The sequence below is a fragment of the Aquarana catesbeiana genome, linkage group LG03 (assembly GCF_042186555.1).
Source record: "Aquarana catesbeiana isolate 2022-GZ linkage group LG03, ASM4218655v1, whole genome shotgun sequence".
Lineage (NCBI taxonomy): Eukaryota > Metazoa > Chordata > Amphibia > Anura > Ranidae > Aquarana > Aquarana catesbeiana.
Genome location: NC_133326.1, coordinates 18,796,587 through 18,940,765, shown reverse-complemented (window position 1 = coordinate 18,940,765; position 144,179 = coordinate 18,796,587). Strand labels below are relative to the sequence as shown.

Genomic DNA, 144,179 nt, shown 5'->3' with positions numbered 1-144,179 from the left:
GACACCTGATGTAAAGGGGGACACTGTTAAGGACACCTGATGTAAAGGGGATTCTGTTGAGGATACCTGATGTAAAGGGGGATTCTGTTGAGGACACCTAATGTAAAGGGGACTCTGTTGAGGACACCTGATGTAAAGGGGATTCTGTTGAGGACATCTGATATAAAGGGGACTCTGTTGGGGACACTTGATGTAAATGGAGACTCTGTTGTTGACACCTGATGTAAAGGGGACTCTGTCGGGACTGGGACTAGGTGGGGTGGGGGGAGCGAGCAGGCACCTGCCCCGGGCATTGTGTTGGGGGGGGTGCTGCTTTGTTGACTACTCACCCCGCTTCTTACTATAGTGTCACTCCTGTCAGAAGGAGCAGCGTCTGATAGCTGCTGCTGGAGGGAGGGTTATTCTTTTTCCTTCCAGCCTACATGGGGCTGAACAGAGCTGATACAGACCCTGTTAGGGACACCTGATATAAAGGGGGGGCTCTGTTGGGGACACCTGATGTAAAGGGGACTCTGTTGGGGACACCTAATGTAAAGGGGACTCTGTTGGGGACACCTGATGTAAAGGGGGACTCTGTTGAGGACACCTGATGTAAAGGGGGACTCTGTTGAGGACACCTGATGTAAAGGGAACTCTGTTAGGGACACCTGATGTAAAGGGGAGCTCTGTTGAGGAGCAGCATCTGATAGCTGCTGCTGGAGGGAGGGTTATTCTTTCTCCTTCCAGCCTACATGGGGCGGAAAAGAGCCGGCGCTATTACAGAACTGTCCTCAGTCTCAGCGCTGCACTGTTGAGGAAGGAGGGTGGACTGTGTCCTTCTTCCTCTCTCCCAATGTCATGTGACTTTTCTCATGACCGGAGAGAGGAAGGAGGCGCGGTGAGTACCGATCTTCCGTTACAAGGGGGGACAAGAACTCTGGAGCATGGGGACACCTGATGTAAAGAGGACTCTGTTGAGGACACCTGATGTAAAGAGGACTCTATTGAGGACACCTGATGTAAAGGGGACTCTGGGGACACCTGATGTAAAGGGGTACTCTGTTGAGGAGCAGCATCTGATAGCTGCTGCTGGAGGGAAGGTTATTCTTTCTCCTTCCAGCTTACATGGGGCGGAACAGAGCCGACGCTATTACAGAACTGTCCTCAGTCTCAGCGCTGCACTGTTGAGGAAGGAGGGTGGACTGCGTCCTTCTTCCTCTCTCCCAATGTCATGTGACTTGTCTCGTGATCAGAGAGAGGAAAGAGGCGCGGTGAGTACTGAGCTTCCATTACAAGGGGGAAGGGGGGCAAGAACTCTGAAGCATGGGGACACCCGATGTAAAGGGGGACCCTGTTGAGGACACTTGATGTAAAGGGGGACTCTGTTGAGGACACCTGATGTAAAGGGGACTCTGTTGAGGACACCTGATGTAAAGGGGACTCTGTAGAGGACACCTGATGTAAAGGGGGACTCTGTTGAGGACACCTGATGTAAAGGGGACTCTGTTGGGGACACCTGATGTAAAGGGGGACCCTGTTGAGGACACCTGATGTAAAGGGGGACTCTGTTGAGGACACCTGATGTAAAGGGGACTCTGTAGAGGACACCTGATGTAAAGGGGGACTCTGTTGAGGACACCTGATGTAAAGGGGACTCTGTTGGGGACACCTGATGTACAGGGGACACTGTTAGGGACACCTGATGTAAAGGGGGATTCTGTTGAGGATACCTGATTTAAAGGGGGATTCTGTTGAGGACACCTAATGTAAAGGGGACTCTGTTGAGGACACCTGATGTAAAGGGGATTCTGTTGAGGACATCTGATATAAAGGGGACTCTGTTGGGGACACCTGATGTAAATGGAGACTCTGTTGTTGACACCTGTTGTAAAGGGGACTCTGTTGAGGACACCTGATGTAAAGGGGACTCTGTAGAGGACACCTGATGTAAAGGGGGACTCTGTTGAGGACATCTGATGTAAAGGGGACTCTGTTGGGGACACCTGATGTAAAGGGGGACCCTGTTGAGGACACCTGATGTAAAGGGGGACTCTGTTCAGGACACCTGATGTAAAGGGGACTCTGTAGAGGACACCTGATGTAAAGGGGGACTCTGTTGAGGACACCTAATGTAAAGGGGACTCTGTGGGGGACACCTGATGTAAAGGGGACTCTGTTGGGGACACCTGATGTAAAGGGGACTCTGTAGAGGACACCTGATGTAAAGGGGGACTCTGTTGGGGACACCTGATGTAAAGGGGACTCTGTTGGGGACAACTGATGTAAAGGGGACTCTGTTGGGGACACCTGATGTAAAGGGGGACACTGTTAAGGACACCTGATGTAAAGGGGATTCTGTTGAGGATACCTGATGTAAAGGGGGATTCTGTTGAGGACACCTAATGTAAAGGGGACTCTGTTGAGGACACCTGATGTAAAGGGGATTCTGTTGAGGACATCTGATATAAAGGGGACTCTGTTGGGGACACTTGATGTAAATGGAGACTCTGTTGTTGACACCTGATGTAAAGGGGACTCTGTCGGGACTGGGACTAGGTGGGGTGGGGGGAGCGAGCAGGCACCTGCCCCGGGCATTGTGTTGGGGGGGGGTGCTGCTTTGTTGACTACTCACCCCGCTTCTTACTATAGTGTCACTCCTGTCAGAAGGAGCAGCGTCTGATAGCTGCTGCTGGAGGGAGGGTTATTCTTTTTCCTTCCAGCCTACATGGGGCTGAACAGAGCTGATACAGACTCTGTTAGGGACACCTGATATAAAGGGGGGGCTCTGTTGGGGACACCTGATGTAAAGGGGACTCTGTTGGGGACACCTAATGTAAAGGGGACTCTGTTGGGGACACCTGATGTAAAGGGGGACTCTGTTGAGGACACCTGATGTAAAGGGGGGCTCTGTTGAGGACACCTGATGTAAAGGGGGACTCTGTTGAGGACACCTGATGTAAAGGGAACTCTGTTAGGGACACCTGATGTAAAGGGGAGCTCTGTTGGGGACACCTGATGTAAAGGGGGGCTCTGTTGAGGAGCAGCATCTGATAGCTGCTGCTGGAGGGAGGGTTATTCTTTCTCCTTCCAGCCTACATGGGGCGGAAAAGAGCCGGCGCTATTACAGAACTGTCCTCAGTCTCAGCGCTGCACTGTTGAGGAAGGAGGGTGGACTGTGTCCTTCTTCCTCTCTCCCAATGTCATGTGACTTTTCTCATGACCGGAGAGAGGAAGGAGGCGCGGTGAGTACCGATCTTCCGTTACAAGGGGGGACAAGAACTCTGGAGCATGGGGACACCTGATGTAAAGAGGACTCTGTTGAGGACACCTGATGTAAAGAGGACTCTATTGAGGACACCTGATGTAAAGGGGACTCTGGGGACACCTGATGTAAAGGGGTACTCTGTTGAGGAGCAGCATCTGATAGCTGCTGCTGGAGGGAAGGTTATTCTTTCTCCTTCCAGCTTACATGGGGCGGAACAGAGCCGACGCTATTACAGAACTGTCCTCAGTCTCAGCGCTGCACTGTTGAGGAAGGAGGGTGGACTGCGTCCTTCTTCCTCTCTCCCAATGTCATGTGACTTGTCTCGTGATCAGAGAGAGGAAAGAGGCGCGGTGAGTACTGAGCTTCCATTACAAGGGGGAAGGGGGGCAAGAACTCTGAAGCATGGGGACACCCGATGTAAAGGGGGACCCTGTTGAGGACACTTGATGTAAAGGGGGACTCTGTTGAGGACACCTGATGTAAAGGGGACTCTGTTGAGGACACCTGATGTAAAGGGGACTCTGTAGAGGACACCTGATGTAAAGGGGGACTCTGTTGAGGACACCTGATGTAAAGGGGACTCTGTTGGGGACACCTGATGTAAAGGGGGACCCTGTTGAGGACACCTGATGTAAAGGGGACTCTGTAGAGGACACCTGATGTAAAGGGGGACTCTGTTGAGGACACCTGATGTAAAGGGGATTCTGTTGAGGACATCTGATATAAAGGGGACTCTGTTGGGGACACCTGATGTAAATGGAGACTCTGTTGTTGACACCTGTTGTAAAGGGGACTCTGTTGAGGACACCTGATGTAAAGGGGACTCTGTAGAGGACACCTGATGTAAAGGGGGACTCTGTTGAGGACATCTGATGTAAAGGGGACTCTGTTGGGGACACCTGATGTAAAGGGGGACCCTGTTGAGGACACCTGATGTAAAGGGGGACTCTGTTGAGGACACCTGATGTAAAGGGGACTCTGTAGAGGACACCTGATGTAAAGGGGGACTCTGTTGAGGACACCTGATGTAAAGGGGACTCTGTGGGGGACACCTGATGTAAAAGGAACTCTGTTGGGGACACCTGATGTAATGGGGACTCTGTAGAGGACACCTGATGTAAAGGGGGACTCTGTTGGGGACACCTGATGTAAAGGGGACTCTGTTGGGGACAACTGATGTAAAGGGGACTCTGTTGGGGACACCTGATGTAAAGGGGGACACTGTTAAGGACACCTGATGTAAAGGGGATTCTGTTGAGGATACCTGATGTAAAGGGGGATTCTGTTGAGGACACCTAATGTAAAGGGGACTCTGTTGAGGACACCTGATGTAAAGGGGATTCTGTTGAGGACATCTGATATAAAGGGGACTCTGTTGGGGACACTTGATGTAAATGGAGACTCTGTTGTTGACACCTGATTTAAAGGGGACTCTGTCGGGGCTGGGACTAGGTGGGGTGGGGGGAGCGAGCAGGCACCTGCCCCGGGCATTGTGTTGGGGGGGGCGCTGCTTTGTTGACTACTCACCCCGCTTCTTACTATAGTGTCACTCCTGTCAGAAGGAGCAGCGTCTGATAGCTGCTGCTGGAGGGAGGGTTATTCTTTTTCCTTCCAGCCTACATGGGGCTGAACAGAGCTGATACAGACTCTGTTAGGGACACCTGATATAAAGGGGGGGCTCTGTTGGGGACACCTGATGTAAAGGGGACTCTGTTGGGGACACCTAATGTAAAGGGGACTCTGTTGGGGACACCTGATGTAAAGGGGGACTCTGTTGAGGACACCTGATGTAAAGGGGGGCTCTGTTGAGGACACCTGATGTAAAGGGGGACTCTGTTGAGGACACCTGATGTAAAGGGAACTCTGTTAGGGACACCTGATGTAAAGGGGGGCTCTGTTGAGGAGCAGCATCTGATAGCTGCTGCTGGAGGGAGGGTTATTCTTTCTCCTTCCAGCCTACATGGGGCGGAAAAGAGCCGGCGCTATTACAGAACTGTCCTCGGTCTCAGCGCTGCACTGTTGAGGAAGGAGGGTGGACTGTGTCCTTCTTCCTCTCTCCCAATGTCATGTGACTTTTCTCATGACCGGAGAGAGGAAGGAGGCGCGGTGAGTACCGATCTTCCGTTACAAGGGGGGACAAGAACTCTGGAGCATGGGGACACCTGATGTAAAGAGGACTCTGTTGAGGACACCTGATGTAAAGAGGACTCTATTGAGGACACCTGATGTAAAGGGGACTCTGGGGACACCTGATGTAAAGGGGTACTCTGTTGAGGAGCAGCATCTGATAGCTGCTGCTGGAGGGAAGGTTATTCTTTCTCCTTCCAGCTTACATGGGGCGGAACAGAGCCGACGCTATTACAGAACTGTCCTCAGTCTCAGCGCTGCACTGTTGAGGAAGGAGGGTGGACTGCGTCCTTCTTCCTCTCTCCCAATGTCATGTGACTTGTCTCGTGATCAGAGAGAGGAAAGAGGCGCGGTGAGTACTGAGCTTCCATTACAAGGGGGAAGGGGGGCAAGAACTCTGAAGCATGGGGACACCCGATGTAAAGGGGGACCCTGTTGAGGACACTTGATGTAAAGGGGGACTCTGAGGACACCTGATGTAAAGGGGACTCTGTTGAGGACACCTGATGTAAAGGGGACTCTGTAGAGGACACCTGATGTAAAGGGGGACTCTGTTGAGGACACCTGATGTAAAGGGGACTCTGTTGGGGACACCTGATGTAAAGGGGGACCCTGTTGAGGACACCTGATGTAAAGGGGGACTCTGTTGAGGACACCTGATGTAAAGGGGACTCTGTAGAGGACACCTGATGTAAAGGGGGACTCTGTTGAGGACACCTGATGTAAAGGGGACTCTGTTGGGGACACCTGATGTACAGGGGACTCTGTTAGGGACACCTGATGTAAAGGGGGACACTGTTAAGGACACCTGATGTAAAGGGGGATTCTGTTGAGGACACCTAATGTAAAGGGGACTCTGTTGAGGACACCTGATGTAAAGGGGATTCTGTTGAGGACTTCTGATATAAAGGGGACTCTGTTGGGGACACCTGATGTAAATGGAGACTCTGTTGTTGACACCTGTTGTAAAGGGGACTCTGTTGAGGACACCTGATGTAAAGGGGACTCTGTAGAGGACACCTGATGTAAAGGGGGACTCTGTTGAGGACATCTGATGTAAAGGGGACTCTGTTGGGGACACCTGATGTAAAGGGGGACCCTGTTGAGGACACCTGATGTAAAGGGGGACTCTGTTCAGGACACCTGATGTAAAGGGGACTCTGTAGAGGACACCTGATGTAAAGGGGGACTCTGTTGAGGACACCTGATGTAAAGGGGACTCTGTGGGGGACACCTGATGTAAAGGGGACTCTGTTGGGGACACCTGATGTAAAGGGGACTCTGTAGAGGACACCTGATGTAAAGGGGGACTCTGTTGGGGACACCTGATGTAAAGGGGACTCTGTTGGGGACAACTGATGTAAAGGGGACTCTGTTGGGGACACCTGATGTAAAGGGGGACACTGTTAAGGACACCTGATGTAAAGCGGATTCTGTTGAGGATACCTGATGTAAAGGGGGATTCTGTTGAGGACACCTAATGTAAAGGGGACTCTGTTGAGGACACTTGATGTAAAGGGGATTCTGTTGAGGACATCTGATATAAAGGGGACTCTGTTGGGGACACTTGATGTAAATGGAGACTCTGTTGTTGACACCTGATGTAAAGGGGACTCTGTTGAGGACACCTGATGTAAAGGGGACTCTGTTGAGGACACCTGATGTAAAGGGGACTCTGTTGAGGACACCTGATGTAAAGGGGACTCTGTTGAGGACACCTGATGTAAAGGGGACTCTGTTGAGGACACCTGATGTAAGGGGGACTCTGTTTTGGACACCTGATGTAAAGGGGCTCTGTTGGGGACACCTGGTGTAATGGGGCACTCTACTGGGGACACCTGATGTGAAGAGGGACTCTACTGGGGGTACCTGATGTTAAGGGGGACTCTACTGGGGACACCTAATTTAAAGGGGGGCTCTTTTGGTGGTACCTGATGTTAAGGGGAACACCTTATGTGAAGGGGGACGCTATTCGGGACACCCGATGTAAAGGGGGACTCTACTGGAGACACCTGATGTAAAGGAGGACCCTATTGAGTGCACCCGATGTAAAGGGGGACTTCACACGGTGGCAGGGGGCAGGGGACGGGGGGCAATTGCTTGTAGTAAATCCACCCTGAAGTCCTGTGTGTGGTCTGATTTTGTTTATTTATTGCTCTACACTCACACCTTGTTTGCTCAGCAATTGGCTCGCTGATGAAAGTCAGTACATTACTCTCAGTTCTTTTGGACATCAGCTTTAAGCATTACTTTTCAAAGTTGGCAAAATTAAGTTGCAAAAAAAAAAAAAAAAAAGAAATAGCGTTCAATATCTTTGGAATCTTGTAGGCTCCAAAAAAACAGGTAATGAAAAAAGATAACTTTTAAAAAATATTTACGACAATTTCGATTTCTGTCTTTGAAGTTTTATTGCAGTAATTATAGTGACAACCACTAGATGGTGCTGTTCTCCTACAAAGAAAAGCACCACCAGCTGACATGACAAGGATGCTAGAAGGAAATAAGTAACAATGTTTATGTGCAGCTCACTAATAATATCGCCCTGGTATAAAAAAAAAAAAAAAAAAAAAAATCCTAAACTTTTTTTTCAAAATCTCTCCTAGTGTTTTGCTTACTTACTCTGTGATAAAAATAAATACTTATTGAACTTTTTAGTATGTAGACAATGCTATGTGCCTGAAGATTTAGTCTAGGTTCACATCTGTGTGGATGTAGGAATGCGCGCCAAACAAGGTGCTTTAAAGAAAACGCACGTGGTTGCCATTAACTCTTAATGGCACCCCCCTGCACTGAAAAAACACGGTGCAATTTTCCACATGTGAGATTGCTTGATGCCAAACCACCATGCGTTTTCTGTGCAGTAGTGTTTAAAAAAAAAAAAAACTATCCTTGAGGCCCTATTCACACCTAGCAATTTGAAATTGCAGGCAGAATCAGTGCCATTCCACCCGATTCCAAATCGTGCTGAAATTGCAGAAAAACACAAGAGTCACTTTTGGGCGTCATTCTTTTTTAATGGCACCCCAAATGCGGTTGCTGGGTGGCAAAAAATGCACAGGAAAAACACGCTTGTCAAAATCGCATGAAGCTCCTCACACAAAAAAAAAAGTGCATGAGCTTGTTTGGTGCAACAAACGTGCATAGAATGGGCTGCCTTGTGCCTGACTTGCGGACATGTGTAAATCACGCTAAGAAAGAAAATCGCAAGTGGGAGCGAGCATTCCCACTACGCAAGATGTGAACGGAGCCTAAAGTGGAACTTCAAAAAAAAAAAGGAACATTATTCTAAGCCTGTAGTTATTTCTCTATGAAGTCTCATTTCCCCCTTCTTAAAAAGGTAAAAAAAAAAAAACTACCTAAGCTTCGCTCGGGTAAACATGTCTTGAGGACTCTGTTGTGCCCGTGTGTTTTTTTTTTTTTTTGACATATTAAAAAAAATAATTTTAGGCTGTAGGATTACTTAAAATCCCCAAATATTACACAGTATATTTTCTGAAAGCAGAGATCTTTGAGAATAAAATAGTGGTAGTTCCAATTTTGTTTATATCACATGACATTAGTGTAACAGTTTATGAAATGCAAAATTTCAGTTAAAAAATACACTAACGTTTATTTAAAGGCCCCCAAACACAACATATTGCCCATCTTTTTTGGAACAATGGGGAATTGTCCCTAGCATTTTTTGCCCCCTTAACCATGGATAGGCTGCCCCTTACCTCTATGTAAATGCTTTTAATAGACTCAAGTGAGTGTGTGGTCAGTATTTGTTAATAAATGAGAAAATATCACTGTGAGTTAACAGTACTGTTCATAAATCTTTAAATTATAGGAACTTATTGGTTTCCTGTTTCTTGTTTCAGTACGGGTTACCAGTTTGTTTTGCCCTATTTGTGTGGTCCAGTCCTCCTACTGGTATTGTCCGTCTGGGATCTGGCACCCAGGGACAATCCGCACCAGTTGGTTTAGCGGTTGATGCCCGGTGAATGGTGGTGATTGCTCTATTCTTTTGAAATCTTGTTAGTAGGTGAGAAAAACTTTTTGTAACAAATGCTTTATTCTTGAAATTATTGTTATGATCTGATTCCATGTTTGACCACTATGTAACTTAAAATTGTCTGTTATCTATGCAGTTATGATGAATCAGTGATATCGTGTCTAGCCCTGATGAAGCGAAAAGTTCTTTGCGAAACATGTTGGCTGATAGTCACGTATGAATTCTGAAATTTACTACTGGATGGTCCTACGCTTTTATATATGTCAATTTTTGTTATATTTTTTAATCATGTCAAAATAAAATTTGTATTTTTATTAACTGGCTTGATCTTCACCTACTATTGATGGACATAGTATTTTCCTTAAAAATCCCATTTACCTTGAGGAAGGGGGTTCTCCTCTTCTCTCTTTCTTTTTATGATGTTTATTAGGGATTGGGAAATCTGTCTGAATTATCCCCTGGTATAGTCCAACCATCTTTTTTCAATAACCTTTTTTGGAACAATATAAAAGATAATTAATCAGAATCCCAAAACTATACCTCTCGCATGTGTACAGATAGAGATAGTGGCGCTAATATAATTTGTGTAAAATAATGAGTCAGAGCAGCACAATGCCTATGACCCTCTAATTATACATAAAAATAATAGTATCGTGAAAAAAAAATATTTTTATCATGAAAAAAAAAATTTCAACACCCAGTGAAAAGTGTCACTATAGATAATAAATTACAAGAATTGAATGATCAAGTTCAGCAGTTGTTTTTCAATCTTCTTGTGTGATAAATCTTCTACTCTTCCACCACACCACCATGATAGTGACACCACTCCGTCTGAAGAGCGAACTCACCAGATTGTATAGCCTCCCACTCTCGCGTTCGGCAAAACAGCAATTGAACCACACCTGGGTTGCATGTGATGAACCGTGACTCCAATCAAGCCAGCTCCATATGTGAAAAAATGAATAAAGTGCTCCACATAGCGTGATACCATTTTGACAGATTTTTTAAAATCACTCCAAACATACTTCAATGGTTACACTCACTTTTAAACTGAAACAAAAAAGCCTTTGAACAAAACCACAGCAAGCAACAGGATCAGTGATACAAGGGTGCACCGCGGTCACAGCGGACTTGAAGTGTGATCTGGTGTATCTCTCACCCAACCTTCTAAGGCCCAGCAATCCGATCGGTGTAGTCCTCCTCAGACAGCAGTGTCTAATGTCAGTGCGATGGAATACCGTGTAACCATGCTCCAGACACGTTTCATCAAAAAGACTTCTTCAAATGGGATTCTGTAACGGGTGACCCCGCCTCCCTCTGACGTCACGGGGAATGCCACAGGGAAGTCCCCGTCAAGTCCCCATGTGTCAGAGGGGGGCGGGGTCACCGGGTGGCCCCGCCCTTCGTTATTTAAGAACCGTCAGAAGAGGAGAAGCGTTACACAGCGGGGGCCTCTCATCATGGTGGATGCGGAGCGGCCCGAGAAGACAAAGGGAAGAAGACGCCGCAGAGGAAGATGCCGGACGAGAACACTGGAGGAAGAACCAGAAGAAGAAGAAGATGGAGGAAGAAACCGAAGGAAGATAGAAGATAGAAGAAAATAAATAGAAGATAGAAGAAAGAAGAGGCACTTAAATAAAGGAATTAGGCATTTTTAGCATTTTTGACAGTTTTTTTGTGAAATGGTAGGGGTACCCCTTACCATTTCACACAGGGGGGAGGGCCGGGATCTGGGGGTCCCCTTGTTAAAGGGGGCTTCCAGATTCTGATAAGCCCCCCTGCCTGCAGACCCCCACAACCACCGGGCAAGGGTTGTGGGGATGAGGCCCTTGTCCCCATCAACATGGGGACAAGGTGTTTTGGGGGGCTACCCCAAAGCACCCTCCCAATGATGAGTTCATGTGGCCTGGTACAGTTCAGGAGGGGGGGTGCTCTCTCACCCCCCTTATTTCCCTGCGGCCTGCCAGGTTGCCTACTCGGATAAGGGTCTGGTATGGATTTTTGGGGGGACCCCACGCCATTTAAAAAAAAAAATTGGTGCGGGGTTCCCCTTAAAATACATACCAGACCTGAAGGGTCTGGTATAGATTTTGAGGGGGACCCCACACCATTTTTTTTTTAATTTTGGCCGGGGTTCCCCTTAATATCCATACCAGACCTGAAGGGCCTGGTATGGAATTTAGGGGGACCCCCCGTCATTTTTAAAAAAAATTTTGGTTCGGGGTTCCCCTGTGGGGAATTCCCATGCCGTTTTTATCAATGAACTTTTATGTGTATTGTCGGACCGGCAATTCATTAATAACCGCAAGTAGTTTTAAATGACTTTTTTTCCTTTGAAATGTCATTTTGCTGTCAGACTGTTAAACAAGGGAAACATGCGCCCCTTTACAGGCATACTATAGACACCCCCCAGGTACGAAATTTAAAGGAATATTACACTTTTATTGTTTCACTTTAAGCATTATTAAAATCACTGCTCCCGAAAAAACTGGCGTTTTTAAAACTTTTTTTTGCATTGATCCATGTCCCCTGGGGCAGGACCCGGGTCCGCAAACACTTTTTATGACAATACCATGCATATAAGCCTTTAAAATTAGCACTTTTGATTTCTCCCATAAAGTTTTAAAGGGTGTTCTGCGGCTTTCGAATTTGCCGCGAACACCCCAAATTGTTCGCTGTTCGGAGAACTGGCGAACAGCCGATGTTCGAGTCGAACATGAGTTCGGCTCGAACTCGAAGCTCATAGTGAGCACCAGTGGGCATCGCTGATGGTGCTGCACTGATAATCACAGAAAAAATAAAAATGCCATAAACATATCCCATAGTTTGTAGACCCTATAACTTTTGTGCAAACCAATCAAAATGCGCTTATTGGGACTTTTTTTTTTTTTTTACAAAAAATATGTAGCAGAAAAGATATTGACCTAAATTGATGAAGAAATTTGATTTTTATACATTTTTTTATTGGATGTGTTTGAGAGTAGAAAGTAAAAAAATATAGTTTTTTTTTTTTTTTCTCAAAATTGTTGGTCTTTTTTTGTTTATAGCGCAAAAAATAAAAACTGAGTTGATCAAATACCACCATAAGAAAGCTCTACTTGTGGGGGAAAAAAAAAGGACATCAGTTTTATTTGAGTACAGCGTTGCATGACTGTGAAATTGTCAGTTAAAGTAACGCAGTGCCGTATCGCAAAAAATGGCCTGGTCATGAAGGGGGAGTGATATCACTATGTAAATATTACCATACCTGGAATTTGTCTGTAACCACTTACCATTTCACACAGGGGGGAGGGCCGGGATCTGGGGGTCCCCTTGTTAAAGGGGGCTTCCAGATTCCGATAAGCCCCCCGCCCGCAGACCCCCACAACCACCGGGCAAGGGTTGTGGGGATGAGGCCCTTGTCCCCATCAACATGGGGACAAGGTGTCCCCATCATTATACGGCGGCAGGTCGCCTCTCCTATGCAAATTGCCAAAGCTGTATGTCGGCATGCGCAGGTGCAGTTGCGGGCGGGCATGTACTTGCGCCCGCTGCGGGAGCGTGCCCACGGGTCGGGCGGACTCGAAGTCTGCCAGCGACCCGCGACCGCCTAGTACAGAGGCCAAACAGGGATCTGCCTATGTAGACAAGCGAATCCCTGTTCTGTCATGTCCCTGGCAGCCCACCCCCCCTACATTTAGAACACACCTAGGGAGCACACTTAACCCCTTGATCCCCCCTTAGTGTTAACCCCTTCCCTGCCAGTGTAATTTATACAGTGACCATGCATTTTTATAGCACTGATCAATGTAATAATGTCACTGGTCCCCAAAAAGTGTCATTTGGGGTCAGATTTGTCCGCTGCAATGTCGCAGTCCCGCTAACAATCGCAGATCGCCGCCATTACTAATAACAGCAATAAAAAATAATAAAAGTCCCTAAATCTTTCCCCTAGTTTGTAGACGCGACAACTTTTGCGAAAACCAATCAATATACACCAAAAATGTAGAAGAATATATATTGGCCTAAACTGTTGAATAAATGTGTTTTTTAATATTATTTTTGGATATGTATTATAGCAAAAAGTGTTAAAAATGTTTTTTTTTTCAAAATTGTCGCTCTTTGTTTATACCGCAAAAAATAAAAACCGCAGAGGCGATCAAATACCACCAAAAGAAAACTCTATTTGTGGGAAAAAAAGGGCACCAATTTTGTTTGGGTGCAGCGTCGCACAACCGCGCAATTGTCACTTAAAGCGACCCAGTGCCGTATCGCAAAAAACGGCCTTGTCTTTAGGGGGGGCAAATCCTTCTGGTCCTTAAAAATGGTTAAAGGATAAGTTCTCCTTTTTAAAAAAAAAAAAAAAAGAATAAATGCACATTTTCACATTTTTTTTTGCAGGTAATGTGTATTTTTTTTCTTTTCCGGAGCCTGCAGAGCATTGCACCCAGGATCACCAGAACACAGGTGCAATGTCAGGCTCCTGCAGACCCTCCCTATAGCAGTCTGCCGCTACCACTGATATAGGCTGACAGTAAGGCCTGATTCACACCTATGCATTTTTAGTGCTTTTTGCATTTTGCAGATTTGTACTACAGCCCATTTTACATGGTTACCTATGGAACAAGTTCTGTAGAGCAAATCTGCAAAATGCAAAAAGCACTAAAAATGCATAGGTGTGAATCAGGCCTTACTGAAGAGCAGGAAGACCAATGATCTACAAGAGAGCTCACCAGTGCTCCCACGGTTCATTGAGAACTACAAGACTTCTGCCGCAACGGCAGACTGTAGTTGTAGTTCATTTATTCACAGAACTCTGCACAGCCGCGCTCTCTTTAAATTGTGATTGCGGGTGCAGGGAGAGGAACCCCCACTCAGGCTGGATTCACACCTATGCAGTTTTAGTGCTTTTTGCATTTTGCAGATTTGCACTACAGAACGTGTTCCATAGGAAACCATGTTAAATGGACTGTAGTGCAAATCTGCAAAATGCAAAAAGCACTAAAACTGCATAGGTGTGAATCCAGCCTCACAGTCATACTGGTGGATCGAAGGGGTGCTGGTAGGTACTCTTTGGTAACACGTTACATCCTGAATATGGGTGTAACATGTAACATGTTACCAAAGGTGAACTTTCATTTGATGTGGGTACAAGTAGACTTTTCTTTGTTTAGATGATGTGCGTTGACCTGCTCTGGCTTTGTTGCACCTTTTTTTTTTTTTTTTTTTTTGCATACTTATTTTTTACTTATTTGTGCTTCTTTTTGTACTTTGTTATCTATTTTTATACATTTAGCCAGAGGTGTTACATTCCCTCTGGTTTTTCACACATTATTTCCTGCAGAGTCTCAGACAGAGAACGTGGTGTAAAGTGGTGTGACTTGTGGTGTGAGCGATATCCCACACCGACCAATCAGAAATTATCTTTTACTGCTCTGAACTGAGCCCTCGTTCACATTAAAGTGATCTGTCATGCGACTGGACAAGTCAAATCGGATGACAAGTCGCAAGCCTATTGCCGGCAATGGCACCGTTCCAATCGGTGCGACGATTTGTGGCGCCGCACCGATTTGCAAAAGTAGTTCCTGCACTACTTTTGCCGATTTTGGGTGCAACTTCAATAGACATCTGTTCATGAAGCCGCACAGATGTCTTTCAAGTGGCGCCTGAAGTCGCACGGACATGCGGCTTTGAAAATCTGAAGTCGCACAAATTTAAAGCCACATAAAATGTGAACAAGGGCTAAGTGAACTGAATTTCGCAGGGTTACTGGTTGCACATGGCCCGTTATCAATGCTGTTTGCGCTGGTCTTATTGAACAGTATGAGCTCTGATGTCCCCGCTATCCCCGCTGATGGCAGCACAGGGAGTTGTCTTTCAGCGAGTGGCGTTGAGGATTTTTTTTTAGCAAAGACTCTAGAGAATTAAATGGCGGTCGTTGCAATATTTTATGTCACGCGGTATTTCAAACGCATTTTTGGGGGGGGAAAAATAACACTTTTTTGAATTACAAAATAAGAAAACATTAAAGTTAGCCCAATTTTTTTATATATTGTGAAAGAGTATGTTACGCTGAGTAAATAGATACCAAACATGTTATGGTAAAAAATTGCACTCACTCGTTGAATGGTGACAAACGAGGGCACTTAAAAATCTCCATAGGTGACATTTTAAAAAAAAAATTACCTTTTTTTTTTTTTTTTTTTTCACTGTTTTGCTTCGTCAGGACACACTTGGGGGTAGTTGGAAGGAACAGGTTTCACTTGTCAGCATAGAAATATCTTCAAATGGAGAGCTCCCAGATGATCACCCAGGAATCCGTGTAAAGCAGGAGGCAGTTTCTTACTAATGCCAGCGACCGTGTATAAGGCTGATGGCATAAAGGTACATAGATATGAATATAAACTCATATAAACCACCAGTGGTTTGTTTGTTCCTGCTACCCCCAAGTGTGTCCTGACGAAGCAAAACGCGTTGACGCACCGGGGCTCACTGCTGTTTATTTGGTGTCAACTCTCTTGTTTTACACTAGATACTCATTACTATCATATGCCTATCGTATGTTTTTAATTATTTTTTACTTGACCTGTTTGATACGACTATTATGACTAATAAAATATATTTTTGTGCTATATCATTGTACATCTTGCCTGTAAAGTCCGAATTAGGGCCCTGCGGCCCTTTACTCTTGCTCTCCTCCAATCAAGTTTATACGGATGTGGCTTTAGGAGCGTTATTTCAATTTTTGCAATCAATATACACTTATTGGGATTTTTTTTACCAATAATATGTAGCAGAATACATTTTAGCCTAAATTTATGAAGAAATTAGATTTTTTTTTGGATATGTTTTATAGCAGAAAGTAAAAAAATATATATTTTTTTTTTGTTGTTTTTTTTTTTCCCCAAAAATCGTTGGTCTTTTATTTATAGCGCGATGAATTAAAAACCCCGTGATGATCAAATACCACCAAAAGAAAGCTCTATTTGTGGGAAAACAAAGGACATAAATATAATTTTTGTACAGCAATGCATGGCCACGCAATTGTCCGTTAAAGTAATGCAGTGCCGTATTGCCAGAAAAGGCCTGGTCACGAAGGGGGGTAAATCTTCCGGAGGTCAAGTGGTTAAAAAGGGCCTGGATTCTTTCCTAAATGTGCAAAATATAACTGGATACTAATATTTATAGGCATTTTTGCTGTAGCAAATTGGATCATGCTTTATTAGGGTTTTTTTTTGCCCTCCTCTGGATCAACTGTAGGTATAGGTTTGTGTATATGGAGGATTTCTATTTTAGTGTGTTGGTTTTCTTTTTTTTTTTTCTCTCTGTTGGTTGAGCTAGATGGACTTGTGTCTTTTTTCAACCAGATTAAGTATGTAACTATGTGGCCTGGTATGGTTTAAGACGGAGGGGCCACATGCTCATCCCCCCTTTCCTTGTCTGCAAGGCTGCATGCTCGAATAAAGGTCTGTTATAAAATTGGGGGGGGCTCACAATTATTTTGTATTTTTTTACATAGGGTTCCTACTTAAAGTGGAGTTCCACCCACGTTTACAACTCTTCAGCATCCCTCACTAAACTGTGCACTGTAAACGATTGGATATTTTTTTTTTTCTCAGCACCTATTGTATATCTGCTGTATTCATTTTTCACTTCTTCCTCCCTGGCCGTGGCCCATCGCATCATTTCCTGTTTGCAATGCCTTCTGGGAAGGGGCGGCAACTTCCTCTGGCACTGCCGCTGCTATGGAAACCTGACCTGAAACCTATTACACTGCTTGTGCTGCACTGAGCATGTGCAAGAACTGCAAGGATGAGCTCCAGGAAGAAATACAGTCTGGCTTCAGATGCCCACACTTAAGATGGCCACGGCCTGCTGTAAGTTTATAAAATAACAAACTACTGCTATAAACTAACAAAACAGACCTTAGTTTACAGACTAACTTTACTAGAATACATTAAGCTTGTGTATTATAGGGGTATTTTTATTTAAAAAGTATAATTTCGGCCGGAACACCACTTTAAAATCCCTACCGGACTGGCAAAGAATTAGGGGGACCTCACACTGTTTTTCTTTTGTTTCCCTTAGTTAAGCTCCCCTTAATATTCATACCAGACATGAAGGGCCTGGTGTGAATTATGGGGGAACCCCTACACCCATTTTTTGTTATGTGGGGGTGCAGCAACATCTACGATAAGGATTCAGTACAAAAAAAGGAGCTGGGGGATAGTTTAATGGGGGTTCCCCATTAATCATACCAGGCCGTTCAGGTCTGCTATGATTTGTAAGGGGGGCCCCCAACCAAATTACACACACAAAACTGTATGATGTACCCCAAAATTCTATACCAGACTCTTCAAGTCTGGAATAGATTTTAAGAGAGAGCCCCATACGGAAAAAAAAAGCCTTCCTTTCCCCCAATAATCCACACCAGACCTGTATACAGCCTGCAGTCTCCCAGGTCAGTAAAGGCGGTAGAAGAGTGCGCATTCCTCAGTAGAAGAGTGCGCATTCCTCAGTAGAAGAGTGCGCATTCCTCAGTAGAAGAGTGCGCATTCCTCAGTAGAAGAGTGCGCATTCCTCAGTAGAAGAGTGCGCATTCCTCAGTAGAAGAGTGCGCATTCCTCAGTAGAAGAGTGCGCATTCCTCAGTAGAAGAGTGCGCATTCCTCAGTAGAAGAGTGCGCATTCCTCAGTAGAAGAGTGTGCATTCCTCTGAAACCATCAATTACTGTTTACATTTTTTTGTGGATGAGTAAGGGGTACCTTAGTGGTGACACCTGATATAACGGGACACTCGGATGGGGACACCTGATGTACTGTAACTGTGATGGGGACAGCAGATGTAAGGGGGTGTATGATGTAAAGGGACACTCTGATGGGGATACCTAATGTGGGCGACACCCGATGAAAGGGGCACTCTGATGGGAACACCTGATATAAGGGGTGACTCTGATGGGGACACCTGATGTAAGGGAGCACTCTGATGGAGACACCTGATATAAGGGGGTACTCTGATGGGGACACCCGATATAAGGGGGGACTCTGATGGAGACACCTGATATAAGGGGGTACTCTGATGGGGACACCTGATGTAAGGGGGGACTCTGATGGACACACCTGATATAAGGGGGTACTCTGATGGGGACAACCGATGTAAGGGGGTACTCTGATGGAGACACCTGATATAAGGGGGTACTCTGATGGGGACACCTGATGTAAGCGGGGACTCTGATGGAGACACCTGATATAAGGGGGTACTCTGATGGGGACAACCGATGTAAGGGGGGACTCTGATGGAGACACCTGATATAAGGGGGGACTCTGATGGGGACAACCGATGTAAGGGGGGACTCTGATGGAGACACCTGATATAAGGGGGGACTCTGATGGGGACACCTGATATAAGGGGGTAGTCTGATGGGGACACCTGATGTAAGGGGGGACTCTGATGGAGACACCTGATATAAGGGGGTACTCTGATGGGGACAACTGATGTAAGGGGGTACACTGATGGGGACACCTGATGTAAGGGGGGACTCTGATGGAGACACCTGATATAAGGGGGTACTCTGATGGGGACAACCGATGTAAGGGGGAACTCTGATGGGGACACCAGATATAAGGGGGGACTCTGATGGGAACACCAGATATAAGGGGGGACTCTGATGGGGACACCTGATGTAGGGGGGGACTCAGATGGGGACACCTGATATAAGGGGGGACTCAGATGGGGACACCTGATATAAGGGGGGGACTCTGATAGAGACACACCAAAAGTGGACAAAAATAATACTGAAATGCTACGGAAATTATAATTATTATAATGTGAACCTGTTTTTTTAGAAATAGATTGATGGTGCTATATTCGCTCAAAATATGCGCACACTAAAAATGTACTTCACTTTCTATGTAAAGCTCATGATTGTGTGTGATGGGGGTCATGGGGTTCCACTGATTCAGTGGTGCGGTGCCTTTTAGATTCTATGGAAAGTGCAAATACATAATGTGAAGACAAATGGACAGCACAATTTAATCTGGTCTCCAGCAGTTCATTGGCACAGAATTCAGGAAGAGTATATTACGCCATTGACGGCACTTTTCTTAAGCAATAAGGAAAGCATTTGCATTGCTTAGCCTCAGGCTATCATGAACATCCAAATCCATACAGACATAGGGGCCTTTGTTCTACATCCCCCATGGGAGACCCCCTACCCATCCAGAGGGTTCATCAGGGCTGATTAACACTTAAATCGCTTTTTGAGGATGCATGTACTTTCTGACTTTAATATCACATTTGTGTATTTATATGTTTTTATTAAGGTACATATACAGTGCCTTGAAAAAGTATTCATACCCCTTGAAATTTTCCACATTTTGTCATGTTACAACCAAAAGCGTAAATGTATTTTATTGGGATTTTATGTGATAGACCAACACAAAGTGGCACATAATTGTGAAGTGGAAGGAAAATGATAAATGGTTTTCAAATTTTTTTACAAATATATATGTGAAAAGTGTGGCGTGCATTTGTATTCAGCCCCATTTACTCTGATACCCCTAACTAAAATCTAGTGGAACCAATTGCCTTCAGAAGTCACCCAATTAGTAAACAGAGTCCACCTGTGTGTAATTTAATCTCAGTATAAAGTCTCAGTCTGTTCTGTGAAGCCCTCAGAGGTTTGTTAGAGAACCTTAGTGAACAAACAGCATAATGAAGGCCAAGGAACACACCAGACAGGTCAGGGATAAAGTTGTGGAGAAGTTTAAAGCAGGGTTAGGTTATAAAAAAATATCCCAAGCTTTGAACATCTCACGGAGCTCTGTTCAATCCATCATCTGAAAATGGAAAGAGTATGACACAACTGCAAACCTACCAAGACATGGCCGTCCACCTAAACTGACCGGCCGGGCAAGGAGAACATTCATCAGAGAAGCAGCCAAGAGGCCCATGGTAACTCTGGAGGAGCTGCAGAGATCCACAGCTCAGGTGGGAGAATCTGTCCACAGGACAACTATTATGCCCCGTACACACGGTCGGATTTTCTGACGGAAAATGTGTGATAGGACCTTGTTGTCGGATATTCCGACCATGTGTGTGGGCTCCATCACACATTTTCCATCAGATTTTCCGACACACAAAGTTTGAGAGCAGGCTATAAAATTTTCTGACAACAAAATCCGTTGTCAGAAATTCCGATCGTGTGTACACAAATCCGACGCACAAAGTGCCACGCATGCTCAGAATAAATAAAGAGATGAAAGCTATTGGCCACTTCCCCGTTTATAGTCCCGACGTACGTGTTTTTTACGTCACCACGTTCAGAACGATCGGATTTTCCGACAACTTTGTGTGACCGTGTGTGTGCAAGACAAGTTTGAGCCAACATCCGTCGGAAAAAATCCTAGGATTTTGTTGTCGGAATGTCCGATCAATGTCCGACCGTGTGTACAGGGCATTAGTCGCGCTCTCCACAAATCTGACCTTTATGGAAGAGTGACAAGAAGAAAGTCATTGTCGAAAGAAAGACATAAGAAGTCCCGTTTGCGGTTTGTGAGAAGCCATGTGGGGAACACAGCAAACATGTAGAAGAAGGTGCTCTGGTCAGATGAGACCAAAATTGAACTTTTTGGCATAAAAGCAAAACACTATGTGTGGCAAAAAACTAAACACTGCACATCACCCTGAACACCCCATCTCCACTGTGAAACATGGTGGTGGCAGCATCATGTTGTGGGGATGGTTTTCTTCAGCAAGGACAGGGAAGCTGGTCAGAGTTGATGGGAAGATGGATGGAGCCAAATACAGGACAATCTTAGAAGAAAACCTGTTGGAGTCTACAAAAGACTTAAGACTGGGGCGGAGGTTCACCTTCCTGCAGGACAACGACCCCAAACATACAACCAGAGCTACAATGGAATGGTTTAGATCAAAGCATATTCATGTGTTAGAATGGCCCAGTCACAGTCCAGACCTAAATCCCATTGAGAATCTGTGGCAAGACTTGAAAATTGCTGTTCAGACTCTCTCCATCCAATCTGACAGAGCTTGAGCTTTTTTACAAAGAAGAATGGGCAAAAATGTCCTCTCTAGATGTGCAAAGCTGGTAGAGACATCCCCAAAAAGACTTGCAGCTGTAATTGCAGAGAAAGGAGGTTCTACAAAGTATTGACTCAGGGGGGCTGAATACAAATGTACCCCACGCTTTTCACATATTTATTTGTAAAAAAATTGAAAACCATTTATCATTTTCCTTCCACTTCACAATTATGTGCCACTTTGTGTTGGTCTATCACATAAAATCCCAATAAAATACATTTACGTTTTTGGTTGTTATATAACAAAATGTGGAACATTTCAAGGGGTGTGAATACTTTTTCAAGGCACCGTAAATATACATAATAGATTATAGTACACCTGAACACAATAGGATTGATTTGATAAAGGCCAATAGACTGTGCACTTTGCAAGTGCAGTTGCTCCCGAGCTTAGTAAATGAGGTGGAGCTTCACTTTACAAAGAACACCCATTCAAATGCAAGGGAAATAAAATAAAAAAAAACTGAATTTTTTTGCATGCACGTGATTGGATGATGGAATTGAGCAGAGCGTCTGTTCATTTACCAAGCTCTGGAGCAACTGTTCTTGCAAAGTGCACAGTGTATTTGCCTTTAATAATACAACCCCAATGCCTGTAATATCTTGTATATGTTCTTATATTGGCTGTAATCAAAGTTTATGGCATTGCTGTTCAGTAAAACACATGTAAAAACCATGAGAGGTGCACTCTTCCAGTGATCATTAACACATTTATCCCTCGTTCACATTAGAGCGATTTGTCATGCGATTTGACAGGTCAAATCGCATGACAAGTCGCAGCCTATTGCCGGCAATGCCACTGTTCCAATCGTTGCGATGCCGACTTTGCGGCGCCGCGCCGATTTGCAAAATAAAAGTTCCTGCACTACTTTTGGCGATTTCGGGTGCGACTTTAATAGACATCTGCGCATAAAGCCGCACAGAGGTCTTTCAAGTTGCACCCGATGTCGCACTGACATGCGGCTTTGAAATTGTGCGATTTCAGATGAAGTTGCACATTCAATGTGAACGAGGGCTAAAAGTGGCAGTAAAAGATATCCTTATTCTCCCCTTTAACCAGATAAACAACTCCCCCCCCCCTCCCCCCCGGATATATATTTCAGCAGGGCGGCCGCTCTCTGTGATTCGCACTTCTGCATCTGGGGTGCACACAGTGGGAGCCAATCAGTGGGTCTGGTGGATGCGATGTACCCGCTAGGGTTGTCCCGATACCGATACTAGTATCGGTATCGGCACCGATACCGAGCATTTGCCCAAGTACTTGTACTCGGGCAAATGCTCCCGATGCTTCCCCGATACCTAAAAGTCATCTGTGATCGGCGCATGGGGGAGATACAAGCTTCTCCCCCAGCGGCTTTCAGCTGCTTTAGTGACACAGCGGTGATCACTCACCGCTGACTGTCACTGCACCCTCCTTTCCTCTGTGCCTCTCCGCTGTCCCCCTCCGTTCTTCTCTCCTTTTCTGTCCCCCTCCGCTGTCCCCTCCGTTCTGCTGTGTCTCTCCGCTGTCCCCCTCCTTTCCTCTGTGCCTCTCCGCTGTCCCCCTCCGTTCTTCTCTCCTTTTCTGTCCCCCTCCGCTGTCCCCTCCGTTCCTCTTTCCTCCTCTGTGCCTCTCCGCTGTCCCCTCCGTTCTGCTGTGTCTCTCCGCTGTCCCCCTCCTTTCCTCTTTCCTTCCCTGTGCCTCTCCGCTGTCCCCCTCCTTTCCTCTTTCCTTCCCTGTGCCTCTCCGCTGTCCCCCTCCGTTCCCCCCTCCTTCTCTGTCCCCCTCCGTTCTCCCCCTCCGTTCCGCCGTCCTCCCCCTCCTTCCTTTGTGAATAGACAGAGTCAGCTGACTCTGTCCATTCACATAACTGAAACATTGTAATCTCCTAGTTTATGAATGGAGAGGAGCCGCTGTCTTCTCTCCATTCATTCTCAGTGCAGCTGAGGCTGCAGAGAAAGGGACTGGGGAATCTCTATCCTCGGTCTCTTTCTCTGTCTCAAGGGGGAGATATCAGAGGTCTGTTAAGACCCCTGATATCTCACCAAAGCCCCCCAACAGGGCTGATTAAAAAAAAAACAAAAACAAAAAAAACACATATTGCAATAAAGAATTAAAAAAAAATTATTGTAAAAAATAAAAATTGTAAATTTAAAAAACAAAACAAAACAAAACACACACATACACCGTTCACCCCCCCCCCCCCCCCAAAAAAAAAAAAAAAAAAAGCACTGTTAAAAAAAAAAATAAAAAAAAACACTGTAAGGTGACATAAAAAAAAGTATCGGTATTCGGTATCGGCGAGTACTTGAAAAAAAGTATCGGCACTTGTACTCGGTCCTGAAAAAGTGGTATCGGGACAACCCTAGTACCCGCTGATCGTTCGGGACACAGGCGAGAATGGCGATCCTTTGTGGTCAGGGTGTCACGGACAGGGTTAATTTTGGCAGAAAATTTCGATTTAGTTTTAGTCTTAAGACTAAAATGGCATTTTAGTTTTAGTCCCATTTTAGTCTTCTGCAATTGTTTTAGTTTTAGTTGTATTTAGTCGACTAAATCTCCAGTACATTTTAGTCGACTAAAACTCATTTTAGTCGTCTAAAATCTAATGGGCGTAATTAAATTGTAATGCATTAGTTAACATTTCTCTACAATTTCCAAACTCATTATATACCACTGGAGTGAAAAATCTCATATATTATTTATTATGGTATTGAACACGAACTATATGAACATGCACTACAGACCAGTGTTATTTTTTAAGTCAAATTTCAATTTAGTTTTAGTCTTAGTCTTTTGACTAAAATGCCATTGCCATCTCAGTTGTGTTAGCTTTAGTCGTATTTTAGTCGACTAAAATAATATTCATTAAGTCGACTAAAATGTTTTAGTCGTTTTAGTCGACGAAATTAACACTGGTCACGGATTTATATGCTCTTGAGCACTTTATGGATCACTTTTATGTCACTATATATGTTATATATATAATTTTATGATGTGTGTGTGTATATTAAAGATTTATGATGTGGAAAGTTGTACGGTGACATCGGTCACTTATATATTATTATTATTATTATACAGGTTTTATATAGCGCCAACAGTTTGCGCAGCTCTTGAATATATCATTACGGTCAATTATTTGTGTCGTTTCATAGGCTTTTATACTGCAGGTTCCGCAGATTATTAAGAGGATAGCGCAGCACATGATTTATTTTGAATTTGATTTGACACGATATTATGGGATGTGAATAGTGCTAGCAGCTGTCAATATACCACTGAGAGATAGGGGACATTTCATTACGTAGCTCGCAAGATCTTTACAATTGGTTAAATATCAGTTGTCTTCGTTTTTTAATAGGAGTTCTGTAAATTTTTTCAGGTTGTCAGTAAGACAAATTTTTCTTGTTTTGTCAGTAAAAAAACTGCTGTGGGAGGTTGGCAACTCTGCCTGCAACGTGTACGCATATCTGGGGCCTCATGGAAAGGATCTTTATCCACGGGGCCACATATATGTGCTGCTGCTGCGCATTGTACAGCGCGCTCCCAGCACAGAGACCGAGCCGTCGGTGGGTATTGTACGATCGAGTGGGAACCACGTAGACCAGTTTCCGATCAACTGATCGCTGTATCAGCCTGTGATTTTAGCTATTAACGGTAACCAGTCACTGTAGTGCCCTTGTTTTCCTTTTTCTTCTCTTGAATGGCGAAAAAGATAAATTGTATGTTAGAGGAGACAACTGTTAACGAAAAAAATGTGTGTGTAAAAAATAAATAAACAAATAAAAATTAAAAAAAATAATAATAGTATTAACTCCTTAGCTCCTAAGGGTAAAACAAATCTTAATGCCTAAGCAAAATTTGCAATTTTGACATGTGTTAGTAAAACCGTACAATATCATCACAACTACTGCATCCAGGTGGATTAAACCACGTTTTTTTCAGGGCAAATTGGGCTTTCATTTGGTGGTAAATGGTAATGGATATCTCCTGATTTTTTTTTATTATGAGAGGAAAACTGGCCCAAAATAGTAAAAACAATATATATATATTTTTTAAATGTAATAGGGCGTACACACGGTCAGACATTGATCGGACATTCCGACAACAAAATCCTAGGATTTTTTCCGACGGATGTTGGCTCAAACTTGTTTTGTATACACACGGTCGCACAAAGTTGTCGGAAAATCCGATCGTTCTGAACGCGGTGACGTAAAACACGTACGTCGGGACTATAAACGGGGCAGTGGCCAATAGCTTTCATCTCTTTATTTATTCTGAGCATGTGTGGCACTTTGTCCGTCGGATTTGTGTACACACGATCGGAATTTCCGACAACGGATTTTGTTGTCGGAAAATTTTTATCTCCTGCTCTCCAACTTTGTGTTTTGGAAAATCCGATGGAAAATGTCCAATGGAGCCCACACACGGTCGGAATTTCCGACAACACGCTCCGATCAGACATTTTCCATCGGAAAATCCGACCGTGTGTACGGGGCATTACTGTGTATTTCTTGTTAGTACCTTAAAGCGCTTTAAGGGAGGTGACCCCCCTGACACGCCACATTTGGCATGTGATTTATTTTTTTGGGGGGGGGGAGTCGGTGCCCTCTTTTCAGAGGGTCCCAGCTGCCACCTTCTCCAGGTGCACCGCGGCACTGGAAGGGAGATCACCCCTCCCTCTCGGCAATCCTCTGGGACACGTCACAGGTCCCAGTCACGGCACACAGTGCAGCTTGCGCATGCACAGTGGGTGCCCAGCTGTGAACCCACAACCGGGGCGCCCACAGTTACTATGCCGGTGCCACAGAGAGGAGGGGGAGACGAGCGGGGCTTCTTACACCCGCATCGCTGGACCCTGGGACAGGTAAGTGTCCGATTATTAAAAGTCAGCAGCTGCAGTATTTGTAGATGCTGACTTTTAATTTTTTTTTTTTCTAAGCAGAACTCCGCTTTAACCTATCACCAAAGAACAACCAAAAATAAATTCTCCTTGCAGAAATACCACATATGTGCATGTTAGTTGTTGTTTGTACCCGTAGTACAGCCCAGAAACAATAAGAGCACATTTTACTTTTTTTTTTCCTACCTAAAACACACTGACACTAATTTAAAAAAATGCTTTAAAAAAAAAAATCCTGCATCAAATATACTGACCATGACCTTTGACCCTGACCTTGACCTTTGACCCTAGACCAAACACTAACCCTGGCACTGGCCTAGATCAAGCCTTGATCTAGCTATTTTTTTTATTTTATTTTTTACACACTCTTTTTTTTTCTCTCTCTGCAAGGAAAGAGAGAGAGAGAGAGAGAGAGAGAGAGAGAGAGAGAGAGAGAGAGAGAGACAGAGATACAGTGTAACTCTCCCCTCCATTCCCAGAGAGAGAAACACAGAGGCCAGCTTCACAGTAACTGATCACTGTGACAGCCAATCAGAGGTCAAGTAACCCGGAACCTGGGAAATTTGGGTCCCGATCGTTAGTACAGGACCCGGGGCAAATTGTGATAGTTCCATAGATCTATGAAGAAGGAATTGTTGTCCAAACCCTTGAAAATTGAATACAAAATCGAGCAGGTTCCTCTGTGGGACTTTTAGAGGCAGAAATTCCTTAACAAATAAGTATGATGAAAATATTGTGAGTGGAGAAAAAAGTCCGGAAAGGCGCACACCAGGAGAATATAATCCAACGGAATTTCTTTATGATTTGATCCTGATTTTACAATAACGAAATTTCTTGGATTATATTCTCCTGGTGTGCGGCTGTCTAGACTTTTTTCTCCACTCACAACATGGATTAGCATTAGCCAGCACCTGGGGCTTTTCAACTCTGGAGAGTAACATCCATTTCATACCTGGTTTGGATACAACCTGGTGCGGGGAAAACACTTGTGCTATAATGAAAATATATTGGTATTTTATTAGGAAAGTTAAAAATGAATTAATGACTTATTGAGAAGCCACAATAGGATGCATATATCTATTATACAGAGTACAATATCAAGAAACCTATATGTGTATGTATACAGACAACCACTTGACTGGCCAGTAGTGAACTGGGTCAGAAGATGACCGACGCGTTTCGAGGTTTGTAGCGATTAAACCTCTTCTTCAGGGCCTAGTGGTTCATTGGTTGTCTACAAATTAATAATAATTAAATTAATAATAATTAATAATTAATTAAGAGCAAAAAAGACATAATAAGCATTTGTCATACAACATATATGAATGGGCATTACATATTGGACATATAATAGAATAACAACATGAAATCTAACCATATTTCTTGAGATGTCAACAAGAATGCATCCGGTTAAAAGAAACGGGGAGAAGTGTTCCGCTGCCCCAGATCAGCCAGGATGGAAAAGCCCGGGAGGTGCGATGGGCTCAAACCAAAAATAGATCACACACAGAGGGCGTCTAACCTCCAACCAAAAAGAGGGGGGGGGGGGTTTGACCGTACTGTAAGCCGAGCAAACCCTCCAACGGTCTATAGTGAAAATATGAAGGGTGAAAGAAAAACATCAGAAGGAATATCCATTTATGAATACATATTGGTTTCAAAATGGAGTTGTATAATCTACTATAGAAAAAGGCTGGCCCAGTAAAAATCACACACCTTATTAAAGACTTGAAGTTGATAACGTGCAGATTTTGAAACCGCATGTGTTCCAGACACAAGGAAAAGAGGAACAAGAAGTACCTTAAAGATCTACAAGGCAATATAATAATTAATATATAATACACAAAAATAGTGTGCCTAAATTTAAGAAAACAATAATGCATATCTATAGAATATTGGACAGCATTACTGCTCAAAAAAATATAAATAAGATTGGGAAAATAGAAATAACAAGCAAAAAGCTAAAAGCTAGTTAGTGCAGGACCCGAGGCTAACACTGAGATCCCAATCTCTGTGTTGGGAGCACGCTGGGGGGGGCGCTCCCAGCACAAAGACAGATACGCAGATACGTGGCCCCCCAGGGAAAAAAGACCAGTCCAGTGAGGTTATATGTTATGTCAACTTGAAGGGGGTTACAATAATGATAAAATAGTTGGATCAGGGTTTTATGTACTGTAGGTCATTGTTAGGGTTAAGGTTAGGGTCAAAGGTCATGGTCAGAGTCAAAGGCCAGGGTCAATGTATTTGAGGTGAGGGAAAAAAACAAAATGCGCGCTATTGTTTCTGGGCCCTACTACAGGTACAAACAACATAAAATTAGAATATCATCGAAAAGTAAATTTATTTCGGTAATTCAATTCAAAAAGTGAAACTCATATTTATATTATATAGATGTATTACACACAGGGTGATATATTTCAAGCATTTCTTTCTTTTAATTTTGATGATTATGGCTTACAGTTAGTGAAACCCCAAAATTCAGAATTTCAGAAATATGGAATATTACATAAAACCAATGAAAAAAGGATTTTTAATACAGAAATGTTGGCCTACTGAAAAGTATGCCCATGTAAAGTATAAGATGCGCTTAATACTTGGTCAGGGTCCCTTTTTCATGAATTACTGCATCAATGTGGCGTGGTATGGAGGTGATCAGCCTGTGGCTCTGCTGAGGTGTTATGGAAGCCCAGGTTGCTTTGATAGCGGCCTTCAGCTCATCTGCATTGTTGGGTCTGGTGTCTCTCATCTTCCTCTTGACAACAACCCACAGATTCTCTATGGGGTTTAGGTCAGGTGACTTTGCTGGCCAATCAAGCACAGTGATACCATGATTATTAAACCAGGTATTGGTAAATTTGGCAGTGTGGGAGGTGCTAAGTCCTGCTGGGAAATGAAATCAGCATCTCCATAAAGCTGGTCAGCAGATGGAAGCATGAAGTGCTCTAGAATTTCCTGCTGGAGGGCTGCGCTGACTTTGGATATGATAAAACACAGTGGACCAACACCAGCAGATGACATGGCTCCCCAAATGATCACTGACTGTGGAAAATTTTGCATTTTATTAGGAAATCAAGGTCCCAGAGTCTGGCGGAAGAGTGGAGAGGCACAGAATCCAAGTTGCATGAGGCCCAGTGTGAAGTGTGCAGTCTACAGCCAGTCTGTTGGCTTGGGTTGGGAGGGAATAGGGAAGCGGAGTGCCTTGCCATCACAGGGCTGTGTTTCTATTGATACACTCACTGTAGGAAGACAAAACTCTAGTCCCTGCTAGAGATGGGCCGAACGACCCCCTGTTTGGTTCGCGGCAGAACTTTCGAACATCACAAACGTTTAGAAACTAATTCAAAGGCTTATATGCAAATAATAAGGCATAAAAAGGTATAGGTTCCGGGTACTGCCCTGGGGGACATGTATCAATGAAAAAAAAACTTTACTATTTTTTAAATGAGAAGTGATTTACTGATGCTTAAAGTGAAACCATAAAAATTAGAAATAACAATAAAAATGAAAAATTCCTTTAAATATAGTGCCTGGGGTGTCCCCTTAATCTGTCTGTAAAGTGGCACATCTGTACCGTGTATAGAGCCTGCTGCAGCAATAATGACATTTATAAAACCAAAATAATAACATTTTCCCTGCAAGCTTTCTTTATTTTAGAAACAACGGCCTGGGGAGCCAGTCTGTATGATGAGGCCACAATGTAGTGCACTCAGAACAAGATTAGAGATTTTTTGGATAAGTTCTGGCATATCTTTTGCAGACTATGGATAGAAGTAACAGGTGCAGAAAAATTGGTCTTTGGGTGTCGGTAGTGCCTTCACACAGTATCCCTATTGAGGTACTCTTGACCAAAACAAGAATCGGCCTTGCTGTCAAAAATTGCAATGATATGCACCTGTCAAACAGGTGCAGAAAAATTGGTCCTTGGGTGTTAATTGTGCCCATGAAACCTACACCAAAATATTCTTCCAGATGAAATCAACACCCACAAAGCTAGGCAGCCTAGACAGTCTTTTAGAGATTCAAGATCCAGAAAGCACTTAGTCAGCGACATCGGCATCAGGGGCTTGATAGCTTCTGCTAATCCAGTACTGATTAATTTGGTAAATGTCAGCTGGTCCACAGAGTCTGTGGACAGATGCGCTCTCTTATCTGTCACAAAACCTCCGGCAGCACTGAATGCCTGTTCGGAAAGTATGCTGGAAACTCCTCTTTAAGGTGTCCTCAAGAGATTTCATATTACATAGTAGGCAAGGTTGAAAAAAGACACAAGTCCATCAAGTCCAACCTATGTGTGTGATTATATGTCAGTATTACATTGTATATCCCTGTTGTGGTCGTTTAGGTGCATATCTAATTGTTTGTTGAAATTATCGATCCTTCCCACAGAAACCACTGCCTGTGGAAGAGAATTGCACATCCTAACCGCTCTTACAGAAAAGAACCCTCTACGCAGTTTAAGGTTAAACCGCTTTTCTTCTAGTTTTAGTGAACGGCTGTGTGTCTTATTAAATTCCCTTTTACGGAAAAGTTTTATCCCTATTGTGGGGTCACCATTGCGGTATTTGTACATTGAAATGATATCCCCTCTTAAGCATCTCCTCTCCAGAGAGAACAAGTTCAGTGCTCGTAACATATCCTCATAACTAAGGTCCTCCAGTTCCTTTATTAGTTTTTTTGCCCTTCTCTGGACTCTCTCCAGTTCCAGCACATCCTTCCTGAGAACTGGATGCCCAGAACTGGACAGCATACTCCAGGTGTGGCTGGATCAGAGTCTTGTAGAGTGGGAGAATTATTGTTTTATCTCTAGAGTTAATCCCCTTTTTAATGCATGCCAATATTCTGTTTGCTTTGCTTGCAGCACCTTGGCATTGCATGCCATTACTGAGCCTGTCATCTACTAGGACCCCCAGGTCCTTTTCCATCCTAGATTCCCCCAGAGGTTCTCCCCCTAGTGAGTAGATTGCATTCATATTTTTGCCATCCAAATGCATTATTTTACATTTTTCTACATTAAACCTCATTTGCCATGTAGTTGCCCACCCCAATAATTTGTTCAGATCTTCTTGCAAGGTTTCCACATCCTGCGGAGAAGTTATTGTCCTGCTTAGCTTAGTATCATCCACAAATACAGAGATTGAGCTGTTTATCCCATCCTCCAGGTCATTTATGAATAAATTAAATAGGATTGGTCCCAGGACAGAACGCTGGGGGACCCCACTTTCCAACCCGGACCATTACGAGTACTCCCCATTCATCACCACCCTCTGAACACGCCCTTGTAGCCAGTTTTCAATCCATGTACTCACCCTATGGTCCATGCCAACGGACTTTACTTTGTACAGTAAACATTTATGGGGAACTGTATCAAATGCTTTTGCAAAATCCAGATACACCACGTCTATGGGCCTTCCTTTATCTAGATGGCAACTCACCTCCTCATAGAAGGTTAATAGATTGGTTTGGCAAGAACGATTCTTCATGAATCCATGCCGATTACTGCTAATGATACCGTTTTCATTACTAAAATCTTGTATATAGTCCCTTATAATTCCATCCAAGAGCTTGCATACAATTGATGTTAGGCTAACTGGTCTGTAACTTGGCCCTATTTTAAATATTGGTGCTACATTGGCTTTACCCCACTCACCTGGTACCATTCCAGTCAGTAGACTAATACCCCTTTTACACTGCCAGCATTTTTCAGGCGGTACAGCGCTAAAAATAGCGATTGCATAGCACCTGAAAAAAAGTGGCTCTATTCACTCCAGTGTGAAAGACCGAGGGCTTTCACACTGGAGCGGTGCGCTGGCAGGGCGTCACAAAAAGTCCTGCCAGCAGCTTCTTTGGAGCGGTGAACTCACCGCTCCTCCACTGCTGCTCCCCATTGAAATCAATGGGGCAGCACTGCGATACCGCCGGCAAAACGCTGCTCCGGCAGCGTTTTGCGGGCAGATGTAACCATTTAACCCTTTTTTTGGACGCTAGCGGGGGGGGTTAAAACCGCCCCCCGCTAGCGGCCGAATAGCGCAGCTAAAACGACGGTAAAGTGGCGCTAAATATAGTGCCGCTTTACCGCTGATGCCGTTGGTGGCTGTGAAAGCCGTCTTAAGTTCCTTAACCACTTGCCGACCAGCACACGACAATGGCGAGGCTGGGCAAACGGGCGTACCTGTACGTCCCCTTTAAGGCGCGGCTTAGTGGGCGAGCGTGCCACTAGTGGGGCGAGTGCACGCCCGCCGCGTATTTTGTGAGCATCCCCCGGGTCCTGCGGACTCGATGTCCGCCAGGGGCCCACGATCGTGGCACGGAGCGGCAGAACGGGGAGATGCCTTGTAAACAAGGCATTTCCCTGTTCTGCCTAGCAACATGAGAGGGATCTACTGCTCCCTGTCATCGGGAGCAGTGATCTCTGTCATGTTGTAGTGAGCCCATCCCCCCCACAAAAAAATGAATAATAAAAATGCCATAAATCTATCCCCTATTTTGTAGATGCTATAACTTTTGCACAAACCAATCAAAATTCACTTATTGCAAGTTTTTTTACCATAAATATATAGAAGAATACATATCGGCCTAAACTGAGAAAGAAATTAGTTTTTTTATATATTTTATGGGGATATTTATTATAGCAAAAAGTAAAAAATATTACTTTTTTTTTTCAAAATTGTCGCTCTTTTTTTGTTTATAGCGCAAAAATTAAAAACCGCAGATGTGATCAAATACCACCAAAAGAAAGCTCTATTTGTGGGAAAAAAAGGACCTCAATTTAGTTTTGGTGCTCAGTCGCATGACCGCGCAATTGTCAGTTAAAGCGACACAGTGCCGTATCGCAAAAAGTTCTCTGGTCAGGAAGGGGGTAAATACTTTCGGGGCTGAAGTGGTTAAGCCATCTGGTCTCAGCGACTTATTAGTGTTAAGTTTTTCAAGTCGAATTTTAATTCTGTCCTCTGTTAGCCATGAGGGTGCTTCCTGTGACATGTCATGAGGATAAACATTGCAAAATGGTTACTGAAGCCCCCCGATTCCCTCATGAAGACTGAGGAGAAGAATACATTTAATACCTTCGCCATCTCTCCATCCTTAGTAACAAGATTTCCTTCATCATTCTTTATGGGACCAATATGATCTGACCTCCCTTTCTTACTATTTTTGTACTTAAAGAATTTCTTGGGATTTTTTTTTACTCTCCACATGTGCCTTTCGTGTTCTATCTTAGCTGCTCTGATTGCACCCTTACATTTCTTGTTGCATTCTCTGTAAAGTTGGAATGCTGATGATGATCCATCAGCCTTGCATTTTTTGAAGGCCTTCTCCTTTACTTTTATATGCATTTTTATGTTGGAGTTAAGCCACCCATCCTTCGTGTTCTTTGTTCCTTAGACTTTATCCCAATTATTATCTTCTAGCAAGGATCGTAGTTTAGGGAAGTTGGCTCTTTTGAAATTCAGTGTCTTTGTATTCCCCTTTGTGTGATTCCTATGTGTTTCCTATTTGTGTGATTTATACTAAAACTAATTGACCAGTTTCCTAAACTGCCCCGTATTTCCAAATCCATGATCAGGTCTGTATTTTTGGTAATCAGTAGGTCTAGTAACGCTTTGTTTCCAGTTGGTGCATTTACCATCTGACCTTTGAAATTGTCCTGCAAGACATTTAGGAACTGGCGACCCTTAGATGAATGCGCGGTTCCTTCCACCAAGTCTATGTCTGGATAATCAAAATCCCCCATTATAATGACACTTCCCATTCTTACCGCTAATCCAAATTGTGATAGGAGGTCCGCCTCCGCATCCTCCCTTTAGTTAGGGGGCCTATAGCATACTCCCAGTATTACTTTCCCCTTAGTTTCCTCCATTTGTAGCTCTACCCATAAGGATTCCACCTCCTCCCTTGCTCCCTTAGTGATGTAATCTCTCACATTCACTTGTACATAATCTTTGATATACAGGCATAGCCCTCCCCCTTTTTTACCCTCTCTATCCCTGCGATATAGGGAATACCCTTGAATGGTTGCCAGCCAATCATAAAAGCTGTCGAACCAAGTCTCTGTAATTCCTACAAAATCTAAATCCTCCTCTGTGGGGACGGATGAATTCCGAGACATTCACCTTGTAATGGTGGTCAAGGAGGGTTGCCAACCAATAGCGATCCTTCTCCTTGATGCCAAGTATTCTCAGTATTCCTTTCGCAAGCTTTGAAGCATGAGGGAGTCCATTTACCGCAAGTTTGCGGAGGCATGAGAAGCAGACTCCCCGGGGTCACTGAGGATTACAATATCTGGAACTTCTTCCTCCCAGCCATGTACTACTCCCAGGGGTTCTGGGGATGGAAAACCATCTGTTAAGGATTGATGTATATCTTGCTCTGCTTCAATGTCTCCAAAACTGCCAGAATCCTCCTCCACCTCCCTCTCCTCTTGTGTGTTCTGTGGCGTGGCAAGGATGGTGTCTGCATAAAGCAGGCCTTGAGAGGAAAGGAAGTCCTCCTCTTCCTCCCGCTGCTCTGCCTCGAGTGCCCTGTCCATAATGCCATTCAGAATCTGCTCCAGCAGGAACACAACAGATGCATGCATTGTTATGGCTCACCATCCTTGTGGCCTTCCCAAACGGTGACAGTACAGTGCATGCATCCTTTATCAGCAGCCATTGGCGTGGGGAAAAAAGGAAAAAAATCAGAGCCGGCCTGAGCCTGTCGTTGTGCCATACTCACACAGGTACTCATTGACGGCCCTCTGCTGCATGTGCAGCCGCTGCAGCATTGCCAAAGTCGAGTTCCACCTGGTGGGCATTTCACAAATCAGGCGGTTTACGGGCAGGTGGAATTCCCACTGAATTTCAGCCAACCGAGTACTGGCTGTGTATGACCACCTGAAATGGCTAAAGACTCTTCTGGCCTGCTTTTGCAGATCTTCCAACCCTGGGTACCTATTTGGGAAACGCTGCACCACCAAATTGAGGACATGTGCCAGGTATGGCACATGTGTCAACTTTCCCTGTCTAAGGGCAGGGGGTTTCGTGCCATTATCGCACACCACCATTCTTGGCTCCAGCTGGCGTGGCCTGAACCACCTCTGGGCTTGCCCCTGCAAAGCTGCCAGAATCTCTGCTCTGGTGTGGCTCCTGTCCCCTAGACAGACCAGCTGAAGCACTTGTAGCTCCACCCATAAGGATTCCACCTCCTCCCTTGCTCCCTTAGTGATGTAATCTCTCACATTCACTTGTACATAATCTTTGATATACAGGCATAGCCCTCCCCCTTTTTTACCCTCTCTATCCCTGCGATATAGGGAATACCCTTGAATGGTTGCCAGCCAATCATAAAAACTGTTGAACCAAGTCTCTGTAATTCCTACAAAATCTAAATCCTCCTCTGTGGGGACGGATGAATTCCGAGACATTCACCTTGTAATGGTGGTCAAGGAGGGTTGCCAACCAATAGTGATCCTTCTCCTTGATGCCAAGTATTCTAAGTTCCTTTCGCAAGCTTTGAACCATTCACCGCAAGTTTGCTGGGGCAGGAGAAGCAGACTCCTCGGGGTCACTGAGGATTGCAGTATCTGGAACTGCTTCCTCCCAGCCATGTACTACTCCCAGGGGTTCTGGGGATGGAAAACCATCTGGTAAGGATTGATGTATAACTTGCTCTGCTTCAATGTCTCCAAAACTGCCAGAATCCTCCTCCTCTTCCTCCTCCCTCTCCTCTTGAGTGTTCTGTGGCGTGGCAAGAAAGGTGTTTGCATAAAGCAGGCCTTGAGAGGAAAGGAAGTCCTCCTCTTCCTCCCGCTGCTCTGCCTCAAGTGCCCTGTCCATAATGCCATGCAGAGTCTGCTCCAGCAGGAACACAACAGATGCATGCATTGTTATGGCTCACCATCCTTGTGGCCTTCCCAAACGGTGACAGTACAGTGCATGCATCCTTTATCAGCAGCCATTGGCGTGGGGAAAAAAGGAAAAAAAGCAGAGCCGGCCTGAGCCTGTCCTTGTGCCATACTCACACAGGTACTCATTGACCGCCCTCTGCTTCATGTGCAGCCGCTGCAGCATTGCCAAAGTCGAGTTCCACCTCGTGGGCATTTCACAAATCAGGCGGTTTACGGGCAGGTGGAATTCCCACTGAATTTCAGCCAACCGAGCACTGAAAGTGTATGACCACCTGAAATGGCTAAAGACTCTTCTGGCCTGCTTTAGCAGATCTTCCAACACCACCAAATTGAGGACATGTGACAGGTATGGCACATGTGTCAACTTTCCCTGTCTAAGGGCAGGGGGTTGCCATTATCGCACACCACCATTCTTGGCTCCAGCTGGCGTGGCGTGAACCACCTCTGGGCTTGCCCCTGCAAAGCTGCCAGAATCTCTGCTCTGGTGTGGCTCCTGTCCCCTAGACAGACCAGCTGAAGCAATGCATGGCACTTTTCAGCCTAACTCATTGAATATCCACTTGAACGCTTAGGGGGTACTTGTGGTTCATAGGACAAGAGGGTGGAATTGACAAATCTCGCATCATCACCACTAGCTGTATGGAGATCTGGTGGCACAACAAGCTATAGCACTGAGCCTTGACCTGCAGTTGCAAGCAGAATTACTGTGCTGTGAGCAAAATATATCATCCCTGATCATGCTTGCTGGACCACGCGTCAGCAATGATGTGGACCTTGCAGCTGACTGCCTTGCCCAATGATGCCACAACATTGCCTTCCACGTGAAGGTAGAGACCTAGAAATGGCCTTACGTGAAAAGAAACAGGGACTAGGAATCTGCCATTGTGGTACAGCACATTCTTCAAATTCACAGAAGGGGGCAGAATCCACCACCAGACGGATGGCCAGGAGTTTTAAAGCCAGCAGCTTTGACAAGCTTGAGTTTAGATTCTGGGCATGTGGGTGGCAGTGACTGCATTTTTCTTTTTTTGCTGCAGCAGATGGGGCAGAGAAATTTGCCTGCTATAGTCTACAGCTGGTGGTGTGTTACTGGCAGGCGTGCTGCAAGGACCTGGGACACTCTGCACTATACCATAATCCCTGTCGGTGGAGGCTGCTGAGAGGTCATGAGGCATAGCGGGGGTAGACCAGTAAGGTGAGGAATCAGGAAGAGCAGAATTGTGTCCCTTTTGTGAGGCTTTCAGGTGCTCTTGCCAAGGGGCTTAGTGGTGGGAGGTTAAATGCCTTGTGAAGCATTTGGTACCCAAATGGCTGGTGTTTTTTTGCCATGCTTGATGTGTTAGAGGCAAAGTTTGCAAATTACAATAAGGCGATCGGCTAAAAAAGCCTCAAACAGCTGAGCTGCTGGAAGTGGGCCGGGAGATAACAGCTCCACAATCTGGTGGAATAGGGTTGCTGCTCTCTACTCTTCCATGATGGCTGCCTCATTGGGGTTGTGCCTCACTTTCCTACTTTGCTCTATTCGGCACCCAAGTCGCATCAGTGACCTCAGCATCATCATCCTCTCCATCCTCATTATCATTGGAGACAACTTGGCAATAGGTTACGGCTGGGGGAACATGAGTGCCAATTTGTTGTTTACCAGTGCTTTCCCCTCTCTGTAGGCTCACGTTCCAACCTTCCTCAACCTCAGAACCAACATATGAATCAAGTACAGGGTGTGCATTATCAAGGGGCAAGTGGCTGACGCTGTGTTTAAATAACTCAGCTGACTCCTCCATGCCTAATGCTTGGGCTTTGGCAGGCGTAGCTGTGGACAAGGAAGCAGAATAAGCCATTCTGTCTGCTGCAGTGAATTGCACACTAGTCTCTGCTTCAGTGACGAAGGATGAGGAGGATGAGAATGGTTTAGTAAGCCAGTCCACCACCTCCTCTGCATGCTGTGGCTGGATAGCACAAAAACAACACTAAACAGAGGAAATGATGCCCTGCCTGAGAACTGACCACATCCACCTTTGCCTGTGGACACATACATTGCTGGCTACCTTAGAGTGCCATGGGAACATCTGCCTCTCCTTGCTGTCTTCCCAGGCATGATGGGGGGCGGTGCTTATTAAAAAAAATTTAATAAAGATGTGTAAATGTGTACCTGGATGCACTTTAATCAATGGAAAGTCGTGTTTGGTGCACTTTAAATTGAGTACTCACTACACAGACATACTCCACTGACGCACTGCAATATACTGTGGTAAATGTGCACTAACGCACTGAAATATTCTGCGTTAAATGCACAGTAAGGCACTAAAATTTACTGCGTTAAATGTGCAGTAACGCACTAAAGTATACTGCATTAACTGTGCAGTAATGCATTGAAATTCTCTGCGTTAAATGCACAGTAATGTACTAAAATCTACTGCGTTAAATGCGCAGTAACGCACTAAAATATACTGCGTTAAACAAGCATTAACACACCGAATTATACTGCGTTAAACGTGCAGTAACACACTGAAACGTACTGCATTAAACGTGCACTAACGTACTAAAATATACTGCAGTAAACATGCACTATGCACTGAAATATACTGCGTTAAACGTGCACTAACACACTGAAATATACTGCAGCTAACCTGTCCTGACAAAATGAACTGACACTAAAGTAAAAATGAATGGTCACACTATACTCACACTGTACTATCAATAGAGTAACACTAATCTGATTGTCTACACTGACAGTAGAATCAGAATAGCACACTAACGCCCTAGTAGCAATGAACAGAGCCCTGTTCTATCTCACTCCGTGCCAATATGACACTCCAAATGGCCCCTATAAGGAGAATATTTTTATAAAGTGGGGTGGGACTAAGAGCAATGAGCCATGATTGGGCACGGTCATCATTACTTTCTCCAATAATGGCTCTGACAGTGCTCTGTGCCCTGATTAGGCAAAGCTTTCATTGCTTCAGCCAATCAGGTCTTTCAATGCACTTCGTGGCGGCGCAGTGCATTGTGGTCGTTTGGTGGGCCAAACAAATGGTCGAACGCCCCGACAATTCAGGTGTTCGCCCAACTCTAGTCCCTGCATACAAGAGTGACTCCATAGGATGCTGCAAGAGAAAGGAGCCACCCTGAAACAGGAAACCTAGGACAGCGGTCATGGCACCAGTTTAAAATGGAACATAGGCAAGGATTAAAGATAAAGAAGCTGCTCACCCAGTAAGGCTCCATTCACATTTTGCATAGCAGGAACTTGTGCTCTCGGTAACATTTTTTGTGTGCGTTTCTCATGCACTTATGTGCTTCGTGCATAGGACAGCCCATTTTCTTGAATGGGCTGCCATATGCATGAAAATCATGCCAAGGAAGCTCATGTATCAAATTTTGGCACTGAGCCAGACGCGTTTGGTGATGCGCATTTTGTCTAGATTTTTACGTGATTTTTTCACGCGACAAACACAGCAAAATTGCACTGCATTTGTGGTGCCATTAAGAAATAATAGCACTGCAAGGGTATAGTGCGTTTTGCCACATTTCTGAAAACGCGGGCAGAAATGCGCGGTTCTGCTCGTGTTTTCAAAGTGATCAAATGCTGAAAGTGCTTAAAAAGCTGAGGGTTTAATATCACTTTAATAGATACAAATACCCAGTAAAAAGGCTCTATTCACATTTGGCTATTTGGAATCTCAGGTGGAATCGAGGTCGATTTTTGCCTGTGATTCCAAATCACATGGCAATCACTTCATCAAGTGCGTCTTGGTGCCATTTAATTTAAATTGCATTCCAAATTCCAGACAGATAATCGCAGCAAAGTGCGCCTTTTAAAAATGGCATGAAGCTTTTCGCCCATAAATGGGCAGGAGCTTCTTTGGGTGACAAACGTGCATAAGGCAGCTGATTGAAGTGAATGGGCTGACCTATGTGCAACACACGGAATCATGTAAAAAAAATCGGCCACACAAAATCGCAAGCAGGAACGTGAGTTGCTGCTACGTGAAGTGTGAATGGGGCCTTAATAAGCACATGCATTGAGACTGAAGTCATGATTCAATGGGATATAGGAAGGAATTCTCAGGTCAATACTCGCTTTGCTATAGTACCTGTATATTGAACGTTGTACACGTGTATAGCTACATTCACTCGTGGGATTAGAGGACGATCGAAGCTTATCTCCTACATCTACAAATTAAAGGACATCCTCCTTGACAACAGGAAATCTAATAAATCTCAGAGCACATTTTTCTTGCCAATAAAAATAAATGAACCACCCATAAAGTCTGACAACTGTATAGATTTTATGTTTGCCCAATTTAAGGAGACTGTCACCGTGTCCTGAATAAGTCATTTGCTAGACCAAAGTTTAACTAACGCAAGTTAAAGTATAACTAAAGGCAAAACATTTTTTTTTTTTTTTTTTTTTTTTAGTGTTGCATGGCGAGGGATTAGAACCCCTGTCAGGTTTTTATTGCTGTCTGTGTCTCCATAAGGGAGATTTACCCTCTCTATGTGTCCTGTTTAACCTCTTCACGCCTAAGGGTAAAACAAACATTAACGCCTAAGCCTGATTTTGCAACTTCGACATGTGTTGGTAAAACTGTACATATCATCACAACTACTTTGTGCATCCAGGGGTGGATTTTACCGCAGGTTTTTTTTTCAGGACAAATTGGCTTTTTATGTAGTGGTAAATGGTTATGGATATCTCCTGATTTTTTATTTATTTTTTTATGATCAAAAGAAAACTGGCCCAAAATAGTAAAAAAAAAAACAAAAAAACATTTTTTTTTAAATTTAAGCTGGATACACACTATACAACTTTTATTTGATTTCGTTTAGATTTCATTTCAAATATGTATTGCCTGATTACATACACATTGAAAGTGTTTAGGTTTGATCTCACATTATAGGGTTTTGGTAAATCTAAAGGAAAAAAATCTAAAGAAAATTGTATAGTGTGTATCCAGGTTTAGCTGTATATTTCTTGCTACTACCTTAACCTATCACCAAAGAACAACCCAAAATAAATTCTCCTGCTCCTGACAATCGCAGCGATACCATATGTGTATGTTAGTTGTTGTATGTACCCGTAGTACAGCCCAGGAACAATTCCCAGGACTCTTCCTAGAGCGGGCCGCTCAGCCAAACTGAAAAGGGCCTTATTCATGGAAGTGACCAAGAACCCGATGGTCACTCTGACAGAGCTCCAGCATTTCTCTGTGGAGAGAGGAGAACCTTCCAGAAGAACAACCATCTCTGAAGCACTCCACCAATCAGGCCTGTATGGTAGATTGGCCGGACGGTACCACTCCTCAGTAAAAGGCACATGACAGCCATAGGCGTGCGCACAGGGTGTGCCAGGTGTGCCCAGGCACACCCTAATCACCCCGTGCACATTAGTGTTATCGTTCTGTGTAGCATCAGAAACAGGGGAAAGATCTCCCTCTTGCCGTCTCTGCCATAAGAAAAGTGTTTATGCTCTTCTCTTTCACTGTGCCGGCAGGGAGATCAATGTGCCGGGGTCATATATATGAAGACAACCGCACACGCATGTGTGTTTGAGCTTAAGGGTGCACACCCTAATGCAATAGGCTGCGCACACCTATGATGACAGCCCACCTGGAGTTTGCCAAAAGGCACCTGAAGGACTCTTAGACCACAAGAAACAAAATTCTCTGGTCTGATGAAACAAAGATTGAACTCTTTGGCCTAAATGGCAAGCGTCATGTCTGGAGGAAACCAAGCATTTGCTCATCACCTCACCCATACCATCCCTACAGTGAAGCACATCCTTAAGGAAAACCTGCTCCAGAGCACTCTGGACCTCAAATTGGGGCAAAGGGTTCATCATCCAATTGGACAACAACCCTAAGCACACAGCCAAGAATACAAATGAGTGGCTATAGGACAACTCTGTGAATGTCCTTGAGTGGCCCAGCCAGAGCCCAGACTTGAACCTGATTGAACATCTCTGGAGAGATCTGAAGATGGCTGTGCACTGAGGCTCCCCATCCAACCTGATGGAGCTTGAGAGGTCCTGCAAAGAAGAGTGGGAGAAACTGCCCAAAAATAGGTGTGCCGAACTTGTAGCATCATACTCAAAAAGACTTGAGGCTGTAATTGATGCCAAAGGTGCTTCACCAAAGTATTAAGCAAAGGCTGTGATACTTATGTACATGGGATTTTTTCTTGTATTTTATTTTTAATAAATTTGCAAAGATTTCAAACAAACTTCTTTCAAGCTGTGATTATGGGGTATTGTTTGTAGAATTTTGAGGAAAATAATGAATTTAATCCATTTTAGAGTAAGGCTGTAACATAACAAAATGTGGAAGAAGTAAAGCGCCGTGAATACTTTCCGGATGCACTGTATGTATTCGTTTGTCTGGGGTTGTGATGTTTGTGGCGGTCTGCCCTCATAGGTCACTTTCACTCTGCAGTCCTTGTCTGCCCATAATGTTAGATGCAGAGTTTCGTGTTCCTCCTAAGAAAGTCTCTTCTCCATGTATCTATGAATAGTAATTCTTGATTGTTTCATTTCTGCTTGCTTACATAAGAAAGAAACATTGTAACAAAATCAATACAAGGTGACTGTCTGTGCTTTTCACATATCTTCTCCTACACCCAGATCTGTCTTTGGCCTCACTGGGCTCCTTGGAACGCCATTCTCCTGACAAGAGAAAAGCAACGAATTATAGGAGAGGCTAAATAATTAACAAATATTACCATAAGGCTTGGTTTCCACTTGTGCAACTTGTCATGCTAGTTGGGACTGCAAAATCGCATGACAAGTCGTACCCCCAATGGTTTCCAATGAGTACTGTTCATATCTGTGCGACTCCATGTCGCAGCAACTTCAGAGTAGTCCCTGCACTACTTTGGTCCCACTTTGATGCACTTTGAGGTTCATACACCTCAAGAATACACAGGCATTGCTTCAAGTTGCATCAAAATCGTGGAAAATCATGTGACTTTCAGGTCGCAATAGTGGAAACTTTGGCTAATCGTGAATCAGCTGTTATTTCTTTTTATTTCTTTCCTCCCTCCTTTAGTTTTTTTTCCAGCAGGGGCACTTCTTCTATCATGTAGGTCCCTGGAATGGTCTTTTTGCTGTTATAAAGTTTTGAGAGGGCGGTTACAACTTCAGCAATCCCCCCCCCCCCCCCCCCCCCTCCTTCTGTTTCTCCTCTACTGGGAGATGTGGCCATGCCTACTGAACAGGCACACAATAAAAATAAAAAAGTTCAGGCACAGTTCTGTCCCTGTGCATAGTGGAAAATATAAACGTGGTATAGGCATGGCTGAATCTTGGGGGAGATGTACATTGTATATCCCTGTATGTTGCGGTCGATCAGGTGCTTATCTATACATTTTTTATGCCCCCCGCTGAGACCACCACCTGTGGAAGGGAATTCCACATCCTTGCCGCTCAGTAAAGAACCCTCTACGTAGTTTAAGGTTAAAACTCTTTTCTTCAAATTTTAATGAGTGGCCACGTGTCTTGTTAAACTCCCTTCCGCAAAAATGTTTTATCCCTATTGTGGGGTCACCAGTACGGTATTTGTATATTGAAATCATATCCCCTCTCAAGCGTCTCTTCTCCAGAGAGAATAAGTTCAGTGCTCGCAACCTTTCCTCATAACTAATATCCTCCAGACCCTTTATTAGCTTTGTTGCCCTTCTTTGTACTCGCTCCATTTCCAGTACATCCTTCCTGAGGACTGGTGCCCAGAACTGGACAGCATACTCTAGGTGTGGCTGGACCAGAGTCTTGTAGAGTGGGAGAATTATCGTTTTATCTCTGGAGTTGATCCCCTTTTTAATGCCAATATTCTGTTTGCTTTATTAGCAGCAGCTTGGCATTGCATGCCATTGCTGAGCCTATCATCTACTAGGACCCACAGGTCCTTTTCTATCCTAGATCCCCCCCAGAGGTTCTCACCCCAGTGTATAGATTGCATTCATATTTTTGCCACCCAAATGCATTATTTTACATTTTTCTACATTGAACCTCATTTGCCATGTAGTTGCCCACCCCATTACTTTGTTAAGATCTTTTTGCAAGGTTTCCACATCCTGCTGAGAAGTTATTGCCCTGCTTAGCTTAGTATTGTCTGCAAATACAGAGATTGAACTGTTTACCCCATCCTCCAGGTCGTTTATGAACAAAAGAAATAGGATTGGTCCCAGCACAGAACCCTGGGGAACCCCACTACCCACCCCTGACCATTCCGAGTACTCCCCATTTATCACCACCCTCTGAACTTACCCTTGTAGCAAGTTTTCAATCCATGTACTCACCCTATGGTCCATGCCAACGGACCTTATTTTGTACAGTAAACGTTTATGGGGAACTGTGTCAAATGCTTTTGCAAAATCCAGATACACCACATCTACGGGCCTTCCTTTATCTAGATGGCAACTCATCTCCTCATAGAAGGTTAATAGATTGGTTTGGCAAGAAAGATTCTTCATGAATCCATGCTGATTACTGCTAATGATATTGTTCTTATTACTAAAATCTTGTATATAGTCCATTATCATCCCCTCCAAGAGTTTACATACTATTGATGTTAGGCTAACTGGTCTGTAATTCCCAGGCATGTATTTTGGGCCCTTTTAAATACTGGTGCTACATTGGCTTTTCTCCAAACAGTTGGTACCATTCCAGTCAGTAGACTGTCTGTAAAAATTAGGAACAATGGTCTGGCAATTACTTGACTGAGTTCCCTAAGGACCCTCGGGTGCAAGCCATCTGGTCCCGGTGATTTATTAATGTTAAGTTTCCCAAGTCTAATTTTAATTCTGTCCTCTGTTAACCATGGAGGTGCTTCCTGTGATGTGTCATGAGGATAAACACTGCAGTTTTGGTTACTGAAGCCCCCCGATTCACTCGTGAAGACTGAGGAGAAGAATAAATTCAATACCTTTGCCATCTCCCCATCCTTTGTGACCAGATGACCTTCCTCATTACTTTATGGGGCCAATATGGTCTGCCCTCCCTTTTTTTACTGTTTACATACTTAAAGAATGTAATTATTGATCCCACTCTGGCTTGTGCGCTGATATACAACATGTGTAGGCCAATCGCCATTTTCATATGTAGGTGCCCCAAAGCATGCATTTTTGTGGGGCAAAACTTTATGTCTCCTTATAAGCTTCAAACATTTTTGGCTTAATTTGTATTTATTTTTTTATTTTTACATAATTTTTTTTGCTATCACATAGGGGACCAATAGCCCTCTATGTGATAGCATATACAGTAGGTGACGGGTTCTCTTTATGGAGACACGCAAGGTCTATTAGACCCTGGATGTCTGCTCTCTAATCCACTGCAGCTGATGGAACACAGACTGTGCTCCATCAGCTTCTTCCCCCAGCACTGATCCCGGAGAATGACAGCTCTGGTGCAGGAAGTGACGTCATACACGTCACTTCCCGGGCTCTGTACAGGAAGGAGGCTGAGCAGAGAGAGGTCCTCTGAGCTCCCGCCACCCTTATTAGCGACACCCACCATGAGAGTACTGGGACTGCAGATGGGACAGTGGAGCCCAGTGAACATGGCGGGGGGTTGCGTGGGGGGCTTGGGGAAGCGGAACATTGCAGTGGTGGTGGAAGTGATAGGTGGCTTCACAGCCGATTGTATCACTTCCACATGAAAGCAGACAGTCGGCTTTACTAAACTACACACACTGCCGGTCCCTATAGCGGCTGGGAGTGTGTAAAAAAACACGTCTGCACCATTGTAGGAATCCAAATCCCCAGCAAGCGGCTGGGGGTTCAGAGTTTACCGCCCGCCTATCCTGGCACGCAGGGGCAACATTAAACAGGAATGTAAAAAATTTTTTTTTATTGAATATAGTGGCTTGAAAAAGTATTCATACCCGTTGAAATTTTCCACCTTTTTTAATGTTACAGCCAAAAACGTAAATTTATTTTTATTGGGATTTTATGTGATAGACCAACACAAAGTGGCAAATAATTGTGAAGTTGAAGGAAAATGATAAATGGTTTTCAAATTTTTTTACAAATAAATATGTGAAAAGTGTGTGGGGGCATTTGTATTCAGCCCCATTTACTCTGATATCCCTAACTAAAATCTAGTGGAACCAATTACCTTCAGAAGTCATCTAAATAGTAAATAGAGTCCACCTGTGTGTAATGTAATCTCAGTATAAATACAGCTGTCTTTGTGAAGCCCTCAGAGGTTTGTTAGAGAACCTTATTGAACAAACAGCATCATGAAGGCCAAGGAACACACCAGACAGGTCAGGGATAATGTTGTAGAGAAGTTTAAAGCAGGGTTAGGTTAAAATAAAATTATCCCAAGCTTTGAACATCTCATGGAGCACTGATCAATCCATCACCCGAAAATGGAAAGAGTATGGCCCAACTGCAAACCTACCAAGACATGGCCGTCCACCTAAACTGACCGGCCGGGCAAGGAGAGCATTCATCAGAGAAGCAGCCAAGAGGTCCATGGTAACTCTGGAGGAGCTGCAGAGATCCACAGCTCAGGTGGGAGAATCTGTCCACAGGACAACTATTAGTCGTGTTCTCCACAAATCTGCCCTTTATGGAAGAGTGACAAGAAGAAAGACATTGGTGAAAGAAAGTCATAAGAAGTCCTGTTTGTAGTTTGTGAGAAGCCATGTGGAGGACACAGCAAACATGTGGAAGAAGGTGCTCTGGTCAGATGATACCAAAATTAACTTTTTGGCCTAAAAGCAAAACGCTATGTGTGGTGGAAAACTAACACTGCACATCACCCTGAACACACCATCCCCACTGTGAAACATGGTGGTGGCAGCATCATGTGGTGGGGATGCTTTTCTTCAGCAGGGGCAGGGAAGCTGCTCAGAGTTGATGGGAAGATGGATGGAGCCAAATACAGGGAAATCTTAGAAGAAAACCTGTTTAGAGTCTGCAAAAGACTTGAGACTGGGGCGGAGGTTCACCTTCCAGCAGGACAACGACCCTAAACATACAGCCAGAGCTACAATGGAATGGTTTATATCAAAGCATATTCATGTGTTAGAATGGCCCAGTCAAAGTCCAGACCAAAATCCAATTGAGAATCTGTGGTAAGACTTGAAAATTACTGTTCACAGATGCTCTCCATCCAATCTGACAGAGCTTGAGCAAATTTGCAAAGAAGAATGGGCAAAAATGTCCCTCTCTAGTGCAAAGCTGGTAGAGACATCCCCAAAAAGACTTGCAGCTGTAATTGCAGTGAAAGGCGGTTCTACAAAGTATTGACTCCGGGAGGTGCTATACAAATGTACCCCACACACTTTTCACATATTTATTTGTAAAAAAAATTTGAAAACTATTTATAATTTTCCTTCCACTTCACAATTATGTGCCACTTTGTGTTGGTCTATCACATAAAATCCCAATAAAATACATTTACATTTTTGGTTGTAACATGACAAAATGTGGAAAATGTCAAGGGGTATGAATACTTTTTCAAGGCACTGTATGTTTTATAGCAGAAAGTAAAAATGATCGCCTTTTTTAATTTCTATAGCAAAAACAATTAAAAACGCAGTGGCGATCAAATACCACCAAAAAAAAGCTCTATTTGTGTGAAAAAAAAAATATGAATGTTATTTGTCGCATGACTGCGTAATTACCAGTTAAAGTAGCACAGTGCTGAATAGCAAAAAATTAAATAAAAATAAAACCTCCTGGACTGGTTATATCAGTCCAACAAGTGCAAACAAATAGCTGTTCCTCCAGCCAGAAATCTTGTAAGCTGATAAAGTCCTGCACTTTGTGTCTCTGGACTGTTATCAGTTAGCATTGTTCTCTGTTATCTCCGTGGGCTACAAAACACCTCCCCCTGTTATGTAGAAGTGAGGGAGAGATTATGTAGAATCCTGTGGGGGTAATTTACTAAAACTGGAGAGTGCAAAATCTGGTGCAGCTCTGAATAGAAACCAATCAGCTTCCGGGTTTTATTGTGAAAGCTTAAGAGCCCTTTCACACTGGGGCGGTTTGCAGGTGCTATTGCGCTAATAATAGCGCCTGCAAACCGCCCCGAAAGTGCCGCTGCTTTCATTCCAGTGTGCAAGCCCCGAGGGCTTGCACACTGGAGCGATGCGCTGGCAGGACGGTAAAAAAAATCCTGCCAGCAGCATCTTCGGAGCGGTGAAGGAGCGGAGTGTATATACTGCTCCTTTACCGCTCCTGCCCATTGAAATCAATGGGACGGCGCGGCTATACCGCCGGCAAAGCACCTCTGCAGAGGCGCTTTGAGGTGGCATTTAACCCTTTCTCGGCCGCTAGCGGGGGGGGGAAAAACCCCCCCGCTAGCGGCCGCATACCGACGGTAAAACGCCGCTAATAATAGCGGCGTTTTACCGCCGACGCCGCCCCCCGCCCCAGTGTGCAAGGGCTCTAATTGAATTAGAAGCTTGGCTACCATGCACAGCTTCACCAGATTCTGAGTGCTCCAGTTTTAGTAAATCCCCCCCCCATATCTTACCGGGTTAAAATAAAGGAAAAAGCAGTGGCGGCTGGTGCTCAATATTTTGGGGAGGAAGAAAACAAACCTGCCCCCCCCTCGCACAACTGACACCTCCCTCCCTGCGGGAGACGGACAGGAAGGTGGCGATCGGAAGGTGGGCCGTGATCGGAATTGGTGTGGGCTCCTGGAAGCTGCCCCTGGCCCCCTTACTCGCACTAGCACCCAACCCCCCCCCCCACCCGGACGGGTCTGGCGGGAAGGCAGCCATCTGTGTCCTTACCTTAGCAGGTGGTGCTGGATCCAGGGTAGGGCTCCTGGAAACTGCTCCTCCACCCCTCCGCCTCCTGCAGTTTGCCGAGGGAAGAGTGCGGCCATTGCTTCTCCTCCCGGCTGAACAAGAAGCGGGTCCTGAGACCCAGTTGGCCAGGGAGGAGAAGCAGGAAGACATTAGCGAATATTCATTTGCTAATATCACACAACTGGGTGGGCTCAGGGCACAGTCCTCTGCGCCCCGAGCCCACCTTTTTTTAAGCCAATTAAAACCTCCGGCTCTAACCATGTGCTTCATAAAATAAAAAAACCTCATTGATGTCCATGCGTCCGGCGCCCTGCATTGGATTAAGGGGCCGGGCACATGGATTAGGGGGGTTGGCACCCCTAATGTAGCGGCCGCCACTGATTAAAAGAAAGATAATGCAGCCATCACATCTAAGGACCGGTAAGCTGCAAATACTATCAAGTTTAATGTGTGGGTTTAGATACACTATATGATTTGTTTAACCTTCCATCTTGAATGGGTTAAAGTGACACCAAAGAATATCCTTCTTCTCCAAAAATAATCCGTACGCTTACACTACTTAAAGAGGCACTGCAGTCTGCTCACATAATTTGTAATAAAAACGTCTTTGCTATTCTGAAGCTTCCCTCCAACCACTTTGCATATTATTTTATATATACTGGGATTCTGTACTTGCCAAAATATGTTGCAGAAATTTCCCTCCACTGAGTCTAGGCTGCAGCCATTTTAACTGTGGGCAGCTGAAGCTTCTGCCTGTTCACTTCCTGGATTTTCACAGAGGCACACCTCCAGCTCTGCAGCTCTCATTGGCCCTCTTATGACTCATCCTCCCTCCCCTCCTGACAAACTCTCAGGAGAGTGAGAGAGAGAGAGCTGTGCATGATGTCATAAGGCTAATGACCAGACAGGAAACAGGAAGTGGGCTGTATAAGGTATTTACTGGCAGAAAAAAAAGTTAAAACAACAAGAAGGGCAGAAGATTTAATAGCTGGAAAGATGAAAAAATGACTGAAGGTCCTCTTTAATGGCCCTGTAATCTACCGTATTTTTCATTAAATCATTTATTAGGGCTCATTCACATTGGCGGCCGGGGGGCCAGGCCAGGCACAGTTTTATTGCCCCCAGACCACCACTCAGGGTTGTGTGCATGCTGCAGGCGTGATGCTCTGCTCCTGGGCTGCAGCGGAAATTAAACAGCTTGTTACTATCGGCCATACTGCCACCAAACCCAACCCATTCAAGTGAATGGGGGCCGCGCTGTAACCACCCTGCCACAGCGTACAATGCATGCTATTGTGCCATGGTGAGTTTACATTTTAAGGGCTAATGTGGGCAGTGAGGAGGCAAGATATTGCCCCCTCACCACCTCTGAAATATGATCTATCATGGATCACTTTTCAGAGGGGCAGCAGTATAGCTGCATGCATGAATGAGCCCTTAGGCCACATTGACACTAGCAGCTGTCACTGCCGCACCTCTGAAAAGCAATCCATGATGAATCGCTTTTCAGGGGAACCTGACAGGTCGTGACTGCCACCAAACTTGACAGGGGGATCATTTTTGTTGAAGATATACATAGCTATCCATTGCCTAATGCAGTTTAATGGGGGGGGGGGGGGTTTAGGTGTGTGTTTTCACCACCCCCCAGCTGCATTGAAGGGAATGGGTTGCCCTACACCTCAGAAATGTGCAAAAGAAGTCGCTGATTCTTTTGCAAAATCCCGCCACACCGAAGCACATAGTACTCCGACATCATGCGTTTTGGCATGCACAAAAACATGGGCGTTTTGCAATTGCATGGGGGGTGCCCTTAAAGTGGAACTTCACTTTCTCAATCAACGTTGTCTATTTGTAATCCTTATGCTGATAGCGTTAGTAAATAGGTAGGAAAGTATATTATATTTACTTTTTTATACCTTATCCATTTCTTCAGTTACTTCCTGGTTTCTGGCCTAGGCCAATGATGTCATACATCCCAGGAGTTTTCAGGAGAGGAAGAGGGTCTTTCTCAGCTAAGCACACCCTCCTGCCTGCATGCCTGAGCTAAGGGCAGATAGATTCCAGGAAGCAAATGCTACATGTATCATCTGCCCTTACTCAAGATGGCCAAAACCAAAAATGCTAGGGGGAGGGGTTTTCAAAATGATTTTCCAGCAAAATAAAGTATGGAGACATGGATGGATGGGGGAGTTTGCTTTGTAAACTAAAACTTAAATAGAATTTTTATTTTGTGGTATTTTACTGCGTGTGTCTTTATTCACTTTTTACACTTTTTTGGTGAATGAGTAGGGGTACTAAGTACCCCACACTCGATCACATGGGGGGGCGGGATCTGGGGGCCCCCTTGTTAAAGGAGGCTTCCAGATTCCGATTAAGCCCCCCTGCCCGCAGACCCCCACAACCACCAGGCCAGGGTTGTCGGGAAGAGGCCTTGTCTTTGGGCATGCGGCCTGGTATGGTTCAGGAGGGGGTGTTTGCTCGTCCCCTCCCTTTCCTGATCTGCCAGGCTGCTTGCTCGGATAAGGGTCTGGTATGGATTTTGGGGGGGACCCCACACCGTTTAATTTAAATTTTGGTGAGGGCTTGGTATGGACTGGAGGGGGACCCTACACCTTTTTTTTTAATTTTGGTGTGGGGTTCCCCTCAAAATCCATACCAGACCCGAAGGGCCTAGTATGGACTGGAGAGGGGCCCCACACATTTTTATAATTACATTTTGGTGTGGGTTTCCCCCCAAAATCCATACCAGACTCGAAGGGTCCGGTATGGACTGGGGGGGACCCCACGTGTCAGGAAAGAAGCAAGCACCAGTCTCGCCAATATTGTTGCCTTCCTTCGCACATGCGCGGTAGAGCGGCACTCCGGCGCATCTCTGGGCACAATATAGAGAAACGGCTAATGCGCGTGCGCAATTCAGCTAAACGGCTAATGTGTGTGCAATTCAGCAAAACGGCTAATGCGCGTGCGCAATTTAGCGGAACGGCGTACGCAATAGCGCACGCACAACATGAGCCTCCCACTGGCCTATAAAAGCTACTCTGTGCCATGACCAGATTGCTGGTTTGTCTTTCAGCTCCCCATGTGTTTCCTGCTTGTATCCTGATTCTTGATTACCTGTTGTGACCCGGATTGACCTTGACCTGCTCTGATCTCTTCCTGCATCTGACCCTCGGCTTGCCTCTCGGACTTCTCCACTTGCTTCCTGTGTTTGACCCTCGGCCTGTCTACGGATATTGCTTCCTGTCTCCAGTGATTGACCCTCAGCCTGCTCCCGGACTTTGCTATTGTCTTCAGTGCTCGACCCCTGGCTTGCTCACAGACTTTGCTTCCAGTTACCTGTGTTTGACCCTCGGCCTGTTTACGGACTTTGCTATCAATCTTCAGTACTAAGTCATCAGCCTGCTGACAGACCTGCTAACAGTCCTTTGCACCAGACTGTTTTTGCCTATCTAGAGACTCTTACTAGTCAACGGTGTTTGACCCCCGGCCTGTTGTTGGATCAGCTGTTCATCTTCCTTCTTGAGCTTCAGCATCTTCCAGTCCTGCACAGCTGTCTCCCTGCCGGTGACCTTCACGCAAGACCTGCCCAGCCTGCTGGGGACTCGTGCCTCTTTGTGCCCTTCACCCCCTGTACCATCTCCAGGAGTGGAGTGCGCTTAGTCGCAAGAGGTTACCGCTCTCAGCATCTCGGCCTCGGTGGGTACCCTTATCTGACACCACGCCATTTTTTTTAAACTTTGGCGTGGGGTTCCCCTCAAAATCCATACCAGACCCGAAGGGCTTAGTATGGACTGGAGAGAAGCCCCACGCCGTTTTTTAATTAAATTTTGGTGTGGGGTTCACCTTAAAATCCTTACAAGACTCGAAGGGCCCGGTATGGACTGGGGGGGACCCCACGCCATTTTTTTAAAACTTTGGCGTGGGGTTCCCCTCAAAATCCATACCAGACCCGAAGGTCCTAGTATGGACTGGAGAGGGACCCCATGCCGTTTTTTAATTAAATTTTGGTGTGGGGTTTTCCCTCAAAATCCTTACCAGACTCGAAGGGCCCGGTATGGACTGGGGGGACCCCCACGCCATTTTTTTTTTAATTTTGGCGTGGGGTTCACCTCAAAATCCATACCAGACCCGAAGGGCCTGGTATGGACTGGAGAGGGGACCCACGCCTTTTTTAAATAAATTTTGGTGTGGGGTTCACCTCAAAATACATACCAGACTCAAAGGGCCGGTATGGACTAGGGGGACCCCACGCCATTTTTTTGCCACTTTTTTTATGGCCAACAATTCTTGTTTTTACATTCAGCTGTCAGCGGGGAGCCCGCTGATGTGTCCCCTCCTGTGCTGAGAACACTCCACCACCTCACACACCGTCCTCCCCCGCTGATGTGTGGGATGGGGGAGTGTTCTCAGCACAAGAGGGGACACATCAGTTCAGCGTTTTTACGATTTCTGGCTTGTATAGAATGTTGAACTGTAGCACTATAATAAGAATCAGAAGAATGGATTAAACAGGAATGGACTTTTTATGTTGCGTTCCATTAAAGGCACATTAATGCATGAATATTTTTGCATAAGAGCACTTTAATGCACGATAAATTTGTATATTTAGCACTATTAATAATGGATGTCCAATGGGGATGCACTTTGTATAGAGCTATGCACATGTACACAGTTTGTTACTAGAATTATCGCATAGGATTGCAAATTTATAATTGCACAGGATTGCAATGTGGATGCACTTTACATAGAGTTATGTACATGTACACAGTTTGTTACTAAAATTATCATATAGGATTGTAATATATGTACAAAATATAATCGCATAGGATTGCTACATTTTCTAATACTATTTTATTAGCGATAACAGTATTGCCCTGTACACACGGTCAGATTTTCCGATGGAAAAAGTGCGATCGGATTGTGTTGTCGGAAATTCCGATCGTGTGTGGGCTCCATCGGACTTTTTCTGTCGGAATTTCCGACACACAAAGTTTGAGAGCAGGATATAAAATTTTCCGACAACAAAATCCTATCGTTTAAATTCCGATCGCGTGTACACAAATCCGACGCACAAAGTGCCACTCATGCTCAGAATAAATTAAGAGACGAAAGCTTTCGGCTACTGCCCCGTTTATAGTCCCGAGGTACGTGTTTTACGTCACCGCGTTCAGGACGGTCGGATTTTCCGACAACTTTGTGCGACCGTGTGTATGCAAGGCAAGTTTGGCCCAAAATCCGTCGGAAAAAAATCTGATGAATTTTGTTGTCGAAATGTCCGTTCAATGTCCGATCGTGTGTACAGGGCATATCAGTTTTGAATGTGATGGTTACACGACAACATTTGGAATAGCGCAGCATTCGATTAGTTCATTCACTAGGTTGGCACGAGCATATGGGACGTGATCAATGCTAGCAGCTGTCCTTAACAATTATTTGGATACTTACATGGTGGCTCGCAAGAATTTGCTTGTTTTTTTAAAAATATATAATGTTTCCATAAGTAAAAACGTATAATGTTTGTATAAGTAAACAATATATAATGTTTGTATATGTAAAAAATAGTATAATGTTTGTATAAGTAAAAAAATATAATGTTTCCATAAGTAAAAACGTATAATGTTTGTATATGTAAAAAAATGTATAATGTTTGTATAAGTAAAAAATGTATAATGTTTGTATAAGTAAAAAATACATGTTTGTATAAGTAAAAAATATATAATGTTTCCATAAGTAAAAAAAATGTATAATGTTTCCATAAGTAAAAAATGTATAATGTTTGTATATGTAAAAAAATGTATAATGTTTGTATATGTAAAAAAATGTATAATGTTTCCATAAGTAAAAATATGTTTGTATATGTAAAAAAAGATATAATGTTTGGGGGTTTTAAGTAATTTTCTAGCAAAAAAAAAAGTAATTTTCACATGTAAATAAAAAGTGCCAGAAAAGGCCGTGTCTTGAAGTGGCTAATGTCCTTTTTTTTTGATTTTCTGGTATAAAGCCGTATTTATTATGCAGCGTCGCGCACGTCTCTGTTGGGCGGTGTACGGCTCTCTTATGTACTCAGCTGCTTCGCACTTTCAGTTCACTGACTCAATTTTCAGCCCAACCACCGGAAACCCAACTTTTTTTAGAGCCGAGGTTTGTGAGCAGCAGAGAAAAGAGGAATCGAAGGCGAGCGGAGGGTGGAGAGCTGAGCTGTTCGAAGGGCTTAGAAAGGTTCCTCTTTGCTCAGCCTGTCAGGGCCTGAGGTCCAGCCTGGGTGGGTGGGGTGTGCACAGGGAAGGGGCTGCATGGAGGAGGACATCTGCCTTCCCTTCCTGTAGTCTCAGGTCGTAGATCTGCGTCTCCTGGGCACAGGCTGACCATGGACGATGTAAGTGACCCATCTCTCCCCCCCCCCCCTGCCAAGCTTTTCGCTCTGTCACCTGCCTTCTCCTGGTCCTTGCTTTAACCCTTTCCTTGCTGAGGATGCTCTCGCATCCCCCCCCCCTCTCTGCCTTGGTCCTCGCTAATCCCTTCTCCTGATTGAGCAAGGCTACGTTTAGACGTGCAGCTAACATTGCATTTGACAGGCGGTGAGGAGGCGCCTATTTTAACCCTGTGAACGCTGCGCCCCCAGCTGGATGCACGGCTGTTGGAGGAGTAACCCGTGATATGCCGGGAGCTCGGGGCGCGTTCCTCTCCTTACTGGCCAGCTACGTCCTCCGTGTGTTGTACGATGGGACGGAGTCTCCGCATCTCGTCCCAAAACCCAGGGATGTAATAGGAAAGTCATAGCTCTCAACTGTCCCTGATTTCGAGGGACTGTCCCTGATTTGGAGCAATTTCCCTCTGTCCCTCATTCCTCCTCATTTGTCCTTCATTTTGGTCTGATCTATAGAGATGTATATAAAATGCACTTTTTATCCATCATAAAGTGTTTTCCAGCGCTAAACCTTTCATCTGATTTCTAAATTGCTGCATTTGTAAATTTCAAAAGCCAGTATAAAGAAATAGTAGTGGTAAAAAAAAGCACTTGTGGGTTTAACCAATCTTGTTTTTTTTGTACAATTCTCCTTTAAGGGGGACGTGGCAAGGGGCGTGTCCTATACCTGCATACTTTTGCTGATAGGTGTCCCTCATTCCCATCTCAAAAAGTTGGGAGGTGTGGGAAAGTACGTAAAGTAAGCCCAGGATGTAAAATAACGCACACGGTGGCGACGCAGTCCCATTCACTTGAATAGGTCATGTTCAATGGCACCAATCGCAAACCACGTGGTACAATGTTTGCCAAGGCAGACAAGTCTAAATATGTTTAAATAGCAGCACTAAGCTTCTTCTATAGCAGGACAGGAACCGGTATATTGGCGTGCACTCTACCGGTTCAGTTGGCCATATAATAAAGATGCAGAGAGCAAGTATTATTATAATTTTATTACTATTAGTATTATAGTGTTATTATATCTTAAGGCTGGCCATACATTATACAATTTTCTTATTCAATTTCCTTTAGATTTACCTTCAACTATGTAGTGCAAGGGCCTGCCTGATTGCATACAAATTGAAAGTGTTTAGGTGTGGCCTCATATTATATGGTTTTGGTAAATCTAAAGGAAATTGTATAATGCATGGACAGCCTTACATTGGCATGGACTCTACCAGTTCGGCTGGGCATATACTAAAGATGCTGAGAGGAAACTTTATAATTTTTTTTTATTATTATAATGATGACTATTATTATTATAGTCTTATCATACCTTTATGCTGGCATGCACACTACCAGTTCAGTTGGGCATATAATAAAGATGCCGAGTGCAAATATTATTATTATTATTATTATTATATTATTACTATTATTATTATTACTGTGACTATTATTATTATTATTTTATTATAGTCTTATTATACCTTTACATTGGCATACACTCTACCAGTTCGGTTGGGCATATAATAAAGATGTTGAGAGCAAGCATTATAATTTTTTTTTTTAATTATTATTGTTATTATAATGATTATTATTATTATTATAGTCTTACCATACCTTTACATTGGCATGCACACTACCAGTTCGGTTGGGCATAATAAAGATGCCAAGAACAAATATTATTATTTTATTATTATTATTTTATTAATATTATTAAAGTCTTATTATACCTTTACATTGCCATGCACACTACTTGTTTGGTTGGGCATATAATGAAGATGCCATGAGCAAACATTATTATTATTTGTTTTTTTATTTAATATTATTATTATTATTATTATTATTATTATGACTATTATTATTATTATTATTATTATAGTCTTATTATACCTTTACATAGGCATGCACTCTACCAGTTGGGTTGGGCATATAATAAAGATGCAAAGACCAAATATTATTATTATTTTAATAATACCATTAATATGACTATTATTATTATAGTCCTAGTATATCTTTACATTGGCATGCACACTACCTGTTTGGTTGGGCATATAATTAGGATGCCATGAGCAAACATTATTATTATATATTTTTATTATTATTATTATTATTATTATTATGACTATTATTATTATGACTATTATTATTATTATTATTATTATTATACCTTTACATTGACATGCACTCTACCAGTTTGGTTGGGCATATAATAAATAATAATGTTGAGAGCAAAACATTATTATTATTATTATTATTATTATTATTAATAATAATATTATGACTGTTATTATTATTATACAATATAAATAAAAATATTTACAATATAAAGGGAGACAGTTCAGTTACAATACAGTAAAATACAAAAGGGTTTAGAGGGCCCTGCTCCCAAGAGCTTACAATCTAATAGATGCACAGATTCTGAGTTCTATTAGATTTATAGGAAATTGCTGTCTGCTGCCAGGAAGAAGAGAATCAGCCCTTTAATACATCCTGGGCTTTGGGATGAGATCCGTAGACGACGTCCCACCCTACAACCAACAGCCTATGTGGCTGGCCAGTAAGGAGAGGAACGCATACTGAACTCCCGGCATAGCAAGGGTTACTCTCCCAACAGCTGTGCGTCAAGCTGTTGTAGCTTCTCTTGTACAGCGAGCAGATTGTGCTCTGAAATCACAAATGTTTTGTAGCTGATTAAAAGTTTCCAGCTCCGTCCCAGAACTTGTTCACCGCACTTTCACCCGGCAATTACGGCACAGTTCTCCGAAAGGGAATGTTATTGTAGAAGGGGCAGAAGACGGCTTGTTAAAGCGGTATTAAACCCAAAATCAAACATGTACTATATTGCAGCTTACCAATTCCTAGATGTAATGGCTGCATTCGTTTTCCTTTTTTAGGCTTTTTTACTTTTTTTTTTTTCATCTGGTGATCCAGTCAGTAAGTCTGTTGTTTTTTAAAAGTACAAGCTCTCCTCAAGATGTATCAGTTTACAGGGCTGTGATAAACCACTTAACACTGGCAGGGGTGATTAAAATGATCAGCTTTATCCCAAAAGCAAAAAAAACGGTTTGCTGTAACTGATTATACAGCGTGAGCTGGAGTTTGGCTTTGATTTAGTTAGTGTATTTAAATCTGCTAATATATTTAACACTCCCCTCCCCATCCAGACTGACAATGCTGCTATCCAAAGGTTCCCCTTGTGCTCCTTCATCCAGAGTGGGGGGCACTCTAATAAAGAAGGTGTGGGTCTGTTACTGGACAGATCACTAGGTGAAAAGAGAGGGGGGAGCCTTAAAGCGTTTGTTACCCCCCCCCCCCCAAAAAAAATGGATTTGGCTCCTTTAAAGCATGTTATATGACACAGTGCTTGTCCTGTGTCACTTGGCCCCCTGTAACACCTAAAAAACGTGGCTGATCCTGACAGTTTCTCCCCACCCATCTGTACACTGACCACAGTGTATCATGACTTCTGAGCCCTGACATCGTGGTCAGTTTACAGGCCTCCATCATCAGCAGCCTGCTGTCTGCTATCCTCTCTGCTTCCATGTCCTCCTCTCCCCTCTCTGCTTGCGTGTGAGCCACCCCTCCCCCTCCTGCTGCTTTCATAACACTAACCTGTATACACCGTCAGCACTGCCTCCTATTGCAGTGTCCCCCTCTGTGTGTGATTTATAAATATAAATGCTGTAAATACCCAATTTAAGAGCCGAGAGTGCAATCACATGACCAGCCAGCTCTCTCCTCCTCCCCTCCAGACTGACATCAGTAGGGGAATCTCAGCCCCGCCCACTGCACCCTTTAGAGGAGGAAATGAGAAAGCTGGCCGGTCACGTGATCTCGATCTCGGCAGTGATATTAGGTATTTGCAGCATTTATTTTTATAAATCACAAACAGAGGGGGATACAACAATAGGGGGCAGTGCTGATGGTGTATACAGGTTAGAGGGGCTTTACAACCACTTTAAAAAAGAAAACAGAAAAAGCAGCCGCCACATCTAATGATTGGTAAGCTGCAACATATCACATTTTTGGTTTTGGGTTTATTACAACTTTAAGAAAGGATGCTAAAGAAATATACAATATAAAGGGGAAAAGCTGGATACTTTTGTAAAATTGAATATTGTTACATTGTTGCAGTGACTTATTTTAGGCCCCAAAGTCACTCAAATTTGGAGTGCAACTTTAACACAGACTTTGGATGGGTGCGACTTGGATTTGACTTTGGCTTTGACCAATGATAATGGACAACTGTTGCACAACTGTTGCATGTATAATATTAAGGTGCGACTTTCATGCGACTTTTGAGGGTTTACATTGCAGCCTTTGCCACTTAAGTCACATGAAAATGTGACCAAAGTAGTGCCTGAACTACATTGTAGTCGCTGTGACTTTAAGTCGCACATTCTCTCACTGGCCACTTTATTAGGTACACCTGTTCAATTGCTTGGTAACACAAATTGATCATCAGCCGATCACATGGCAGCATTTAGGCATCTAGACGTGGTGAAGATGACTTGCTGAAGTTCAAATCAAGCATCAGAATTGGGAAGAAAGGGGATTTAAGTGACTTTGAACGTGGCATGGTTGTGGGTGCCAGACGGGCCGATCTGAGTATTTCAAAAACTGCTGATCTACTGGGATTTTCACACACAACCATCTCTAGGGTTTACAGAGAATGATCCGAAAAAGAGAAAATATCCAGTGAGCGGCAGTTGTGTGGAGGAAAATGCCTTGTTGGTGTCAGAGGTCATAGGAGAATGGGTAGACTGGTTTGAAATGTTAGAAAGGCAACAGGATCACCAAAATTGGACAATAGAAGATTAGAAAAACGTTGCCTGGTCTGATGAGTCTCGATTTCAGCGGCGACATTCAGATGGTGGGGTCAGAATTTGGCACATGGATCCATCCTGCCTTGTATCACCAGTTCAGGCTGGTGGTGGGGGTGTAATGGTGGGGGGGGATATTTTCTTGGCACGCTTTGGGCCCTTCGTACCAACTGAGCATCGTTTAAATCCCACATCCTACCTGAGTATTGTTGCTGACCATGTCCATCCCTTTATGACTACAGTGTCCCCATCTTCTGATGGCTCCTTCCCAGTGGTGTATTTAGGTTTTGTGCTGCCCTAGGCCTGACTAAACTCATGCACCCCCCTAATTTAAATATGACCCACCCCTTGCTGCCGAGGCCACACCCCTTCCTGTTTAAGACCCACCCTATCATCTGTAAACCACACCCCTTCCTCTTTTTAGGCTCATTTGGCACCTTTCAGGGGGGAGGGGGGAACAGGTACCTGTTTTTGACAGGTACCCTTCCCCACTCCCTGGAGACTGCAACTAAATGTGGACTGTTTAAAGGGTTTGCATTGATTTTAGCATGCATGGAGCACTTTGCACATGCCAGTGGCGGCTGGTGCTCAAAATTTTTGGGGGGGTGCAAACAAACTAAGAAATTAAAAAAAAAAGACATCAATTGCAGCCTCACTGTGCCCCATCAAATGCAGCCACTGTTCCATCAAACGCAGCCACTATTCCCACCAAACGCAACCACTGTGCCCATCAATTGCAGCCACTGTGCCCCATCAAACGCAGACACTGTGCCCACCAAACGCAGACACTGTGCCCATCAATTGCAGCCACTGTACCCAACAATTGCAGCCACTGTGCCACCAAACGCAGCCACTGTGCCCACCAAACGCAGCCACTGTGCCCACCAAACACAGCCACTGTGCCCACCAAACGCAGCCACTGTGCTCATCAATTGCAGCCACTGTGCCATCAAACGCAGCTACTGTGCCCACCAAACGCAGCCACTGTGCCCCATTAAATGCAGCCACTGTGCCCACCAAATGCAACCACTGTGCCCATCATTTGCAGCCACTGTGCCATCAAATGCAGCTACTGTGCCCACCAAACGCAGCCACTGTGCCCCATCAAATGCAGCCACTGTGCCCACTAAACGCAGCCACTGTGCCCACCAAATGCAGCCACTGTGCCCATCATTTGCAGCCACTGTGCCATCAAACGCAGCCACTGTGCCCACCAAACGCAGCCACTGTGCCCACCAAATGCAGCCACTGTGCCCACCAAATGCAACCACTGTGCCCATCATTTGCAGCCACTGTGCCATCAAATGCAGCCATTGTGCCCCACCAAACGCTGTCACTGTGCCCATCAATTGCAGTCACTGTGCCCATCAATTGCAGTCACTGTGCCCATCAATTGCAGCCACTGTGCCTTTAAAACGCAGCCATTGTGCCCCATCAAACGCTGTCACTGTGCCCATCAATTGATTTATTCAATAACTTTACCTGCTGTTCTTTGGGGTTCCCTTGTGCCTCTCTCTCTCTTCCTGACGTCACTGCCAGACCCTGCCCCAGTGCCGAGGAGAAGGGTCAAGCAGTGTGGAGGAGGGTAGGCGGAGCATAAGGCTCCACCTCCGCCAGTCATCGGCCGCTTATGGGGGCATGAGTCACATGCCGCCCCCCCGCATGAGAGGAAGTCCCCCCACCCGTCTTTCTGATTCCCGGCTCCCGCGGCCTCCCCCCGCACACATGCAGCCCACGGCGGCCGCCTTGCTGTAGCGAGCGGCGCTGCTGTGTATGGGCGTGCTTGTCAGAGGGTGGAGGGGCGTGAGCTCTGCTAAGCACGCCCATACACACGCCCCTCCACCCTCTGCCAAGCACGCCCATACACAGCAGCGCCGCTCGCTACAGCAAGGCGGCCGCCGTGGGCTGCATGTGTGCGGGGGGAGGCCGCGGGAGCCGGGAATCGGGTGGGGGGACTTTCTCTCATACGGGGGGGCGGCTTTTTTTGCCCCCCCCCCGCAAAGTGCCGCCCTAGGCCTAGGCCTTGTCGGCCTAGGCCAAAACACAGCCCTGCTCCTTCCAGCAGGATAATGCACCATGTCACAAATCTCCAATCATCTCACCACTGGACAATGAGGTCCCTGTTCTCCAATGGTCTCCACACTCATCACATCTCATCCAATAGAGATCCTTTGGGATGTGTTGGAACTGGAGAGACAAATCTGCAGCAACTGCGTGATGCTATGTCACTATGGACCAAAACTTCTGAGGAATGTTTCCAACACCTTGTTGAATCCATGCCATGAAGAATTAAGGCAAAAGGGGGTCCAACCCGGTACTAGTAAGGTGTACCTAATAAAGTAGCCGTTGAGTGTATATGTGTATATATCTAGATATAGATATATATATATCTATATCTATATAGATAGATATAGATATATATATCTATATCTATACAGATATATATCTATATCTATACAGGTATATATATATATATATATATATATATATATATATATATATATATATATATATATATATATCTATATATCTATATATGTACAGAAAAAAAAGAAAATTATATATATATATATATATATATATATATATATATATATATACATACACAGTGGGGGAAATAGGGAAATAATTATTTGATCCCCTGCAGATTTGGTAAGTTTGCTCACTTACAAAGAAATGACGGGTCTATAATTTTGTATTTTAAATGATAGAGACAGAATATCAACCAAAAATCCAGAAAAAACACAAATGTTATAAATTGAGTTGCAGTTCAGTGAGTAAAATAAGTATTTGATCACATACTGTAGCTGCTGACTTTTAACATTAGGACACTTACCTGTCCTGGAGTCCAGCGATGTCAGCACCCCAGGCGATGTCGTCACCATTGCTGGTAAGGGAAACCGGCAGTGTAGCCTTTTGGCTTCACAGCCGGGTCCCCACTGTACATGCGCGAAGCACGCTGGCGCTCTCTCACTAGCCCAGCACAAGTGGAGGGAGGGGGGGGGGCAAGTTGCTGACGTACTTCGCTGTGGCCCAGTCTCCCGGAAGTGGGGAAGGGGACCTGTCAAAAACAGAAAGGTGCCAAATGTGGCACCGGAGGGGGGGGGGAGACTAATAAGCGGAAGTTCAACTTTTGGGTGGAACTCCGCTTTAAGGTTTCTTGGCTGTCGCTTGGCAACTCAAAGTTTCAGCTCCCTCCATAAATTTTCTATGGGATTAAGGTCTGGAGACTGGCTAGGCCACTCCATGGCCTTAATGTGCTTCTTTTTAAGCCACTCCTTTGTTGCCTTGGCGGTATGTTTTGGGTCATTGTCATGCTGGAAGACCCATCCATGACCCATCTTCAGTGATCTGGAAGAGGGAAGAAGGTTCTCATCCAAGATTTTACAATACATGGCCCCATCTATTGGCCCCTCAATGCGGCAGAGTTGGCCTGTATCTTTAGCAGAGAAACAGCCCCAAAGCATAATGTTACCACCTCTGTGCTTGACTGTAGGGATGGTGTTCTTAGGGTCATAGTCAGCATTTTTCTTCCTCCAAACATGGCGAGTCTCCCTCCTCAAGAAGGCACATATACAGTCATGTCAATGAACATCTAAATGATTCAGAGAATGATTGGGAGAAACTGTTGTGGTCAGATAAGACCAAAAATTGAGTTCTTCAGAATTAACTTGCCTCACTGTGTTTGGAGGAAGAAAAATACTGACTATGACCCTAAGAACACCATCCCTACAGTCAAGCACAGAGGTGGAAACATTATGCTTTGGGGCTGTTTCTCTGCTAAAGGTACAGGCCGAGCTTTGGGGTGGCCAGACTGTGGCCAATGGGAATATAAACTCCTTGGCATCAGTGGAAGAAAACAGTGCCTCCTCATTGGTTTTAGTGGGAGGAATAGTGCCTCATTGTTGGTATGAGTGGGAGAAATGGTGTTCTATTGTTGGTAGTTAGCAGGAGGAATAGTATATCTATAAACAAGGGTTGTGGCGCTTCCTATGGGGTACTGAATGGGAGGGGTGTTAATAATGTACACGGGTGGTTCCCTCAATGAGCCCCAATAAGGTACCTGGTAGCTACAGGAGCAAACTTTGTTACCGTAAGAGTATTTATGTCTATAACTAGACATACACACCTGCATATATCAACAAAAATAATATTCCTGAAGATAGTTCATTCAGGCCTAATTAGAAGAGGTGTGGGCTGGTTCATTCAGACCTAATTAAAAGGGTTGTGGGCTGGAGCCCCTGTGACTGTGATACGTATACCACCACTAAGTAGTCATGTGTGTGTAACCTTATAAGTGCTCTTCTGCCAAAATATCCAAACACTCTGCTAACCGTGCAAAGTGAACAAACATAAGTGAGCATACATAGGCAATGTTACCCAAATATAGTAATCAAATAAACATAATGTGATCAAATGAAGTGCATATTACCCAGATAAATAATCAAATAAACATAATGTGATCAAATTAAGTGCAAAGGAGACCAATAGTTTTTCAGTGATAATAGTCCATAAGATACAGAACTTGTTCAAATCCAGTATTCCAACCAATTTCGTGACTTAGGTGCTCTCGGGTAATTCCTGTGACTTTAGTGCTCCCCCTTCAGATCCCCACTCACCAAATACAACAACCCCGTAGAGGGGCAACCAGCATAAGATGTCTCTTTCACAGTCCCTTCTCCACGTTGATCTGGCGGGCTTTACAGGATGGTTTCCGTTGGTTATCCCAATAGATTCCCGGATCCGGGTATATAGGTAGCTTTCTAATAGGTAGAATGTTCACAATGGCTCCCTCATGGAAAGGAAAAGATAGGAAGCTTCCATGGTGTAGTATGTAAAAAGCTTTATTCAAAAACCTCCATCAACAATCAGCGGAGTATATTAGGCAAAGTAAAATCCATAAAAAATATATAAAAAATATATATATATTGCTAAGCTATCTCAGACCGAAGCCTGAGGACAGACCCGTAGCGAGGTTAAAAGTGTGTACCGCCGGTAATAGCTGTATACGCTCTGCTTGTGTTGAGTTCGTATCCGGAAGCGGTATGCGCTCCACCTGCGTTTCAGCTAGGGTCCGTAACCGGAAGTGACGTAGCGTGCGTGGCGTCGTTGTACGCGTTTCGTCATAGACGTCTTCAGCAACGTCTATGACGAAACGCGTACAACGACGCCACGCACGCTACGTCACTTCCGGTTACGGACCCTAGCTGAAACGCAGGTGGAGCGCATACCGCTTCCGGATACGAACTCAACACAAGCAGAGCGTATACAGCTATTACCGGCGGTACACGCTTTTAACCTCGCTACGGGTCTGTCCTCAGGCTTCGGTCTGAGATAGCTTAGCAATATATATATATTTTTTATATATTTTTTATGGATTTTACTTTGCCTAATATACTCCGCTGATTGTTGATGGAGGTTTTTGAATAAAGCTTTTTACATACTACACCATGGAAGCTTCCTATCTTTTCCTTTCCATGAGGGAGCCATTGTGAACATTCTACCTATTAGAAAGCTACCTATATACCCGGATCCGGGAATCTATTGGGATAACCAACGGAAACCATCCTGTAAAGCCCGCCAGATCAACGTGGAGAAGGGACTGTGAAAGAGACATCTTATGCTGGTTGCCCCTCTACGGGGTTGTTGTATTTGGTGAGTGGGGATCTGAAGGGGGAGCACTAAAGTCACAGGAATTACCCGAGAGCACCTAAGTCACGAAATTGGTTGGAATACTGGATTTGAACAAGTTCTGTATCTTATGGACTATTATCACTGAAAAACTATTGGTCTCCTTTGCACTTAATTTGATCACATTATGTTTATTTGATTATTTATCTGGGTAATATGCACTTCATTTGATCACATTATGTTTATTTGATTACTATATTTGGGTAACATTGCCTATGTATGCTCACTTATGTTTGTTCACTTTGCACGGTTAGCAGAGTGTTTGGATATTTTGGCAGAAGAGCACTTATAAGGTTACACACACATGACTACTTAGTGGTGGTATACGTATCACAGTCACAGGGGCTCCAGCCCACAACCCTTTTAATTAGGTCTGAATGAACCAGCCCACACCTCTTCTAATTAGGCCTGAATGAACTATCTTCAGGAATATTATTTTTGTTGATATATGCAGGTGTGTATGTCTAGTTATAGACATAAATACTCTTACGGTAACAAAGTTTGCTCCTGTAGCTACCAGGTACCTTATTGGGGCTCATTGAGGGAACCACCCGTGTACATTATTAACACCCCTCCCATTCAGTACCCCATAGGAAGCGCCACAACCCTTGTTTATAGATATACTAGTTCACAGAGAATCCTTTCAGGAAGCTCTTTTAAGGGAGGCAGCACACCTAACTTAGTGGCCTAAGCGCAGCTTTTTGCTTTCAGCAGGAGGAATAGTGCCCTATAATTGGCATCTGTGGGAGGAATAATGCCCAATTGTTGGTGTCTGTGGGAGGAATGGTGCCCCATTATTGGTGTCAGTGGATGCAATGGAATATTGCCTCAAGGGCTGGTTAAAGGCAAGCAAAGAGGGACCAATGGACGGGGCCATGTATTGTAAAATCTCGGAGGAGAACCTTCTTCCCTTTGCCAGAACACTGAAGATGTGTCGTGGATGGGTCTTTCAGCATCACAATGACCCAAAAACATACCACCAAGGCAACAAAGGAGTGGCTCAAGAACAAGCACATTAAGGCCATGGAGTGGTCTAGTCAGTCTCCAGACCTTAACCCTTTAGAAAATTTATGGAGGGAGCTGAAACTTCGAGTTGCCAAGAGACAGCCAAGAAAACTTAAGGACTTAGAGAAGATCAGTGAAGACGAGTGGACCAAAATCCCTCCTGAGATGTGTGCAAACCTGGTCAACAACTACAAGAAACGTTCTGACCTCTGTGCTTGCCAACAAGGGTTTCTCCACCAAGTACTAAGTTATGTTTTGCTTAGGGATCAAATACTTATTTCACTCACTGAACTGCAATTTATAACATTTGTATTGTGTTTTTTCTGGATTTATGGTTGATATTCTGTCTTTTTTCTTTCAAAATCTGTAGGGGATCAAATAATTATTTTCCCCACTGGATATATCTTTGTGTGTATAGCTGTCTATCAGGACCCAGGTATAAACCTGCAACTTCTGCTGTGTCTGGTAGTGTCTCTTTTTGCTGAGCCACCTGAGATCGCTTTCTGTATCTAGGTTTCTATCTATCTCTTCAAGTTCAAGTCCTCCTTTAAGCAAGCCATACATGAGCAAATGACCCCCTGGTCTCAATGAGTGGAATCTATAGATTCCTTCATCCACACCATACAGCATAAATGGAGGAATCTCCCGCTGACAGCTATTGTATTTTGACAGCCTTCATCTGCGGCTGTCAGAATACCCAAACAGTGGCTGCTTCTGCTTGGCTGTTGTTCAGCCAGTACCAGGACAGGTTCACCCAGCGGAAATGCACCCCAATCCTAATGCATGTCGTTCAATTGGTGCACCACCCTGCGCCCATTCTCTATCCCTTTTTTTTGGCTGCCTATGGTTGGCATGGAGTGTGCACTGCACATGTGTGGCCAATTGCTTGCTTTCCAGCAGCTAGAACGTATTTGCGCATGCATGGTGTGTTTTTAGTGTCAGCTGAGGGCAGATGGGGTGGAGAGTGGGCAAGCTGGAGGACAGTGTGACAGCAGTAGCACCCCTAACCACCACACCCAGGGTGGCTGCCCCTCCTGCCTACCCCATGTTCCGGCTTGGTGTTCAGCCAACAATTTTCCGCACGGCTCCTTCAATATTTTTGATTGAGGGGTGTGTGAACAGAGGCGGCCAACAGGTCCACCCTCTGGTGAAATTGAAATTCGAAAAGTGTATGTTCATATTGTATCGGTTGTAGCAGGGTCCCACACATGACAGCGCCACCCGCTGGTGGAATTGGCCGAAATTCGAACCAGCTTTAGTAGGCTTGGTCAACTGCCGCAGGGATCTCCAAACTACGGCCCTCCAGCTGTTGCGGAACTACACATCCCATGAGGCATTGTAAAACTCTGACATTCACAGACATGACTAGGCTTGATGGGAATTGTAGTTCCTGAACAATTGGAGGGCCATAGTTTGAAGACCCCTATAGTGTAAAATAAATTGTAAAACATAATCCGATTCGAAGAGCGTTGGCTGTCCCTAAGTTATTTAAGCTGTGATGGTGTTCTGTGATTGAATATAGCAATGTGTTAGTATAATGTAATGCATTCATACTGTATGTTAGAGGTTACTCAGCCCTTCCTGACCTGTAGGAAATGACGAGACTTACAGACTTCTGTCCTTTTATGGTCATGGGTCACTTTTGTGTCCTCCAACATCTAGATTACTGAATGGGTTCCTTTGCATATGTTTTGTATCTATTCAATGTTCATATTGTATCTATAGATTAAAGAAAATATATATGCAGCGCAATATTCAAACTCAATAATAATGGAAAATAGTGCAAAATAACTATTAAGATATTAAGTAATACATAATAATTCAGTGTGTTAGTCTACTAATGGGCTTATTGTGATAGCTGCCAACAACTCTCAGAGTGTATCCACATGTGACTCTTAGTACTATACTTTAAAACTAATTCAAGTGTAGCACAAACAAAAAAAAATATTAATAACGTAGCGGTACCCTTGTGGAGCCGCTGAGTATAGTAGTTCCACCTGTCACCCTGCCCAGCCCACCAGTCACTCTCCAGACAATGAACAGTCCACCCGCTTTGTTTTTGTTGTTTTATTGAGGCATTAAACTTGGATGGGGTAAAGGGAATATGGGATGCCCAGATCAATAGTACAGTAAAACCTTGGATTGCGAGCATAATTCATTCCAGAAACATGCTTGTAATCCAAAGCACTTGTATATCAAAGCCAATTTCCCCCATAAGAAATAATGGAAAGATGATCCGTTCCACAACCATTTATTCATAAGTCCTTCAGTTTATAGTCTATATAAAAAAGATTATAGCAATGTGATAGGTTGTGTAACCATAAAATGTCCATCCACAAATGGAAGCATCCACAAGGGGATTAGAAGCAAAATCCAGCAGGAGCTACAGGGTATAAAAGAGAAGAGAGGCGCCTCTAAGTGTAGTAATGTGGTTACATTTAATGAAGGTACAACATTAACAACTCACATGGTTGATGATTAAAAGAGGCACATCTAAGTATACAAGCACCTGGGGTAAAGCTGTCCATATAGACCGTCCTCCGCACTGCCGGCTCTTACCGCTGTCAGTCTGCAATCGTGACCGGGAAGACTACCCTGCAGTAGAGCGATCTGAAAGCGAGGCTTCAAGCGCTCGTGGAGCGCAGCGTGGAAGGGATGACGCTGATGGTGGCGAGGAGGACGGTCTATGTGGACATCTTTACCCCGGATACCTGCATACTTAGATGTGCCTGTTTTAATCATTAACCATGTGACTTGCTAAATGTTGTACCTTTATTAAATGTAACTATATTGCTACACTTAGAGGCGCCTCTCTTCTCTTTTATACTCACTAGTTGTGACGTGACGCTACTTGTATATCAAGTCAAAATGTATTAGAAAATGTTGCTTGTCTTGCAAAACGCTCTCAAACCAAGGTTTTACTGTATTTAAGCAATGAAAATGTAGATTGGAACCTCCATTCACAGTCTCTAAAGCCCCAGACTCCTCCAGCACAAGGCTTCTTGATGAACTGTTACATTCTCTACTGTGCAATACTTGGTTCCTATCACAGCTAGCACATGGTCAGTCCCGACTCTGAATTAAGTCTAACTTTGTAGATTCGCCATTTGCTGGCAGGGGACCAATGGCAATAGAAAGTGTCCTTTTTGTGCTAGCTGTACAGTATCTAGGGGGACTACTGGTCCCAGTCAGTCCTGTACGAACTCTGCCAGCCCTCCTGGCTGCAGCAGCCCAACTTCAATGCCAGTAACATCACAGTCTCTCCCTATGGCTCTACATCCACTCCTAGCATGCCTCTCCCAGATCTCCCGACTGTGCCTGTCACTCACCGAGCAACACACACAGGTTGTACCTGATGGACTTGTGTCTTTTTTCGATCTCACCTACTATGTAACAGGTGAATCCTTCCTGAAGATTTCCCCGGCAGTGTTCCCCGCTGTCCTCTCCTGCTCCTTTTCAAGACACCCCTCTTTTGGGTTGTATGGAGGGGTTCCCTTACAGCTCCGAGCCCCGGCCCAAGGTCACCCCCCCCCCCCCCGGACAGGGGGGCTCCCTCCAAGGCCCAACAGCCTAACAGTTCATTCAAAATCGAAAGAAGTTCTGGACAGCTGCACTCCAAATAAGTTTTTGCCTTTTATTAAAAAAATGTCATCAAAAAATACATGCCACAGCAGAACGGACAAAAGAGCTTACACGTTTCACGCTACAAACAGTGCTTAATCATAGCTTATCATAGCCTAACACTTCATCTCTTAGTTCTTCCACCCGAACAACTCCTCCCTAGCTGGGCTGACCTAAGGTAGAAGGCCTGCCCCCTGTCAATCCTAATTGGGGATTGGTCAGGGCTCCTTAACACACCCCAGACAGCTCCACCTCTCTTCTCCTCCTCTGCTTCCAGAATCTTCTCCTTCTGGGAGGTACCCAAGAAGGGACACTGCCTGTGAGTCACCAGCCTAGACTAAACCACCCCCCAGCTCCCAGATCAAAGCAAACAGGTCTAGCTTTCGGCTAGGCCTGCCTAAATTTACCTGCACTGGCCAAAAACCTAACTCTTGCACCTATCTAAGGTAGAGGGTGCTACACTAATAATAAATCAAGTCTTCATAATAAGCTAATTCCACCGTTGTGCAACTTTAGGTGACAGTTCATAATATCTCTCTCGATCTCATTGATGATATGCTTTGTTTGTCACATATTTATGTATTTTTAAATCCCTATGTCAAGTTTTAATAAATGCCAATAGCAGAGAGCACCATGGTTTGCCTTTGTCATTATATGGCCACACATGACTAAGATCACAAGGGGTGGTCTGCGCTGCCCACAAATACCAGGAGGAGGATTTATGTTCCCGGGGTGTCCCAAGAGAGAGATCATCAGGCGTGTGTGACTCTGTAGTGGGGTCTACATTCGGGGATTTGAAGAGGAGGTCGGTTTAGCCCAGGAATGCCAGGAGGAGGATCTGGTTATTCCCGTGATATCCTGAGTGATATAACAACAGGCGTGCATGACTCTGTAGTGGGGTCAACTCTTATGCCCCGTACACACGGTCGGATTTTCCGACGGAAAATGTGTGATAGGACCTTGTTGTCGGAAATTCTGACCGTGTGTGGGCTCCATCACACATTTTCCATTGGATTTTCCGACACACAAAGTTTGAGAGCAGGATATAAAATTTTCCGACAACAAAATCCGTTGTCGGAAATTCCGATTGTGTGTACACAAATCCGACAGACAAAGTGCCACACATGCTCAGAATAAATAAAGAGATGAAAGCTATTGGCCACTGCCCCGTTTATAGTCCCGACGTACGTGTTTTTACGTCACCGCGTTTAGAACGATCGGATTTTCCGACAACTTTGTGTGACCGTATGTATGCAAGACAAGTTTGAGCCAACATCCGTCTGAAAAAATCCTAGGATTTTGTTGTCGGAATGTCCGAACAAAGTCCGACCGTGTGTACGGGGCATTAGAGGTGAACGGGCATTCCAGCTAGAGGTGGTGGCCACTGAAGTCACTGGATATTATGAGCTGTCACCTAAAGTTGCACAACAGTGGAATTTTCTTATTATGAGGACTTGATTTATTATTATTAATATTTTATTTTTGGTTGCTCTACACTTGCATTTGTTTTAACATATTGTATCTATGTTCTATGTTTCTATGTTCATATTGTATCAGTTGTAGGTCAAATTCAAACAGTGTAGGGCCAGCTTTAGTAGGCTTGATCAACCCCAATGTAATATAATGCAAATCAAATTGTGAAACATAATCTGATTTGAAGAGCATTGGTTGTCCCTGATTTATTTAACCACCTGCCTACTGGGCACTTTCACTCCTTTCCTAGCCAGGCCAATTTTCAGCTTGCAGCGCTGTCACACTTTGAATGACAATTGCGCAGTCATGCAACACTGAACCCATTTTTTTTTCCCCACAAATAGAGCTTTCTTTTGGTGGTATTTGATCACCTCTGGGTTTTTTTTTTTTTGTTAAAAAAATTAAAAAAGACCGAAATTTAATGAAAAAAAAATACAAAACCGTTTTATATTTTGGCAAAATGCCAAATGACATTTTTATCATTTTTTTTCACACAAATAGAGCTTTCTTTTGGTGGTATTTAATCGCCATCCGGTTTTTACTTTTTGCTAAATAAACGAAAAAAGACAGAACATTTTGGAAAAGACAAACAAACATTTTTTATAGTTTGTTATAAATTTTGCAAACAGGTTAATTTTCTCCTTCACTGATGAACTGCGCTGATGAGGTGGTACTAATGGGCACTGCCAGGTTGCACTGATAGGGGGCGCTGATAGGCTCTGATAGGCGGCACTGAAGGGCACTGATAGGTGGCACTGATGGGCACTGCCAGGTGGCATTGATAGGGACACTGATAGGCTCTGATAGACGGCACTGAAGGGCACTGATAGGTGGCACTGATGGGCACTGATAGGCACTGGTAGACGGCACTGATCGGCAGCACTGCTAGGCACTTTTCGGACTTCATTGATAATCAGTGCCGATGTCCCTTTAACACAAGCCGGTTATCGGCTCTCTTTTTCTCTCCTCATACTGTCAGCGTGAGGAAAGAAAAGCCGATAACTGGCTTGTGTTTACTTCAGTGATCAGCTGTCATTGGACATAACTGATCACGTGGTAAAGGGCTGCTGTGATTGGCCCTTTACCCCGATATGTGATCAGCTGAGTTCAAAGGGGGCGTATGGGTGGCACGATCACGGGGGGATGCCCATGTACGCCCTCCTGGCAAATTAAGCCTGCGCTGTAGCCGTCTTTCGGCTATAGCACAGGCGTAAAGGGGATAAATTGTCACTAAACCCACATCATAAAAACTATCAATAAATGGTGTATTACACACGGTTCATACTCACTGAGTCACTATGGGATTCCTTTTCTGTATTCTGCAAAAAACCTGGTTGATCTTGCTGCTCTCTATCTCCACCTTTTGTCCATGTATCCTACTCAGCTAGGGATTTTGCAGCTGTGGTGGAAACTCTGCACATGCTTAGTTTTCAGTGAGTTTCTATGCTGGGCAGTTCCTTCCTATCACATCTGAGCAGCTCATGTGACTATAGAGTTACACATGTGGGTATATACACAGTGGTAAATGACAGCCCACTCCCCTCCCCCCCCTCCATGCCCACTAACCTGCTAAACAGAATGGGGCGGGATATTATATGTAGATTGATGGAGGCTTCACCTCCCTGTTATTCGAAGACACAGGCTGGAGGGACGTAACACAGCCTGTGACTGGCAGAAATCTACCGACACCATGTTATTGCCATAAAATAATAAAGATTTGATTTCAAATATATACCTGTATGCCAATTTAAAACAGTAAATTGATATTATTGTTTTACTCTGTATTCCAAAGGCTGTTTTTTAATTTCTATTATATTATTTGGAACATGTGACCAGCAGCAGAGGACTAGAAGCTCCTCCTGCTTATGTTTCCCTGCAGACAGGCTGGGAGAGATCTAGGTCATGTGACAGCTGGATATCGATTATGAAAAAGATAAAAGATGTTTTTTTTTTTTTTTTTAATTCAAATATTTACAGAGCCATCATCCCCATACAGAAATAGAAGGGGGGATGTAAATTAAACAGTATGTGTGCATCACTTTAATCTTTGTCATGGTGTTCTCTGATTGAATATAGAAATGTGAAAGTACAATGTAATGCATTCATATTCTATATTAGAGGCTACTCAGCATTTCCTGACCTGTATGAAATGACGAGGCTTGCAGACTTCTGACCTTTTATGGTCATGGGTCATCTTTTGTGTCCTCCAACATCTAGATTACTGAATGGATTCCTTTGTATATGTTTGTATCTTTTCTATGTTCATGTGGTATAGGTTGTAGCAGGGTCCCACACATGGAATGGTGGGTTGTGTTTTAGAAGGGCTGATTAATACCATGGTATGCTTTTATCGTTATTGGTGGATATAATAAAGTGGTATTTTTGACTTTTATGGCTGGGAGTTAGGTATATAGTGATAAAAGTAATTTGGTGTTTATACTGAATTCTCTGTGATGGTCCATTTTTTGAAATTTTTTGCTTTTGGTCTACATTCCTTTGTATATGTGTGGACAGTGGCGTGGCAACATGGATAGCAATGGTAGCAGCCCAGTGGTCCCTGAAAGCCTCAATGTTCCCTTTTGTTGTACCAGTGTAAGATAATCCTGAAGTATTTTGTATAAATTTATAAATTAAAAAGGCTTTCTTTTTTAATAAAGCCCAACTCCAGGAATTAGACCAAATCTACAAATGCATTGGGCCCGAGAGCCACCTGCACTGCAATGGTTGACCGCTCTTTCAGACTGAGGTGCTGGAATAAGGAGAAATACGTACCTTATTCCTTGAGTTAGCTGGGCTCCTCCAGCGGTGGGGCCAGTCCTATCTGTGGTGATCCCAGCCTTGGTCACTGTCCAGGCTCCTCAGCATACAACACAAAAAGACCAATGCTATTACCATAATCAACGTTCCCACCTCAGACTGAGGTCCAGGGGCCGCACATCAGATACCAAAGGGCTGTAGGTTGGGCACCAGGGCTCTAGACCTATCAAGCATTTAGCAATTGAAGTTGTCTGCTGCAAGGGTAGATTTCATCCACTTCCTAGAATTGGGCTTTAAGAAAATATTTGTTAATTTGTGTTTTAATCGGTATGTATACTATCTTGGCCAAAGTTTGTGGTCCATCACACCTACATGAACGTGTGGGCCATCCTATTCCAAAGCCATGGCGATTAATATGGAATTGGACTTCCCCTCCTCTCCTCTTTGATGTTTTAACAGCCTCCACTCCTATCGGAAGCATTTCCACAAGATTTTGGAGTGTGTCCATGGAAATTTGTGTCCAAGGGAGCATTTGAGGTCAAGTACTTATTTTGGATGAGAAGACCTGCCTTGCAGTCAGAGTTCTAATTCATCCCTGATTTTTTCAGTAGGGCTGAGGGTCCCAGATAGCAAGCAATTGTGCTGCAAGTTTGAAAATGACTTGCTAAGCTATTGCTAGACTTGCCAGGCTTCACAAGTTTGTTCCACAATTGTAGAAAGTCCGCATTGCATGACTCCAGATCAACTGTCTTTGCAAACACTCTGAAAGTCTGCTGCAAATTCTGGCTCAGTTATGTTGTGCAATAGTCATCCCACCACAGAGGTCACTGTGGCTGAATTTTCATGCTGTGGGTTTGCACAGCTCTTGCTGTAGACTCACCACTGCAGCTCTTTGGCCATATATTGTATGCATGTCTGTACATATTATTACTAAAGTAGAACCGAAGGCATTTTTTAAAAATCTTGGATAGAGCAAGGGATGGATTTCTGTTCCATTGGGAAGATTTCCTTCACTTTCATAGCCAGAGTAGGAAGTGAGAGGAAATTCCTCCAAACCAAGGAATCCATGATAGTCACTAGAACTAGTGTCCCCGTTGAAGGACTTCCCCCTATTTCTGTTCATGATGACAACACAAAAAAGTTGGGATTTTCTTTCACATTCAAATGGTTGTAAACCCTTATACCCAGTGAAATGATTAGTCCCAGACTCTTCACAGAGATGAAACAAATCCTCCAATGTAATCCAACATAAATTGTACTTTTTTTTTTTGCAGCCCCCTCTCCTCTACAGCCATTCAAAGTACAGAATTTACACAGCATTTCTGAGCTTTAGAAGGCAGGGGGCGGGGATCTGATATCACACACTGCACAACATTGAGCAGATAGCCGAGTGTAATCTGAGACCTGAGTGGATGGAATGTACACCCCTCCTCTACACAGTCTCATAGGGAAACATGCACAGCTGAGGATGTCAATCATCTGCTGTGTGCTGGTGGGGGGGGACCCCCCCATTTGCAGAAAGTCTCCATTGCATAACTCCAGATCAACTTACTTTGCAAACATTCTGCAAATCTGCTGCAAATTCTGGTTCAGTTATGTTGTGCAATAGTCATCCCACCACAGGGGGTCACTGTGGCTGAATTTTCTGATGTCACATACTGCACAACTTTGAACAAATAGCCAAGTGTAATCTGAGACCTGAGTGGATGTAATGCACACCCCCCCCCCAACACACACAGTCTCATAGGGAAACATGCACAGCTGAGACACTGTCCTCCCTGTCCCCCCATTTGCAGAAAGTCCGCATTGCATAACTCCAGATCAACCTTCCTTGCAAACATTTTGCAAGTCTGCTGCAAATTCTGGTTCAGTTATGTTGTGCAATATAGTCATCCCACCACAGGGGGTCACTGTGGCTGAATTTTCTGATGTCACACACTGCATAACGTTGAACAAATAGCCAAGTGTAATCTGAGACCTGAGTGGATGGAATGTACACCCCCACTCTACACAGTCTCATAGGAAACATGCACAGCTGAGGCTGTCAATCACCTGCCGTGTGCAGGGGGGGGGGGGCATTTCTCCAGATTGTCTGATGTAGACATAGACTGTCAGACATGACTCATGCAGATAGCAGAGAAATTAGATAGCAGACAGAAATCACAATTAGGGCTTTGGATAGAGACAAGCACACACTATAAAAGGATTTGCTCATTTTTCATTCCAGGGGTTCACAATCACTTTAACCTTTGGTGATAACAGTCAACGGGACAAATCGAGAGGAGGAATCTCCCTAATAGGGAGATTGACAGCCACACTGTGCATGTTTCATTAAAAACTGTGTGTGTGTGTGTGTGTGTGTGTGTGTGTGTGTGTGGGGGGGGGGGCTGTCCATTCCCTTCACTCAGGACTCAGATTACACTCAGCTATCTGCTCTATGCTGTACAGAGAGCAAAAAAACAAAACAAAACAAAAAAAAAAAAAACAGATGTACTAATTCCTCTCCACAGTTTACAAAAATAGTCCTGCCTTCAGTTCTTTAATAATGAGGAAGCATTTTTGCATCATAGTATGGAGAAGTTTAGTAATGACCCAGTGACCTCAGAAGGTTCCCTGTAAAATCTGCAGATCATCTGTGGCCAACGGTGCCTTTGCATTGGGTTTCCCATGGGCTCAGCCTCTTCCAAACAGGACACATGTAGATAGACAATTAGGTGTGTCCACAAACAGAGGACACCTGACCCAGTGACCTAATGGAGTTGATTTACTAAAGAAAAATGGACTGTGCATTTTGCAAAGTGCAGTTGCACAAAAACTAGAGCAGGGCCGCGGATAAGTCAGTACAGCCAGCCCTCCTGTACTGGGCCCGGGCCCCATCAGTTCAAAAGGGGGGCCCAGACACCTGTGGAGCAGGAGGTCCGGCTGAACTGTCATTTTGCAGACACCGAATCTCTTCTGCCTCCCTCTGCAGTGCTGATGGCTTCTCCTCCTTTCTCTCCCTCCGCCAGCATTGCAGGGGGATTGGTTCTGGCACATGCACCCCCCTTTCTCTGCTGTCCGGGCCCCCCCCCCTGTGTTCCCCTTACCCTCACATCGCTTCTGGCTTCCCTCCTCTCCCGCCGGCAGCTGCTGCAGGCACACAGGTGGATGTCATTTACTGGTCCCTCCCTTTCCTGAATGAATACAGTGAGGGATCGGTACCAATCACTCTTGTGTCCATTTATCACCGAAGCATAGTAAACTGTGTTCACTATGCTTCAGCTTGTGAATGAGCAGGGAGCCGCAGAGCATATCCTATTCATTCATCTGTGCAGCTGAGGCTGTAGAGAAAGAGACTGATATAGTGCTGTATGGGGCCCTGTGATTTCCATCAGCAGCCCTGAACCAGAGTGTTAAAGTGTTACTAAACCCAGGACCCTGCAGTCACTATATCTGATCTCCCACAGTACACAGAACATGGAAATGCAATTATTTTAGTAAATATAAACTGCTAAATACCTTTTCTCATCAGCAGTATATAGCAGTCTTGTGACTTCTATCAGTGTCTTTTTAAAGCTTGTAGGCGAAGTTTTCATTCTACTCTGACTGAGGCTGCATGACCCTTAACTTTCTGCCTGGACAGTGCCGATTGGCAAAAAAAAAAAAAAAAAAACATAATAAAGAATAAAGAAATACACATTGCGGAGGATTAACCCCTTAGGTTCCATAGTGAGTATAAGGCCTCTGGACGTTTTTACAGTTGCTGTTTTGGCTTCAGACTTTTTTTTTTTTTTACAGTCAATAAACTCTCCAGCATGTTATCCTATGTGTCCATGTACACATTTTATTTTTATTATTTATTTCAGGTACTTATATAGCGCCATCAATTTACGCAGCGCTTTACATATATATATTGTACATTCACATCAGTCCCTACCCTCAAGGAGCTTACAATCTAAGGTCTCTAACTCACATTCATACATACTAGGTACAATTTAGACAGGATCCAATTAACCTACCAGCATGTACACATAGTCTGTTATCAATTGTTTTTTGCTGTAAAAAAAACCCCAAAACCAGTGGCTTCTGAGAGGAGTTTTTCAGCTGTAAAAACGTAAAAAAAAAAAACAAAACACCTAAAAACGCAGATAAACGCTCAAAAATGCGGCTCCCCAGTGTTTTTTTGATGGTTTTGATCCCATTGAAAAAAAAAAGATGCCATTGAAAAAAAAAAATAAAAATGCTTAACCACTTCAGCCCCGGAAGATTTGGCTGCTGAGTGACCAGGCCATTTTTTGGGATTCTGCACTGCGTCACTTTAACTGACAATTGCGCGGTCGTGCGACGCTGCACCCAAAAAGAATTGACGTCCTTTTTTTTTCCCACAAATAGAGCTTTCTTTTGGTGGTATTTGATCACCTCTGCGGTTTTTATTTTTTGCGCTATAAACAAAAAAAGAGCGACAATTTTGAAAAAAAAACAATATTTTGTACTTTTTGCCATAATAAATATCCCCGTTTTTTTTTTTTTTAAAAAGGCACATTTTTTTCTCAGTTTAGTATGTATTCTTCTACATATTTTTGGTAAAAAAAAAAAATCACAATAAGCGTATATTGATTGGTTTGCGCAAAGGTTATAGCGTCTACAAAATAGGGGATAGATTTATAGCATTTGTATTATTAATATATTTTTTTTACTAGTAATGGCGGCGATCTGCGATTTTTAATCGAGACTGCGACATTATGGCGGACACATCGGACACTTTTGACAGATTTTTGGGGCCATTGGCATTTATACAGCGGATCAGTGCTATAAAAATGCATTGATTACTGTGTAAATGTCACTGGCAGTGAAGGGGTTAACACTAGGGGGTGATCAAGGGGTTAAGTGTGTTCCCTGGGAGGTGTTTCTAACTGTGGGGGGGGAGGGGACTGACCTAGAGGAAATGACGGATCTGGCTATTAGGAACTCACGATCTGTCTCTCCTCACAGAACAGGGATTTGTGTGTTTACACACACACGTCCCTGTTCTGCTTCTCGTGCCCGCGATCGCCGGTCACGAGCATCGGCACCCCCGCGATGCAGCGTGCGCGCACCTGCGATTCCACTTAGAGGGACTGACGTATAGCTACGACGGTTCGCGGGATCGTGCCGACCTGCCGCAGTATAATGACGGCGGCTGGTCGGCAAGCGGTTAAAACGCTGTCACTAAAAAAATGCTAAGAAACACTAAAAAAAAGTTATTGCAAAAGCATTGAAAGCTACGATCGTTTTTAGAACGTTATTATAATGCCCAGTGTGCATGAGGCCTAACAAGCATGCTTTACTGCATATAAAGACTCATATTACTGTTGTGGGATTAGTAACGCTTTAAGAACTTTAAGATTGAAGTTATTTGAAAATTTGAAATATGAAAAATCGTTGGTTGAGCCCATCGAATGCTCTTGTTTTCAGTGTTTAGGTGACGCAAGTCTGAGAAAAAAAAATAGTACCCAGCGCTGCGCTCGTGTTCTCTATACATCCTGTGTGTACACAGACAGTCATTGGTTACACTTCAAACACAACCCTATTGAAATGACGATGGAGCGTCTACATTATGATTACAATAGGGTTGTGTTTGAACTTCGTTGTGTTGCAAGGTTTGCAAAGTGTAACCAATGACAGTCTGTGTACAAACAGGATGTATAGAGAACACGAGCGCAGCGCTGGGTACTATTTTTTGCTCAGACTTGCGGTATGATTGGTGCTCGGACGCGCTCGCTGAGTCACCCTGCAACTGCCTAAAGAACATGTTGCTCAATACAGCCAAGTTCACAAGAAATAAACTGTAACTATAAACCTGGGATAACAAGGAACGTTGTACACAGGATACACTGAGGAACGCGTGGCCCTTTTTTCTTGCTTAATCACACCAATGACCTTGCCGACCAGGCTTTGTCTGGCTCTTTTTGTTTACAAGTTTAAATTATAAGTTTTTTGCTAGAAAATTACTACTTCTAACCCCCAAACATTATACATTTTTTTTTTTAGCAGAGACCCTAGAGAATAAAATGGCGATTGTTGCAATATTTTATGTCACACTATATTTACGCAGCAGTTTTGCAAACGCATTTTTTTTTTTTTTAAAGAATGCACTTTATTCAATAAAATGAAAAGAAACAATCAAAAAATAAATATATATATATATACACAGTGGGGACGGAAAATATTCAGATCCCCTTAAACTTTTCACTCTTTGTTATATTGCAGCCATTTGCTAAAATCATTTAAGTTCATTTTTTTCCTCATTAATGTACACACAGCACCCCATATTGTACACACAGCACCCCATATTGTACACACAGCACCCCATATTGTACACACAGCACCCCATATTGACAGAAAAACACAGAATTGTTGACATTTTTGCAGATTTATTAAAAAAGAAAAACTGAAATATCACATGGTCCTAAGTATTCAGACCCTTTGCTCAGTATTTAGTAGAAGCCCCTTTTGATCTAATACAGCCATGAGTCTTTTTGGGAAAGATGCAACAAGTTTTTCACACCTGGATTTGGGGATCCTCTGCCATTCCTCCTTGCAGATCCTCTCCAGTTCTGTCAGGTTGGATGGTAAACGTTGGTGGACGGCCATTTTTAGGTCTCTCCAGAGATGCTCAATTGGGTTTAAGTCAGGGCTCTGGCTGGGCCATTCAAGAACAGTCACATAGTTGTTGTGAAGCCACTCCTTCGTTATTTTAGCTGTGTGCTTAGGGTCATTGTCTTGTTGGATGGTAAACCTTCGGCCCAGTCTGAGGTCCTGAGCACTCTGGAGAAGGTTTTCGTCCAGGATATCCCTGTACTTGGCCACATTCATCTTTCCCTCGATTGTAACCAATCGTCCTGTCCCTGCAGCTGAAAAACACCCCCACAGCATGATGCTGCCACCACCATGCTTTACTGTTGGGACTGTATTGGACAGGTGATGAGCAGTGCCTGGTTTTCTCCACACATACCGCTTAGAATTAAGGCCAAAAAGTTCTATCTTGGTCTCATCAGACCAGAGAATCTTATTTCTCACCATCTTGGAGTCCTTCAGGTGTTTTTTAGCAAACTCCATGCAGGCTTTCATGTGTCTTGCACTGAGGAGAGGCTTCCGTCGGGCCACTCTGCCATAAAGCCCCGACTGGTGGAGGGCTGCAGTGATGGTTGACTTTCTACAACTTTCTCCCATCTCCCGACTGGATCTCTGGAGCTCAGCCACAGTGATATTTGGGTTCTTCTTTACCTCTCTCACCAAGGCTCTTCTCCCCCGATATCTCAGTTTGGCCAGACGGCCAGCTCTAGGAAGGGTTCTGGTCGTCCCAAATGTCTTCCATTTAAGGATTATGGAGGCCACTGTGCTCTTAGGAACCTTAAGTGCAGCAGAAATTTTTTTTGTAACCTTGGCCAGATCTGTGCCTTGTCACAATTCTGTCTCTGAGCTCTTCAGGCAGTTCCTTTGACCTCATGATTCTCATTTGCTCTGACATGCACTGTGAGCTGTAAGATCTTCTATAGACAGGTGTGTGGCTTTCCTAATCAAGTCCAATCAGTATAATCAAACACAGCTGGACTCAAATGAAGGTGTAGAACCATCTCAAGGATGATCAGAAGAAATGGACAGCACTTGAGTTAAATATATGAGTGTCACAGCAAAGGGTCTGAATACTTAGGACCATGTGATATTTCAGTTTTTGTTTATTAATAAATCTCAAAAATGTCAACAATTCTGTGTTTTTCTGTCAATATGGGGTGCTGTGTGTACATTAATGAGGGAAAAAATGAACTTAAATGATTTTAGCAAATGGCTGCAATATAACAAAGAGTGAAAAATTTAAGGGGGTCTGAATACTTTCCGTCCTCACTGTATATATATATATATATATCCCAATTTTTTTGTAAAATGTGAAAGTTGTTGTTACACCAAGTAAATAGATACCTAACACGTCAAGCTTTAAAATTGCGCACACTCGTGAAATGGCGACAAACTGCGGTATTTAATCACTTCCGGACCGCCGCACGGCGATATAAGTCCTCACTTTGAAGAGGAATATCATTGTTATGGCAGCAGCTAGCTGCCATAACCCCGGTATCCTCTTCTTCAGCGGGCTGTCCGGTTTCGGATAATAGTGGTCTTTGCGGCGGATTCACCACAAAATCACTTTTATCGGCAGCGGGAGAGGGCCCCCCTCTCCCGCCGCGCTCCGATACCCGCCACCGCTTACTGGAGTCGTCGGCAGCGGTGGAGGCGATCGGATGCTTCTCCTTCCTGTGTATGGAGATGAGTGAGGGGGAAGATGGCTCCCACCCGTCTCCATACCATTGCAGAGCGGAAGCAACGTCAAAACATCACTTCCGCCCACAGCTCTTAAAGGGCCATTTTTTTTTTTTTTTTTTTTTTTTCAAATGACAAATCTTTTTTTTTTTTTTTTATTGCATTTTAGTGTAAATATGAGATCTGAGGTCTTTTTGGCCCCACATCTCATATTCACGAGGACCTGTCATGCTTTTTTTCTATTACAAGGGATGTTTACATTCCCTGTAATAGGAATAAAAATGACACTTTTTTTTTTTTTTTTTTAAAGAACAGTGTAAAAATAAAAGGTAAAATAAATAAGAAAATTTTTTTTTTTTAAATGCGCCCCGTCCCGCCGAGCTCGCGTGCAGAAGCGAACGCATACGTGAGTAGCGCTTGCATATGAAAACGGTGTTCAAACCACACATGTGAGGTATCGCCGCGATCGGTAGAGTGAGAGCAATAATTCTAGCCCTAGACCTCCTCTGTAACTCAAAACATGCCACCTGTAGAACTTTTTAAACGTCGCCTATGGAGATTTTTAAGGGTAAAAGTTTGTTGCCATTCCACGAGCGGGCGCAATTTTGAAGCGTGACATGTTGGGTATCAATTTACTCGGTGTAACATTATCTTTCACATTATAAAAAAAATTAGGCTAACTTTACTGTTGTCTTATTTTTTTATTAAAAAAATTTATTTTTTCCAAAAAAAGTGCGCTTGTAAGACCGCTGCGCAAATACAGTGTGACAGAAAGTATTGCAATGACCGCCATTTTATACTCTAAGGTGTTAGAAAAAAAAAAAGTATATTGTTTGGGGGTTCTAAGTAATTTTCTTGCAAAAAAAAATGTTTTTAACTTGTAAACAACAAATCGCAGAAAGAGGCTTGGTCCTTAAGTGGTTAAAGCAGAACTTCAGTCATTTTTTTCATCTTTCCATCTATCAAATCTTCTGCCCTTGTTGTTGTTTTAACTTTGGATAGTAAAACATTATTTTTATGCCAGTAAATCCCTTATACAGCCCACTTCCTGTTTCCTGTCTGGTCATTAGCCTAGGCTTATGACATCATGCACAGCTCTCTCTCTCTCACTCACTCGCATGAGAGTTTGCCAGGAAGGGAGGGGGGATGAGTCATAAGAGAGCCAATGAGAGCTGCAGAGCTGGAGGTGTGTGTCTGTGTAAATCCAGGAAGTGAACAGGAAGCAGCTTCAGCTGCCCACAGTTAAAATGGCTGCAGCCAGACTCAGTGGAGGGAGATTTCTGCAGCATATTTGGCAAGTACAGAATCACAATATATATATAAAATAATATGCAAAGTGGTTGGAGGGAAGCTTCAGAATGGCAAAGATGTTTTTTTTTTACAAATTATGTGAGCAGACTGCTGTTGCTCTTTACAAATCTCCATAGGGGAAGCTTTCAATTTTTTTTACAGGTTGTTTAGAGAGTTACAGAGGAGGTCTGGTACTAGGATTATTGCTCTCGCTCTGACGTTCGAGGCGATACCATATGTGTGGTGCGAACAAGGTTTACATATGCGTGTGCGACTTACGTATGCATTCGCTTCTGCGCGCGAGCATGGAGGGATGGGGGGCGCTTTAATTTTAAATTTTATTAATTTTACTTTTTATTTTTTCAGTGTCCCTTTATTTTTTTTTTTTTTTTATCACTTTTATTCCTATTACAAGGAACGTAAACATCCTGTAATAGAAATAAGGATGACAGGTCCACTTTGTGGAGAGATCTGGAGTCAAAAAGACCTCACATCTCTTCTTTACCGTTAAAAGCAAAATATCAAAAAATGTATATATTATATCCAGCCTGGATCGGAATTGATGTCATGACATCGCTCCGGTCCTCCAAGGCCATGAAGGCGATCAAAGAGTTTTTTGCACTGTCCACTGACACACAGAGCACCCCTCCCCTGAGCGGCACTCAGAAGGTTTTTTACCTTAACCGCTTGCTGACCGCAAACAGTACATATACAGTATCTCACAAAAGTCAGTACACCCCTCACATTTTTGTAAATATTTTCTTCTATCTTTTCATGTGACAACACTGAAGAAATGACACTTTGCTACAATGTAAAGTAGTGAGTGTACAGCTTGTATAACAGTGTAAATTTGCTGTCCCCTCAAAATAACTCAACACACAGCCATTAATGTCTAACCTGCTGGCAACAAAAGTGAGTACACCCCTAAGTGAAAATGTCCAAATTGGGCCCAATTAGCCATTTTCCCCTCCCCGGTGTCATGTGACTCGTTAGTGTTACAAGGTCTCAGGTGTGAATGGGGAGCAGGTGTGTTAAATTTGGTGTTATCGCTCTCACTCATACTGGTCACTGGAAGTTCAACATGGCACCTCATGGCAAAGAACTCTCTGAGGATCTGAAAAAAAGAATTGTTGCTCTACATAAAGATGGCCTAGGGTATAAGTTGATTGCCAAAACCCTGAAACTGAGCTGCAGCACAGTGGCCAAGACCATACAGCGGTTTAACAGGACAGGTTCCACTCAGTACAGGCCTTGCCATAGTCGAACAAAGAGGTTGAGGTCACGTGTTCAGCGTCATATCCAGAGTTTGTCTTTGGGAAATAGACGTATGAGTGCTGCCAGCATTGCTGCAGAGGTTGAAGGGGTGGGGGGGGTCAGCCTGTCAGTGCTCAGACCATACGCCGCACGCTGCATCAAATTAGTCTGCATGGCTGTCGTCCCAGAAGGAAGCCTCTTCTAAAGATGATGCACAATAAAGCCTGCAAACAGTTTGCTGAAGACAAGCAGACTAAGGACATGGATTACTGGAACCATTCCTGTGGTCTGATGAGACCAAGATAAACTTATTTGGTTCAGATGGTGACAAGTGTGTGTGGGGGCAACCAGGTGAGGAGTACAAAGACAAGTGTGTCTTGTCTACAGTCAAGCATGGTGGTGGGAGTGTCATGGTCTGGGGCTGCATGAGTGCTGCCGGCACTGGGGAGCTACAGTTCATTGAGGGAACCATGAATGCCAACATGTACTGTGACATACTGAAGCAGAGCATGATCCCCTCCCTTCAGAGACTGGGCCGCAGGGCAGTATTCCAACATGATAACGACCCCAAACATACCTCCAAGACCACCAATGCCTTGCTAAAGAAGCTGAGGGTAAAGGTGATGGACTGGCCCAGCATGTCTCCAGACCTAAACCATATTGAACATCTGTGGGACATCCTCAAACGGAAGGTGGAGGAGTGCAAGGTCTCTAACATCCACCAGCTCTGTGATGTCGTCATGGAGGAGTAGAAGAGGACTCCAGTGACAACCTGTGAAGCTCTGGTGAACTTCATGCCCAAGAGGGTTAAGGCAGTGCTGGAAAATAATGGAGGCCACACAAAATATTTACACTTTGGGCCCAATTTGGACATTTTCACTTAGGGGTGTACTCACTTTTGTTGCCAGCGGTTTAGACATTAATGGCTGTGTGTTGAGTTATTTTGAGGGGACAGCAAATTTACACTGTTATACAAGCTGTACACTCACTACTTTACATTGTAGCAAAGTGTCATTTCTTCAGTGTTGTCACATGAAAAGGTATAATAAAATATTCACAAAAATGTAAGGGGTGTACTCACTTTTGGAATATATATATATTTTTTTTTTTTGCAGAGACCCTAGAGAATAAAATGGCGATTGTTGCAGTTTATGTCACGCGGTTTTTGCGCAGCGTTTTTTCAAACGCAATTGTTTTGGAAAAAATATACTTTCACAAATTAAAAAAAAAACAAAACACAATATATCACCAATGATGGGGTACAATTTCTCCCACAGACCGCAAAGATGGGGCTCAATTCTTCCCACTGACCTCAAAGATGGGGCACTATTCCTAAAAAAATATTTACAAAAATGTGAGGGGTGCACTCACTTTTGTGAGATACTGTATATGGCGGTGAACTACATCCATAGGAAACCATGTTAAATGGACTGTAGTGTGTTTCTACAAAACTGAAAATGCGCAAAAAAACGCATAGGTGTGAACCAGGCCGCAAAAAGTAAATAAAATATTGTTGTTTTTTTTTTCAAAATTGTCTATTTTTTTTTTTGTTTATAGCGCAATAAATAATAACCGCAGAGGCGATCAAACACCACCAAAAGAAAGCTCTATTTGTGGGGGAAAAAAGGACATCAATTTTGTTTATGTACAACATTGCACGACCGCGCGATTGTCAGTTAAATTGTCGCAGTGCCGTATTGCAAAAAATGGCCTGGTCAGGAAGGGGGGTAAATCTTCCGGGGCTGAAGTGGTTAAATAGTATTTTGTGATGCTCAGAGACAGTTTAGTTCTGCTCTAAAAGTAAACCTGTTACAAACAATGGAGGCAAATTAACTGTGACACATTGTTTTGGGCAAGCAGTGGAAGTCTTGTGTAATGTTCATGCAACATTTTCATTCAAACAATTCATATTTGTGATACTTTTACTTTTTTTCTCAGAGAATAGGTGCAGGAACTCAACCATGCCCGCCACACTCACATACCTGCCAAATGGTATCAAATAGTAGCTCTTCCCTCTGCATACAACCCCCTCCCTCCACTGCCCTTATCTTCTCCCCCCTCCTTAAAAGCTCCACCACCTGTCATATATCTTACCTTTGTTGCAATATTAAGCTGAAGCACCTATCCGGCTGTAGTACCTCCCAGCATACTATACCATACTACAGTCACTTGCAAGGGAGATTATGCAGTAGGAGCATCAACAACCGGTCACCAGGGAAAAAATGGAGACCACAGAGGGTGCAGCCTACCACATACCCTCTCCTGCCCATGACTGCACTGAACCCTGGGCACCTGTTCTGTATCTCCCTTGTTCCTGTCCGGCACTCAGTGGGATCTGTGCAGGAGATCTGACCTGTGGGAGCTACTGGGAGATGAGCTATCACTTGTAAATGCAGAAGCTGGACTTCAGTGTTACCAAGTGATAGTGGTGAGCAGGGAGCAGAAGACCTGAGCCACAGGTGGTGGAACTGAGTTCCCCCCTAGTTCCTGTTGAACAAAAAGCCCTGCTTTTACTGTCTTTTGTGATTGTTGCACCGTATTCAGGAAGAAATAACACCGTATCTGAGATAAGTAACGATGAGCTTAGGTTCGGTCGCACCCAGAAGTCAGCTGTCATTGCTGGGCGAATGAGCTGCAGGCGGGAGATTCCCTGATAAACACAATAGGCCGGGGGGTTCACCTCACACGACCTGACCCAATATGGGCACATGAACATATCGCATAGCTCCCAACTGTCTCTGATTTCAAGGGACTGTCCCTGATTTGGAGCAATGTCCCTCTGTCCCTCATTCACCCTCATTTGTCCCTCATTTTGGTCAGATTTTTCAGTTGTGGCGATAATTCTTTAATCTATAATTTTTTGTTTTGTTTTAGGACCAATAAAAAGACAACAAAAAAAACACTAAAAAGCACTAAAAAAGGGATTGAGAACTCAATAAATAAATATAGACATTATTCTTATGGTTTATGACATCCATGGGTTTGGCCTGATTTACTGAAGTATGGGGCGTGATGAAATAAGTGAAACCAGGCCTGGTTTCCTATAGTGTAGACAGACAATCATATGCAATTTCCTAACAATAGGTAAGGGAGGCAGATAGATGATCTTAGGTTCAGGCTTGGGTTTGGTTCAAACCCAGGCAGAAGCTATTAGTTCTGAGCCAATCACCTGTGAACGGGGAATTCCTTGCCCTGCAGGTGATGTACACAAGGGGGCCGGGATTAGACATGTGCCCCGTCAATAAATTTGTTTTGTTTCGTTCCCATTTCGTACGAAAATTAATTCGTATTTCGTAATTCGTGTCCGAAGTTCAATTCGGATTCGTGCGAAATAAGAATTTTCGTTAGATTCGTAAACTTTTCGCAAAATAACGAAAGTTCGTTCTGATGAATTTATCATTATGAGGGGCTCCCACCATCCCTGTGCTGTGCTGACTTCCTCTGATTGGTGAACACCAGTCTCGTGTCTGTTGTAACAGAATTTGGATCCGAAATTCCGAAATTTGTTAACGAAATTTTTGTATAAAATTCGTAAGCATAGAAATTCCCATAGGGTTCTCACCATCCCTGTGCTGAGTTCCCAGGTCTGTACACCTACTGTGCCCATTATGAGGGGTTCCCACCATCCCTGTGCTGAGTTCCCAGGTCTGTACACCTGCTGTGTCCATTATGAGGGGTTCCCACCATCCCTCTGCTGAGTTCCCAGGTCTGTACACCTGCCGTGTCCATTATGAGGGGTTCCCACCATCCCTGTGCTGAGTTCCCAGGTCTGTACACCCGCTGTGTCCATTATGAGGGGTTCCCACCATCCCTGTGCTGAGTTCCCAGGTCTGTACACCCGCTGTGCCCATTATGAGGGGTTCCCACCATCCCTGTGCTGAGTTCCCAGGTCTGTACACCCGCTGTGCCCATTATGAGGGGTTCCCACCATCCCTGTGCTGAGTTCCCAGGTCTGTACACCTGCTGTGTCCATTATGAGGGGTTCCCACCATCCCTGTGCTGAGTTCCCAGGTCTGTACACCTGCTGTGCCCATTATGAGGGGTTCCCACCATCCCTGTGCTGAGTTCCCAGGTCTGTACACCCGCTCAAAGTCTCACAACTCAATGACCAGGCATGGAATGTATTTTCATGTTTTAATACTCGGTGAAATTGGTTGGGGTGCAGGGTGGGCTTTGGGATACTCCAAAACCAGAGGACACTCTCTGCCTTGTCTACACTCTTTAGGATAATTGCCCTCTTGGCAAACAACAGGGGTGCAGCAATCCTGGGACCCCATGCAAAGGAAAGGTCCAAATCCAGCAGCACTGGGGCAGGTACCAGAAGTGGTTAGAGCAGCGAACAGTCACTAGAATGATATATCTGGGCCTATACTCAGAATGTCCCCATATACTTGGATGGCTCCATCCAATATTGGCCAGACACTTCTTCTGTGAACCTCCAGGCCAGATCCTCAGTGAATCTCCTTTATTTGGGTCCAAATACCTCACCCCAGCTCTGATTGAGCTGGGACCTCAATGAATTCCTGCAGACTTCACCTACATTACCCAGAAGGGCAGAGGCCCTCCATGCTGGGACCTTCTCCTCCTGGACCAGAACCCTGCTGCTCCAGGCCTCAAACTATTAATTCACCCCTCAGCCACCTACTGCGGGGTGTGGAGGCTTCTACTCGAGTGTGATTGACCCAGAACTGACAGATTCCTTCTGGGTTTGGACCCAAGCTCATCCCTACTCTGAAGTAACTGAAGAGCCTGTACTGGTCAAGCTACAATATATTGTCAAACGTTTTGGGACGCCTGCCTTTACACGCACATAAACTTTAATGGCATCCCAGTCTTCGTCTGTAGGGTTCAATATTGGGTTGATCCACCATTTGCAGCTATAACAGCTTCAACTCTTCTGGGAAGGCCGTCCACAAGGTTTAGGAGTGTGTCTATGGGAATGTTTGACCATTCTTCCAGAAGCACATTTTTGAGGTCAGGCACTGATGTTGAACGAGAAGGACTGGCTCGTAATTTCCACTCAATTCATCCCAAAGGTGTTCTTTTGGGTTAAGGTCAGGACTCTGTGCAGGCCAGTCAAGTTCCTCCACCACAAACTCGCTCATCCATGTCTTTATGGGTCTTGCTTTGTGCACTGGCCCAAATCATTAGGTAGAGGGGGGATTATGGTGTGGGATGCTTTTCAGGGGTTGGGCTTGGCCCCTTAGTTCCAGTGAAGAACTCTTAAGGCATCAGCATACCAAGACATTTTGGACAATTTCATGCTCCCAACTTTGTGGGAACAGTTTGGGGATGGCCACTTCCTGTTCCAACATGACTGCACACCAGTGTACAAAGCAAGGTCCATAAAGACATGGATGAGTGAGTTTGGGGTGGAGGAACTTGGCTGGCCTGCACAGAGTCCTGACTTCAAACCGATAGAACACCTTTGGGATGAATTCGAGCGGAAACTGCGAACCAGACCTTCTCTTCCAAGATCAGTGCCTGACCCCACAATTTTGCTTCTGGAAGAATGTTCAAACATTCCCATAGACACACTCCTAAACCTTGTGGACAGCCTTCCAGAAGAGTTGAAGCTGTTATAGCTACAAAGAGTGGGCCAACTCAATATTAAACCCTACGGACTAAGACTGGGATGCCATTAAAATTCATATGTGTGTAAAGGTAAGTGTCCCAATACTTTTGACAATATAGTGTATCTTGGTTCATTGTATAAAGAAGTGTTTCTGGAAAATAGATTATTTGTGTGTTCTTCATGGGTCACCCCTACCCTGCAGTCAGCATCCAACAACAACCAAGAAAAAAAAAATTCTTTGTTTTCTTAATAAATAAATAATCGTCTTATACAAAAAAAAAAATCATTTCCCTTCACCGATCTTCATGCGAGTCAATCATATTTTTTAAAGAGAAACAGGAAATGAGATCAGGAGATGCTTTTACTCTTATGAGCTGTTTTTCCTGGAAATGTTTGCTAAGCACATTACATCTGACAAAGAAGCAGCAGAACATCATCTGTGAAATAAAGTTATAATAGAAGATAAAAGAAGTTATAATAGATCTGTTCTATGTAGCCAAAGGTCCTTGACATTCGAAATGTACATCTTTAGAAAAAAAAAACACAACACAACACTGCTCTTTTCCTCTCCATTGTGAGAAGTAACACACATTACTGGAATACACATCACATTTAACCCTTTTGCCGCCAGAGCCATTTTTGCTTTTTTTTTTTTTTTTGTACATTTTAGGCCTGAACCACAAAAAAGTGGTAGTTTATTATTTTAGGTACTTATATAGCACCATCAATTTACACAGTGCTTTTACATATACATTGTACATTCACATCAGTCTCTACACCCTCAAGGAGCTTACAATATAAGGTCCCTGATTCACATTCATACATACTAGGGACAATTTGGACAGGATCCAATTAACCTACCAGCATGTTTTGGTTTATGGGAGGAAACCCACGCAGACACAGGGAGAACATGCAAACTCCAGGCAGGTAGTGTCGTGATCGGGATTCGAACCAGCGACCCTTCTTACTGCTAGGGGAGAGTGCTACCCACTACACCACTGTGCCGCCCTGGTAGTTCCAATGTCTTATGATAGTGGACCCTCTGACACCAATGTTGGGGGTTAATATTGCAGCCACTGACACCGATGTTCAGGGATATTATTGCGATCACTGACACCAATATTTAGAGATATTATTTTGATCACTGATATCCCCCAGTACTGGGAGGTTCTTTTGTGATCGCCTACACTAATGCTGGGGGTTATTATTGCAGTCAATGACACCAGTTTTCAGGGATATTATTGCAGACACAGGCACCAATGCTGGGGGTTATTATTACGATCACTGACACCAATGTTTAGAGATATTATTTTGATCACTGGCACCAGAGCTGGGGGTTATTATTGTGGCCACTTACACCAATGCTGGGGGCTATTATTGCATCTACTGACACCAATTTATAGGGATATTATTGCAGGCACAGGCACCAATGCTGGGGGTTATTATTACGATCACTGACACCAATGCTGGGGGTTATTATTATGATCACTGACACCAATGCTGGGGGTTATTATTACGATCACTGACACCAATGCTGGGGGTTATTAATATGATCACTGACACCAATGCTGGGGGTTATTATTATGATCACTGACACCAATGCTGGGGGTTATTATTATGATCACTGACACCAATGCTGGGGGTTATTATTATGATCACTGACACCAATGCTGGGGGTTATTATTATGATCACTGACACCAATGCTGGGGGTTATTATTACGATCACTGACACCAATGTTCAGGGATATTATTGTAGGCACAGGCACCAGTGCTGGGGGGGGGGGGGGGGGGCGTAGTATTGTAGCCACTGATACCAATGCTGGGGGTTATTTTTGTGGCCACTGACACCATTGCTTGGGGTTATTTTTTTTTTTGCATTCCACTGACACCAATGCTGGGGGTTATTATTACGATCACTGACACCAATGCTGGGGGTTATTATTGCGATTACTGACACCAATGTTCAGGGATATTATTGTAGGCACAGGCACCAGTGCTGGGGGGGGGGCGCGTAGTATTGTAGCCACTGATACCAATGCTGGGGGTTATTTTTGTGGCCACTGACACCATTGCTTGGGGTTATTTTTTTTTTTGCATTCCACTGACACCATTGTTGGGGGTTATTACTGCGTCCACTGATACCAATGCTCCAGGGATTTTATTGCGGCCACAGGCACCAATGCTAGGAGTTATTATTACTGACGCTAATGGTGAGGCTTATTACACTCTTCCTCTTAAAGCGGAGTTCCACCCAAAAGCGGAACGTCTGCTTATTTATCTCCCCCCCTCCCCCCTCCGGTGGCACCTTTCAGGGGGGAGGGGGGAACGGGGACCTGTTTGGCCCCCTCCTCCTTTCTCCACCACCAGGCCAATAAGAAAGCGCAGAACGCTTCTCACATGCACAGTAGGGAACCAGCTGTCAAGCCGTAAGACTTCTCTGCCGGGTCCCCTTACCAGGAATGGCGGCGGGTGCACCCGACAGCCAATCCAAAGATCAGCTGGGGTGCTGACATTGCGGGCTCCCTGGACAGGTAAGTGTCCATATATTAATATATATATATAGTATTTGTAGCTGCTGACGTTGAATTTTTCGTGTGAGGGGGGCGGACCTCCACTTAAAGTGTGCACTGCAATATAAAAGATGCAGCAGGACTAAAATTTTGGGGTATTGAGGTGCATCACAGATTCACATTCATTTTGAATAGACTGCCTGTCTTGACGCAATGTACTGTACCTCAACACACAAAAATATCATGCTATTGTGCGACCCTCTCGAAGAGGCCCTCTGATCTGATCTGATTACAGGTACACTTTAAATCTGTGATGAACACACACTATATTACCAAAAGTATTGGGACACCTGCCTTTACACGCACATGAACTTTAATAGCATCCCAGTCTTTAGTCCGTAGGGTACAATATTGAGTTGGCCCACCCTTTGCAGCTATAACAGCTTCAACTCTTCTGGGAAGGCCGTCCACAAGGTTTAGGAGTGTGTCTATGGGAAGGTTTGACCATTCTTCCAGAAGTGCATTTGTGAGGTCAGGCACTGATGTTGGACGAGAAGGCCTGGCTTGCAGTCTCTGCTCCAATTCATCCCAAATGTGTTCTATCAGGTTTGAGGTCTGGACTCTGCCAAGTTCCTCCACCCCAAACTCGCTCATCCATGTCTTTATGGACTTTGCTTTGTGCACTGGTGCGCAGTCATGTTGGAACAGGAAGGGGCCATCCCCAAACTGTTCCCACAAAGTTGGGAGCATGAAATTGTCCAAAATGTCTTGGCATGCTGAAGTCTTAAAGTGGTGTTCCACCCAAAAAAAAAAATGCATGAATGTGCCTAAAAAAAAAAAAAAAATTTGAAATTTTTTTTTTTTTACTCACCTCTAAATGGCTGTTGCTAGGGGGTCCCTCGTAGTCTGCCTCCTTCCAGTGCCTGGGCTGGTGACATCACTTCCGTCTCGGCACAGGAAGGGCTCAGCTCTACCCCCTCCCTCTTGTCAATCATCTGGGACACATTACAGACTGAGCAGCCAATCACGGCGCGCGGCGCCGCTCGCGCATGCGCAGTGGGTGCCCAGCTGTGAAGCCACAGCTGGGCGCCCACAGTTGCAATGCCGGCGCCGCCGAACGGAGGGGGAGAAGAGCGGGGCTTCTTTCCCCCGCATCGCTGGACCCAGGGACAGGTAAGTGTCCGATTATTAAAAGTCAGCAGCTGCAGTATTTGTAGCTGCTGACTTTTTTTTTTTTTTTTTTTAAATGGGAACTCCTCTTCACTGGAACTAAGGGGCCAAGCCCAACCCCTGAAATACAACCCCCACACCATAATCCCCTCTCCACCAAATGATTTGGACCAGTGCACAAAGCAAGGTCCATAAAGACATGGATGAGCGAGTTTGGGTTGGAGGAACTTGACTGGTCCTGACCTCAACCCAATACCTTTTTTGGAATGAATTAGAGTGGAGACTGCGAGCCAGGCCTTCTCGTCCAACATCAGCGCCTGACCTCACAAATGCGCTTCTGGAAGAATGGTCATCATTCCCATAGACACACTCCTAAACCTTGTGGACGGCCTTCCCAGAAGAGTTGAAGCTGTTATAGCTGCAAAGGGCGGAGCCAACTCAATATTGAACCCTACGGACTAAGACTGGGATGTCATTAAAGTTAATGTGCGTGTAAAGGCAGGCGTCCCAATACTTTTGGTAATATGGTGTATATGACTTGTAGCACCTACACAGGACTTAGTAGGGCTCACAGCTACACAGAGATATGTGAGGTCTGGACTTGTGTCTATCATAGTCCTAACAGAATGGAGGAATCAGTAAATAGTTTCCATCCCTGTCTGTTGCCTCTCCCTGTAACCCCTCTATGCAGCCACTCCTCACTGCTATTTCTGGCAATATCTCATTGTTTATCCAGCTTCCTCTGTGCGATTTCCCTTTGTCCTTGTTACCTGCTCATTTCCACTTCATATTCCCCTCTCACTTTCCCATCAACATGAAATTCCATCTGCCTGGGTGTTTTCACCCGGACTATTCCTATCTACCCCCGACCCTAGTACATACATGGCGGATGTGATATATACATAGTGATTATAAATACTCCATCTGAGGCTCCGTTCACACGTGTGTGACTTGTCATGCGACTTTGGACACACAAAGTCGCATGACAAGTCACAGCCCATTGTCTTCAATGGCCCCGGTTTGGATGTATGTGACTTAAAGTCGCTGCACTGCTTTGAGGTCGCCTCAAAGTCGCACTGGAAATCGAGCGGCTTTGGAGTCGCACAAGTGTGAACGGAGCTTTACAGAACAGAATAAAATATATAAAGAACTTGTAACAAAATATGTTTGTTTAAAGATGAACTGGGATAAATAAAGCCCCGTACACACTATGAGAAAATAAGGGCGAACGATCGGCCAGTTTTTTCTCGATGTTTCGCAGCAAGTCGAAACCGAGGAAAGAAATAATGTATGAAAATTCTCGTACCACAAAAGGCTTTTTTTTTGTTATTTGTTGTTTCTGGTCATGCGCAGTCCTTTGTATCTGATATTTCTCGAACGGAAATCATATAAAAATGGTGCACAATAACCGCTTCAATACCGAGCACTTTTACCCCCTTCCTGCCCAGGCCATCTTTCAGCTTTCAGCGCTCTCACACTTTGAATGACAATTGCACAGTCATGCTACATGGTACCCAAATTAAAGTTTACATTCTTTTTTCACACAAATAGAGCTTTATTTTGGTGGTATTTAATCACCCCTGGATTTTTTATTTTTTGCTAAAAAAAACATGAAAATAGAAATAAAAATGTTTTTCTTAATTTTTCAGAAAATTTTGTAAACAAGTAATTTTTCTCCTTCACTGATGGGCACTGATGAGGCAGCACTGAAGGACACTGTTGAGGTGGCACTGATATGCAGCACTGATGGGTACTGATAAGCACTGATAGGTGGCACTGATAGACGGCGCTTATGGACACAAATAGGCTGCACCAATGGGCACTGATGAGGCAGCCCTGATGGGCACTGATGAGGTGGCACTGAGGAGGCGCTAATATGCAGCACTGATAGGCACTGATAGGTGGCACTGATGGGCACTGATAAGCACTGATAGGTGGCACTCATGGGCACTGATAGGCAGCACTAACTGTCATCACTGATAGGCACAAATTGGCATTATTGATGGGCACTGACTGGCATCACTAATGGGCACTGATAAGCACTATCAGGTGGTACTGATGAGGCAGCACTGTTAAGCAGCACTGACTGGCATCACTGATGGGCACAAATTGGCATCACTGATGGGCACTGACTGGCACCACGGATGGGCACTGATAAGCACTAATAGGTGGCACTGATGAGACAGCACTGATGGTCACTGATGAGACAGCACTGAAGGGCACTGAGGAGGTGGCACTGAGGAGGAGGCACTAATATGCAGCACTGATGGGCACTGATAGGTGGCACTGATAAGCACTGATAGGTGGCACTTATGGGCAGCACTGATGGGCACTAATGGGCGGCACTGATGAGCAAGCACTGATGGGCACTGAAAGGCAACACTGACTGGCATCACTGATGGGCACAAATTGGCATCACTGATGGGCACTGACTGGCATCACTGATGAGCACTGATAAGCACTAATAGGTGGCACTGATGAGACAGCACTGATGAGACAGCATTGAAGGGATCTGAGGAGGTGGCACTGAGGAGGAGGCACTAATATGCAGCACTGATGGGCACTGATAGGTGGCACTGATAAGCACTGATAGGTGGCACTTATGGGCAGCACTGATGGGCACTAATGGAAGGCACTGATGAGCAGGCACTGATGGGCACTGAAAGGCAACACTGACTGGCATCACTGATGGGCACAAATTGGCATCACTGTTGGGCACTGTCACGACTGCACTGATAATGAGGGCACTGATTATCTATACAGGTCTCCCCTGTGAGGAAATGCCACTGATTGGCTCTCCACACTCTGCCAGTGTAAGGAAAGAAATGCCGATAACCGATAATGAGTAAAGAGCCTCGTCATCTGCTTCTTACCGAGATCCCAGGGACACAGCGCGCCGGGATTTCGGCACTGCGCAGTGAGACTGGGGCGACGTCATATGATATCCCCCCTCGAACGAGAGTGCATCCCACCCATTGTCATTAGTCTATAGGGTGGGCAGATGGGGGTTAAATGAAAAATTTTCATTCTGCTCCCACATGAGAATTTTTTTTTTGGAGTTTGTCTCTTCTGAGTTTTTCATTCGTAAGGTCGGAATCGGCTGTTGAATGTGGTGTACACACTATCTGAAAATTGTACGATCGTTCTTCGGACAAAAATGTTCGCCTGATTTTCTAGTTTTTTTTTTTACTGTTGTCTAAATATAACAGTCATTGGTATTCTTCTCGGTGTGCTTTGTGTATTTCTTCCAGATCTGTGCCGTAATCCAGTGTGACACTTGGCTCTGTGCGGGAGTCTCCCGCGGGTCACCAGCGCTCGCTCTCTCTCCTTGTGCAGAGTGACTGGTCTCCTCTCTGCAGGGAATCTCAAAGGAATAAAGCACAGGCAATTGTGCCTGAATGGCTGATATTTACTGCATTTTTGTTGTGCCATGACATGCACAGTCAGGCTTTTAGTAAAGGACTCATAATTATGGGCATTAGGTTATTATAAAAATATATATATATATATATATATATATATAGTATTAAGGCTGCTATTTCTGACCTGCTTCTGAAAATTCTAGCTACTTAGCAGGCATGCTGATCTAATGATCTTAGTACTCCTCGAGTCACTGACTAAAGCTGTCAATGGTGGCTGGTGCTCCATTTATTTCTGGGGGGGGGCAGCAAACAAACCCCCCACTCCGCCCGCCCGCCAGCCCCGCACTTACCCCATCCAAGTTGCGGGCGGCTTCGGCGGCTTTTCCGGCTTCTCCTACCGTGCCAATCCAATCGCTTCTCCTCCCGACCCATCCGGTCTTAGGACCCGCTTCCTGTCCTGATTGGCCAGGAGGAGAAGCAGGAAGACAATAGCGAATGTCGATTCGCTAATGTCACAAGTGCATAGCTCCCAACTGTCTCTGATTTCGAGGGACTGTCCCTGATTTGGAGCAATGTCCCTCCGTCCCTCTTTCCTCCTCATTTGTCCCTCATTTTGGTCTGATCTATATAGTTGTATATAAAATGCACTTTTTTTCTTTCATAAAGTGTTTCCCAGCGCTAAACCTTTCATCCAAATTCTAAATTGCTGCATTTGTCAATTTTAAAAGCCAATATAAAGAAATAGTAGTGGTAAAAAAAAGCACTTGTGGATTTAATTTACCACTTTTCTTTTTTTGGTAATGTCCCCTTTAAGGGGCGTGGCAGGGGGAGTGTCCTATGCCCACAGACGTTTCCTAGTAGGTGTCCCTCATCCCCATCTCAAAACGTTGGGAGGTATGCAAGTGGGTGGGCTCACTGCGCCCCGAGCCCAACCATTTTGAAGCCAATTAGAACCTCAGGCTCTTATCACGTGCTTCAAAAAAAAAAAAAGATGTGTAGAAAGCTATGCGTCTGGAGCCCCAAATAGAGGTTAGGGGGGAGGCGCATGGAGATTAGGGGGGGCGCGCCCCCCTGCAAGCCCTTGTGGACCGGCTGCCGATGAAAGCCGGCCATAGATTTGAATCTCGGCTGGTCCCTGCGGGAACTTTGTTGATAGAGGAATCGAGCGATTTTTCTTTCGGGTTGCAGGAAAATAGTTTGCATAATCTAAGGCAGGCTTTAGAATAAGTATGGAGCTGCTGGAGACAGAGTGAAATCAGAAGAATTTAGAACTCTTGTATACTGCTGCTTGTAAACATGTGCTGCGTATTGGTCAGTAAAAAAAATAAATACAGAAAGAAATACATATACTCGCATATACATGCAAATGCCACGCTTCCTGCTTCTGTGTGTATATCCGCAAATACGCAGAAGTGATATACAGCCTATCCTTGAGTTTTTTCTGCCAGGGGTGCCTGATGCTCATACATCAGTACAGTGTAGTACAGTAGCGGCCGTGGCCTTTTTTTTGGGGGGGGCGGCAAACAGTGCCACCCAACTCCACCCCCCCTTCGCCGGTCGGCCGGGTGGGTCTGGTGCACCTACCCCATCTATGGTGGGCAGCGCTTCTCCCAAGCTTCACCGGCGACTTCCATTACTCATCGGCGATGGCTTTCCCTTCCTCTGCTCTCAATGGGCGCTGCGGAAGTTTCCTCCCTCCTCCTCTGGCGACCAATTGGGACTCTTCTGTTTTCGGCCAATCGGAAACCGGGTCTCAGACCTGCTTCTGATTGGGCGGATTGAGGATCAGCGTTTCAATAGCAAATATTTATTCGCTGTTTTAACACCTGGGTGGGCTCCTGGAGCAATGCTCTCCACCAGGAGCCCACCCTATTTTGAAGCCTTTGGCTCTAATCAGGTGCTTCAAAAAACCACCTTCCACCGCTGTAATTCAGGCGCCCTGGCGTTCTGAAAGGGTGGCGGTATTCTGTCAAAAATAGCGGCCGAGGATAGAGCATGGGGGTGGCGGCCATGCATAGAGGGGGTGGCACTCAGGATCCCCTAATGGGTGGGCCACCACTGGTGAAGTAGTAGTAGTAGCAGCTTGGGCTAGGCAGTATTGGTGGCTATGAAGGAGACACAAGGAGCTGTGAGGAGCCTTGTAGCGCCACCCGATCGCTTCCACACACCTGGGCAACAGTGTCCTTCACCCCCTCCTTGCGCACCCCTGCCATGTTTCCGCCCTCCCGTGGGCAGACACCGAAACTGGCATGGCGGGTGCCACCGGGTGCAGGGGAGGAAGATCAGTAAACATCCATTCGCTGATCTCCCCTACCTGGTAAGAACCTGGAAGCTACGTGTGAAAATACACTTCCAGTTTCCGCTGTCACTTTCTCCAGTCGGTTTGCCCAAAGAAAGCTAATGGAACATTTTCTGTGCTTCAGTCGTTTCATTGGAGGGCAGGTGAGACATCGGGTCTAAAAGACCCCTGATATCTCTTTTAATAAAACCATGTCAAGAAAGAAAAAATCACCTAGGGAATTTTTTTTGTCCCCTACGTGTCGAAAAATAAGGTTTACTGGGAAAAAAAAGTTTACAAAAATTGCTGTAATTTTTGTAAACTTTTTTTTGCAGTAAACTTTATTTTTCAACACGTAGGGGACAAAAAAAAAGCACTCTCCAAAAATGTTTGTGCCCCGGCCGACTGCCACAGACACGCACATATCAACACAAACACGTGAAATCATTGTATGTGCTACACATGTTACATGTCGCTTGCGCACGCCGGACTGAGATTAATAATTCTAGGCCCATTACTCATGGTTAACTCTAAACTGATGACCTGTAGGGGGCTTTTAAAGCGTCGTCTATAGAAAATAGGTTTGCCGCTGGTTTCACAGATGCATTTCATTTTAACGCTTCACATACTCGGTATCTATTTTTTTGGCACAACCTCATCTTTTATATTATTCTAACTATAAATAACCACTCGAAGTGCCACATCCTTTCCATCTACATAACCACAGACCAAAAGCTCTAAGGCATTAGCTTAACGGACTTTACTGACACACAGATTTGGACACTCATGTAGGTAAAGCCATAACAACATTTTATTCAAAAAAGATATTAAAATACATTAAGACCTATTATAGGTCATAAAATATGCCAACAGTACATACAATTATGTACTGCACATATTTCCCCACATAAAATAACTCTCCAAATAGGTATAATAAATAATGTATGCTTGTTAGAACATAATAATCTATTGGGAATGTTCCTCATTAGTCAACGCGTTTCCCATTGTGGCTTCATCAGGACAGAAGAGGAGGCGTTGCAGTAGTCAGATAAACTGATGTAGCTCAATGGCAGGGAAGTCTCTGGGCGGGCACTAAGACAGAGCGCGGACCGCACGCCAAGACAACTGGGACAATTTTTTAAAAACTGTACAGATGACAAACAACGGTGTCTATTTTTTCGGCACAACCTTATCTTTCATATTTTACCAAAAATCAGGTAATATACAGTGGGGGAAAATAATTCTTTGATCCCCTGCAGGTTTTGTAAGTTTGCCCACTTACAAAGAAATGAAGGGTCTATAATTTTTTTTATCACAGGTGTACTTTAAATGATAGAGACAGAATATCAACCAAAAATTTCAGAAAAAAACACACGATACAAATGTTATAAATTGAGTTGCAGTTCAGTAAGTAAAATAAGCATTTGATCCCCAAGCGAAACAAGACTTAGTACTTGGTGGAGGAACCCTTGTTGGCAAGCAAAGAGGTCAGACGTTTCTTGTAGTTGGTTACCAGGTTTGCACACATCTCAGGAGGGATTTTGGTCCACTCTTCGTCACTGGTCCCAAAACAGTGTCAAAAGTGTCCGATCTGTTTGCCGCAATGTGGCAGTCCCGCTAAAAAAAAAATCGCTGATCACCGCCATTACTAGTAAAAATATAAAAAAATAATGAATAAAAATGCCATAAATCTATCCCCTATTTTGTAGGCGCTATAACTTTTGTGCAAACCAATCAATATACGCTTATTGAGATTTTTTTTTTACAAAAAATATGTAGAAGAATACATATTGGCCCAAACTGATGAAGAAATTCGTTTTTTTTTTTGTTTTTTTTTGGATATTTATTATAGCAAAAAGTTAAAAAATACTGTTTTTTTTTTTTTCAAAATTGTAGACCTTTTTTTGTTTATAGCGCAAAAAAAAAAAAACGCAGAGGTGAGCAATTACCACCAAAAGAAAGCTCTATTTGTGGGGAAAAAAGGACATCAATTTTGTTTAGGTACAATGTCGTGGGACCACGCAATTGTCAGTTAAAGTGACGCAGTACTGCATCGCAAAAAATGGCATGGTCATTGAAGAGGAAGTAAACCCTGATGGGTTTTACACCCTTTTTTTTCCCCTGCAAAGCAAAAGCATAATGGCCTAGTATGCATCGCATACTAGCCCATTTTGTTGCACTTACCTACAAAAGAAGCCTGTGATGTCCCCGCTGGTGGCCGCATCCATCTTCACCCCTTTTCCTTCCGGGGACGTGGACTCCGGCTCTGTAACTGGCCGGAGTCTCGTGACGTCACCCGTAGGAGCCGCTGGTCATGGCACGGGCCCTTTAGAAACGGCACAATCATGCCCTTTCTTCAGTGCGCATGTGTTGGTGAGGTTGGCGCAAGCGTATATGGTAAATATCTCTTAAACCGTGCAGGTTTAGGAGATATTTCCAGTACCTACAGGCAAGTCTTATTATAGTCTTACCTGTAGGTAAAAGTGGTGTAACTAGGTTCAGAACCATTTTAAGGAGGTAAATCCTAAAGTGGTTAAGGTATGGAGACTGGCTAGGCCACTCCATAACCTTAGTGTGCTTCTTCTTGAGTCTCCTTTGTTGCCTTGGCATTCTGTTGTAGAACGGCAGCTTACTGTATATTTTTGTGCCACATCCAGTGATAAGCTAAACAATAAAACAAATAACCCCCTAATGGTGGACTTTTAAGGCACTTGTAGAAAATATTACAAAATAATAATACCAATGTAATTTATTACATTTCAACATTAAAAACAGTAGTAATATAACAAATATTATACAGAATGAATAGCAGATATTTTTACATGTATGTACACAGTTTTAGACGTATTCTTGCAACCAACGCGTTTCGGAGTAAATATATCTCCTTCCTCAGGGGTGGGTGTAAGTTAGAGACATTTACAGCACAGACCGGTGTCATACAGCAGAGTGTGATAGACACTCTGCTGTATGACACCGATCTGTTCTGTTAGAAGTCTGCTTATCTTTGGAACATTCAGTTACTCCCTATACACTAGCAACACCAGTAGCCGGGCCGCTTAATAACTCTCAGGATTTGCCTTTCAGCCTCAGTGTATTCTCAGAAATACTATATCCTTATGCCCCCTACTGGCCTCCCTTCCTCATTTTGTTGGAAGGCCAAGGGAGGATCTAACCCCCCTCCCTCACCAAAGATATTTTTGAATGAATTTTTTCATCTCAATTTTTTCCCAATACGGATGCCAAACAAATTTCTAACAATTGAAAACCATTGCTTCCTCTTGGAACCAAGCATTTCTATGGTTGACAGACCATGTCCCTGCTGTTGTTTTTCATTTTCAATTATATGGAATGCTAAGTCAGTAACACAACACGATAATAATAAAAAAGTCTCTAACTTACACCCACCCCTGAGGAAGGAAGTATATTTACTCCAAAATGCGTCAGGTGCAAGAATACATCTGAAACTGTGTACATACATGTAAAAATATCTGTTTTTCATTCTGTGTAAAATTTGTTATATTATTACTGCTTTTAATGTTGAAATTTAATAAATTACATTGGTATTAATATTTTGTAATATTTTCTCCAAGTGCCTTAAAAGTCCACCATTAGGGGGTTTATTGTTTTTTTGTTGCCTTGGCGGTATGTTTTAAGTCATTGTCATGCTGGAATACCCATCCACGACTCATCTTCAGTGTTCTGGCTAAGGGAAGAAGGTTCTCATCCAAGATTTTACAATACATGGACCCATCCATTGGCCCCTCAATGCACAAAGTCTGCCTGTACCTTTAGCAGAGAAACAGCCCCAAAGCATAATGTTTCCACCTCCGTGCTTGACTGTAGGGATGGTGTTCTTAGGGTCATAGTCATCATTTTTCTTCCTCCAAACACGGCAAAGTCGAGGTAATGCCAAGAGCTACATTTTGGTCTCTACTGACCACAGCACTTTCTCTCAATCCTTCTCTGAATCATTTAGATGTTCATTGGCAAACTTCAGATGGGCTGTACATGTGCCTTCTGGAGGAGGGGGACGTTGCGGGCCCTTCAGGATTGCAATCCATGGTGACATATTGTGTTACCAATGGTTTGTTTGGTACCTGTGGTCCCAACTGCCTGGAGAGATCATTCACAAGCTCCTCCCGTGTAGTTCTGGGCTGATCCCTCACTTTTCTTATGACCATCCTTACTCCATGAGGCAAAATCTTGCATGGAGTTGCAGACCGAGGGCAATTGGTGGTTATTTTGTGTTTCTTCCATTTGAAAATAATCGCTCCAACAGTTGTCACCCTCTCACCAAGCTTCTTGCTGATGGTCTTGTAGTCCATTCCAGCCTTGTGCAGGTCTACAATCTTGTCCCCGACGTCCCTTGACAGCTCTTTGGTCTTGCCCATGATGGTGAGGTTTGAATGGAACAATGAGATTCTGTGGACAGGTGTCTTTTATACACATAACGAGTTGTCATTAGGAGCACCATCTTACATTGACAGGACTAATCTGTGTACCACATGAGCACATACTGTAGCCAGTAGGACTGGGCAGAACAGACCCCTGTTCGGTTCGCACCAGAACTTTCGAACACCACGAAAGTTCGAACCCCATTAAAGTCAATGGGACCGAACTTCAAAAATAAAAAAGTGCCCATTTTGAAGGCTTATATGCAAGTAATTGGGCATACAATGGTTATAGGGGTCCGGGTCCTGCCCTGGGGGACATGTATCAAAAAGAAAAAAAAAATTGTGAAAAACGTCATTTTTAAATGAGCAGTGATTTTTTGATTTTTAAAGTGAAAGCATAAAAATAAAAAAATCCTTCAAATATAGTGCCTGGGGGGTCTCCTTAGTCTACCTGTAAAGTGGCAGATCTGTACCAAGTCTAGAATCTGCTGCAGCAATAATTGCATTTACAAAGCCAAAAAAAAGACATTTTCCCTGCAAGCTGCCTCTATTTTGCTCAGCAACAGCTGGGGAGCCAGTGTGTATGATGATCCCACAATGTAGTGCACTGGGAACAAGATTAAAGACTTTTTGGATTCATTCTGATGTCACTTTGACTTTGGATAGAAGTAACCGATGTGTAAAAATTGGTCTTTGGGTGTCGGTGGCGCCTTCCCACCCTAACCCTATAGAGGTAATCTTGATGAAAGCAAGAATTGGCCTTGCTGTAAAAAATTGCAAAAATATGCACCTGTCAAACAGGTGCAGAAAAATTAGTCTTTGGGTGCCAGGGGGACCACTCCCACCGTAACCCTATAGAGGTGCTCTTCATGAAGGCAAAAAAAACTGCAATGATATGCACCTGTCAAACAGGTGCTGAAAAATTGGTCTTTGGGCGTTAATTGTGACCATGAAACCTATACCAAAAACATTCTTCCATATGAAATGATTGAACACCCTCAAAACTAGGCAGCCTCAAAGCCCTGCAGAGATTCCACATCCCAAAAAGACATAATCAGTTCCATCAGCATCAGGGGCTTCATAGCTGATAGTCCAGGACTGATTCATTTTTATAAAACGGTCCATGGAGTCTGTGGACAGATGCATTCTATGATCAGTAACGAAAACTCCTGCAGCACTGAATGCACGCTGGATGCAGGGCAGCCCAACAACTCAATAGCATGCTGGGCAAGTTCTGGCCAGTGGTCTATTCTCATGACCCAGTAAGTCAGTGGATCATCAGCTGGAAAGCTCTCCATCTCTGTTTTGGCCCCCGAGGTAATCGTCCACCATGTGATGCAGATGCTGCCGATGGGATGTGGAAGCTGACAGCCCTGGGCGGCAAGGACTAAAAAAAATTCCGAAATGCCTCACTTAGGTGGATGCCTTCTCCAACGCTCCTCTCTTGACCAACAGAAGACTCAAAACGACGTTTTCCATGCTACTGTAACCTACTGGAGTCAGGAAAAATGTTCAATAAAATCCTCTTTAACGTGTCCTCGAGAGATTTTATCTTCTTCACTCTCTGTGGGGATGGGAAGAGTTCTGACACCTTCCCCTTTTAACGATGGTCAAGGAGGGTTTCCAACCAGTAATCATCCTTTCGCAGGCTTTGAAGCATGAGGTTGCCCATGTGCCTCAAATTTGCCAAGGCTTGAGAAGTAGACTGCTCTGGGTCACTCAGGATGACAGCATCTGGAATTTCCTCCTCCCAGCCACATATTACTCCCAAGGGTCCTGGGGTTGGAAAGTCATCTCTTACAGATTGACGCAGGTCTTCCTCTTCTTCGAAGCCTATGAAAGAGACAGAATCCTCCTCCTCATCCACCTCCCCTATTTCCTCCTGTGTGTTCTGTGACATAGGAATGATGGTTTCTGGATAAAGTGAGCCTTGAGAGGAAAGGAAGTCCTCTTCTTCCTCTTGCTGCTCTGCCTCCAGTGCCCTGTTCATAATGCCACACAGAGTCTGCTCCAGCAGGAACACAACAGGGATTGTGTCACTGATGCATGCACTGTCAGGGCTAACCATTCTTGTGGCCTCCTCAAATGGTGACAATACAGTGCATGCATCCTTAATGAACAACCATTGGCGTGGGAAAAAAAAAGCCAAGGTGGCCTGAGCCTGTTGTCGTGTTGTAATTGCAGAGGTACTCGTTGACGGCCCCCTGCTGCATGTATAGCCACTGCAGCATTGCCAAAATCCAGTTCCACCTGGTGGGCATGTCACAAATCAGGTGTGTTACAAGCAGGTGGAATTCCCGCTGAATTTCAGCCAACCGAGCACTGGCGGTGTATGACCGCCTGAAATGGCTACAGACTCTTCTGGCCAGCTTTAGCACATCTTGCAACACTGGGTATGTATTTAGGAAATGCTGCGGCATCAAATTAAGGACATGTGCCAGGCATGGCACGTGTCAACTTTCCCTGTCTAAGGGCGGACAGGAGGTTTGAGCCATTATCGCACACCATCATTCCTGGCTCCAGCTGGCATTGTGTGAACCACCTCTAGGCCTGTCCCTGCAGAGCTGCAAGAATCTCTGCTCCGCTGTGGTTCCAGTCCCCTAGACACACCAGCTGAAGCACTGCATGGCACCTTTTAGCCTGACTCATGGAATAGCCCTTTGAACGCTTAGGGGGTACCTGATGTTCATAGGACAAGTCTGCAGAGGAGGGCATGGAGGTGGCGAAGGAGAAGGAGGGGGTAGAACTCACAGGTCTGGCATCATCACCACCAGCTGTATGGAGACATCGGGGCACAACAAGCTGCAGCACTGAGCCCTGTCCTGCATCCTTTCGTGTTGCAAGCAGCATTACCCAGTGTAGAAAATTAGAGAAAACAGCTGAACGGCCGCACTCCGAATAACACCTTTTATTCGTGGATTCATGCACATGTTACCCAGTGTGCTATGAACAAATCATATCATCCCTGCCCCATGCTTGCTGAACCACGTGTCAGCAGTAAGGTGGATTTTATGGCTGACTGCCTTGCCCAACGATGCCACAACATTGCCTTCCACATGATGGTAGAGAGATGGAACGGCCTTACGTGCAAAGTAGTAGCGACTGGGAACCTGCCATTGTGGTACAGCACATTGTGCAAATTCATGGAAGGGGCAGAATCCACCAGGTTGAAAGATAGAAGTTGAAGAGCCAACCGCTTTGACAAGCTTGCATTTAGACGCTGGGCATGTGGGTGGCAGGGACTGTAATTTTTTTTCCGCTGCAGCAGATGGGGCAGAGAAGTGTGCCGGCTACAGTCTACAGCTGGTGGTGTGCTGCTGGTAGATGAGCTGCTAGGACCTGTGACACCCTGTGCTATACCATCATCCCTGTCAGTGGAGATAATGACTTGGTATAGCAGGTGCAGACTGAAGTGGGTAAGGAGGAGGAGGGGCAGATTTGTGCCCCTTTTGTGTGTCTTTTAGGTGCTCTTGCCAACCTGAGTGGTTGGACGTTAAATGCCTTGTTAAGCAGGTGGTACCCAAATGGCTGGTGTTTTTGCCACGTTTGATGTGCTTAAAAACACAGTTTGCAGATAGCAATAGTGTGATCTGCTGCAGATGTGCAAAAAAGCCCAGACAGCTGAGCTGTGGGGAGTGAGCCGGGAAATTACAGCTGAAGAATGTGATGGAATAGGGTGGCTGCCCTCTACTCTTTCTTGATGTCGGCCTCCTGGGAGTTGTGCCACCTCACCTTCAGTTTCCTCCTCTGCTCTATCTGACACCCAAGTTGCATCAGTGACCTCATCATCATCATCTCGTTCTCCTCCATCTTCATCATTACCACTGGAGACAACTTGGCAATACGTTGCGGCTTGGGGAACATGAATGCCAATTTGTCTACCAGTGTTCCTCCCTCACTCTAAGCTCATGTTCCTGTCATCCTCAACCTCAGAACCAGCATATGAATCCAGTAATGGCTGGGCATCATCAAGGAGCAAGTGGCTGACGCTGTGGTCAAATAACTCAGCTGACTCCTCAATGGCTGATGTTGGGGATATGGCAATAATAGATGTGGACAAGGAGGCAGGTTTATCCACTCTGGCAACTGCAGGGGACTGCACACTTGTCTCTGCTTGCGTGACAGAGAATGAGGAGATTGAGGAAGGTTTAGTAAGCCAGTCCACCACCTCCTCTGCAGGCTGTGGCTGGATAGCATGGGCAAACTCACTAAACAGAGGAAATGATGCCCTGCCTGAGGACTGACCACCAGTAGCTGTCCCTACTCAAGCTGCACGCTATGCAAAGCTGAATGATGGTCCTCCTCACTACACTCACACTATCCCCAGACTGACAGTAAACTAATATTCTACACTGACAATTGAAGCAAAATAGCACAGTATAGCACACTAACTAACTAATAGCACTGAACAGAGCCCTGTTCTATCTCTCTCCACACCAAAATCACACTGAAATCTTTCATACTGCCATTGAAAGAATACTTTTATACTGTGGGGCAGGAATGAGCCATGATTGGATAAAGTCATGATGACAGTGTCCAATCATGACTCTGGCAGTGCTCTGTGCCCTGATTGGCTGAAGCTTTCACTGCTTCAACCAATCAGGGCTTGCAATGCACTGTTCAGCGCCGCAATGCATTGTGGTCGGTTCGGGGGGGCCAAACAAATGGTCAAACAACCCGTATGTTCGGATGTTCGTCGAACGTCCGAACAACAAAAGTTCGGCCCGAACTTATACTCGTGCCAATTCGTTCGCCCATCCCTAGTAGCCAGTCTGTGGGAGCCAGAATTATTGTTGGTTGGTAGAGGATCAAATACTTATTTTACTCACTGAACTGCAACTCAATTTATAACATTTGTATCATGTGTTTTTTCAGGATTTTTGTTTCATATTCTGTCTCTATTATTAAAATACACCTATGATAAAAATTATAGACCCCTCATTTCTTTGTAAGTAGGAAAACTTACAAAATATGCAGGGGGTCAAATAATTATTTTTGCCACTGTAGTCCCACGAAGTGTATATATCAAGAATAATGAAAACAATGGAAAATAATCCTCTTTGTGTTCCACCACCTTGTATAAATAACTTCTACCATGCAGTGTGAGGTTCCCTTCACCAGATGTGCCCTCACCTTAGGGTATGTGACCACTGGTATGGTCTATCTGCGCCTCTGATCCACATCAAGGGCATTCACTTGGGACATCAGCAAGCCCCTCCCCTACGTGTTATGCCACAGGGCCATGTGGCTTTTCAGGGGGATGTGAAAGACCCTCTACTTATATTTATCCCCTGGATATACAGTGCCTTGAAAAAGTATTCATACCCCTTGATATTTTCCTAATTTTGTCATGTTACAACCAAAAATGTCTTTTATTGGGATTTTATGTGATAGACCAACACAAAGTGGTGGAGGCAAACTTACAAAATCTGCATGGGATTAAATAAGTATTCTCGTCACTGTATTGCGTTTGTATGATCTAAATCCAACGTTACTGTATTTTTTTACTGAAATTTTGCACTTGATAAACTATTGCGCTAATATCGCATGACATAAAAATCTTGAACTACCAGAAGATAAATAAGTAGGGGGGGGTTTAGGTAACCTTCAGACCTAAAATAAATTTTTAAACGTGTGCAAAAAAAAAAATGCTAAAAAGGCTTTGGCAGTGAAAGGGTTAAGCCATTCCGCAGTAATAAGGAAACCCCGGGGTGATAGTGAGTTCTCATTTCTGGGTTTCTCAATCGCTCATGTTAACGTCTTCTTATGTATTTGTTCTTAGGGAGTAAACGGGAAGAGTGTCTCCCCACCAGAACCTGCAAAGACCTACAAGGCTGGCTGGCTGAAGAAGAGCAGCGGAATGCTGGGTCTATGGAAGGATCGCTACATTCAGATACTGAAGACACAGTTCCTCATTTGTGACCATGAGGTAAGGAATCCCAAGGACAACTGGGAGGATGAACAATGGCCACAAATTGCAACTATGTCTTCTCAGGGTTCAAGAAACCTGGAATGATACATTTCCCAATGTCAATACTTTCTCAATTGTATTTTGATAACAACTAGTGTAGGTGATTCAAAAATGAGTTTCTGGTGTGGACAGAAGTTGCCACCATCCCTCCAATTATTATACATCTATACAAAAAAAAATCCGCCTGGGGCTTCAAAGGCAACAAACGTAATTATATAAAAACTCTCCACTTTTAATATGACTATTAACCCCTTCATGACTGAGGTTAAAACAAACCCCCAATGCCTAGACCCAATTTTTGCAAATGTGTTTGTGCATCCAGGTGGATTATACCTGGATTTTTTTTTTCAGGACAAATTGGGCTTTCATTTGGCGGTAAATGGTAACTGATATCTCCTGGTAAGCTGTTTAGTTGGCCTTTGAGTGCCACATCCCTAATTAGTATTTAACCGCTTTCCGACAGCCTCACGCAGATATACTGCAGCAGAAGGGCACGTACGGGCAGAATGATGTACCTGTACATTGCCCTTTAAGAGGAGGGTTGCGGGTGCGCGCACTCCGCCAGTGGCGCATGCACGCGCCCGCCGGGAGCTCCATGAGCATGATCGCGGTTCCTGCGGACTCGATGTCCATGGGCATACCCACAATTGTCTCATGGAGAGGACGAACGGGGAAATGCTAATGTAAACAAGCATTGCCCCGTTCTGCCTAGTGACAGGACACTGATCACAGCTCCTTGTAATCGGGAGCGGTGATCAGTGTCGTGTCACACACAGCCCCCCCCCCCCGGGTAAAATCACTCCCTAGGACACACTTAACCCATACAGCGCCACCTAGTGGTTAACCCCTTCACTGCCAGTCACATTTAAACAGTATGGAAAAGAAGAAAGGTAACAGTGCTCTCTGCAGGGACAACTTAATCCATACACCAGGTCCACTCACAGGTGCCGAGGCTCGATGTGTCCCAACACACTCCAATGCAACAGTAATAACGAGAGCCGGCAAAACTGTAATCCTTGAAGTGATGTTTATTGGTACATCAGAGTGACACTAAAACAATATAGCTGACGCGTTTCGGCAATAGCCTTAGTCGTAGCTACGACTAAGGCTATTGCCGAAACGCGTCAGATTATTGTTTTAGCATCACTCTGATGTACCAATAAATGTCACTTCAAGGATTACAGTTTTGCCGGCTCTCCTTATTACTGTTACATTTAAACAGTAATCAATGTATTTTTAATTGCACTGATCGCTGTATAAATGAGAATGGTCCCAAAATCACACCAAAAGTGTCCGATCTGTCCGCCATAATGTCGCAGTCGCGATAAAAATTGCTGATTGCTGCCATTACTAGTAAAAAAAAAAAAAAATTAATAAAAATGCCATAAAACTATCCCCTATTTTGTAAACACTATAACTTTTGTGCAAACCAATCAATAAACGCTTATTGTGATTTTTTTACCAAAAATATGTAGAAGAATACGTATCGGCCTAATCTGAGGGGGAAAAAAAATTTTATATATATTTTTGTGGGATATTTATTATTGCAAAAAGTAAAAAATGATGCGTTTTTTTTTCAAAATTGACGCTATTTTTTTGTTTATAGCACAAAAAATAAAAAAGGCAGAGGTGATCAAACACCACCAAAAGAAAGCTCTATTTGTGGGGAAAAAAAGGACGTCAATTTTGTTTGGGAGCCACGTCACACGACCGCGCAATTGTCAGTTAAAGTGACGCAGTGCCGAATCGCAAAAAGTGCTCTGGTCTTTGGCCAGCCAAATGGTCCGGGGCATAAGTGGTTAAAGTTCTATAAGGGAATCAACCCCATAAGTGTGGCAGGATTTTAATGGCACTAATCTAAAATGTAATTAAAAATATAAAGTTTATTACAAAATATTTATTTTTTAAAACAACAGGCATTTTTTTTTTAAAAAAACAAAAAAAGAAAATGTCCGTTGTTTTAAAAAAATTATTTTTGTAATAAACTTTATGTTTTTAATTATAGTTTGGATTTGTGGCGTTAAAATTCTGCCACACTTATGGGGTTGATTCCCTTCTAGAACTTTAAATCGGGTATCTCCTGATTTTTTAAAATCATTATTATAAAGAACAACTGGCTTAAAATAGTAAATACAATTTTTTTTTTTAATTTAGCTGTATATTTCTTGATATATCCATAACCTATCCCCAAAAAACAACCAAAATAAAATTCTCCTACTCCTAACGATCGCAATGATACCACATATGTGAATGTATTTATTGGTTGTGCCCATAGTAGGGCCAAGAAAATATAGTGTGCTTTTGCTTCTTTTTGCTTCTTTTTGTTCATCCTACCTAAAACACACTGACACCAAGGTCCCTTTCATACTTGTGCGACTTTTCCTGCGACTTTGGACATCAAAGTCACATGACAAGTCGTACCCCATGATTCCCAATGATAAACATTCATATCTGTGCGGCTTCAAGTTGCACCGACTCCAAAGTAGTCCCTGCACTACTTTGGTTCGACATTGATGGGGGTTGAGGTCCATAGACCTCAAGTTTACACAGGCATTCCCTGAAATCGCGGCAAAATCACACGACTTTCAAGTCATGGCAGTGTGAAACTGTCATTCAAAGTGCGACATCGCTGAAAGCCGAAAAATGGCCTGGGCAGGAAGGGGGTGTAAGTGCCCGGCAAGTGGTTAAATTCGGTACTACTGAAAAACGTAAATACGTCCGAATTTCAATTCGAAATGAAACGAACCGCACATGTCTAGTGGTAAAGGGTTTACCTTATCCATGTAATTATCCATGTAAACGAATACATCTGCTGGAAAGCTTGGGCTTTTGAAAACAACACAACAGATTTGTTGGCTGGATCACCAGATGCAAATAGAAGAAAGAAAGCCTAAAATAAGAAAAGTAATGCAGCCGTCACACCTAATGATTGGTAAGCTGCACTATAATAAATGTTTGCTTTTGGGTTTAATTTCGCTTTATTATAATGCCTATGAATGTCCATTGTGCCTAATGAACAATCGTTCCATGAAATAAAGGAATATTCAAATAATTCATTTACTAGATTGCTGTGATGTACCAAATTATGACTTCAACATCAGCAAGTGACGGGTCTAATATAGTTGGGAAACTGATGGTTACCGGTGGAGATTTTTTTTTTAAGTGGTTTATAAAAAATGCAGGTCAGCATCTTGTTACATCAAACAGACCTTGGTGTTGGCTTTAAATCGGAGTATTTATTTATCTCCATAAACCTCAGACAGGAAACGTGTGGAAGGCTCAGTAATGTCTGGAAAGTGACGGATCTGATGGGTGGGTATACGGCCTCTATGGCCTCCGCTGTCACCATCGGCCTCCTCTTCATCGGGGAATTTCAGGCAACTTCTGCCAAGAACGACTTTTTTTTTTTCCTTGTAAAAGGAAACTTGGCATTGCCGGGGATGGAAATAAATCTGCTCTCCGTACAGGACGGATCTGCGGGATTCATTTGGCTGACACCTGTCACTCCTGTAAAAACATTAAAAACATGACCGTTCCTAGGCAGAGACAGAGCCACACTCAATCCAATATATATATATATATATATATATATATATATATATATATATATATATATATATATATATATATATATATATATATATATACAGTATACAGTGGGGATGGAAAGTATTCAGACCCCCTTATATTTTTCACTCTTTGTTATATTGCAGCCATTTGCTAAGATCATCTAAGTTCATTTTTTTTCCTCATTAATGTACACACAGCACCCCATATTGACAGAAAAACACAGAATTGTTGACATTTTTGCAGATTTATTAAAAAAGAAAAACTGAAATATCACATGGTCCTAAGTATTCAGACCCTTTGCTCAGTATTTAGTAGAAGCCCCTTTTGATCTAATACAGCCATGAGTCTTTTTGGGAAAGATGCAACAAGTTTTTCACACCTGGATTTGGGGATCCTCTGCCATTCCTCCTTGCAGATCCTCTCCAGTTCTGTCAGGTTGGATGGTAGACGTTGGTGGACGGCCATTTTTAGGTCTCTCCAGAGATGCTCAATTGGGTTTAAGTCAGGGCTCTGGCTGGGCCATTCAAGAACAGTCACGGAGTTGTTGTGAAGCCACTCCTTCGTTATTTTAGCTGTGTGCTTAGGGTCATTGTCTTGTTGGAAGGTAAACCTTCGGCCCAGTCTGAGGTCCTGAGCACTCTGAAGAAGGTTTTCGTCCAGGATATCCCTGAACTTGGCCGCATTCATCTTTCCCTCGATTGCAACCAGTCGTCCTGTTGCCCCGTACACACGATCCGAAAATCGTACGAAAAATGCCGCATTCGAAACGATCGTACGATAATCGGATCGTTAGTACAGAGCTTTCGAGAGCCGATCAGGACAGTTCATCCGATATTATTCTATCGGACATGCACGGAAATTTTTTCCGTACGATGCCCGATCGTACGATTTTCGTTTAATCGGTACAGCTATCGTTCGAAAATGCAATACAAATGCATTGCAACACATGACATCGTTTCCGAATTTTTATTCTGTCGTACGGGAATTTTCGGGACTTTAGTAAACTCATCAGATTCGATGTGAGATTAGCAGGCAAACAAAAACGGACGATCATTCGTCCGATATTCGGATCGTGTGTATGGGGCTTGTCCCTGCAGCTGAAAAACACCCCCACATCATGATGCTGCCACCACCATGCTTCACTGTTGGGACTGTATTGGACAGGTGATGAGCAGTGCCTGGTTTTCTGCACACATACCGCTTAGAATTAAGGCCAAAAAGTTCTATCTTGGTCTCATCAGACCAGAGAATCTTATTTCTCACCATCTTGGAGTCCTTCGGCTGTTTTTTAGCAAACTCCATGCGGGCTTTCATGTGTCTTGCACTGAGGAGAGGCTTCCATCGGGCCTCTCTGCCATAAAGCCCCGACTGGTGGAGGGCTGCAGTGATGGTTGACTTTCTACAACTTTCTCCCATCTCCTGACTGCATCTCTGGAGCTCAGCCACAGTGATCTTTGGGTTCTTCTTTACCTCTCTCACCAAGGCTCTTCTCCCCCGATAGCTCAGTTTGGCCGGACGGTCAGCTCTAGGAAGGGTTCTGGTCGTCCCAAACGTCTTCCATTTAAGGATTATGGAGGCCACTGTGTTCTTAGGAACCTTAAGTGCAGCAGAAATGTTTTTGTAACCTTGGCCAGATCTGTGCTTTGCCACAATTCTGTCTCTGAGCTCTTCAGGCAATTCCTTTGACCTCATGATTCTCATTTGCTCTGACATGCACTGTGAGCTGTAAGGTCTTATATAGACAGGTGTGTGGCTTTCCTAATCAAGTCCAATCAGTATAGTAAAACACAGCTGGACTCAAATGAAGGTGTAGAACCATCTCAAGGATGATCAGAAGAAATGGACAGCTCATGGACAGTTAAATATATGAGTGTCACAGCAAAGGGTCTGAATACTTAGGACCATGTGATATTTCAGTTTTTCTTTTTTAATAAAAAGAAAAACAGTGGTGGATGGTGGTTTTTTGTTTGGGGGGGGCAGCAAACAACCACCCCTGTGGCACCTCAACCCCCCCTTGCTGTCTGCCGGTCCATCTATACTTACCCCATACATACTGGGCAGCAGCGGGCACACTGGATTAGCGTGGATTAGCGAGCACATCGGGCAGCAGTGGGCAGTGGCTGAGATCGGGGCATCAGCCGACATCAGGCTGCAGCGGGCATTGAGCAGGGGCTCCTGTGTGTTCTCCTCCTGGCTTCCGCCGTGGGTCTCCTCCTGTCCTTCTAGGCGTCCAAAAGGATCGCCTGTCCTTTCAGCCAATCGAGTGACAGGTATCAGGGAGGAGGATCAGTGTTGCAACAGCGAATATTAATTCGCTGTTGTAACAACTGGGTGGGCTCATGGCGCAATGCTCTGCGCCACGAGCCCACCCTATTTTGAAGCTCTGAGCTTCTGGCTCTAATCAGGTGCTTCAAAAAAACATCCCCCCACTGCTGTAATTCATGCGCCTGGCGTCCTAAAGTGCGCATGCACCGTAGACATCGGCGCGCGGCTTTATTGTAAATATCTCCTAAACCGTGGAGGTTTAGGGGGTAGCTGTCGTGGATCATAGAGCATTAATTAGGATGTGGTGGCCGTAGACAGAGGGGGCGGCGCCCCTAATGGACGCCCCGTCACTGCACCCAGCAGTCACTCGCTTGTCAAAATCTCTGCCGCTGTCAGCCTAGCAACAGAAGGATGGCACCCCCAGTAAGCCATGACGCCCAGGGCAGATGTCCCTCATGCCCACCCCTTGTGGCGGCCCTGGTTAAAACACAAAGATGCAGCCTTCCTTTAAGTCAACACTTTCATCATCCAGGACCGGCACGGCTTATACATCACATCTCGATGTAGGACTTTCCTAGGCTGTGAATTATTTGTCCTTAAAAAAGGAGAGAGATATCGATAGAGCACACTATCCAAAAAGGTGGTGCACCTAAAACCAAGTAGTTTGATTCAATTATTTTATTAATTAATTTAGAATGTGTCGAATGACCTTAATACTTTAAAAAACATACAAAAAAATTTAAAGAGGAAGTAAACCCTGATGGTAGCCCATTATGTGTCACTTACCTGAAACCAAAGCCTGCGATGTCACCGTTGTCCCCACTAGCGGTGAGTGTCCATCTCTCTTCCTTCCGGGGCCGCGAACTCTGGCTCTGTGACTGGCCGGAGTCACGTGTCGTCACTCCCGCGCATGCGCGTGGGAGCCGCCAGTCACAGCATGACCCCTAATAGAAACGGCACGATCTGCCCTTTCTAAAGTGCGCATTCACCGTAGACATCGGCGCGTGGAGGTTTAGGAGATATTTCCAGCACCTACAGGTAAGCCTTAATATAGGCTTACCTGTAGGTAAAAGCGCTTGCATGGCCGGGGTCTCAAAGTACCGGCCCGCGGGCCATTTACAGGCCCACAGACCGGTTACAAATGGCCCACAAGCAGGACTGATCCTAGGCGGGTGCGACATGTGGCAGTACGCAGCGGCTGGGAGCTTTCTCTCTCCGTCTCCTCTCCCCCCGCGAGCTGCTGTAGCCCAGCGCAACACAGGAGAGCAGAGCGGAGGGAGGATCCGCCCATCGCCCCGCCCACCTAGATCTATCGAGAAGTGCCCGCTATCGAATAGTGCCCGGGATGAACTGAGCATGCGCCGTATGTAATACCACAGCAGCTGATTTTACGGTCAGCTGTTGTGTCGGCGAGACGGCGCCTGCGCACAATAACCGACAGAAGACATTTTTCAGTCAGATTGTGCCGAGGCATGTTCATGTAGGTGAGGGGCGGAATTTAAGATGAAGGGGGCTCATGTTTTCATTGATGGCCACTGCTGCAAAGATAGGGGCAGAATTTTAAACATATAGCTAGCTAAATAGGCCCTCCAGAATTGCAAGATTTGTTTGGGCATCGTTAAAAATTCTGCCCCCATTTTTGCAGCACTGGCCATCATTGAAAACATCCACGCCCTTCATGTTAAATTCCGCCCCTCACCTACATGAACACTCCTCGGCAGGGAGAGGCAAAATCTGACTGAAAAATGTCTTCAGTCGGCTATTGTGCGTCTCACCGACACAACGGCTGATTGTAAACTCAGCTGTTGTGTTATTACGTACGGCGCATGCGCAGTTCATCCCGGGCACTATTCGATAGCGGGCATTTTTCGACAGAACACCGGCCCCGGATCGAGGGTCCTGCTGCCACCTCAGGGCGGAAGATTGTGGCGTTCTCAGGGTGCCCTGCCACTAGGCCTGTGATGAAGCCAGGACCTGACAGGAGGAGAGGACTCGAGAGGCAGAAGATCAGGCCACCAGCTGACTGCCAGGAGGAGAGGTAAGTGAGCCATCACACAGAGGCTGAGCAAAGTCCTTAGTGGGCTGACTGGGGTTGCAATTTGTGAAGGGGGGGGCATTTGTGGAGTGTGTGGGGGGGTGTTATTTGAGGAGTGTAAGGGATAATGCTGGCTGTTAATAGTGCGCCCGCTGACACCAATGCTGGCTGTTACTAGTGCGCCCGCTGACACCAATGCTGGCTGTTAATAGTGCACCCGCTGACACCAATGCTGGCTGTTACTAGAGCGCCCGCTGACACCAATGCTGGCTGTTACTAGTGCGTCCGCTGACACCAATGCTGGCTGTTACTAGTGCGTCCGCTGACACCAATGCTGGCTGTTAATAGTGCACCCGCTGACACCAATGCTGGCTGTTACTAGTGCGTCCGCTGACACCAATGCTGGCTGTTACTAGTGCGTCCGCTGACACCAATGCTGGCTGTTACTAGTGCGTCCGCTGACACCAATGCTAGCTGTTACTAGTGTGTTCACTGACACCAATGCTGGCTGTTAATAGTGCACCCGCTGACACCAATGCTGGCTGTTAATAGTGCGTTCGCTGACACCAATGCTGGCTGTTACTAGTGCGTCCGCTGACACCAATGCTAGCTGTTACTAGAGCGCCCGCTGACACCAATGCTGGCTGTTACTAGAGCGACCGCTGACACCAATGCTGGCTGTTACTAGAGCGACCGCTGACACCAATGCTAGCTGTTACTAGTGCGTTCGCTGACACCAATGCTGGCTGTTACTAGAGCGTCCGCTGACACCAATGCTGGCTGTTACTAGTGCGTTCGCTGACACCAATGCTGGCTGTTACTAGAGCGACCGCTGACACCAATGCTAGCTGTTACTAGTGCGTTCGCTGACACCAATGCTAGCTGTTACTAGAGCGTCCGCTGACACCAATGCTGGCTGTTACTAGTGCGTTCGCTGACACCAATGCTGGCTGTTACTAGAGCGACCGCTGACACCAATGCTAGCTGTTACTAGAGCGTCCGCTGACACCAATGCTAGCTGTTACTAGAGCGTCCGCTGACACCAATGCTAGCTGTTACTAGTGCGTTCGCTGACACCAATGCTGGCTGTTACTAGAGCGACCGCTGACACCAATGCTAGCTGTTACTAGAGCGTCCGCTGACACCAATGCTGGCTGTTACTAGTGCGTCCGCTGACACCAATGCTGGCCGTTACTAGTGCGTCCGCTGACACCAATGCTGGCTGTTACTAGTGCGTCCGCTGACACCAATGCTGGCTGTTACTAGAGCGACCGCTGACACCAATGCTAGCTGTTACTAGAGCGTCCGCTGACACCAATGCTGGCTGTTACTAGAGCGACCGCTGACACCAATGCTAGCTGTTACTAGAGCGTCCGCTGACACCAATGCTGGCTGTTACTAGTGCGCCCGCTGACACCAATGCTGGCTGTTACTAGTGCGTCCGCTGACACCAATGCTGGCCGTTACTAGTGCGTCCGCTGACACCAATGCTGGCTGTTACTAGTGCGTCCGCTGACACCAATGCTGGCTGTTACTAGTGCGTCCGCTGACACCAATGCTGGCTGTTACTAGTGCGTCCGCTGACACCAATGCTAGCTGTTACTAGTGCGTCCGCTGACACCAATCCTGGATTTTACTAGTGCGTTCGCTGACACCAATGCTGGCTGTTACTAGTGCGTCCGCTGACACCAATGCTGGCTGTTACTAGTGCGTCCGCTGACACCAATGCTGGCTGTTACTAGTGCGTCCGCTGACACCAATGCTAGCTGTTACTAGTGCGTCCGCTGACACCAATCCTGGATTTTACTAGTGCGTTCGCTGACACCAATGCTGGCTGTTACTAGTGCGCCCGCTGACACCAATGCTAGCTGTTACTAGTGCGTTCGCTGACACCAATGCTGGCTGTTACTAGTGCGCCCGCTGACACCAATGCTGGCTGTTACTAGTGCGCCCGCTGACACCAATGCTAGCTGTTACTAGAGCGCCCGCTGACACCAATGCTAGCTGTTACTAGAGCGTCCGCTGACACCAATGCTGGCTGTTACTAGAGCGACCGCTGACACCAATGCTAGCTGTTACTAGTGCGTTCGCTGACACCAATGCTGGCTGTTACTAGTGCGCCCGCTGACACCAATGCTAGCTGTTACTAGAGCACCCGCTGACACCAATGCTGGCTGTTACTAGAGCGCCCGCTGACACCAATGCTAGCTGTTACTAGTGCGTTCGCTGACACCAATGCTGGCTGTTACTAGTGCGTCCGCTGACACCAATGCTGGCTGTTACTAGTGCGTCCGCTGACACCAATGCTGGCTGTTACTAGTGCGCCCGCTGACACCAATGCTGGCTGTTACTAGAGCGCCCGCTGACACCAATGCTGGCTGTTACTAGAGCGCCCGCTGACACCAATGCTGGCTGTTACTAGTGCGCCCGCTGACACCAATGCTGGCTGTTACTAGTGCGTCCGCTGACACCAATGCTAACTGTTACTAGAGCGCCCGCTGACACCAATGCTAGCTGTTACTAGTGCGTTAGCTGACACCAATGCTAGCTGTTACTAGAGCGTCCGCTGACACCAATGCTGGCTGTTACTAGTGCGTCCGCTGACACCAATGCTGGCTGTTACTAGAGCGCCCGCTGACACCAATGCTGGCTGTTACTAGAGCGTCCGCTGACACCAATGCTGGCTGTTACTAGAGCGCCCGCTGACACCAATGCTAGCTGTTACTAGAGCGTCCGCTGACACCAATGCTGGCTGTTACTAGAGCGCCCGCTGACACCAATGCTAGCTGTTACTAGTGCATTCGCTGACACCAATGCTGGCTGTTACTAGTGCGTCCGCTGACACCAATCCTGGCTGTTACTAGAGCACCCGCTGACACCAATGCTGGCTGTTACTAGTGCGTTCGCTGACACCAATGCTAGCTGTTACTAGAGCGCCCGCTGACACCAATGCTGGCTGTTACTAGTGCGTCTGCTGACACCAGTGCTGGCTGTTACTAGTGCGCCCGCTGACACCAATGCTGGCTGTTACTAGTGCGTCCGCTGACACCAATGCTAGCTGTTACTAGAGCGCCTGCTGACACCAATGCTGGCTGTTACTAGAGCGCCCGCTGACACCAATGCTAGCTGTTACTAGTGCATTCGCTGACACCAATGCTGGCTGTTACTAGTGCGTCCGCTGACACCAATCCTGGCTGTTACTAGTGCGTCCGCTGACACCAATGCTGGCTGTTACTAGTGCATCCGCTGACACCAATGCTGGCTGTTACTAGTGCGTCTGCTGACACCAGTGCTGGCTGTTACTAGTGCGCCCGCTGACACCAATGCTGGCTGTTACTAGTGCGTCCGCTGACACCAATGCTGGCTGTTACTAGTGCATCCGCTGACACCAATGCTGGCTGTTACTAGTGCGTCCGCTGACACCAATCCTGGATTTTACTAGTGCGTTCGCTGACACCAATGCTAGCTGTTACTAGTGCGCCCGCTGACACCAGTGCTAGCTGTTACTAGTGCGTCCGCTGACACCAATGCTGGCTGTTACTAGTGCGTCCGCTGACACCAATGCTAGCTGGTACTAGTGCGTCCGCTGACACCAATGCTAGCTGTTACTAGTGCGCCCGCTGACACCAATGCTGGCTGTTACTAGTGCGTCCGCTGACACCAATGCTGGCTGTTACTAGTGCGTTCGCTGACACCAATGCTAGCTGTTAATAGTGCGCCCGCTGACACCAATGCTGGCTGTTACTAGTGCGTCCGCTGACACCAATGCTAACTGTTACTAGAGCGCCCGCTGACACCAATGCTAGCTGTTACTAGTGCGTTAGCTGACACCAATGCTAGCTGTTACTAGTGCGTCCGCTGACACCAATGCTGGCTGTTACTAGTGCGTCCGCTGACACCAATGCTAGCTGTTACTAGAGCGCCCGCTGACACCAATGCTGGCTGTTACTAGTGCGTCTGCTGACACCAATCCTGGCTGTTACTAGTGCGTTCGCTGACACCAATCCTGGCTGTTACTAGTGTGCCTGCTGACACCAATCCTGGCTGTTACTAGTGCGCCCGCTGACACCAATGCTGGGGGGGAATGGAAAGTTTGCATGCAGCCCCCATTGGATGTGAAAACTTGTCCTGTGGCCCTCAGGTAATTTTAGTGACGACTGGAGAACAGTGTCTCAGCCCTACGGCGATATTCACAGATATCGTTGCTGTGGGCAAATTTCATTTAGCATGGCGAATACTGTGCCAAATCTTACTTCAAGCCAGAGATAGGGCCGGACAATTTCAAAATCTCTTTAAGACATTTTGCTCCAACAGGATTTGCTCCATATCTAAACTGTGGCTATATATGAGATATTCTCTGACAATTTATTACGATTCATGTGTTCCTTATATACAGGTTAATTTAAATTGCTATATAGCCTATATCTTTGACAATGTGCACTTTATATTGCAATTCCTCCATCTTTAGATACCTAATTATATCATAGAATTTCCAGCATGTGGGTCAGCAATCTGGATTGTCTTTTTATTAAATGTTTTTTGTATGTTTTATGTTTTCTAAAGTATTAAGGTGATTTCGATTTGAATTTGTCATTCGACAAATTCTAAATTTAATTAATAAAATAATTGAATCAAATTGCTTGGGTTTTAGGATAGTGTGCTCTATCACTATCTGTCTCCTTTTTTTTTTTTTTCTGCTCATTATGTGAGGCACAACCACACCATACAGGTGAGTCGGTGGGTTCTTTATCCCTCTCACGTTTTTTTTTTTTTTTCTTTTCTTATTACCAATTTTTTGTGCTTGCCTGTGTGAAATAGATACTTGTGAAGCACTTTCTTTGATGAAACTTTTGAAGATGACAATTATCTTTCCTGCCTCCATCTGTCATCCCCTTTTCTTCCCCTAATCTAATCTCCGGGGTTCTGATTTAGCACTTAATGAAACATGGAAAAGTCTGCAGATAAAAAAAAAAAAAGATAAACTCTGATGTGGAAAGTATTTTCTTGCCTGCAACTAATTGGTACTCAGGGAAGATAATTTCCCCTTACCCAGTCAGTTTAAAATGAAAAAGGAACAGAAGGTCCCTTATAACCTGATACTGTAATCTATAAACTCTCTATAAATGCAGAAAGATAATAATGGGAGGCTTGTGGGACGGAGGTGAAATTGTTGCACTTGATTCCCTCTTCTACCTGTGGGGGGCGTCGTGTTATTAGCCCAATTAAAGCGGAACTTCAGTCATTTTTTGAACTTTCCATCTATTAAATCTTCTGCCCTTGTTGTTGTTTTTAACTTTGGATAGTAAAACATTTTTTTTTTTCTGCCAGTAAATCCCTTATACAGCCCACTTCTTGTTTCTTGTCTGGTCATTAATCTAGGCTTATGACATCATGCACAGCTCTTTCGCTCACTCTCGTGAGAGTTTGCCAGGAAGGGAGGGGGGTGAGTCATAAGAGGGCCAATTAGATCTGCAGAGCTGGAGGTGTGCCTCTGTGTGTCTGTGTAAATCCAGAAAGGGAACAGGCAGCAGCTTCAGCTGCCCAAAGTTAAAATGGTTGCTGCCAGACTCAGTGGAGGAAGATTTCTGCAGCATATTTGGCAAGTACAGAATCCCAGTATACAGTGGAACCTTGGATTACGAGCATAATCCGTTCCAGGAGAATGCTTGTAATCCAAAGCACTCGCATATCAAAGCGAGTTTCCCCATAGAAGTCAATGGAAACGAAGATAATTCGTTCCACGTTGACTTCTATTGCATTCAATACCGCCTGTGGCGGTAACACTCGCAAACCCAGTCAGGATTTTTTTTAAAAAGTTGCTCGTCTTTCAAAACATTTGTTAACCGTGTTACTCGTTAACCAAGGTTCCACTGTATATAAAATAATATGCAAAGTGGTTGAAGGGAAGCTTCAGAATGGCAAAAGATGTTTTTATTACAGATTATGTGAGCAGACCGCAGTTCCTCTTTTAGCGTGGAAGTGGCTGGCAAGCTTTAATTTATGTACTAAAATAATTGCGGTTTTCTCCCACTTACCTAATGCTGTTTAACACCTTGTAGCCTGGCCTACAGCAGAACGACAGCCGGGCGGTAGCTTTAAGATCCTGACTGGACGTTACATGACGTCATTCACGTGTCCTGCTCGTGCACGCCTCGGGGGGGCGTTCAGTGCCGCGATCAGTGGTGAGATGTGTCCCTCGGACACAGTGCATCACTAATTAGGGTAAAAAGACGATGACGCAGGCTCTTTACCATGTGATCAGCTGTGTCCAATCACAGCCAATCCCATGTAAACAAATGCCGGTTATTGGCATTTCTTTTCTTCAGCGTTGTCGGTGTCTGAGGAAAGGAACGCTGATAACCGGCTTCTCAGTTATGATAAGCAGGCCACTGATCATTGGTTCAGCATATCAGTGCCACCTTATCAGTTCATAGAGAAGAAAAAAGGGGGTTCAACAAGGACTTTAGAGGCACAACAATAAAATTGAATATATTGTTATTTTGATTATGCTTTCTCAGGTTTGTTGTGCCTCTAAAGTCCGCTCAGGGGGTCCTTGTTGAACCCCCTTTTTTCTTCTCTATGACATACAATTTATACGGATGTGGCCATAGGAGTGTGCTTTTTTTCTATTTTTTTGACCTTATCAGTTCAGCCTCATCAGTGCCCAACAGTGCAGCTTATCAGTGCCGCCTATCAGTGCCCAACAGTGCAGCTTATCAGTGCCGCCTATCAGTGCCCAACAGTGCAGCTTATCAGTGCCGCCTATCAGTGCCCAACAGTGCAGCTTATCAGTGCCGCCTATCAGTGCCCAACAGTGCAGCTTATCAGTGCCGCCTATCAGTGCCCAACAGTGCAGCTTATCAGTGCCCATCATTGCCACCCATCAATGCTGAATATCAGTACAGCCTCATCGGTGCCCAGTGAAGGAGAAAAATTATTTATTTACAAAATTTTAAAACTTAAACAAAAAAAAAATTAATTTAATTTGTTTAGCAAAAAAAAAAAAAAAAATACCCCAGGGGCAATTAAATGCCACCATAAGAAAGCTCTAAAAAAAGATAAAGATTTCATTTGGGTACAGTGTTGCATGATTTCGCAATTGTCATTCAAAGTGTGACAGCGCTGAAAGCTGAAAATTGGCCTGGGCAGGAAGTGGGGTGAAAATGCCCGGTATTGAAGTGGTTAAAGTGGAGCTTCACCATAGATAGGAGCTTTAAGTCCCTGCCTTGGCCATGCCTTCCATTGTCCAAACCAGGGCAGGGGTCTCCAAGCTTTGGCCACATCTGGGCCACTACAAGATTTTATCTGACCCACAGCCACTGTTTAGTACAATACCCCGGCTGGCTGGCAGTGGATGTGCAGTTCTGTGTATCCTAATATGGCGATTGGCACATCCACTGACAGCTAGCCATCACCCTTCTACATATTTATGTGGGTACTATGCTGGGCACTCATGGATGTAAGGAGGGGCTCTAATAGGCACTCTATCTTTTAAGAAGGGACTGTGATGGGCACGCCTGCATGTAAGGAGGGAACTCAGCTGGACACTTTTACATGTGGGGGGGGAAGCCTGATGGGCACTCCTGATGTAAGCAGGGACTCTGATGGGCCTTGCTTGATGAGGGGGGGGGGGCAGGTTTGATGAGCACTCCTTGATGTAGGGAGGGACTCTGATGATCTCTTCTTGATGTGGGGGGCTCAGATGGGCCTTCCTTGACCTGGAGGGGGTGACTCCTAGATATAAGCAGGGATCTTGATGGGCCTTCCTGGATGTAGGGGGGGCTCTGATGGGCACTCCTTGATTTGGGTGAGACTCCTGGATATAAGCAGGGATTCTGATGGGCACTCCTTGATATAGGGGGGACTCTGATGTGGAGGGAGGACTCATGGAAATAAGCAGGGACCCTGATGAACCTTCCTTGATGGGGAGGGGGCTCTAATGGGCACTTCTTGATGTGGTGGGGGGGGGGGGGGGGGCACTGATGGGCCTTGCTTGATATAGAGGGAAGACTCCTGGATATAAGCAGGGACTCTGATGGGCTTTCCTTGATGTAGGGGGGGGGGACTCTGATGAGCCTTCCTTGATTCGGGGGGGGGGGGACTCCTGGATATAAGCAGGGACTCTGATGGGCTTTCCTTGACGTAGGGGAGACTCTGATGGGCCTTCCTTGATGTAGGGGGGGGACTCTGATGAGCCTTCCTTGATTTGGGGGGAGGGGGACTCCTGGATACAAGCAGGGACTCTTATGGGCCTTCCTTGATGTGGGGGTAGGGTTTTCACATTTTCTTCAGGCCAAACCCGAACACTTTAGCGGCGCATGGCACCATTTTTGTCAGTATACACTATAGAATAGTAACAGATCTGGGACACCTTTGGGCACCCCAAAGAGAATAGTAATGTGGCGCGCATAGTGCCCCCTCACCCTCCTGCCAGGCCCTGTTCTGAGCCACAATCCTGTCTAAATAATGTGTCCAGGTTTTGAATCATGTGTCTGGGTTTCAGTCCACCTGAAACCTGGACACATGATGCAAAAGCTGGACTGTCCAGGTGAATCCTGGACAGGTGGCAACCCTATGTGGGGGGGACTCTTGGATATAGGCAGGGACTCTGATGGGCACTGCTGGATGTAGAGGGGGGTTCTGACGGGCACTCTTTTGATGAAGGGGAGCTTTGATGGGCTCTCCTGGATGTAGGAAGGAACATATTTTTTCGGCCTGCAAATATTTGTAAAATTATAGGTGGCCCTCAAACTTAAAGATTTGGAGACCCCTGATATTTTTTTTTTTTTTTTGGCTCATTCTAAAAATGTTTAATTGTTTTTGCTCTGGCCCCACCTCCTGCCACCATTGTTGCCTGGGCAAGAATGACCTGCCTTATACCCGCAGCCTCCTGAGATATCCCCTTCACATATCCCAGGAGGCTGCAGGAGCGGAGGATGGCCTGAGCTGGCAACCGTCAGCAGGGACGGTCTGCCTGAACCTGGGGGAGGCGGGGGACATAGGCAGGGAGGCGCTGGATCCGCTGGGCAGGTGAGTATGCTTTCTGATGAGAGCGTCACAGGTAAGAGGAGATAGGATGGGGGGGGGGTCAGCAAACAGAAGTTCTCTTGCCGACCGCCTAACTGTAAATATACATCAGTACTTTACAGTTAAATACTGGGGTTATGGCTGCAGCTAGATGCCATAACCCCCCCAGTATCTTTTTTTTTTTCTTCAGGCGGTTAGCTTTAAGTTAACAGTGATCCAAGTGGCAGATTCACCACGGGATCACTTTTTTAGGCGGCAGTAGAGGTGCACCTCCGAGCTTACCGGAGCCGTCGGTAAGCATGAAACAGATCCGGTGTGACCAATGACTAGGCAGGAATTCAAGTGAGGGCAAGATAGCCCCTACTCAGCTCTATGCCCTTGGAGGACCAGAGTGACGTCTAATGTCACTTCCTGTTCTTAGGCAGACAGAAAGGATTGTTTTTTTCTTAAAGGCAAAATTCCATTTTTATTTATTTTTTTTAATCTGCTTTTAAAGGTAAATGAGAGATCTGGGAATAGTGTAAAAAGAAAAAGTAAAAGAAAAAAGAAAAAAAATATAAATTAAAGCGCCCCATCCCTCCCAGCTCGCGCGCAGAAGTGAACACATACGTAATTCGCTCCCGCATATGTATCGCCGCGATAATTAGAGCGAGAACAATAATTCTAGTGCAAGATCTCCTCTGCAACTCTAAACAGGCAACCTGTAAAAATGATTAAAGCTTCTATGGAGATTTTTAATTATCCTAGTTTGCCGCCATTCCACGAACGTGCGCAATTTTAAAGAGTGACATGTTAGGTATCTATTTACCTGGCGTAACATCATCTTTCACATTATACAAAAAAATTGGGCTAACTTTACTGTTTTTTTTTTAATTAATTAAAGTGTATATCCTTCCAAAAGAAATTGTGTTTGAAAGACGTCTGCGCAAATACAGTGTGACATAAAATATTGACAATGACCGCCATTTTATTCTCTAGGGTCTTTTGCAGGGAAAAAAAAAGGATATAATGTTTGGGGATTCTAAGTCATTTTCTAGCAAAAAGTACTAATTTTTTTTACTTTTAAACAACAAATGTCAGAAAAAGGCCCGGTCTTAAAGTGGTTAACGTCTCTTGAATTTTTCTGTTTCCATAGGAGGACCAGAAGTGTTTGGAGACATTTGAGCTTGCCAGCTTTGAGCGATGTCAGGACCAAAAAAGCCTCCTAAAACGCAAAAGGCATTTCTCATTGATTCCGCCCGCGGGCACGAAGGTAATAAATATTCAGAAAGTGAACTTTACGACAAAAATAAACTAAATAACACTTAGGGCCTGACGTTTCATTATGTTTCTTTACACCTAGTTTATATTCTTTGTGAAATCTATACAATATAAATGTTACTGTTCATTAGTCAAAAATGTTTTTAAATGCAGTACAAATGCATAAGCAAAAAAAAAAAAAAAAGTATCTCTGAGTGAACCTTGTGTATACCCTTGTAGTGCTTTCATAAGTACAGTGGGGGAAAATAATTATTTGATGCCCTGCAGATTTTATAGGTTTGCCCACTTACAAAGAAATGAAGGGTCTATCATTTTTATCATAGGTGTGTTTTAAATGATAGAGACAGAATATCAACCAAAAATCCAGAAAAAACACATAATACAAATGTTATAAATTGAGTTGCAGTTCAGTGAGTAAAATTAAGTATTTGATCCCCAAGCAAAACATGACTTATTACTTGGTGGAGAAACCCTTGTTGGTAATCACAGAGGTCAGACGTTTCTTGTAGTTAGTTACCAGGTTTGCACACATCTCAGGAGGGATTTTTGGTCCACTCTTCTTTACAGATCTTCTCTAAATCCTTAAGGTTTCTTGGTTGTCACTTGGCAACTCAAAGTTCTAGCTCCCTCAATACATTTTCTATAGAATTAAGGTCTAGAGAATGGCTAGGCCACTCCATGACCTTAATGTGCTTCTTCTTGAGACACTCCTTTGTTGCCTTCGCGGTATGTTTTGGGTCATTGTCATGCTGGAAGACCCATCCATGACCCATTTTCAGTGTTCTGGCTGAGGGAAGAAGATTCCCATCCAAGATTTTTCAATACATGGCCCCATCCATTGGCCCCTCAATGCAGCAAAGTTGGTCTGTACCTTTACCAGAAAAACAGCCCCAAAGCATCAATCATGTTTCCACCTCCGTGCTTGACTGTAGGGATGGTGTTCTTAGGGTCATAGTCAGCATTTTTCTTTCTCCAAACCCGGTGAGTCCCCCTCCTCATGAAGGCACATATACAGGCCTGTCTGAAGTTTGCCAATGAACATCTAAATGATTCAGAGAAGGATTGGGAGAAAGTGTTGTGGTCAGATGAGACCAAAATTGAGCCCTTTGGCATTAACTCGACTAACTCTGTTTGGAGGAAGAAAACATTTGTATCATGTGTGTTTTTTCTGGATTTTTTGGCTGATATTCTGTCTCTATAATTTAAAATACACCTATGATAAAAATTAAAGACCCTTCATTTCTTTGTAAGTAGAAAAACTTCCAAAAATCTGCAGGGGGTCAAATAATTATTTTCCCCACTGTAGTCCCACGAAGTGTATATATTAATAATAATGAAAATAATGGAAAGTAATCCTCTTCGTGTTCCACCACCTTGTGCAAATAACTTCTACCATGCAGTGTGAGGTTTCCTTCACCAGATGTGCCCTCACCTTAGGGTCAGTGACGACTGGTATGGTCTATCTGCGCCTCTGACCCACACCAAGGGGATTCACTTGTGACATCAGCAAGCCCCTCCCCTACGTGTTACGTCACAGGGCCATGTGGCTTTTTCAAGGGGATGTGAAAGACCCTCTACTTATATTTATCCTCTGGATATACAGTGCCTTAAAAAAGTATTCATACCCTTTGATATTTTCCTCATTTTGTCATGTTACATCCAAAAATGGAAATGTATTTTATTGGAATGTGATAGACCAACACAAAATGGCACATAATTGTGAAGTGGAAGAAAAATGATAAATGGTTTTCAACATTTTTTATTAATAAATATGTGAAACTTTTGGCGTGCATTTTTATTCAGCCCCCTTTACTATGATACCCCTAACTAGAATCTAGTGGTACCAATTGCCTTCAGAAGTCACCTAATTAGTAAATAGAGTCCACCTGAGTGTAATTTAGTCTCAGTATAAATACAGCTGTTCTGTGGGCTTGTTAGAGAATTCACTTGTGCCACTCACACTTTTCACATATTTATTTGTAAAAAATGTTGAAAACCATTTATCATTTTCCTTCCACTTCACAATTATGTGCCACTTTCTGTTGGTCTATTACATAAAATCCCAATAAAATACATTTACGTTTTTGGTTGTAACATGACAAAATGTGGAAAATTTCAAGGGGTATGAATACTTTTTCAAGGCACTGTACAATGAATTAATTGTACAATGTAAATGAATTAAATGTTCAAGTGACATTGCCAGGAAGTATTTCCATTAGGATCTTTGTATCTGCTCGCATACAGTTCCAGTAAGCCTAATGAAGGAAGTGGATTAATACTGTTATAGTAAAGTGTGACTGATAACGTCATACAGGATAAAGTCTACAAACAAGGCCCATTGCCAGCAGTGGACGGGGAAAGTCTGATGTGGAGCAATCACAAGCAGCGCAGCTTTTTTGGGAAGCGTGTCGCAAGAATTCAGTATGACAATGTTTGTAATCAACTTCTTCCTCTCATCTGCATTCAGTTATTGCACATTTCATCTTCTGATGAATGAACACACTCATTAAAGTGGTTCTAAAGGTTGAATGATTTTTACCTTAATGCATTAAAATAAAAATCTATTTAGTACAGCTCCCCCCATTATACTGATCCGAGTCCGATCACGATCCAGAGATGTGCACAAGAGCAGCATCTCTCTCGGCTCTCTCCTTTCTCATTGGCTCAGAGGCAGCAGCTGGAGACATTGGTTGTCAATTACAGCCAAAGGGGATGGAGCGAGGGAAGCCGAGCTGGGCTCTGTGTGCCAGCTCAGGAGCGAGCAACCTGCTATGGTGGGTACTCCACAAGGGGGAGGAGCCTGGGGCGCCGGCGGGGGACCCGAGAAGAGAAGGATCGGGGCTGCTCTGTGCAGAACTATTGCATAGAGCAGGTAAGTATGACATGTTTGTTATTAAAAAAAAAAAAAAACAGGGTTTACAATCACTTTAATGTTAATATGTCCTAGGTGCAAGAGGTCAAATTTATAGCCAGAAATGCAGAGGAACGAGACGCATGGATCCAAGCCTTGAACGATGGCATAAACCGGGGGAAAAACAAGGTCCTTGATGAGGTATGGGCAGTTCATACTGGTCTGTTGGGTAAAGAACAGGGATGAGCAGGGGCAGACTGACCATTCGGGCACTCGGGCACCGCCCGAGGGCCCCATGCCGCTAAGGGGCCCCATCAGGGTTGCCAGCCTCAATAAAACCAGGGACAGTATGTAAAAATCTGTGTTTTTTAAAAAAATCCCAAGATTATGGCTGCCCCGCCTCTCCAGCACCTTATCAGTGTGTGTATGTGTATTCTGTGTGTGTATACTGTGTGTGTATTGTGTGTCTGTGTGTGTATACTGTATGTGTGTGTGTATACTTTGTAGCCCCATAATCTATTGCCTGGGGGCCCCATAATCTCCTATTGCCCGAGGGCCCCATAATCTCCTATTGCCTGGGGGCCCCATAATCTTCTCCTATTGCCCGGTGGCCCTATAATCTCCTATTGCCTGGGGGCCCCATGAGTTGTCAGTCCGCCCCTGGGTATGAGCCCTACTGCCCTGAGTTCAGCTCAAGCACTGTTAAGGAAGTTTGTATGCTAAACCTAATCCCCATTAAAGTCAATGGGAGTCAAATCAGTTAAATTAAAAAACCTGTTTTCTTGGCTAATAAGCAAGGAGGTGTCAAAAAATAGAATGGGGGGGGGGTCCTGTTTTGAGAAACACATACCAGTGCAAAAAAAAAAAAAAATCCAATCAGCATCAGGTGCATTTATTTTTTTTTTTAAACATTAAAAACGTAAATACCGTAGTTCAAATTAAAAAATAATAAATAAATAAATGTATGATTATTATACAGGATTTAAATAGCGTTGACAGTTTACACAGCTATAAATAAATAATAATTACAAATAATAAAATACAAATTATTGAAAACAATGCAATAAAAAAAAAAATTACAAAAAGTTAAAGTAGAAATAAAAATGAGATATTAAAAATGATCAATTCCTTTAAATAACATGCCTGGGGTGTCCTAATTTTGCCTGTGAAGGGGGTGTCAAAAATAGAATGGGGGGTGTGCTGTTTTGAGGAACACATACCAGTGCTAAAGAAAACAATGTAAATTCTAAACAGGGTAAGGTGCAGTGATTTTTTTAAACCCTAACAATTCAAATAACAAAAGAAAAAAAGAATATAAATAAATATAGAAATATAGAAATATAAATATATATATATATATATATATATATATATATATATATATATATATATATATATATATATATATATTAAAATAATTAATAATACTAAAATAAATAAAAGTATAAAAATGAAACCTTAAAAGTTCCCAATACCTTTAAATAGCATGCCTGTGGGTGTCTGGATCCTGCCTGTGAAGGGGCATGTATATGCGTTGAACAGAAACTGCTGCGGCAGCACTGACATTTACAAATGAAAAAAAGTGTTTAAAAATTGCTGGCAATCACATTTCATTATTGACTTCTTTAATAAAATAAATAAATAATGATCTCTTTCACACTGGCAGGAGTGTCCACCGCCCTCTGAAAAGCAATCTGCTGTGAATCACTTTTCAGAGGGTGGTAGGGTTTGTTAGCAGAAGGGGCCCAAAGGGTGGCGCTCAAGAGCTGAAATTTCAAATACCTCGTAGTACGTCACTACGTTAGTGTTTGTTGCACGACAATTGTGTACCGTTAGTATGCAAGACAAGATCCTGGCACACGGCCTTTTGACAAAAAATCAGACGCTCGGTTGGCCAACAATCGTACCGTGTGTACGAGGCTTTAGACCCCATACACAATATTAGATTTTCTGCAGATTTTTGTCTTCAGATTTACCAAAGTAAAGTTGGAGGAATAGTCTCCCATCATTGGTATCAGTGGGAGAAATAGTGCCCCATTATTGGTGTCAGAAAGACCCCTTTCACACTGGGGGCGTTTTTCAGGCGCTTTAGCGCTAAAAACAGCGCCTGAAAAAAGCCTCATCTGCAATCCCAATGTGAAAGCCCGAGGGCTTTTACACTGGGGCGATGCGCTGGCAGGACTTCAAAATAAGTCCTGCAAGCAGTCTCTTTAAAGGCGCTTTAGGAGAGGTGTATACATCGCTCCTAAAGCGCCCCTGCCCATTGAAATCAATGGGCAGCGCCTCGGCAGCGGCGCTTTGTGGGCACTTTTAACCCTTTATTCAGCCACTAGCAGGGGTTAAAAGCGCCCCACTAGTGTCTGAAAAGCGACTTTAAAACAACAGTAGAATGACTAGTTTTAGCCGTACTTTACCGCCAACGCCCCCGCGCTTTCAGTGTGAAAGGGCTCTTAGAGGAATAATTCCCCATCACTGGTATCAGTGGGAGGAATAGTTCCTCATCATTGGTTTTAGTGGGAGGAATAGTGCCCATCATTGGTATCAGTGGTAGGAATAGTGTCCCATCATTGGTATCAGTGGGAGGAATAGTGCCCCATCATTGGTATCAGTGGGAGGAATAGTGCCCCATCATTGGTATCAGTGGGAGGAATAGTGCCCCATCATTGGTATCAGTGGTAGGAATAGTGTCCCATCATTGGCAACAGTGGGAGGAATAGTGCCCCATCATTGGTATCAGGGGGAGGAATAGTGTCCCATGATTGGTATCAGTGGGAAGAATGGTGCCCCATCATTGGTATCAGGGGGAGGATTAGTGCCCCATCATTGGTATCAGTGGGAGGAATAGTGCCCCATCATTGGTATCAGGGGGAGGATTAGTGCCCCATCATTGGTATCAGGGGGAGGAATAGTGCCCCATCATTGGTATCAGGGGGAGGAATAGTGCCCCGTCATTGGTATCAGGGGGAGGAATAGTGTCCCATCATTGGTATCAGTGGGAGGAATAGTGTCCCGTCATTGGTATCAGTGGGAGGAATAGTGCCCCATCATTAGTATCAGTGGGAGGAATAATGTCCCATCATTGGTATCAGGGGAGGAATAGTGTCCCATCATTGGTATCAGTGGGAGGAATAGTGCCCCATCATTGATATCAGGGGGAGGAATAGTGTCCCATGATTGGTATCAGTGGGAAGAATAGTGCCCCATCATTGGTATCAGGGGGAGGATTAGTGCCCCATCATTGGTATCAGGGGGAGGAATAGTGCCCCATCATTGGTATCAGGGGGGAGGAATAGTGCCCCATCATTGGTATCAGTGGAAGGAATAGTGTCCCATCATTGGTATCAGTGGGAGGAATAGTGCCCCATCATTGGTATCAGTGGAAGGAATAGTGTCCCATCATTGGTATCAGTGGGAGGAATAGTGCCCCATCATTGGTATCAGGGGGAGGAATAGTGCCTCATTGTCGGTGTCAGTGGCAGGAACTATGCCCCACTGTTGCTGACAGTGGAAGGATTAATGTTTGTAGACCTCTGATGTAGACAAATATGATAGTCCAAAGACATGCTGGTACCATTAGAAGTATTGGAGATTAATCCCATCAGCCAAGTGGCTGTAGACCATTAAGGAATTGCCTTTATACAGTAGCTCACTACTCTAGCCTGGACCAATCATTGGTGGTAATAGTGGTGTGTTGCCTTTGATAGTTGAGGTAAAAAAGAAGCATGGTAGTAAGGTATTGCACTATTCTCATAATCTCATAAGAGACTTGTAGCTATTTGAAGATTTGTATAGGATCCAAATGGTCCATGTCTGAAGAGTCTATGGAGTAAATGATTATAGTTACAGCAGTATAGAAAGTAGTGAAGTAGTGGTTTAGCTGGTCAAGATGGTGGACAACATTAACATGACCTAATGAGGACCTGTATTTTTTTTTTTTTGTTGGGTAGGTGAAGGTAGACGCTTCAATCTCTTTGGAACATGTGACCCGGGACAGAGTTAAAGTTGGAGCAGCGAAGAGAAGACCCCCAACCAGGATCCACCTCAAAGAGGTATGTGATAGAGCTCAAATTTAGACTGAAAGATGCCTGAATCCATGTAGCCACATCTTTCGTGGCAGTCACTTTGTCATACTGTCAGACATAAACCATTAACCTCAAGAGTCCAGGTAAAAGCCCTAAGGCCAGATCCAGGCAAGCATGGAGATCTCACCCAGGGAAGCATGGAGATAATATATTGCTTAGTAGTGTTGGTAGCAAAGGGTGCCACCACCCCACACTATCAATACCAATAAGCAGGGGTGTACCTACAGGGGTCACAATTTTGACCTGGCCCCATGCTGCAAGGGGCCCATGTGGCCGCCCTGTACACCTGGATATGAGGAGCAGGGTGGGACGGCTGCATATAGAGGAACCAATCGCTCCATTTTCCTCCTGCAGCCACTGAATGCGAGATTGGTTCCTCTAGTTGCAGAGGCTCCACCGCCCCTCCTGTCCAGCTTCTTTCTGCAGCCCCCCGTGCTCTTTTCTGGCCCCCCCTGTGCTCCCTCCAGCTCTGCCAGGTTCCCCTCTCCCAACAGCTGCTGTGGGGGATCTGTCAGATCTGTCAAGATGGAGAGAGGAGACGGGCCGGTCACTGACTTTGTCCATTCATAACCGTGTTTACTATGTTATGCTGTGTCCTCAATCTCGTTTCTCTGTCTCAAAGGTGAAACATCAGGGGTCTGTTTAGACCCCTAATATTTCAGCAAAGCCCCCCAACGAGGCGCCTAAAAAATTTGTAAAAAATAGTAAAAAATAAAATTGTAAAAAAATAAAAAATAATGGTAAAAAAAAAAAAAAATTAAAAAAATAAAATAACAAAAATAAAAAAGTACCAATGGCGGAACTACCGGGGTCGCAAAAGTTGCACTTGCGACCTTTGCGACCCCAGTAGCTCTGTCATTGGTACTTTTTTATTTTTGTTATTTTATTTTTTTAATTATTTTTTCCCTCCAAGCCCAGTGGCGGAACATCAGGGCAAAGGTTGCACTTGCGACCGGGCCCTGGCGTTCCACCACTGGGCTCAGAGGGAAGGGTCCTTGCTAGGGGGGCTCTTCTTGCTCTGGGGCCCAGTAGGTTCTAGTTACAGCACTGACGCTAAGTAATGCATTATCTCCAGGAATTAATGCTTCAAATATTTAGAGGTTTCCAATGTGAAGGCTGCATTCAACGGCAAGATGCCTATTGGTATGCCAAATAAATGACCCTGGCTGAGGATGCCATGGCTATGACAGCTGTTCTTAGACTACTGGTTTACAGTTTAACAGACATGTCATTTATTGCCAAGTTAACTTTCTAAAGGAAAAGCAGAAGCTAAGACTGTGAAAGAGTGCTGTTAGCATGCAAATAATGCCTGATGAGGACCCTCTATAACTTATGAGCCACTATTTCAGGAGTCTATTTATGAAAGGTTTGCTGTGTAAATGTCTGAACATTTGCACAGCTGTCACAGATAATCCTCATAAGGTGTCTAATGTGATTATTTTCTTTATAGCCCCATCTAGTGGCCATCATTTAATATTTCCCTGATTGAGGTATTTCAGGAAAATACTACATTATGGCCAATAGATGGAGCTGACAACAAATCATAAATAAACTTATTAGAAACAGTGCAGGGATTATTCTTGACAGCCGTGTGAATGCTCAGAAAGCTCGGACATTTGCATAGCAAATGTAAAAACAAAGTAGAACCCACAGGGGTTGACTTACTAAAACTGGAGAGTGCAAAATATGGTGCAGCTCTGCACATAAACCAATCAGCTTCCATTTTTTTTTTTCAAAGCTCAGTTAAACAAGCTGAAGTTAGAAGCTGATTGGCTACCATGCAGAGCTGCACCAGATTTTGCACTCTTCTGTTTTAGTGAATCTCCCCCATAGTGTCCATAATTAACTGAATTGAATACAAATACATACCAAAAGTATGTGTATCTATCTGATATCAGCTTCCTGTACTCCTGGGCAAAAAAAGAAGCAAGTGAGAAGGAGAGTCAGCAAACTTAGCAAATCCTGCTCTATTGGTTTCCACAGTGCTGTCAGTGTTCCTTCCTAAACAGGAGGGGAGAATAGCAGGAGGACCTCATCAGGATGCTGCTGCTGTTTCACCCTTTAAGGGTTCATGCAAACTGGGCTCAAAAAATGCCAGTTCTTTTATCAGAAGAAAAACGGTCATATCCACTTGCTTACTGGGCACCTAAACCCCCTCCTGCCCAGACCAATTTTCAGCTATTAGCGCTGTCACTATTTGAAGGACAATTGCGTGTCATACAACACTGTACCCAAATTTTTTTCCCCACAAATAGGGCTTTCTTTTGGTGGTATTTGATCACCTCTGGGTTTTTTATTTTTTGTTAAAAAAATTAAAAAAGACAGAAATTTTTTAAGAAAAATACAAAACCGTTTTATATTTTGTTAATAAATTTTGCAATTTTTTTTCCTTCATTGATGTACGCTGATGAGGCTGCACTGATGGGCACTGATAGGCTGCACTGATGGGCACCCATAGGCTGCATTGATAGGCACTGATGGGCACTGATGAGGTGGCGCTGGTGGGCACTGATAGGTGCCATTGCTGGGCACTGAGAGGTGGCACTGATGGGTGGCACTGAAGGGCATTAATAGGTGGCACTGATAGCTGGCACTGATGGGTGGCAGTGATGTGCACTGATAGGTGACACTGATAGGCAGCACTGCTAGGTGGCACTGATGAGGCACTGATTGGCATCACTAGTGGGCATTGATAGGTGGCACTCATGGGCATTAATAGGTGGCAATGATTGCTGGCACTTATGTACTGGTGGGCACTGATTCATGACACTGTGGGCACTGATTCGTGGCACTGGCAGGTGGCACTGGCAGGCGGTACTGGTGGGCACATATGGGGCAGCTTCTCCTCTTCGGGACCGATGTCCCTTCAACAGAAGCCGGTGATCGGATTTTTTTTCTCCTCACGCTGTCAGCGTGAGAAGAAAATAAAAAACGATTACCGATCTTCTGTTTACATCATGTGATCAGCTGTCATTGGCTGACAGCTGATCACGTGGTAAGGGGCCGGGATCGACCCCTTACTGCGATCTGTGATCACCCGAGTCTCATTGACTCAGTGATCACAGTGTGCGCCGTGCGGGGAGCGTGCAAAGGGGAGGACGTCTATTGACGGCCTCCCGACAAAGCAGATCCGCACTGTAGCGCAGATCTGAAGGGGTTAAAAAGCGTTTAGAAACATTTGGCATTGTTTAACCTTTTTTTTTTTTTTTGCCAGAGAACTCTTCTCAAAAACGCATACCAGAAGGGTTTTTTTTTTCCTCTGCACCCTGAGCTAAAAAATATGCCTCTAGATGTCCTAATGTGCATGGCCCCCCATGGGATAACATTAGCTGCTTCTACAGGCAAAGCGCTAAACTCTTCTAGAAGAAGCGTTTTTTTAAGCTAGTGGGTTTGGACCCTAAATGTGTATTGCTTAACCCCATCAAACGGGTTGCCATGAGGGGTCCTCAGGGGTTCTGCGGCAACAGTCTGATCTGAGCGATCCCCTGTTAGCTCCTGTGTAGGGAGTAGGCAGAGAGCTCAGCCCCCACCCCCTCTAGTCAGCAAGTCCTTAGCAACCCATGACGTCATCGGTTGGTAGGACGCGGTCAGGCGGCCAGGTCAGCTTTTTGATTTGCCAGCAAGAGTACAGAAGAGGCAGAGAGCAAAGCCCACACCTCTCACCGCTCTTTGCTTCTCTGTACCCTTGCCAGCAAATTGTATAGCTTTGGTTGTTTGCCTGGAATTCATCATTCAATCTGCATTTAATTAAAAAAAGTTGATACATTTATTTTTACATAAAGAACTATTATAAGCAGATAATTCTGTGTTCATATTAGCAGTGGTGGCCCGTAATGCAGGGAGCATGGGTGCCTCTCCCCTATCCATGTGTCCGGCCCCCTAATTTACATGCGGGGCACCAGACGCATGGATTTCAATAGAGGTTTTTTTTTTTGAAGCACATGATTAGAGCCAGAGACTCTAATTGGCTTCAAAAAAGGGTGTGCTCGGGTGCAGAGCGATGTGCCCCGAGCCCACCCAGTTGTGTTACAATAGTGAATGAATATTCGCTATTGCCTTCCTGATTCTCCTCGCCAATCAGGAAACAGGTTCTGAGACCCTTCACCCAATTAGACTAAAGGAGAAGCGATCCTATTGGTTGCCTATGAGGAGGACAGAGGAGACGCATGTGAAAGCTGCCGTGATGCAGAGGAGGAAGAGACGCAGGGGAAGCTGAACAAAATGCTGCCCGTTAAATGAGGTGGCTTATGAGCACCTATAGAACACCAGCTCAGGGTTCCCCAGGGCACAGAGTCTAAGCCCCAGCCTGATTTTTTACCAGGGCCCTTGGTGGTGGGGATGGACTTGCAGCAGCTGGAACCAGGTTGTGGCCCCCTGGTACGCCCAGCTGACAATACGGAGACCACTCACCTATGCAGAGTACAGATGGCAGGGGACAGAAGAGGATCTGAGAAATGCGCCAAGGTCAGGACAGGCGGCAGGCAAGCCTGACACAAAATACAAGTAATGCAAAGCGAACCAGGAGCTCAGAGAAACTAGGAAGTTGCTCAGGCAAAGGGAGCTGCACTGGGCATGTCTTATATATGGAAGCAAACTGGAAGGCGGGCTAGGCAGTTATAGAAGGCAAAGGAATATAAACCCACAGAATAGCAGGCTACGCCCATAGGTGAACACAGAAGCCAAACAACACATGTGAATAGAATCAGAGGTCTAGCAGAGCTACTGCAGCAAAGAGGTAAGAAATTCACAGGCAGGAAACTACAGGCTAAACTTTGACAATGAAACCAGTTGTTTTTGTCATTTCTCCCTTGGGGAAATTACCCTTCACTTCCTGTCCCACAGCCAAAACAGGAAGTGAGAGGAAATCCCTCCAAAGTGGGGGAATCCCTGGTTGTCAGAAGGGTCACCAGAACTTGTGTATCCATTGGGAGATTGCCCCTCTATTTCTGGAAGTAGCAGGTGCTCTTACACTACTGCACCAATGAGCGAAGAATTAGATTTCCCAGCAAGGCGTATTAACATATACCCCCGTAAGTTGGTGGTGCTCATTATCACTTTCTAGTGAAGTAACCTGAGGATGTATGTGTAATTTCAGACATGTATGCAGTTGTTGACATTTTGTCTTCATAACTTCTAACAGATTTTTTTAACTATCTTATTCAGGTGGCAGAGGCAGCTACTGATGACTCTCTAAGGTTGGGTCTGGAATCGTTGGACACTGGAATACTAACAATAGTTCCACCAATGCCCAAGCCTAAGGAAGCAGAACCAGAACCTCAAAAAGAACCTGTAAAGATCCCTATGCCACCCACAAAACCAAATCCTCCCCCAACTTTGGAGACTACTATTCCTGACACAACAGACACCAAAGATCAAGCACCTCAAGCACCAGCCCCTCCTTCAAAAAAACTTAAAGAAGATGTTTATGCACGTGAGAAGCTAAAGTCTGAAAATGAACAGACAAGCATGGAAGAAAATTCAGCACTCAAGGTTCTTCAAAGTGAGAGCACAGAAAATGTAAATGAAGTGATGAGTTCTCCTCCCAAACCACCTCCGAAAATTCTTTCTGACAAGATGACGATTAAGTGGGTTGGTTCATCATCAGACTTGGAGGAGAAAGAGGACACTGTGTCAGATGAGAGAGGAAGCAAAGAGAACTTAGTTGACTTTGGGTCTGATGATCCGGAACACCCATCAATTCCACAGCAAGCAGAGTCATTAGAAGACTTACAAGCAGAGGAGTTAAGAAGTCGCTCGAATAGCCTTCAAGAAGAGCCTAACAGGTCGTCCCAATATCTGAATGACGATGACACAGATGACGGAGCTCTTCAGGGAACATCTGCAGAAGGTATATGTAACAGCATTGAGGATGAAGACAAAAACGAGATGGCGAAGAAAGATTCACCAACAAGTGACATCCAAGAACAGCATACTACACAACCAACTGATGAGAAGAAGTTCAGATACGTAAAACACAAAAAGAAAACTGGCCATGTGACAACACAAACACATCACATTAAGAGTAAAATGAAATCATCTTCCTTGGGAGACCTCTTATCTCCAACATCAGATAAGGACAGCACCATGCTACACCTAACTAAAGACCATTTTGATCAAGTGGAGATGAAGCTAGCCTGTGGAAAGGAGAGAACAAAGACTCTACTAAACCAGATCTTGAAGGGACAACTTGGAAACACTGCAGAAGGAAATGGGGTGGAGTGTAATCCAGAAACAATTCTAAATGATCTGATGACCCAACTTCAAGAAGCCTCTGAAGTTCTTCAAGAGATAAAGGACAAAGAGCCTAGAAATATCTCAAACTCATCAGATATAAGGACTGATAATCAGAAAGAAAAGCAGAAAGAACTGATGGCACTGCAAAGGAGAAGTGTTCCATTCTAGTAAATGTTTAGAAAGTGGAAGAACGTAAGGATAGAATAAAATGCAAACTGCTTTAGCACTTTACTCTTTAATTTCTGCTGGCACAGCTTGAGGACCAAACTAGCTAAAGTTCCTGTAAATCCAATATTTTTGCAGTAAAGAAATCTATTATGTTTTTTAATGTATATTATGAAAACTTCTGAAGGCTCTGAGGGACTAGACCACAAAAGCCAAGATAAAAAGAAACTTGAAATAAATAAATGTATATACTGTTAATAGAAAACCACCCTCAGGTCTGCTGGAGAAAATTGCTCAAAGAGCTAAGATGATGTGCAAAGTATAGTCACCATAACAAAACGATTTTAGTCTACTTGGGATAGGTCAGCAAAATCTGAAATCTGATTTGTTCCTGTGGGTTACTATATTTGAGCCTTATTTCAGAAGCTTGTTAGTGTATAAAGATTCCATGTTTATGTAAAAAAAACAATAAAGCCATTGGTAATCACAAAGCATAAAATTATTTATACCCATTTTTTTTTTTATTTGGATAGAGAGGAACTTTTTTAGAGTTTGTGTCCCATTGGGCAAATTTCCTCTCATTGAGGAAGGAAAAGAAGTTCCAGGATCTGCACAACACCCAGGCTCATCCTAGACTCCGCCCAGGCCACAAACCCAACATGTTTCGTCCCGCCCAATTCGCTTATTCATGGGGGCTTCGTTTCCCATTACTAAGCCCTGTGGGTGGGGCAAAACATGTCGGGGGTGTGGCCTGGACAGAGTCTATGCTGAGGCTGCCTCCACTCTTCAGATGAGGATTTTGCTTGGTGTGCGGCTTCTGGCAGTTCTTTTCCTTCCTCGTTGACTTCTATGGAGATGAGCACTTTCCCTGCCTGCACTCTCAGCTGTTGTCAACATATAAGGACCTATTTAAGCCTGAAGCAGCACCCTTATTGTATTTGTATGGGGTCACAAATTTCCTCTCATTACCATTCCAAAAACAGAAAATTGATTAATGAAAATCTCGGCCTTGTCAGATTTCACTAGAACAGGATTACGCATTGGAAGATTTCTACTCACTTCCAATTCAGGTGAAGTAATGTTTTAGATTTCTGATCACTCTTTGTCCTGATGAGGACAATGGCCCCCAGGACAAAGGGAGGGTAAGTCTCCCAAGCGGAAAAAAATGGCAGGGGTTCTACACCTTCCACACTCTATCCAAGTAAAAAAAAGGTTGTAGATCAGGGGTCTCAAACTGGTGGCCCTCCAGCTGTTGCAAAACTACTAAGTCCCATCATGCCTGTGGGAGTCATGCTTGTAACTGTCAGCCTTGCAGTGCCTGATGTAGTTTTGCAAAAGCTAGAGGGCCATCAGTTTGACACCCCTGTTGTAGATACTGTTATGACAATATAAACAGATTATCTTGTTACAATGGCACCTGAAAGTGGGTGGGATATATTAGGCAGCAAGTGAACATGTTGTACCTGAAGTTGATGTGTTGAAAGCAGAAAAAAATGGGCAAATGTAAGGATTTAAATGACTTTGACAAGGGCCAAATTGTAATGGCTAGACGACTGGGTCAGAGCAACTCCAGAACTGCAGCTTTTGTAGGATTCTCCAGGTCTGCAGTGGCCAGGCCTGGCCAAAAGTGGTCCAAGGGAGGAAAACTGGCCAACTGGTGACAGGGTAATGGGTGGGCAAGACTCATTGATGCGCTGGGCTGTGTAGTCCGATCCAATAGAATAGCTACTGGAGTTTAAATTGCTGAAAACGTTAATGCTGTTTCCATTAGAAAGGTGTCAGAACACACAGAGTAACACAGTTTGTTGTGTATGGGGCTGCATGGCTGCAGACTGGTGAGGGTGCCCATGCTGATCACAGAAAAAAAGCACC

General features: G+C 44.5%; 1 protein-coding gene across 1 annotated transcript; it reads left to right on the top strand.

Moving 5' to 3' along the window:
- Positions 1–55,115: 55,115 nt before the first annotated feature.
- PLEKHO2 (pleckstrin homology domain containing O2) lies at positions 55,116–142,373 on the top strand. Its single transcript, XM_073618351.1, has 6 exons — positions 55,116–55,339; positions 110,630–110,776; positions 128,851–128,967; positions 131,923–132,027; positions 135,774–135,875; positions 141,072–142,373. The coding sequence occupies exons 1-6, from the start codon at positions 55,331–55,333 to the stop codon at positions 142,308–142,310; spliced, it is 1,719 nt and encodes a 572-aa protein (XP_073474452.1). The 5' UTR covers positions 55,116–55,330; the 3' UTR covers positions 142,311–142,373.
- The last annotated feature ends 1,806 nt before the right edge of the window (positions 142,374–144,179 follow it).

What these genes read in the sequence shown, in the direction of transcription:
- PLEKHO2 (XM_073618351.1), top strand. An exon ending in TCCTCATTTGTGACCATGAG is followed by an intron (nt 110,777 to 128,850) that starts GTAAGGAATCCC and finishes CTGTTTCCATAG; the next exon opens with GAGGACCAGAAGTGTTTGGA. An exon ending in AAAACAAGGTCCTTGATGAG is followed by an intron (nt 132,028 to 135,773) that starts GTATGGGCAGTT and finishes TTTGTTGGGTAG; the next exon opens with GTGAAGGTAGACGCTTCAAT.